General features: G+C 36.9%; 1 protein-coding gene across 1 annotated transcript; it reads right to left on the bottom strand.

The window, feature by feature from the left end:
• Positions 1-84352: 84352 nt before the first annotated feature.
• On the bottom strand, positions 84353-85483 carry LOC125345765 (adiponectin receptor protein 1-like). The gene has a single exon (XM_048337804.1). The coding sequence runs from the start codon at positions 85481-85483 to the stop codon at positions 84353-84355; it is 1131 nt and encodes a 376-aa protein (XP_048193761.1).
• Positions 85484-144179: the final 58696 nt, after the last annotated feature.

Here is a 144179-nt window from a genome sequence, read left to right as displayed (position 1 = left end):
TTAAAAAAAAAAAAAAAAAAGCCAGGGACAGCACTTAGGCTCTGATTCCAAGCCCCAGGACTGATTAAAAAAAATAAAAAGCGTCAGAATGGAGCTGTGGTTCAAGTGGTAGAGTGTTAGACTTCAGTTTTTTTTTCCAATTTTTATTATCAAATTGATGTACAGAGAGGTTACAGTTTCATATGTTAGGCTTTGGATACATTTCTTGTACTGTTTGTTACCTTGTCCCTCATACCCCCCTCCCTCCACCCCTTTCCCTTTCCCCCCTGAGGTGTTCAGTTCACTTTCACCAAAGAGTTTTGCAAGTATTGCTTTTGTAGTTGTTTGTCTTTTTTTACCCTGTGTCTCTCAATTTTGGTATTCCCTTTCAATTTCCTACTTCTAATACCAGTATACACGGTTTCCAATATACTCAGATAAGATTACAGAGATAGTGTAGGTACAACCACAGGAAGGTGATACAAGAACATCATCATTAATAGAATATAAAGATACACATGGGACATTGAAAGTAGTTACAACTGTGAAATGACAATCGTTTCCATAACATGGAGTTCATTTCACTTAGCATTATCTTATGTGTTCATAAGGGTATAGCTATTGGGCTCTTGTGATGTTCTGCTATGACTTGCCTAAACCTGTACTAATTATTCCCAATAAGGGAGACCATAGAGTCCATGTTTTTTGGGTCTGGCTCACTTCACTTAGTAAAATTTTTTCCAAGTCCTTCCATTTCCTTACAAATGGGGCAATGTCATTCTTTCTGATAGAGGCATAAAACTCCATTGCGTACATGTACCACATGTTCCTGATCCATTCGTCTACTGAGGGGCATCTGGGTTGGTTCCAGATTTTAGCTATGACAAATAGAGCTGTGATGAACATTGTTGTGCTGGTGGCATTACTGTGATTTTGTTTGTGGTCTTTTGGATAGATACCCAAAAGGGGGGCTGCTGGGTCATAGGGGAGTTCTATATTTACCGTTCTGAGGAATCTCCATACTGCTTGCCAGAGTGGCTGAACCAGTTTACATCCCCACCAACAATGAAGTAGGGTTCCCTTTTGGCCACATCCCCTCCAACAATTGTTATTGTTAGTTTTTTTGATATAGGGGTGAGATGTAATCTCACTGTTGTTTTGATTTGCATTTCTTTTATGGCCAATGATGTAGAGCACTTTTTCTTATGTCTCTTGGCCATTCTCATTTCCTCATCCAAGAAGTCTCTTTGTAAGTCTTTAGCCCACTTGATGAGGGGGCCATTGGTTCTTTGCGGTTTTGTTTTGGAAGAAGGTAATTTTTTTAGTTTTGCATATATTTTAGATATGAGGCCTTTGTCTGTTGAATGGCCGGTAAAGATCTTCTCCCAGTCTGTGGGCTTTCTGTTTATCTCACGAGCTATGTCCTTTGCCATGCAGAAGCTCTGCAGTTTGATGCAGTCCCATTTGTCCAACCTTTCTTTGATTTGTAGCCTTTCTGGGTCATTGTTAAGGAAGTTCTGTCCTGTGCCAAGGAGCCCAAGTGTTTCTCCTACTCCTTCCTTTAGTGTTTTCAGGGTGTCTGTTTTGATTTTGAGGTCTTTAATACATTTGGAATTGATTTTGGTGCAGGGTGATATATAAGGATCTAGTTTTAGTTTGTTGCATGTGTTGAGCCAGTTTTGCCAGCACCATTTGTTAAAGAGGCTTTCTTCCAAACTATTGTTTTAGCTCCTTTATCAAAGATGAAGTAGGTGTAGTTCTGTGGGTTCATTTCTGGGTCTTCAATTCTGTTCCACTGGTCTTCAGGCCTGTTCCGGTGCCAATACCAAGCTGTTTTTATTACTATAGCTTTACAATACACCTTGAAGTTGGGTATTGTAATTCCTAGCCAGAGCAATCAGGCAAGAAGAAAATATAAAGGGGATCCAAATAGGAAAAGATGAAGTTAAACTTTCTCTCTTCGCAGATGACATGATCCTATACCTAAAGAATCCCATAGACTCTACCCCCAAGCTACTAGAGCTGATCCAAAACTTTGGCAAAGTTGCAGGATATAAAATAAACCCTCAAAAATCAACGGCCTTTCTCTATGCCAACCACCCGAAGACCGAGGCGGAAATAAAGAAACCAACTCCTTTTGCAATAGCCCCCAAAAACATAAAATACCTAGGAATAACCTTAACTAAAGAAGTGAAAGACCTCTTTGAGGAGAACTTTAAAAGCTTGAAAAATGAAATTATGTCAGACCTAAGGAAATGGAAAAACCTCCCATGCTCCTGGATTGGGAGGATTAATATAATCAAAATGGCAATATTGCCAAAGGCTATCAACAAATTCAATGCAATACCCATTAATATCCCAGCACCATTTTTTAATGAAATAGAGGAAGCAATCCAGAAATTCATATGGAACAATAAAATCCTAGAATAGCCAAAACAATCCTAAGCAGAAAGAACAGAGCTAGCCTTGAGTTTTTAAAAAAGCTCAGAGACAGCATCCAGGCTGTAAGGTCAAGCCCCAGGATTGGAAAAAAAATAAAGAAAGAAGAAAGGAAGAAAGAAAAGGAAGAAGGAGGAGGAAGAAGAGGAGGAGGAGGGAGGAGAGGGAGGAGGAGAAGGAGAAGAAGGAGGAGGGAAAGGACAAACTCATTGACTGATCTCCTTTGAAAATATTTAGTGTCTTCTGATGTGCAAGAATCTGCAGCATGAAGGCAACAGCCTTTAGAAAACTTTGGCCTGAATCCCTTATCCAGGAGCTGCTGAGAAGATCATTTTAAAGAATGAGTTAAAACACAAAAAAAATCACCAGATTTTAAGCATTTTTAGTCTTGTGAAACTTCATATCTTGTGTGTGAGTACAGCTGCTCTTGTGAATAAAATTATACTTCATTATGGTTATAATCTGCATTGTCTATGTACTTAATGATGCTGAGCCTCTTCTTCTGTGTCTAGCATCATGTATCCATCTCCTTTTTTCAGAAATGTCCTTTACTCATTTTTAAAATAAATGAGGCATTTGTTTCATTGAGATGTAAAATTGCTTGATATATTCTGGATAGAAGAGGTTTATTAATATTTGGTTCAGAGATATAATTTTAGCAATTGTGATCAAATACTTTAATTTTATTGAAAAATAATTAGCCCTTCTTTTTTAAAAAATATGTTGTACATCCGACATAGCATCTAGAAATTTTTGTTTAAGGACTTAGAGGTTCTTTTCCTGTTTTCTTTGAGAAGTTCTATGTTATTAGATCTTCTATTAGGTCTATGTCTATAAAATATTTGGAGTTATTTTTTGTACAGTATTAAGTAAGTGTGAAGTAACTCCTTACTCTGTTTCTTCTCATTCTTTTTATTTTACTGTTACTTTTGAGATAGAATCTCACAATGTAGCCTTTAATGGTTTCAAACTTAATTTTTTCAGGTTGGCTTAAAACTTAGCACTCTTCTGCCTGCCTCTCATGTAAGTGCTGAGTTTGTAGGATATCTAGTTGTTCTGCTGCTATTTAGTAAAATTATTATCCTTTACCTCATTGAACTAAACTGTCACTCTTGTCAAAAGTCAGTGAGTTAACAGAAACCAATGTCTAGACTATTGATTCTGTTTTATCTATTTCATCACTACTTTTACCTACACATTGTATTGTGTTATCACTATAGTCCAGGTTATAATAGGTTTGAAATTAGTAATATAATATAAATGGTTACATTTTCTTTTGTTGTTATTGTTGGCCCTGGGCTTTTAACTTAGGGCCTCACAGTCCATTAATATTTTTTCTTTCAAGGCTGGTGCTCTACCACTTGTGTAATTCCTTCACATTTCGATTTCTGCTGGTTAATTAGAGATAAGTCTGGAGGATTTGTCTCCCTAGATGGCTTTGAATCAGATCCTTAGATTTCAGCTTCTTGAGTATAAGGGATTATAGATAGGAGCTATCATCAGCACCCAGCTTTCTTACATCTTTTCTAAAACTGTTTTGTTGTTGTTGTTGTTGTTGTTGTTGTTGTGTTGATTTGTTTTCTCAGTCATGCTGCTTGAACTCAGGGTTTGATTACTATCGTTGAGCTCTTTTGCTCCAAGCTATGACTCTATCTTCTTTGAGCCACAGAAGGACTTCCAGTTTTCTGGCAGTTAATTGGAGATAAGAGTCTTTCACTTACACCAAACAGTTTTGCAAGTATTGGTTTTGTTTGTTTGTTTGTTTTCTTCTTCTTGAACGTTCCGTGGTTTGTCTTTTTTTTCTTCAAATTTTTATTATCAAACTGATGTACAGAGAGGTTACAGTTTCATACGTTAGGCATTGGATACATTTCTTGTACTGTTTGTTACCTTGTCCCTCACACCCCCCTCCCTCCCCCCCCCCCCCCCCCCGGAGGTGTTCAGTTCACTTACACCAAACAGTTTTGCAACAAAATCACAGTAATGCCACCAGCACAACAATGTTCATCGCAGCACAATTTGTCATAGCGAGAATCTGGAACCAACCCAGATGCCCCTCAGTAGACGAATGGATCAGGAAAATGTGGTACATATACACAATGGAATTTTATGCCTCTATCAGAAAGAATGACATTGTTCCATTTGTAAGGAAATGGAAGGACTTGGAAAAAGTTATACTAAGTGAAGTGAGCCAGACCCAAAGAAACATGGACTCTATGGCCTCCCTTATTGGGAATAATTAGTACAGGTTTAGGCAAGTCATAGCAGAGCATCACAAGGCCCAATAGCTATACCCTTATGAACACATAAGATGATGCTAAGTGAAATGAACTCCATGTTATGGAAACAATTGTTATATCACAGTTGTAACTACTTTCAACGTCCTATGTGTATCTGTAGCTTCTATTATTGATGATGTTCTTGTATCACCTTCCTGTGGTTGTACCTACACTATCTCTGTAATCTTATCTGAGTATATTGGAAACCGTGTTTACTGGTATTGGAAGTAGGAAATTGAAAGGGAATACCAAAATTGAGAGAGACACAGGGTAAAAAAAAAGACAAACAACTACAAAAGCAATACTTGCAAAACTGTTTGGTGTAAGTGAACTGAACACCTGGGGGGGGAGGGTAAGGGGGAGGAGGGAGAGGGGGTATGAGGGATGAGGTAAAAAACAGTACAAGTAATGTATCCAATGCCTAATGTATGAAACTGTAACCTCTCTGTACATCAGTTTGATAATAAAAATTTGAAAATAAATAAATAAATAAATAAGAGTCTTTCAGACTTTCCTGCCCAGGTTAGCTTTGAACTGTGATCCTGAGATCACAGTCTCCTGAGTAGGATTTCAGGCATAAGCCTCTGGTTCCTGGATCTATCTCAATTGTTTTGGATTCAATTATGATTCATTTCCAAATAAAAGTTTTGCTTCAATTTCTACTTCTATAAAACATATCTGCAGAGATTTTGGTAGCTTTTTCTTTTCCTTTTACTCATCCATGCTATAAATTTGGTTCAAAATGTCATCCTCACAAAACTGAATTTTCCTACAAAAATTCATCTAGCCTTTGTTTCTCTCATCATCATTTCATAGTGTTTAAACATGCCATTATAAATTTTTCTTTAACTTTATTCATATCTCCTTCATTCTCTTTGTTGTTACCATAAATGTATTTAATTTTTGCCTGTTTTTTTGTATTCTGTGATCTGAATTTATTGGTTCTGGTATGCATTTTCGAGGTTTTTCTAACTTATTTTAAATAATTAGTACAAATTACTTATATTGGCTCTATTATTGTGCACCCTAATCTTCAGCTTTTCTACATATTTTGATCTACTCAAAATTAACTTTCCATTCCAAATATTCTGTCTGTATGTGATCCTTAAATATACCATGTTTCATTTGCTTTAGGGGGAAACAGGGAGACATTACGGCCAAAGGGTTCTTTCTGCTGCTTAAATGACCAGTGAAAGCTTCAACTTGAACATGAACCAGAAATACTTGGAACTCCTTTTCAATGTATTTCATAGTTTTTAGTTTGCTTTCACATCTATTATCTGATTAATACTTTCATAAGCAGGGAAGTAATATTTAATCACCAAAAGTGTAGAGTAACTTGTCAAAGGCTGAGTATGAATTAGTAATTTCCACTCTCTTTTGACTTCTCTTTCCCATGGTTTGATCAAGGCTCTTGATTGAGGGTTAGGACATGGAAGCAGGTAGGTCGGATCATGCTGTGTAAGAAATGTCTTTTGGGAAAATGTATTTTTCTTGGGATAATGATTTAAGAGTATTAAGCCATCATCAGTGAAATAATTGCTAACTTCATCATCTGGAGTAATTTTTTACAACTAAATATTGAAGTAAATAGCTGAATCATAAATTCACTGATGTCATTTCATACTTCTCCCAAATGATGCGGTTGTACTTTTGTCCATAAAAAGGAACAACTTTTAAAAAGTGCTATTAACTATTCATAAAACTTCTCCTTGAATTTTTTAAAGGTCTACACATTTATTTTTATAAGAGTCAAGTTTAGAAAACAGGCAATGTTTCTACTTTATATTCAATGTAATCATTTGTTATCTACTTAAGCCAGATAAAGAAAATGAGATAAAAGGAATAGACACCAATTTACACTAGCTATTAACTTTCCCAGGGGTATGCTATTAGAACTAAAAAGAGGTTTGTTGAGATTGTCCTTCAGTTTAATTTCATTCAGTAATATCACTAATGACCCCATTAAGGACATTAAAAGTTTCTGTTTCTGATCAATCTTTAGAATATTGAACTCCATAAAGTATCTACTGACTAACCAGCTAAATAAATCAAGGTCACCTTTAAGATGGCATTGGGAAGTTAATGGTGGTATAAGACTAGTTATAAAATCTCATCCAGAAGTGGCTCTTTACTGTAAGTACCAGGATGGCACTAGGCAAATGACTACAATTGCCTTTTCAACAATCTATTCTGAGAGCAAATTCTCTCTTTAAAAAGTTGTAATAAAATGGAGGAAAGTTTGAGGTCATAAGCTTTTGGAAAATGCAGCAGCCTTTAGGTAACCTGTACCCATATCCCCTTGGATTGCTTTCTAGTTAAAAGGGTGTGTAAAATCACCAGCTCCCCTTACCTTACCTTTTTCATTGTCTTCAGATTAGGATAGAGGGGTGGGAAAGTAAAGGTGAGGTTTTGTTTTAATTGGGAAAACTAGTAGTTACACTATTATTCAATAACTTATTAAAGAAAATTGCAAAACTTGGTAACCATGACATTGAAATTCAAAGTTAATAAAACATGTTTGTTCATCTTATATTTATTAACATATATTTGTTTTTCTTTTTGACTGAAAGTCTCATTCACTGTCTCTTAGCATCTACTTAATATCTATTTGTTTTTATTTTTATCAGAAATGACCAAATTAATTTTTTGATTAAAACTTCCTGAGGATAGTTTATTACTTCCTTAGGGGTGTTGCAACAAATAAATGGTTTCAAGTAGGGTCACCAAAGCCAGTAGAATTTTTTTCTCTGAAGATCAGAGTTATGAAACCAAAGTCTTAGCAAGGTTGAACTTTGTAGGAATGATCTATTTGTTTCATGTAGTCTTTTAGGTTATAGCCAGCAGTGCTGGCAATCATTGGAGTAGCTAACTCACTCCAATCTGTGTGAATCTGTGTGTCCATCCTCCTTTCTTATGAAGAGGACACTGGGTCTTATGCCTTGAATAGGGCTGCTTCCTCAAAGCTTTCTGTGCAAAAGGCATGATCTCTAATATAACAGTACTAACTGGTAGAGTCTGGGGAGGGATGTGCTGGCTGAATCAAATCTGATCTTAAGAAAGCTGTTAAAGCTGTTCTCAAAGAGTCTTGCAGGAATCACTTAGCTCTGAGAGTGGGTCATTAGCAAACAGTGAGCATAACTCCTTCCCATGCTCTAGATTCCTTCCTCCCAAGTGATGTTTCACACACACTGCTTACATGATCATGTGTATGCCCATGTGTGATGGGTATGAACACACTGTGACTTAGTCAAAAGAACGAGTACATGGAACTAAGGATCACATTTCTCCTCCCATTAGAGCCATGGAGGATAAGTAAACCTTTTACAAAGTACCTGGGCTCAGAGTAAGAAGATTATGATCCTCGTTTTTAAATTTAAGGTACATTTGGAACTCATCTGACCTCATGCTAGCTAGTTACCTTTCCAAAGACAGTCTAAGAAAGGTAAAGTATAAGCTATGCCATGGATATTTATGTTACATGGCTTAGCACACTACATATGTATGTATTCTATTTGAGAAAAGAATCACCACAAAACATTAAAGTTTCCATGTTTAAGAAATTATATTTGAAGTTTGTTTTTGGAACTAGTCACATATTGCTGTGTCATAGCCACATTTGTACTTGTTAGAGCAAATGCTGAAACCAGTTAGATTGAGACTGAACAAAAACTACTCTCAGTAGCAGCCAAAGGACATCAGTGCACAAACTGTATACAGCATACTTAAAACCCCATTCACTATCAACAGGGGAGTAAATAGAAGTTATATAAAGAACTCTGAACATCACCATAGATTTGGTGGGAGGCAAACAAGGAAGGTAAAACCATATTTTGTTTAAATTTACCCAAATAATTTTTTTTTACCCTAGAGATAATAGATGATTGTATTCTTTTAATCTCTGCCACAGATACTGGTGGCTCACACCTAAAATCCTAGCTATACAGGAGGCTGAAATTTGAGATATAAGCTTGGGCCTGAAAGTCCAGGAGCTTCTGATATGCAATTGTGTGCACAAAGCTAGAAGTGGAACTGTGGCTGAAGCTTTAGAGCACTATCCTTTAGCAAAAAAAACAAAAAACAAAAAAAAAAAAAAAAAAAAAAGAACAACAAAAACCCCCTCAGAAACGGTGCCTAGGACCTGAGTTTAAGCTTCAGTACTGGCATATTAAAAAACAACCAAACAATAGCTATCTCTTTAAAATTCTACCTACAGAAGTTTGATCCTATGTCTTCTTTTTCTGGCTAAGCATCTATTTTCCTTTTCCTGTGGAAGCAGAGCCATTCTAATGCATTCTACTGACCCAAGGTTAGCTCATAGTAGTTTTGTAGACATTCCATAAGTGCTGGTGGTTGCTTTCATCTTTACGATGGTGATGTTTTTCTCAGTGAAAGATATTTTTAAATGCAAGGTCTGACCCAGCATTTCTCTCATTGCTTGTTCTCATTTCCTCAAGTTATTCAAAGCTAACCTCATATCTGACCCTGGAAAAAATGACTAGGAAACTGATAGCTACCACAGGGTTGGAAAGTAACCCCAATTTGTTAGACATGCCACAAATTAGTATACCATTAACTCTTGAATGGCAAGGAAACATTTAGACTGTTAGATGCATTAAGAGAACCACGAGTGTGCCAATACAATGTAGCAGGCCATAGGGGTCAACCAAACCAAGATTGCTAAGAATAAAAAGGCCTCTTAAAACTTCAAAGACCATAGTTTTAGCAGAATTTCACTGAATGATTTTGTTAAATAGGCTTTAAAAATTTGTTTCTTCACATATTCTGGATTTTTCTCCAAAACTGCAGAAATATGGTGGATTACTTTTTCATTTTTCCCCTTAAACTAAAATAAGTTTTAATGTTAGCTTTTAAATTTAAAGAGAACAAACTTCATCATTTATGTATTTTCTTCCCCCATATGAACAATCCATTTTTTATTTTTGTACACTTCACCCTTAAGAGCCAAAGCAAATCTGGGTTAAAAAAAGAAAAGTAATGTTAGAGGTATGACAATTCTACACTTCAAACTCTACTACAGAGATATAATAACAAGAACTTTGTACTGGCATAAAAATAAGCATGAAGACCAACAGAATAGAAGAGAAATAGGCCCAGAAATAGACTCATATACTTACAGCTATATCATATTTGACAAGGGAGCAAAAATATATATTAGAAAAAAGCCTCTTCAACAAATAGTTTTGGGAGAATTGGACATCCTTATATAGAAAACTAATTTGATCACTGCCACCTTGCAATAAAATCAACTCAAAATGAATCAAACTTCAATATAGACCTGAAATCTTGAAACTCTTACAGGAAGGAGTAGGATGAACATTAGAACTTGTAGGCATAGCAAATTGGAGAGAATCCACAAATTGCATCAAACACAAAAGTTTCTGCATAGCAAGGGACATATTTACCAAAATAAAAAGACATCCCACAGAAGATCTATACCAGCTATAAGATACTAGCCTAATATCCAGAATATAAAAAGGAATTAAAAAAAAGAACCCCTTCAAAAAATCATTAACCCAATTAATAAATGGACAAACAAGCTAAACTGAGACTTCTCAGAAGAGGTAAGAATGGACAATAAGCATATGAAGAAACGATCCTGGTCATAAAGAAAATGCAAATAACAACAACCCTGAGATTCTTACCTCATCAAGAATATGAACAGTAACAAGTACTGGACTAGTTTTGGGATGGGGGGAATCCTGGTCCACTGTTGGTGGAAATGCAAACTACAACAACCAATCTGGAAGGCAGTTTAAAGGTTCCTCCCCAAAACCAAACATAGATCTACCCAATAATCCAGCAATACCACTCTTGGGCATCTACTCAGAATATTAAAAATAAAGATATGATGAAGATGCTTGCACATCTATGTTCATTGCTGAATTATTCATGGTAGTCAACTTATGGAAACAGACCAGATTCCCTAAAAGAGATCAAGAAATACACACACACACACACACACACACACACATATGTGTGTGTGTGTATATAAGTGTATGTATGTATATACATACATATATGCATTTTATATACTTTATATATATATTCAAATTTACATATGTACATTATATATGTATATATACTTTATAATGCATATACACATTTATATATACACATATACATTATATATAAATGTATATGTACATATATTTCCATATTTCCATGGAAATCCTATCTACTAGAAAGAATAATGTCAATTACAGGAAAATGGATGGATCTAGATAAAGCTATGTTAAGTGAAATGTCAGTCTCAGATTAACAGAACATGTGTACTCTTATACACGGAAATGAGATGTAAAATACAAATATACATGATATCATATACTGGACTTAATGCCTAAAGGATGGTACACTTGGAGGGGGCACTTCAGCTGTGTAAATCATCTCAACAACTGTTTAAAAAATAAATAATAGGAAGATAACCATGTTTTCTTGGTGGCAAAAGAGAGCAAGGATGCAGGGGCAGGGGGGAAGGTTACCTGAGTGGAGGGAGGAAGGGTGAGAAAATGCACACATTATATCCAATGTACATTATGAAAAAATGAACTACATAACTTCAGGATATGAGTAAGATGAGGAAAGATGGTGGAGAATGATGGATGGAATGACATTGACCAAGATTCATTGTACTCATAATCTGACTTGAAGTACTGAAACTTGTTAAGCTACCTAATAATAATAAAATAATAATAAAATATATCATTTTTGCTTTTTTAATGTCCTTGGGTTCTGCTCATGGTTAATAATTGTATTAACCAGATAATAGTAAATTTTAAATCACAGATCAATATTGGAAGTCTTTTTTCTTGCAGCTTGTTTACAATATCCATAACAATAATTTGTATTTTGATTTTCCTCATTGAACCAGTCAAATTATTTGTCTTAATTACATCCCTGCTATCAAAAGAAACCTAATTTTTATTTTAATAAGCATAGAAAAGTCAGAAACTCACTGTCATTTTCACAATTTCCCTGTTCTTATTTGTAAGCTAAGTGTTAATGCTGTTTTTGTTTTGTTTTGTTTGTTTGGAAGGACTGGACTTAGGACCTTGTGTTGGGTATACTGATGTTTTACAGTGTAATTTTCTTCAAATATAAGCTAGAATTATTATTTTAGTGATTTAAATATAGGATATAAGGAAGAAAGATCTATTGTGTGTGTGTGTATGTGTGTGCGTGTGTGTGTATGTGTATGAGTGCACGTTGGGTCATAGGGCTTGAATTGCTGTCCTTTAGCTTTTTTTGCTCAAGGTTAGCATTCTACCACTTGAGCTATGCTCCCCTTCTGGCTTTTGGGTGGTTAATTGGAGATAGCATTTGATGAACTTTCCTACCCAGGCTAGTGTTCAACCTTGATCCTCAGATTCTCAGATCACAGCCTCCTGATTAGTAAGAATTACAAGTGTGAACCTTTGGATTCCAGCTCATTTTTATTTGTTACTTGAATATCCCTACACATAGGAGCCAAAGTAAGCCTTTTGTCAGTGTTTTTGGTTTCTGTACCCTTTGTCTGTGTGATTTGTGGAGGAGAAGAGGAGGCACAGAAACAGTGGGAGAAAAGGGTACCATATGCCATGGGGTAGTTTAATATGATATTTTCGCACAAGTATTGGTATATCCTGATCAAACTCACACTATCTAGAGATATTTTCTTTATAAGAATTTGTAAGCTGGGTGTCCAGTGGCTTATGCCTATAAGCCTAGCTACTCAAGAAGCTGAGATCTGAGAATTATGGTTCAAAACCAGTCTGGGCAAGAAAGTCTGAGAATCTTCCTTTTATATATATATATATATATATATATATATATATATACTATATAGTATATATAATTATTATAATATAATTACTATATAATTATATATATTATATATTATATATTATCAAACTGAATTACAGAGAGGTTACAGTTTCATACATTAGGCATTGTACACATTTCTTGTACTGTTTATTACCTCGTCCCTCACTCCCCCCTCCTCCTTTCCCCTTCCCCTCCCCCCCATGAGTTGTTCAGTTCATTTACACCAAACAGTTTTGCAAGTATTGCTTTTGTATTTGTTTGTCTTTTTTTACCCTGTGTCTCTCAGTTTTGGTATTCGCTTCCAATTTCCTAGTTCTAATACCAGTAAAGTTAACCACTAAAAAATCTGAAAGTAGAGATGTGGCTCAAGAAGTAAAGTGTTAAGCCTTATGCACAAATGCTGTAGGGATTGAATCCAGGTCTTGATTTCAAGCACTGGGACTCAAAAAAAAAGTCCATAAAGGTAAAGAAGGAAATAACACGGTAGATAAAGATGAACTAGCAGAGGTTACCTAGTTAGTCATGTCAGAAATGCCACATATTTTACTCCTTTTTCTTTCTACTCTGACATATCCCTTGAGATAAATCAGTGTCACTGAAAATGTGAGGAATAGTAAAACATAAAAAGTTGTATATGTAATCCAAGTCTTTACATTTTGATAATCAGATAATACCTTTTTGTACATGTGAAAGTTTTTATTCTTTTAAGCTGTTGTTTAGGAAAGAACCAAAAATATCACACCAAGGCAATATTGGAATTATGAGACTATGGAATTGAACCCTTTTAACTGAGCTGATTTGAAAGGTATATTGAGGACAGTGAGTATTTAGGGAAAACAAGCTAAAGAGAATTTCAGTAGAATTTATAATAAACTTTCCAGGAGACACACAAAGGGGCTTAAAGTGTAATGACCAATCTGGAAGCCAGTGGCTTACAGCTGTACTCCTAGATACTCAGGAGGCTGAGATCTGAAGATCAAGAAGCAAAGCCAGCCTGGGAAGGAAAGTGTGTGAGATTCTTTGCTTCAATTAACCACCAAAAAGGCAGAAGTGGAGCTATGGCTCATGTGGCAGAGTGCTAAGCTTTAGCAAAAAAAAAAAAACAAAAAAAAAAACAAAAAAACAACAACAACAAAAAACAACCAAACAAACCAAAAACAGCCAAACAAACAAAAACCCAAGAAAAACAAATTCAGGGATATTGCTCAAACCCTGAGCTCAAGCCCCAAGACTGAAATAATAATAACAATAATAATAATAATAATAATAAATAATAATGTCTGATTTAATATCTGCTTTTCTTAAAGCAACAAAGCTGTTGCAGAAATAGTGATAACCAAGACTTTACTGTAGACATCTGTCCATAACTTCCAAGAAGAAGCATGAACAGCCAGCTCTACCATCTCACATGAGATACACAAGTTAATGATCCTTTGGCAATAGAGGCCTGCATGATTAACAGATGAGAAATAAATGAAATAATTCCAAGACATGAAACAAGGGCTCTGCAAGAATAGGAACCACTGGAATAGATATATATTGCTACATTGTGTGTGTATGTGTATGTGTGTGTGTGTGTGTGTGTGTGAATGTGTGCATGCATTTTAAGGGAAGGGGTATACTACCGGTGGGTGTTGCCAACTCTGTTTCTATAGGTTAGACTAGCACATGGGAAATTCGGGAAAGATTTCTGTTACAGTCATGGAGCAGAACTCATTTTCTAAAATTCTCAATATTTGCTTTAACCATCTTCAACTGTTTGGATAAGTCCCATCTGCATTATTACCTTTAACCCCTTTATTTTAAGTCAAGCATTTGGAGCTGTTAAATACACAAATACCTTTATAGAAGCCAAACAACTTGGACAGCAGAGACTAGACTGGTTGCCATATAAATTGGATGTGAATGGGGAATTTGTGAATTGCTTTAAGATTCCTTGAATTGATGGATGGAACTGAGAGTTTGGAAGTGTTATGGCACTAGGGTTTCCTGGACATAGAATCAGAAGATAGCATAATGTTCAGTAACAGAACTCCAGAAAAACTGATACACACATGCAGATAGAAGTTTTCCTAAGTCAGAGAAAGGGCCACTCGAAGCCATCACAGATAACACATTGTGTGTAACCAGTAGATTTTCTGATAGTTGCCAGACTTGAAAAACTATCAGTCATGGGCAGGGTATGTACCATCAAGGAAGCCAAAACAATCCCAGAGAGAATACTACTGTGGATTTACCTACCAGGATATAAATAATCTCTCATAGAAAATGAAGCAACTTAGGTGTATCTCACAAAAGTAGTGTAAACTCATCCAACAAGAGAAAATGTTCATACAATCACAAAGGAGCAGATCGTACAAAGAATAAAAAAATATTACCCATAAGAGGAAGAAAAATTAATCAATATGACTCAGGATTTGGAATTTTGCAAAAATGACATTACTTTAGTTATTACACCTGTGCTGCAAAAATTACAAATGAGGGCTGGGAATATGGCCTAATGGCAAGAGTGCTTGCCTCCCATACATGAAGCCCTAGGTTCGATTCCTCAGCACCACATATAAAGAAAACGGCCAGAAGTGGCGCTGTGGCTCAAGTGGTAGAGTGCTAGCCTTGAGCAAAAAGAAGCCAGGGACAGTGCTCAGGCCCTGAGTCCAAGCCCCAGGACTGGCCAAAAAAATTACAAATGAAAATCAAACTGTACAAACTATATGGAGGATGACATAAATAGAAGTGAAAAAATTGAACATTAAAATCAAGCATTGGTCATTTATGCCTGTATTCTAGCTACTCAGGAAGCTGAGATCTGAGGATTACAGTTCAAAATCAGCCTAGGCAAGAAATTCTGTGAGTTTTTAACCTCAAATTAACCACCAAAAAGTCAGAAGTAAAGTTTTGGATCAAGTAGTTGAGAACATTGAGGGAAAAAAAAATGCTTAGGGACAGCTCCTGGGTCCCTGAGTCTGATCCCTAGGACCAGCACAAAAATAAATGGGCCAAAAAGATAGAAGAAATCTATGGATATTGCGAGGTAAGGAGGCATTCATGTAGGTTCAATAGTTTGGACTGTGGACAGCCAGAGTGGTCATGTGGAAAGGGACCTGAGGTCATCTGAACACTGTCTGTTACTTTTCACTAAAGTTTGCTGTGGGCCTAACTTCCTCTCAAAAGAGATACAGTACATGAGGAAATCAAGGTATCATTTCCCATTCCACCTCTCAGAGGCTGATTGCCTAATGCAAAGGATTATAAGGCCGAGCCTTGGATCCTAATGTGAGATGTGACTCAACCCTCTTCAGAGATAGACTCTCTAAAAGAAAATGGAAGAGTCACCTTTCAGCTCACTCCTTCAAAGCAGAAAATAATGTCAGCCAGCCTCTGTAAATACAGAGAAAAACTACCCTTATGTCATGATGGTCTGCTGCTTTGCCCAATTAAGTTTGGCTAGGTCCTAAGGAGACTCAGGCATCTTGGAGGCTTAGGGAAATCCAACCTTTAAATTCTCACATATGGTGCATGGTTGCGGTCAGCATCAGCTATCCCTGACAACACAACAGACCATAATCACATTTTCATTTTCTATTGACTACATTGAAATATATTTTGTAAAATGATAAATTTAGTATTCCAATCCAATTCCTGCCAGAGGAGCAGTGAAATGTATGAACCTGCTGAAAAGCCTGAGGCCTGTAGAGAAGGCTGAAGCCTGAGGCTTGTGGACAGGCATGAGGCCTTCAGGAAGGAGGAATAAAAAGCAGCTCACTCCTTTGGTGGTTGAGGATGTTGGGGACTTGGAGGTCAGGGCTACGCTTGGTTCTGGGTTCTGGATAGTTATCCCAGGACAAGGTAGTCACAGTCCAGTATTTGGAGGTGGAGGCTGTTATGGATCTGGGTTTTGAGTTGTAAATAAAGCTGCTTTGTAAATAAAATGCCTTTCCACCTTTAGTTGTGCCTCCGTGGATTTTTCTCACTCTCAGGTTATTACAACTTTCTTATGTAGGAAAGAAAAGCCATAGTTTCCATAGACAGCCATAAATTTACCTCTGCCAGGATTTTCAATTCTTCATTCATTCTGAGTATCTCTAATAAACTTGAATTTTAACCTAAACAAAACAAAAACAAAAAACAACATTCTTGAGGTCAGGTCTATAGGTTAAAAAAATCCTTAATATTTGTTTTTGGAACTGTATTTATTATTCCATTCTGAAGGACAGATCTCCTGGATAGGATACTGTTGACAGGATTTGGAGTTTGGTTATTATTTTTTCAATGATGATTACATTGAGATAAAACTCTTTGGTATTCTTTTTTTTGCCATCCCTGGTGCTTGAACTCAGGGCCTGAGTGCTGTCCTTGAGCTTATTTTGCTCAAGGCTAGCACCACTTGCAACTTTTTCTGAGTGGTTTCTTGATCTGGGTTGGTTTTGAATTGCTATCCTCAGATCTTGGCTTTCTATGTAACTAGAATTACAAGCCTGAGCCATCAGCATCCATCCCTCCTTGTTTTTGATGAGAAAATTGTGATCATCTGGGAAATCCTGAAGGATATCTTCCTGTCAGTGAGGCAGATGCATGTGGGTAATGAACTTGAGCATATGTTCTAAATGTCTTATAAGATGTGTTTAACATTCATCAGAACTGAATGAAAAAAAATAATGCATTTAGAGTAGACACCATGAGATCTAAAGAAAGCACTAATAGTAAAAAATATAAACAAGTATATCGAAGAATTACAGGTTTGGGTTTTGATGTATGGTTTGATCTCAGGGTTTCACACTTAGTAGGCTGGCCACAATGGTTAAGGCATGACTGCAGCCATTTCTATGATGGTTATTTTTGAGAAAGGAACTTAGTTCAGTTCTGGGCATGAACCTAAACCTCCATTTTCTTTCTTTTACTTTCCACCTCAGCTAGGATGAGGGCATGAACCACCATGCCAGCTTCCTCCTTTGACATGGACTCCCATGGACTATCTTGCCCAGACTGGTTTAAAATTCTTAATCTTGCCAACCCCAATGCCACAGGCTAAAGACTTGAGCACTGGCACCGAGATGACAGTGTAACCAGTAAAACTTTGAAATAGCCATCTACATAAGCCCCAAGGGGAAAAATCTGTGTACTTATTACTTAATGTGTCTAGGATGACATGATGAAGGCCTGCAATGCTATCTCACAAGGAAATTGACATGATGGTGGCAAATTGAAGCTATTCTGTACTGCAAAGGCCCAGGGAGTCTTCTCTGTCATTAAGAACCAAAAAGACAGAAGTGGAGCTGTGGCTCAAATGACAGAGCACCAGCCATGAGCAAAGAAAGAAAAGGGACAGAGAGCATAGGCCCTGAGATCATGCCTTAGTACAGGCACATGCATAAGATTGGTGTTCTTCAGGCCTGTGGGTGGGATGAGCCCTGTGAGTGATGACCAGTCAGAACGAGATAGTGCTCTGACTTCACACAAGCTCCTATGTGGGAATAATCAGCACTAGGAATGAAGGGAGCAGCCTGGGCTTCGATTTTTGTCCACATGGCAGGGAGGTCTTGGTTGGTGACCTGTTGGACTTACACAACTAGACTTTTGGTCACGATTTCAGAATTGGTTTGTCGGTTTGTGATTTGTAAGTTTGTGGATTGGGTTCATTAATTTGGTATTTGAACTTTTTAGGTTATCCCCCAACGTACCCCCCACATTTTTTTTTGTTTTACTGATTGTATTTTTAGTTCCTATTTTTCTAGATACTATCCTCGGGGTTTTTTTTTATTGTTTATTACATACTTATATATTTACATATTATTATATTCTGATATATAGTTTGTTTCCCTAGATAGCATCATTAACCTTGTGCGGGCCTGAGGGCCAGCTCTTGGTGAGGAGTCCCCATGGCTCAGTACAGGGGTCTGAGGACCAGGGTGTGGGGGTTTGGGGCCAGGTCAGATTGCCCAGCTACACTCCCCAGGGACATCGTGGTGGCTGTGAAGGTTCTAGAGAAGAGGGACGAGCCCTTCTTTGCTGGCCAAGTGGACATTATGGAGTCCATGGACCTCTGTTTGAGGTGATGGAGACAGAGGGGCGTGGCCACAGGAGGTGGAGAACCAGGCGGAGGAGACCTGGTGGAGCCCCTCCATGAGGGAGGCTGGGTGCGGTACGGGGAGGCCCAGCCTCGCTGGAGATAGATCGTGAGCCACGTGCTGCTGCCACGAGAGTGGCATTGCCAAGGGCCCCGAGGCAGGAGACCATCCTGCTGGATACCAGGAGCGACGTCCAGCCTGTACTTGGGGCTTAGCGCGAGGTTCGCACCCAGAGGAGCTGGAAGCTGAGGCCCACACTTTAGCCTCTGGGGCCCCAGAACTTCAGCACCGGCTAAAATGACGCCAGATAGACGTTTGGAGCCTGGGCGTGGCGCTGCGCTGCGTGGTGGTGGGTGAGGGGCTGCTTAGAGGGGAGACGGGGCCTTTGAGGAGGCAGGTCCTGAGTGGCAGGTGCAGGATTCAGAACCACTTCTCCCAAGACACAGGAAGCTTCTGGGCTTACTTCATGGTTGCCGCTCCTGAGCAGAGGCCCTCGCTGGGGTAAGTGCCCAGGCAACTCTGGCTCAGACCAACTGTGACAGCATCACCAAGCCCCAGCAAGACTCCCCCCCAAACAGCTGCACACCACCATCCTGGACATGGGTGCCCTGGGATACCACCCAGGGGAGATGCGGGCAGCCTTGTCGGGCAGGACCTTATATGCCTGCCGCCATGACGCTGACCTGACCCTACCGCCGCTGAGGGACCAGGGGCACCACATCACCGGCAGGTGAGGCACCAGCTTCCTGGGCCCCCCCACCTTTGTCCCTAGCCTGCAGATCTGTCCTCCTAATCCAGATCTGCAGATCTGCCCCACAGAAGCAGTGTGTGCTCCTGCGTGTCACCCTGCCACCTCCTGCCTGTCCCATCCTTAGCCTGGGAGGCAAGAGGTGGCAGGAAGTGGACCACCATGTCTGGTGTGCGTCTGTTCCCTGTATCCTCTGCACAAGGGGCACAGAGGAGAAGAGAAACGACAGTGCAACTGGGTGCGGCAGCAGCAGCAGAAACCACAGCATCAACACATGTAGCCAGCCTAGGCTGGAAGAGGCTGCAGAAGAGGATCTCCAAGTGTCTCAGAAGTCTCTTCTGCCATCTCCAAATAAAGTGAGTCCTCAGAGAACAGAGCAACATCAAAGGCCTGGAAAGAAAGCAGATGGGTGTGGAGCTGTGCTCTATCTTACTTTAAGGCTGTGATTTGCACGTGATCAACCGTTGTATATGGTTATCATGGGGGTGGAGGATAGAGGAGTGTCCAAACAGACAGAGTTTCAGGAAGAAGGTATTAGGATGTGTCACTTGAGGGACAGAGTAACAGATGCTGTCCTGAGTTTCCTTTTCACCTTTCTTCTATTAGCTGAAGTGGAGAGGGAGAAAAGAGCATACCATCATGGGTACAGCCCAAGGATACCTGGGGTGAAGGGTTCCTCTGCTGCAGCTGCTGCTACTGCTGCTAATCCTCTTCCTCTTGCTCCTGCTCCTCATCTGCCTCCACCTGCTTCTGACGTTTTCCATGGTTCCTAATAAAATTCCTGTTAAGTTTCTCACCTATACCTTTAATGCAACAACTCTTGGGAAACTAGGAATAGGATGATCTTATTTTAATATGATAAAGGCTGTGTATGAAAAACAGTCAACATTTATCTAAATTGGAAAAAACAGAAAGCATTTTCTCTAAAATGTGGAAGCAGACAGAAATTCCTGCTCTCCTGATGGCTCCTCTATTTAGCACTGGAATTTCTAGCTGACATGAAAAGGCAATGGAGCTATAGAAAAAAAAAAGAACCAAATAGAAAAGTTAGAAGTCAAATGATTACTACTTGCAGGTGATACAATCTGACACATACTCAACCTCCAAAAGCCTGGAGCTGAAAAATACCTTTGGTAATGCAACAGGCTATAAAATTCACCCATAAAAATAAGTAGCCTTTCAGTATACCCACAGTATGTGGATACAGAGGGAAATTAGGGAGAAAACTCCTTTTGCAGATGCCTCAAAAGAAAACCTAGTAATGAACCTAACCAAGGAGGTAAAAGATTTTACAATGTAAACTATAAAACTTTGTAGAAAAGCCAGGCACTGGTGGATCACGCCTGTACTCCTAGCTACTCAGGGTCATGAGATCTGAGGATCATGCTTTGAAACCAGCCTGAGCCGGGAAGTCTGTGAAACTGTTATCTCCAAATAAATAGGTAAAGCCATGAGTGCAGCTATGACTTGAGTGGCGAGGTGATAGTCTTGTGCACAGTAGCTTAAGGACAGTGGCCAGACTGAGTTCAAGCCCCAGTACACACACACACACAACACACACACACAACACACACACACACACACAAACACACACACACACACCCCTTTGTAAAAAGAAAGAAGACTCCAGAAAATGCAAAGGCTTCCTTTATTTTTGGTTTGGCAGAATTAATATTGGAAAAATGGACAGAAGGATAAAAGTAATCTCCAAAGTCACTGTAATATATATTAAATCCCAATATCATTCTGTGAGGTACAGAAAACAAATATTAGGAACTAATGGGCAGGGAGGATTCACCCATCACAGAACTAAGCTGTGCCCACTAGACCAACCTTGGGTCTGGTTAAAGGTCTGACACTCACGTTGACATTGGTTATCAGTATGGTTACAAATATGTATATGTTTACAGTTTTTTGTGCAAAGATCTGTTTTGATATGTATTTACTGCTCTGTTTTTAATTTAAATTTCCCATAAATAACTTTCTGAGACTCTTTGTTGACATACTCTTCAGGTAGCTGAGGCTACTCAGTGTTAGAGGTTGTGTGTCTGTGTCTGTGTGTGTGTGTGTGTGTGTGTGCCAGAGGGTATTGGTCTTTTTCTTTTTTTCTTTTGGTCAAAACTGTTGGTACTCTACATCTTTAGATTAATTGAAAGAGTCTCGCAGACTGTTCTGCTTGGCCTGGCTTTGAACTTTAATCTTCAGGTAGTGTCTTGAAGAGCTAGTAGTACAGTCTTGAGCCACCAGCACCTGGATATAAAGTAGTTTTCCTCTCTCTTTGACACCTGATCTAATGCCTGCAGTTGTAAAGACTTTGAATTCCCTCTTGGGTAAAGGATGTTAGTAAAGCAACAATTACTGTGCTAAATATAGAGTTGTATTGGTTTGCCCTTTGTCCTTTGTCTCACCATTTTAGATATTTACAAGACAATGTGTTGTAAACTAATTGTACAACTGGGGGGATGGGGAAGGGGGAAAGTGGGAGAAAAATGAGGGTGAAGATAAAAAGTTTGACGGAAAATGTACTCACTAAAATACATATGTAACTGTAACCTCCTCTGTACATCACCTTGACAATAAAATAAATTAGCAACAAAGCTCAAAAAATAACTAGAGTTGTGAACATATGAAGGTATGTATGCCTCTTTCTGGACTTCACTGTGGTATTATTGAATTCCTGTGGAGATAGGTCAGTCTGTCTAATATCCTGTTATTGCTTGTAAAATTTGTACCCAAGTGACAGTGGGTACAGGGGGTACCCAAGTGGCAGTAGAGTGTGTAGATCACTTATAGGACCTGGCTGAATTTCTGTACTGAACAAATGAAATTACTTAACATTGGAGGGCAATTGAAAAATTTCTGAAGTTACTCTTTTTCAGTAACAGTATTTTGAACTCAGGACCTTGGACTTCCTGTACTTGATTAAGTTACTCCTAGTATCCTTCTATATTTGGGGATACAGTCTTCAGACTTCTCTGTCAAGGTGGTTTTGAACCTCACACCTCCAGCACTCAGTCTTTTAAATCACTAGCACTACAGGCAGGAGTCACAGGACTGTAGTTCCCTTAGACTTCAGAATCTTTATTTCACTACACTTTGTTGCACACTGCTAAATAAAGAACTCAGCAGAGACCCAGATCATCACTCATGTACTCATCTTTCAGAATAATACTTTACTGGAAGCTTAGTGAGAAGCAGAACTTTATTAGGAACAAGTTCCAGTATCCAAGAAAAGCAGTCTTTCTGTCACAGGTAGGAATAGAAGAATGCTGGTCTCCAGGCAGGCTTGGGCTATACACATAGGATGCCTCCGAGGGCTAGGGTTATGGCCATGTCCTTTTCTTTCCACCTATACTTCAGCTGAAGGAAGAATAGTGAAGAGGAAACTCACTTGCCACTGTGGGCACTCTACTGACAGGCTAGATTCTTCCCATCTTAACTTCTCTTTCAATCCCTGCCCTCAACATGGTAACCAAGACAAGTCTTGGTTAGCTGAAAGGACTTCTTTAAAGCATAGACTAAACACATAGCACAACTACTTGGGCACTTACTTGCTTCCCAGGTTGTCAGTGCTCTTTTCCCCTTTATTTCGGGATCTGCTCTCTGGTGGTGTCAGGCAACAGCTGCAGAGTCTTCTGGGACCCTTAGCAATCCTTTTCAACCTATTGTAGCCCTGACTGTCCTCACATGTTAGAGCTGTGGTCAAACCCTGAACTGAACTGAAGGGAGCAAAGTTACCGCTACTACTGCTGTTGCTGGACCCAGAGGAGGAGGCATGGTACCCTCTCTCTCCTCCCTCTTTCCCATTGTGCATAGAGAACACAAGATGCAGCGGAGACCTGTGGACATGGTGCATTTCTAGCAGCCACACTCCTGCCTCTGGTGCTCAGCAAGCAAGCAGGCAGCCAGGGTGAAAAGAAAGAGCAGAGTCTGTCTAGGCTGCTTCCTTGCCTAGTAATATTTTTATTAGTGTTGAAATTACCAAGTATTTTATTGAGGAGATTTACATCTATGTTTGTCAAAATGATCTATATTCCCGTTATTATTATTTTTGAGTCCTTGTCTGGTTTTTGAATGAGTATAATACCATCATAGAAAAAGTTTCATAGTGATCCCTTACTTTCTATTTCATGAAAAAGTATGAAGAGTGTTGATGTTAATTCTTGAATAATCACGAAGGTATCAACAGATAATTCACCAGGTCTTGGCTTTTTCCCTCCTTCGGAGGTGCTTTACTGTGCATTCAATCTCATTACTCATTATAGACCTGTTTAAAAAGTGTTTAATCCCCTTGGCTCACTTTTGCTAAATTAAGATTATCTAGGAATAGAGACATTGCTACTAGATTCTTTAGTTTGTTTAAGGTATTCTAGAATTGTGTTCTCAGATTCACTTGCATGGTTGTGATGTCTCCATTTTCATCTATCATTTATTTTGGTGGTTTCTTTTCTTGGTCAGATTGTGTAAGGATTTATTTTCTTTTCCTCTTTGAAAAAACAACTTTTAGTTCATTTAATTCCTTTTGTATTTTGTTTGTTTCCTCTTCATTGATTTCTACCTTAATTTTGATTATTTCTTCTTATGCAGTGTTTTAAGGTTGAGCATGTTATGTTTTTCTAAGGGATTGAGGTATATTAATAACCAACCTATTTCAATTTTTATGATGTAGCCTCTCATAGTTATAAACTTTTCTCTTAGAACAATGTTCACTTTGTCCCAATGCTTTGGTAAATTTTCCTTCTACTTCTATTGAATTGCAGTTTTTTTCCTTTTATTTCTCTTTTTATTCTTCAAGGATCCACTAAACATTCAACCAGATGCTGTTCAATGTACCTGAGTTTGACTATTGTTTGTGGTTGGTTTTGCTGTTAACCTCTGCTTGAATTTCATTATGATTTGGGAGGATACAGGGTGTACTTTAGTTTTGTCATATTTTCTGAGACTTTATGATCTAGACTAGTATGGTCTGTTTTGGAGAATGATACTTGTGTTGTTGATATGTATATTGTACAGCTGAGATATCTGTTATGTCTAGTTGCTCTATGATGTCATATAATTTGAAGGTTTTTGTTGAATGACCTATTCATTGGTATTGAAATTGTCAACTACCTTGAGAGCTATGTCCTTTGCCCTGAAGTTTGATGCAGTCCTATATTTGTCCATCCTTTCTTTGATTTGTAGCATTTCTGGGTCTTTGTTCAGGAAGTTTCATCCTGTGCCAAGGAGCCCAAGTGTTTCTGCTACTCCTTCTTTTAGTGTTTTCAGAGTATCTGTTTTTATTTTGAGGTCTTTGATACATTTGGAATTGATTTTGGTGCAGGATCTAGTTTTACTTTGTTGCAGGTGTTGAACCAGTTTTGTCAGCACCATTTGTTAAAGAGGCTATCTTTCTTCCATCCTACTTTTTTAGCTCCTTTATCAAAGATTACAGCTCACAAGATAAACAGAAAGCCCACAGATTGGGAAAAGATCTTTACCACCCATACAACAGACAAAGGCCTCATATCTAAAATATATGCAGAATTAAAAAATTAAATTCCTCCAAAACAAAAATGCAAAGAACATACAGCCCCCTCAAAAAGTGGGCTAAAGACTTAAAAAGAGACATCTCTGATGAGGAAATGAGAATGGCCAAGAGACATACGAAAAAGTGCTCTACATCAATGGCCATAAAAGAAATGCAAATCAAAATAACACCGAGATTCCATCTGACCCCAGTAAGAATGTCCTACATCAAGAAAACTAAGAATAATAAACGTTGGAGGCGATATGACCAAAAGGGAACCCTACTTCATTGTTGGTTTGAATGTAAACTGGTTCAGCCACTTTGGAAAGCAGTAGGGAGATTCCTCAGAAGGCTAAACATAGAGCTCCCCTATGACCCAGCAGCCCCTCTTTTGAGCATCTACCCAAAAGACCACAAACAAGAACACACTAAAGCCACCAGCACAACAATGCTCATCACAGCACAATTTGTCATAGCTAAAATTTGGAACCAACCCAGATGTCCTTCAGTAGACGATCAGGAAAATGTGGTACATGTACACAATGGAATTTTATGCCTTTATCAGAAAGAAGGACTTTGCTCCATTTGTAAGGAAATGGAAGGACTTGGAAAAAATTATATTAAGTGAAGTGAGCCAGACCCAAAGAAACATGGACTCTATGGTCTCCCTCATAGAGAATAATTAGCACAGGGTTAGGCTAGTCACAGCAGAGGATCACAGGAGCCTAAAAGCTGTGCCCATATGAATGCATGATAATGCATAAGTGAAATGAACTCCATGTTATGGAAACAAGTGATATATCCCTGTTTTAATTACTTTCAACATGCCATGTGAAACCGTAGCTTCTATTGTTGGTGATCCTCTTGTATCCTCTACTTTTGGTTGTACCTGCACTGTCATTGTATTTTATCTGAGTACCATGGATACTGTATATACTGGTATTAGAACTAGGGAAGTAAAAGGGAATATCAAAATCAAGAGACAAAGGATGAAAAGACAAACGACTACAAAAGCAATACTTGCAAAACCATTTGGTGTAAACCAACTGAACAACTCATGGGAGGAGAGGGAAAGGGGGAGGTGGGAGGGGGAATTAGGGAGGAGGTAACAAACATTACAAGAAATTTACCAAAGGCCTAATATATGAAACTGTAACCTCTCTGTACATCACTTTGACAATAAATAAAGAAATAAAAGAAATCCTCAACTATCTTTATGTTGTGGCCTGTGACAGCATATATTTGTGTTAAAACATATAGAAAAATTTTGAATTTTCAGAATTTTTTCCATTTTTTTCTTTATTGTCAAAGTCAAGTACAGAGGGGTTACAGTTTGATACGTAAGGCAGTAAGTACATTTCTTGTTCAACTTGTTACCTCCTCCCTCATTTTCCCCCCTGAATTTTCAGAATTTTTGATGAGATATTTTCATCATATCTCTCAAGCAAAGGCAGATAGGGCCCCTAGTAATTACTCAACATGATCATCAGCCCTGCCCACAGCACTGCTTAAAGGTAGGCAGGTCAGAGTCTTCATGTCAGTCTGAACTTATGGGGGGTACTGGCTCTTTGTGACTGATCCCCTGATGACAGAGATAGTCCACTGAAAGCAGTGTGTTCTCCATGGATGAGTTGAGATACTTTCATGCCTGGAGTCTTGGTCTATGAACCTGTACTGTCCACTATCCAAATGTTATTCTCATGTGAGAGCCAAGTACAGCTTGACCTCCTGGGCCATAGATCTCAGTGTTCATGACTACCTGACTGTATTTCTGACTAAATAAATGGTTGTGAGACACCATGATAGCATGTCTCATTTCTTTCTCTGAGTTGCTAAAAGGCACTACTTTATGGATAACCAAAAGATAAGAGAAACATAAAAGGGGGGACGAGACATTACACATTGAATTTTTCTTTTTCTTTTTGAAAGAGAGTATTTTAGAGAGCATGCCAAAAAGAAAATCCATGTCAAAGTAATAGGCAAGAATGCCCTTTGTTCAGAACAAAGGGAAATCAGTGAATGCAATGGTTTTGATGCACTTTTTAGATTTTTATCTGAATTTGATTGTCCTTTACGTTCTTGGGAGAACAATAATATGTTCAGGACTTGAAGAAGCAATGCAAATAATCCATTTTTAGGAGTGTGAGAAAACTTTATCAAATAGCGATCTTAATGGACTTTTAAAATTCAGCTCAGAAAATATCTGGCACAACAGGTGAAGAGAGCTTTCTGGCCTTTTTATGTTATTAAATATATTACCAATTGAGGAATCATTCTTTGACATTTCAAATTAACCAAATGAATAACAAAATATCTCTGTGCAAGAAGGTTATTTAGAACAATATCTTGACAAGTGTTGATGCATGTATTTCACTTCTAGGGAGAGTCACTCTATTTAGAAAATCTGTATTTGTCACTTTCATGGATCCTTTATTAATGAAATGCAGTTATAACCACCAAGGTTCATTTTTTTCTTCTACATAAGAACTACCTTGGAATTACAACCTGTATAAATCAGATTATGGGAATTTCTAGTGGAGCATTAATGAAGCTGCTTAATCTCAAATGTGAGAAACTAAAAGGACCAGTGGACTGTCTGGGGTAATTTGCTATAACAATTTAAAGCTGATTAATATGGTTTGCTGCTTTGAAAACAAATTAATAAAACATGCATGAATGTTAATGGTAGAACTGAATATTACTATGTTTAGATTCTGAAATCAGTAAAAGATAAAATGTTAAAAAATTCATTACAGAAGAATCAAGATCAAGACTTTAAAATGAAGAGAGTTGAAAGCAAAATACTTTGTATCTGTAATTCTATCTCCTTAGGATGCTGAGATCTGAGGACTGCAGTTCAAAATCAGCCTGAGAGGGAAAGTCTATGAGATTCTATCTCTAATTCACCACCTAATAGCTGTAGTAGAGCTTGATCAAATGGTAGATCACTAAACTTAAGCATATTGCTATGTGAGACTTCCCAGGCCCAGAGATCATGACCCAGTACTAGTACTAAACAAATGACATGATGTGCTGCCAACATAACATGTCTAATGATCTACAGAATCCTGTGTTTTACATGGATGAGGAAAGCCAGTCAGAGGAACTGCTATATGTGATGGGCTGGTCTCAATCTTGTTCTCAGCAAGAGAGTTTCATGAACAAGTTTAAGAAGTTTGAATTCTAGCTCAAGAAGAAGATCTCAGCAGCAGAAGAGAACAGGACTATTGAAAAAGGGTAATTTTGGATACTTACAGCTCCCAAATATGCTCTGTTCTCAGATAATTGAGCTTTCTCTTGGCATTGTGGTTGCAATCCAAGGACAGAGAGCAGAAGTGAGAATATAGGATGCCAAGTTCTTCAGGCTACAACCATAAAATGCCAGGGTCATTTCTTCCATGTTAGTCTGGTAATTCCAGATCTCAGTTGTTCAAGGGAAGGGAGCCAAAACAATCAAAGAGAACAAGTAAAAGCTATGTGGTGAATACGTAAGTTTTTCCTTCTTTCTTCTTATATAAAATGTTGAGTTCACAATCCATCTTCATATTAACATACACTTAGAATTTTCAAAGTTCATTCTGTCAACTAAGACACATTTACCTTTACAAAATTGCTTTTGTAAAATATTTGCTGTATGATATGTATAAATATATGTTTAATATATAATACACAAAATATAAATGTTTAATGTATATACAAGTATTATCAGATATTCTATTTCCTTGGAAACAAAATCTAACTATGTAGCCCAGGCTAGCCTTTATTATCTTCTTGCTTTATCAGAGATAGTTTTTCCTGAAATACTCCAGGTATATACCACCAAGCTCAGCTCTCTTCTCTGATTTGATTGTGTCTGATTTTAAAATATTCACCTTTGTAAATGTTTTTCTATCAATATCACCCCTCCCTCTCCCAGTAACTTTTTATACAGAAAAAGTATATTCTCAATACTCTGTGAAGGCATAAATACGTTTCCAAGCAGTGTTGAAGAATAGACTACTTTTCTGTCTTCCATAGTAACATGTCATTGCTATTTTCTACCCACTGCTAGGCAGTGGTTGTTCAACTCTTGGAGATGAAGCTCATGCAAGAACTATGTACATTTTGATGTGATATTTAATATTTTAACAACATAGATATGAAAAGATCTCAGCATATTGCAGTACTGAGTCAGAAAGGGCTATTGTGATTTCAGGGCTGGCTGTGTGGACAGGAGGAAGTCTCGCTGAAGTTCTCACTATTCTAGTGTTTCCTGTAGCACTCCAGATGGCTAAGATCAGAGGGAGCTACCTGAGGGCTTTGGTTGTTAAAGTGAATAACATACACCTTCCACTGAAACTTAATTCCATTCAGCTTTGTGAATAGCCTGCATGAAACAGCACTTAGACATAAAATTTTAAAAGTTAAGCAAATAAATATTGCATGGAACTTTTAATAAGTTTTGATTCTCAAAAAGCCCTACAAATAATCTAAAATGGTATCCCAAATGCTATTTTGTAAAGGTGTTGTATAATACACTGCAGGCTTGGAAAGGACTATAAAACATAGAAGCATATTTTAAAGAATATTATAAAGAGTATCATGCTCCTAATATGCAGGTGGAAAAACATCTCATTACTGTTCCCCATGAATTATTGTGTGCCTTTCTTGGAATATGCCACACTCACAGAACTTTTAAGTTTCTCTGTCTCCCGTCTCTTCCTTCCTTTCTCTTTTGCCTCCTCTCTACCCTTCCTCTTCTTCTTCCCCCTCTCCCTCCTTCTTTATCTCTTAATTTTCTAGCTTGCATCTTTTTGTAAAACATTACAAACATACTGTATGTTCCATACTGTGACTTCTTGTCTCTCCATCCTTGTGAATACTGCAGATTAATCCACACTGACAAAGGTAATCCTTCATTTCCTCTGTGTATTGTCATCCATTAATGGATAACACCTTAAAGTACATTTTTGTTCTCTTGTATATTTTAAGGGTTTGGTACATACACTAGCATTCCCATAGACTACAAATCTGCTAGTGGGCTTCTTGTATCATTGGATATGTATGTTTTCAAATACCTGAGGAATGATTCATGATTTATGCATCATTGTGTGTGTGTGTGTGTGTGTGTGTGTGTGTGTGTGTGTGTGTGTGTGTGTTGGTCCTGTGACTTGAACTTAGAGCCAGGGTGCTGTCCCTGAACTTTTTTGTCCAAGGCTAGTGTTCTACCACTTTCAGCCTTTTGTTGGTTTATTAGAGATAAGTCTCACAGACTTTCCTGCTCATGCTGGCATAAAATTGTGATCCTCAGATCTCAGCTTCCTGTGTAGCTAAGATTATAGGCATGTACCACCAGAGCTCAGCTATGATAAGACATTTTATGTGATCACTTGACTGAGCAATCAGGTGCCCAGATATTTGCTCAAGCATTTTTCTGTATGTGTCCATGAGGTTGTGATGAGATCAGTATTTTGATCAGTAGAGTAAGTACAACAGATTTCTCACCTTAATGTAGGCAGATCTCATACAGTACCTTGAAAAGAAAAATACAACTTTCCCTTAGTAAATGCTTCATTCATCTAGTCTATCATTTTTGTACCTTCAGCATAGAATATTGGCCACTGACTTTCCTGAGTTTCTTATAATATTGGGACATTTCAATTTCCATGATTATGTGAGGTAATTCCTTGTGGGGAATCTAACTAATATGCTTGCTATATTCAAAACCTTTCCCAAGCTTTTCCAATGTATTCCTACTTGTTCATCACCTTAGAGATGTCCAAAGCAATTCAACAGACAAAAAGCTTTAAAACTCAAGGTTAAGCTATTTCTCACATAAATTATCTTCCAACCCAGGAAATTTTTAAAAGCAAAAATAAAAACAGCATGCTAAAATGATTGGTATTATTTGTTATTATAAATATGCTATATATATATTATACATACACACATATGTACATATACATACACACATACATATATTTATATATAATTTGGTTGTTAGGCCTAGTAATTTGTTCTTTTTGCTAAGTGTGGTGACTCATATCTGTAATCCAAACTATTCAGAAGACTGAGACCTACTAGACATTCATGTGAGAATCCCAGTGTGTATCCATCGCTAATTAACTAAAATGACAGAATGGAGGAGAGAGTAATAAGATGCCAGTATAGCAAACTGAAGGTGCTTTGTTCAAAAATCATAGTACTGTCAAGGAAAAAATAATCTTGTTTTGTTAAAACTCATTTAAAAATATAATGAAATCATCATGAGATTATAAAAAGATTCATGTCTGGGTATCACTGGCTCATGTCTGTAATTCTAGTTACTCAGGAGGCTGAGATCTGAGGATTACAGTTTGAAGCTATCCTAGCCAGCAAGGTCAATGAGACATTCATCTCCTATTAAGCACTAAAAAGCCAGAATTAGAACTGTGGCTCAAGTTGGAGAGTGCTGTCCTTGAGCGAAAAGTTCATAGACATCATTCAGGCTCACACCCACGCTGAGCAAACACACACACAAACACATACACACACACACACACACACACATGCACCCACACACATACAGATTGAAAGTGTCCAACAAATAAAATTTCTTACTAAATTTATGAGTTCTCATTAACCACTGTTTACCATCACTTGACCAAGTTAGATATTCTGCATACCTTTCAGGTCAAGAGCAACTCCTCTATCTGATATAGCTGTAACAAAACTGCACTTGCCTTTTGCTTCCCCTTTAGTGGGCCAAAAATTCTGTGTGTTTGATGTTCCTATTTCCTTTCAGCCTTTTCATATAAATCACATGCTATGGGTTATGTGTAAGTGATATAAAATTCATGTAAGTGATATTAGATTATTTTAGTCCCAACTTCTTTTCACTTAGCTCTGTTTTCACATCTCCAGATGTCCTATTTCTACCACATTTTGCTTATTCATTCTCTAAAGATTTCTCAGAGTTCCTGCCAAGGCCATCAGTTTAAGATGGATAGCACCCTAAGTGTTCCCTCATGGGTTCCTATGTAGATAATAGTCATAAATGTAAATGGCTGTGTGAAATGGGGGACTTTCGTCTATGGGTTTTAAATATATCTGAAAACAGCCACAATAAACTAACAGGCCAGCCTGAAGATTAGTTACTTCTTCAATTTTGGTATTCCCTTTCAATTTCCTAGTTCCAATACCAGTATACACGGTTTCCAATATACTCAGATAAGATTACAGAGATAGTGTAGGTACAACCACAGGAAGGTGATACAGAACATCATCAATAATAGAAGCTACAGATACACATGGGACGTTGAAAGTAGTTACAACTGTGATATAACAATTGTCTCCATAACATGAGAGACACAGGGTAAAAAAAGAAAAACAACTACAAAAGCAATACTTGCAAAACTGTTTGGTGTAAGTGAACTGAACACCTCAGGGGGGAAAGGGTAAGGAGGAGGGGGGAGGGGGGGTATGAGGGACAAGGTAACAAACAGTACAAGAAATGTATCCAATGCCTAACGTATGAAACTGTAACCTCTCTGTACATCAGTTTGATAATAAAAATTTGAAAAAAAAAGATTAGTTACTTCTTTTACATTTTAATGACTCAGAAATGTTTTTGTATGAAAATGTTTAGCATATGTATATATATGCTTATAGACATCATAACTTTGTAAATATCTACTCTACTTTCCCTCTTTAAATATACAATTATGCTTATTATCTCTGCTTTCTTTTATGTTTGTCTACTTATGATTAAATAAATATCTGTCAGTTTTATGAAGAGCTAATTAGCCTATTTAAGAAAAATATCTTGATCTTAGGAAACTAGTATTTTTGTATTCTTGTCTTTTAATCAGTTTTAAAAACAGTATCTATTTTTTAAAAAAATCTTCCTAATTTGGAAAAAAATCCTCTATATGTTTTCATTTCATAAGGATAAATATGTTTAAATATTACTTTTTGCTACTATTATAGAAATATGGTAAGAGCATATATGTATATAATTAGGCAGTTATACTTCCTTATGTATGAAATAGTTACTTATAATTTTCAATATTTTAAATATATTTGTCTTCTTATTAGCTTGGGGTTTTACATACTATGACATGGAATCATTTCTTTGTTAGTTATATCTTAACAAAGTATTTTTGTCCTCCCATCTATTTTTGTGCCATTGTATTTGTGTGGATGACTATGTCTATGATAACTTGGTTATCTTTTCTTTTTTTATAGTTTGGTGGTCAATTGAAGGGAAGAATCTCATGGACTTTCTTGTCTGGGCTTGGCTTTGAACCATGAGCCTCAGATCTCAACCTCCTGAGAAGCTAGCTCTGAGTCACCAGTGCCCAGTCAACTTGAGCATTTTTAATCTTTTCTGTTTCTTAACTTTTTGATCTTCATAAGTATCCTATGATATACAAAAGTTACTACTTTTAATAGTTATCAGCTTATCAAATTTTATCAGTTATAGGTTCGGCCTAATAAAATAGTCTCTCATTTATCAAATTGTATATATGGATCTCTTCCAAGCTGGAGGTGAATTACTGTATTTATTTCTAAAATTTTAAAAGTGATTTCTAAATTCATTTATGAATTTGTTTTTGTATATGGAACAGGATGAAATTGTAGTTCAAGTTTCCTAATTTGGCATACGTTAATGCGAAGAGGTATTTGGGCAGTCAATTCTATAAATTCCACATTTTCATAGCATGCATGATTTTATTCTTGCTTTATGAATCCTGTCTTATTTTTCAAGTTTTCTGTATTGTGCCAAAGAAACACACAGTTTCACCTAAAATCCAGCTTCTCACTGTCTTTATATGGTTCTCTTCTTTTTTGTTTTTCTTAAGTTTCTCTTCTCTAATAAGAAATTGTAGATATGGTCAATTTTCTTATTTTAACAAAATTTCTATTGGGATAATTGTTGAACTGTAATGAATATAGAAAATAAAAGTGAAAATTAGTATCTATATTTTATTTAGGTTTTAATCATGTGGACAGTTTCAATTATGAGTATCTTCCTAAATGTCTTTGCATAAAGTTATATATGTTTTTATAAATTCAAAACACATTTGGTAAGCTTATTTCCAGGTAACATTAGTTTTGAAAAATTACTTCTGTTGAGAAATAGATCATACATATGTAGACAGTAAAGGATGCACCATTAAAATGAACAAATAGAGCCTGCTATTGTGTACATTACACCAAGGAAAAGAAATTGAGCAAGGCTAGAACTTTACAACTACACTCAATAATTTTGCCATGGAGAAAGGTGAGGGTCAACAGAGATTACATTATTGAGTTGGCTGTGGTTAAGTGAAACTATTTGTTTTATTGCTCAGAACTGTCCCCAGGAGATTGTATAAATCACATATCTGGATAGTTCATCTGAAGGAAGAAAATGAGAAAAACATACCCACAAATGCCTGGTTTGCTCTGTTCAAGGTTTCTCACATGAAGCCTTAATTTAGCCACTTGTATGGATTATTTAGGTACCACACAGCAATCACACAAAAATCCAACACAAGTGGTGATAAATATGTTGTTTTCTGGGAAGAAACATCTTACTACATGATCTGTTTCCCCTTTTCCATCCAGTCTGATAAAATTTAATAGTGAAAAGATACAGAAAAATTATGGTCCTTGATATATATATATATATATATATATGCATATATGCATATATATATATATATTCATTCATTCATTCTAGGTGAACAAACCAGGAATTTACTTTAGATTTATAGGGCAAGCTTTATGGAAAATTATTTTAAGTGAAATATCTCTTTTGTATATGTGATGAAGTGATGTCTCTTCGGTAATTCTTCAAAATTTATGAGTAAATCTGGACAAGAAGTGTTAACAATTGAAAGAGAATAGCTAAGTGTATCTGTTTGGGTTGATGAGCAATCACCAAGATGTACAAAATATTAACAGAGCAAACATATCCAGAAAAAAATTAATAACAACACCAAAAAAAAAACCCAAAACAGAAAAAGTGCAAGGAGCTCTCAGAAGACAGTGCAGGCAGTACAGCTGTAAAGGAGAGTTGAATCAAAGAGGTTTCATAGGAAAGTCTCTGAGGGAAAGCCAGGGAATCCAAGGGTCCCTGAAAGTCATCCCCAGCCCCTTCAGATGATCAGTATTGAGTATTTGGTAACTAGGACCCCAAGGATCCACAGCATAAGTACAGATGTGTAGTTACTCCCAGAGACAATTTCTAGAACTGTCAGAATGTTTTACTTCTGTTTCAGAAAACCTTCTACACACATTTTGGCTGTGCAATCCATGCATTTCTATGCACAGGACAATCTCTCACTCTGCTTCAGGAACACAGCCTGTATGACTCAGATGAGGCTCTATTTCTCTGGGGAATCTGAAGAGGGAGGGAAGCAGGATACAACATCGCTATCTTGAGATTTATGATTTCATTGTTTCATTTTTGTTTGTTCGTTTTTGTCAGTTGTGGGGCTTGAACTCAGGCCCTGGAGGCTGTCCCTGAGGCCTTCTGGGATTTATGATTTCAATTCTGTCCTTTTTCAGTGCCACATTTACGTCTTGGTGGCTTAAAACAAATCCAACACTTCAAGCAGATCTAAACCCTTTACAATCCTACTCTTCCCAACATAGGATTTTCTTTATCATCACTTCTGTTACAATGGAATCATGAGCATCAGTGAGCATTGGAATGCGGTTCCGAATTTTACACCAATCTCCACTTGTTGCACAAAATCAAAGTAACTCACCCATATCATCATCATGAAGACTCCTTTTATAGTTTGAACCTAGGCAAGAATTGTAAAGATCCTTGCTGTCAATAATAATCAGTGGTCAATGAAACCTACTGCACTATACTGAAAGGAATAAACTAGCTTATTGGACCCCAAATCCCAAACGTGGCAGAGGCTTATGTCAAGGAGCTGGTAACAAACGTGTTCTAGTGGTCTCTAGAGTCAACTGGCCTCAATCATTGGGTTCTAAACTCAAGTATTCTTTTTTCTTTTTAATATATATTTTATTATATTTAATTAGTTATGCAAAGAAATATCCATTCAGCAAATGAAAGCATCTTGATCAATATCACACCTTCCATCATTCTTTGCTATCCCTTTGCTTCAAATCTTCACTTCAATTTTCTTGGTTTTGTATATCACTAAATATTATGACTTCATTCCTACCTCCTTTCTCTTTCTTTGTCTATCACTCTCCAAGTGTCTGTTTCCTCATATTCTTTTGTTGGACTGTGAATTAGTTGTTCCAAGGAATTGTCACCTTTTTTTGAATTGTTTGAATTTTTATCTGGAAATAAAGTACTTCGGTTATGAATGTAGTCACAGCTCTACCTGAAAATAGGCCTTGCATCTTTTCTAAGTGTTATATTTTGCTAGTGCATCAGCTGTTCCTTTAGAAGGATATTCTACCATCAACATTAAAGCCTTGTAGCCAAAGTTATATCAAGCACTTTATGGTTACCAATTGCTGCAGCAGTTCAGAATCCATTGCTCAAAATACATAGAATTCAGAAAGCATAGCTAGGTTCTGGTGGCGCACGTCTGTAATCCTAGTAACTCAAAAGGCTGAAATCTGACCACTGAGGTTCAAAGCCACCTCTTTCCAATTAACCACCAAAAAGCCAGCAGTGCAGCTTTGTCTTAAGTGGTAGAATGTTAGCCTTGAGCAAAAATGCTCCGGAACAGTGAGTTTAAGCTCTAGAACTAACATTCAAAAAGCATAGGATAAGTTTACAATCCCACCAATATTGTAATAGAGTAGTACCTTTTTGGCCAAATCCCACCAGCATCTATTATTGTTATTTTTCTAATTTACTTTATTGTTGTTTTAGAGGTGTTATATAGCAAGGTTACCTTTACATACATCAGGTAATGAGTACATTTCCTTTCACACTGTGTCATCTGTTCCTTCATTCTCCCCCATTCCCTCCCTCCAATCTCTACCCACAAGTTGCATAGTTCACTTTCATCAATTCCCAGTGTGCTCTACTGCTGCACCTTTTTACCCTTCTCTCTGATTCAGTGACTTCCCCTCACCGTCTCACAGGTATGCAAGTGAACATACCATATATAAGGTAAATAATACAGAATCATCCAAAATAAAAAAATAAGAGAAAATTCCTTCATTTCCATAACTTTGGAGTTCCTTTCAGTATGTTGATAATGGCCATTCTAACAGGGGAGTGGCAGAATCTCAATGTTGTTTTGATTTGCGTTTCTTTTAGGGTCAGAGTTATTGAAAATTTCTTCTTGTGTCTATTGGCCTTTCTTCTGGAAATTTTGTCTTTAAGTCTTTAGCCCATTTAATAACTGTGTTGTTATTTTTTTAGAGTATTTTTGGGAGCTTTAATTTTCTGAGCTCTAGGTATATTTTAGGTATAAGGCTCTTGTCTGATGCATAGCTCCCATTCTGAGGGATTTCTGTTTATGTTGTTAGTTATGAACTTTGCCATGTAGAAATTCTTCAGTTTGATGCATTCTTATTTAGCCCATCTTTCTTTGATTTGCTGTGATTCTGAATCTTTACTTAGGAAGTTTGACCTGTGCCTAGGAGCCCTAGTGTTTCCCCTACCTCTTCCTTGTTTAAACACTATGGAAAGCAGTACAGAAACTTCTCAAAAGGCTAAACATAGAGCTTCCCTATGACACAGTAATTCTACTTCTGGGCATTTATCCACTAGAACACAACGCCACATTAAACTACTACCACAATTATGTTCACTGTAGCGTGATTTACATTAGCCAAGATATAGAACCCAAATGATCCCTAGTTGAAGAATGGATCAAGAAAGTGTAGTATATATACACCATGTAATTCTACTGATCATTCAGAAAGAATGATATTGTACCATTCATAAGGAAATGTAAAGATCTGGAAAAAAATTTTGTTAAGCAAAGTAAGCCAAACCTAGAGAGACATGGGTTACATGGTTTCCCTTGTTTGTAGTAACTAAAAACATGTTCCTATAAATCTACAAGTAAACACATTGAATGATATGTGTGTGTGTATGTCAATAGTATGTGTATATTCTATATATATATCCATATGTGTGTATATATATATATGGATATACTAAATTATACACATCTTTAGACATTCACACAGTGAGACCAAAGGAGGATATTAATAGGAGCGATCACAAAGACTCAATAGTGATGTACATATGATCATAGAAAAAATATTTTTCTAAATGAACTCCAAGAAATGGAAACTTACATTTTTTTCTTGCTATTGTTGCTCTTTCTGTTGCCTTTTCCCTTTGTTTTGCTTGCCCATTTATCCATTTTGGGGGAGGATAAGAGAGAGCACAGAAATAGTGGGACAAAGGAGAGCAAATGCAGCAGTTATACTCACTAGACATTGTAGAAAATGAACTGTAGAACTTGTGGGTGGGGATGGGAGGGAAAAACTGGGAAAGAGTAGGGGAAGGGGTGAGTGAAGGAGTGACAATGTTCAAAAGCAAATGTATTCTTTACTTGATTTCTATAACCATAACCCCTCTGTACATGTTTTTAAAAGCACCCCACCACCCTTTTCAGGAATTTTAGTAACTAACTCATCTTAGATTCTGGTAGGTAAGTGCTGCCAAGTAACCTCTACTTGTTTGAGGACTCATGGTGAATGTTGAAACCCAAGTTATGACTGTTTTTCCCACTCTACTGTGGTATGCCACTGAGAGCTAGAGCTAAATTCCTTATTGATTTTGATGCTTCTCTTTCCAAAGCACTCAATGGCCTGGGTGCCTGGTAGGACTCCTGCAGCACCTTCCTGTATACCAGGACCCTGGTGACTTCTCTTGTTTCATGTAGTATTGTTATTTCGGAACACACATTTCCCATTCTCCAGTCTTTCCTTTAATAGCTGTGGAGCAAGTCAGGAAGTTGCCTTGTTTATTGCCTTTTCCATGGCCCTAAAATTCTCTCTAATGAAGAGACTTTACTTTGTTAGAGTGGGTAGAATATAGTATAAGAGGACCACAGCACAGCTGTCTTGGGCACCATTCATTACAATTCCCATAGCAGATCTATGTTGTACATTTTTTTCTCAGCCCATCTCAGATTTCTCTAAACCTCACTTTTCTACATCTGTTGAATTAGTAGTGACATCACATATTGAGTAAAATGCATTCTTGCAGGTCTGACTTGACATTCTTACTATCTGGGTTAGCTTGGTTTGCCATCAACAGTTAAATGCTTACAGTAACATGTGATGTGTCCAAAGAAAAATTAGGTGCTAATTCTAAAAACAGCTCAGAAAAATTTCTCCAATTTATTAACTAAAACAACTTTTTTTTGAAATGTATTCAGTCTAAAGTACTATATGAAGTGTTATTTCCCCCCAAAATCCTAATTAAAATTCACTGCAAAAACTTCAGCCACGAATCTAGGGAAAAGTCAGGCCTTTCCTATATAAAGAAAGTAATGAAGTTCTGAAACTGTCCTCAGATCATAGCCCTCCTATATCTGCTTCCTGCATAGTTGGAATTATAGTGAACCTCACCATGCTCAACTTGTTCATTAAGATAAGGTCTCACTAACGCTTAACTCAGGTTGGCTTCCAACTACATTCTTCCTATTTCTGCCTCTCAATTAACTGAAATCAAGAACAACTCAAAATTGTTCTTGATCAGAGAAAACCGTGATAGAAATATAGAGTGAGAAGAAAGAGGAAATTGGAAGTGAATACCAAAATCGAGAGACACAGGGTAAAAAAAGACAAGCAACTACAAAAGCAATACTTGCAAAACTGTTTGGTGTAAATGAACTGAACAACTCATGGTGGGGGGGAAGGAAAAGGGGGAGAGGGGAGGGGGGAATGAGGGATGAGGTAACAAACAGTACAAGAAATGTATCCAATGCCTAATGTATGAAACTGTAACCTCTCTGTAATTCAGTTTGATAATATATATATATATATATATATATATATATATATATATATATATATATATATATATATATATATACAGAGAGAGAGAGAGAGAGAGAATTTTCCCAGTGAGCCCAGTGTGGCCAGGGCTGATGAGATGGGACTTGGGGAAACGTTACATTTACTTCTCCTGAAAGAAGAGCTAAGTGAAAGGGACCCACAATCAACCATTCTTGAATGGTGTATTCTTTTATATGAGACATATTGATATAACTATCATCTAATCAGACTATATTTTTCATATATCAGAAAAAGGAGATATTTTGTCTTCTCTGAGTTAAAAGAAATAAAAATTTCGGAAAGCTAACTCTTCAAATTTATATTTTTCCATGATATTACAAAGAAGGAGAATTAATAGTTTTAAAAATGATATATAAAATGCTCAGAAATATGCTATAAGATAAAAATATTAGTATGCTTGATAGGCATTCTAATTTATTCTAGAAATTTCACCTGTTCTTATGGCTTAGAGGAGGAATCTAGCCACTATCCCCAATTCTATTTACCAGATCAGGCTTGGAGAGTAAGTCTTCTTGAAATAGTAGAATTTGTGCTCAATTGAACTTAACCCCACACAGGATAAAAAATTCAAGTGTCAATTTCTTGTTAACTTAATAAAATTTTTAAAAATGAGGTTAAACTTTATTTTAGGAGTAAAATTATCCCATCATTGTGATTCAAAACATCATTCATGTGCTTGGCTCATGTTTATCTGGGAATTGTTGGCACAAATATTCTATGGTACAGGACAACTCAAGTCATAGGCCAGGCAGCTACATGGTGAGATCCTGTCTCAAACAAAGAGAAAGAAAGTATATAAGAATATTAATACATGTCTGGTATAGTCCAATCAGAGGATCACAATAGCTAAAAGCTATGCACATATGAACACATAAGATGATAAGTGAAATGAAATACGTGGTTTAGCATTGTCGCTGTTATTTTCAATGTACTATGTGAAATTATGCCATTTTCTTTTGTCTTTTTTTTCCCAGGGTTTTACCCCTGATATCACTGTTACTCATTTTGATACTCTGGGTATTTTCTATACATTTTCTGGAACTAGGGAAGGGAACGGGAACATCTAAATGGAGAGACAAACCAATGCAACAGCAGTACTTACAAAACTATATGCTGTAAATCAACTGTACAACTCCTGAGGAGAGCGTAGGTGGGGAGAAAATGAGGGAGGGAGTAACAAGTTGAATAAGAAATGTACTTACTGCCTTATATATGAGACTGTAAGCCCTCTGTACATCACTTTGACAATAAATAAAGTAATTAAAAATAATACCCTTTCATCTCTATGATTCTCTGTTATATGTGGATTGGATCTAGATTTGTATACAAGCTTGTATCCCATGCCTAAGTCAGTATTCCAAGAATTGCCAGGACCACACAATGAAGTCAGCTGGCATTGTGTGTGTGTGTGTGTGTGTGTGTGTGTGTGTGTGTGTGTGTGTGTGTGTGTCTATGTGTGTGTCTAGGTGCATACCAGTGATACTGGAGCTCAAAATCAGGATCTGGGTTATAGCTATGAGTCATTTTGCTCAAGGCTGGACCTCTTCCATTATAGCCACAGCTCCACTTCCAGCTTTTTGGGTGTTTAATTGGGGATAAGAGTTTCATGGACTTTTCTGTCTGGGCTGGCTTTGAACTGAGAACCTCAGCCTTTAGTCTTCTGAGTAGCTAGGATTACATGTATGAGCCACCAACACCTGGAAGATTTGCATTATTGTGGAGGCTATTCATCTCTTCTGTAGAGATCATCATAATTCATTTCAGATTCAGATGTAGACTCATTAGGGCTCAGCTCATGTTCAACTCTAATTATTTTATTTAGAATGCTGTAACTCTATTTCTATCAAAAATTAAAAAGTGCTGGGTGCCTGTGGCTCATGCCTGCAATCCACTCAGGAAGCTGAGTTAGCCCAACTGACAAATTTGATAGACTTATCTCCAAAGAACAAGCAAAAATCTCAAAGTGGAGGTATGACTCAAGAAGTAGAGCACCAGCATTGAATAATAAAATTCACAGAAAAATCCAAGGCCTTGAGTTCAAGCACCAGTTATAAGGACAAATTGAACCTAAGAAATAGTTATTATTTTCTTTTCATTTCTTTATTATCAAAGTGCTGTACAGAGGGGTTACATTTTCATACGTAAGGCAGTGTGTACATTTCTTATGTAACTTGTTACCTCCCCCCTCACTTCCCCCCCACCTTACTCCTTCCCTATTCCCCTCCCCCACAATAGTTGTACAGTTGGTTTACACCACATAGTTTTGTAAGTATTACTGTTGCATTGGTTTGTCTTTTTATCCTTTGCCTCTCAATTTTGAGATTCCCTTTCCCTTCCCCAGTTCCGATATGCATATATACAATATCCAGGGTACCAAGAGAAAGTAGAACTGGACACAGTGGCTCATGCCTGTAATACTATGTTTTCAGGAGGCTAAGATCTGAGGATCATGGTTTTAAGCCAGCCAAGGTAGGAAAGTCCCTGTGAGACTCTTATCTCCAATTAACTACTCAAAAAAATCAGAAGTGGAGCTGTGGTTCATAGTGGTAGAGCATTAGCCTTGACCAAAAGAGCTCAGGGACAGTGCCCAAGCCTTGAGTTCAAGCCCCATGACAGACAAAAAATAGATTAGATAAATGATAGATAGGTAGATAGATAGATTGCTTACATTGTACGCCAACCATTTTGGTGTGATTCATGGTCAATATTCTAGTTTTCGTTAACATATGTATGCACTCTCTATCATCAGCAACTAATATGAATCTTATTTAATGACAAGTACATTTAACTTAATTTTCTGTAAACTTCTAATCAACACTAGATAGACACACAGTTCTTACACGGAGAAAGTTGTATTTTACCAAAGGATTGGATCATATTTCTTTTGAATTTGTCAATAAGATCCAGGTTTATATGTTACATATGTCAGTTAACTGGTATAATCTCAAACAACATTAACAAAGTGTACCCTAACCAGGAAGAAGATGCATATGTTGTATTTTATAGTTCTTTATTTCACCTGTGACTCAGCAAAAATAGACATTGATAATATCACAAAACAAAGGAGAAAGTCACACTGTGACTCAAAGTAGTAGAGAGCTAGCCTTAAGCAAAAAAGAGCTCAGGGATAGTGCTCAGGCCCAGAGTTCAAGACCTGGGGCTGAAAAAAATAAAATAACATTTTGAAAAAAGAAAGAATAAAGAAGTTCTCAGTATTGTTTTGATGGGGAAAATAACACTATAACTTAACTCAGATATATGCCAATAAATAAAATAATTTATTCAGTCTGGACAAACCAATTAAAACATGGCAAAAGGATGTATGAGGAGAAGTTGAATTCATCAGAACCCCAGCTGTAGAAGAATATGTTGGGTTCTGAGGAAAGTCAACCCACAGCTCAGTGTTCCAGGAACAATAGATATAAAACGATGTGAGTAGTTAGGGTTAGGAACACATCACCTATGTCTGTAAATTTTGAGTCACTGTCATAAGAGTTTTAATGGAAACCTTGCCTGGAGATTGGGATCTCTAACCAGAAACTTAGAATAGTTAAAACGGAGACTAATAACACAGCCTGCCATAGAGTGGCCATTATTTTCTAGTGACAGAAGTAAATGACCAAGGAAGAGTATATGCCTTTCACCTGGAAACAGTGGGCCCCAGATTTCTATTCAGAAGAGAATTTTGGCAGCTTGGTATCAATGAGGTGTCAAGGCAACAAGTTTGCTCCACATTTTTCCAAGGTTGAGGAAAGATAACAGAAAATGAATAAATTTTCAAGTCTTTCTAGAAACCACGAAAGTTGATCATCTGTTGTGTGAAGAAGGAAGTGTGAAGAATGGAAAAAAATCCTAAATATAAAGTGTTTAGGGAAAAAATACCATTCATCTGAGGAAGAGGAGTTTTCCTTTAAGCTAAAATCATTATGTATTTTATTGACGTATATAGAAAAACACAGAAATCAAAGTCTACTTGACCAGAACAGAAACTGTAATCTAAAGAATTGTTAAGATTAATGATGTTTGACACTCATAGTTCCATGCTAACTATGAACAACTTTACATTGAGACTTAATTCCCTGAGTGTGGAAATTCTGTGAACACAAATTCATACCAGAAAATTCAAAAGACTAATAAGTACCCATGTAGGCGCTGAATGTGAGAGGCCTTCTTCCTTAAAAAGTCCAGTGTATTTATTTATATAAATATAAACCCCTGTTCATCACCTTTACAATAACTAATAACAAAAAGAAGCCATCATGGAGTTCATATTGGAGAGAAATTTATGGATACAGTGGATGTGGAAATGTCTTCTCTACAATGTCCAGGCTCAATGAACATCAGAAAATTTACACAGGCAACAAGGGGTATGATTGTGCTAAATGGACAAAGCAATCAACTTGTACACATATCCACACATTGTACCCTAGATCTCCCACAGAAAAGAACCCTTTTGAAAGTACTGAGTCTGGGAAATCATTCTTGTACAAGTTAGATTTCTTTATATATCAAATGATTCATTCAGAGGAGAAGCTTTGTGTATGTCTGGCAACTAGAGAAGTTCTCAGGAATAACCCACGATTTGGTGGACATCAAATAACTCAGGAGAGAGATCCCAATCCTTCTGCAACTATGGGAAACATGGAAGAGAGAAACATGATTGTTGGGGTCCATCTTTCTCGCCTTGATGGAAGGGGCTTGATGCACCTCCCCCAGCCCTGGGGAATACGGCCCTGCTACCCCCTCTAGATTGGAATCCAGAGAAACCGGTTGGGCCAACAGCCCTCCAACCTGCCAGCCAGCTGGGCGCCCACCAACCACGCCCGGGTTCGGTGGGCTCAAGTGAAATTAGCCCTTGGGGGTCAGGTGACAGCTCTTGGCCTATAGGAATGCTGGCCAACCCCCTTCCTTTGGAATCATCTCCCCTTGTCCTTCTCTCAATAAAGTTAGTTCACTCTCAGAAGCCAACTCCATGGTCTATGTACGCTAGCTCCCAGGGAAGGATAGCGGCCACATTACCACTTAGGTCACGCGCACGCCAGGCCGGACCGAACCCCCACATCTCACTCTAATTTACCTGTTGGTCGGGAGTTGGGGGAGAGGATGTTACGGAGGGCAGGAAGAGAGAAGAAAGAGTCCAAGCCAGGAGGGGAGAAAAAAAAAACCCAACACATGATGATTTCATCAAAGTGGAAAATACTTTATCAAAGAGTTATACTTTACTCACATCCATGTAATTGCACAGAGAAGAAAAATCCTGTTGGCATGATGACTGTTCAATGCGTTCTATGGCTATGCAGACTTCATTATATAACTGAGTTTTTTTTTCAAATTTTTATTATCAAACTGATGTACAGAGAGGGTACCGTTTCATACGTTAGGCATTGGATACATTTCTTGTACTGTTTGTTACCTTGTCCCTCATAACCTCCTCCATCCTCCCCCTTTCCTTCCCCCCCCCAGCTGTTCAGTTCACTTAAACCAAACAGTTTTGCAAGTATTGCTTTTGTAGTTGTTTGTCTTTTTTTACCCTGTGTCTCTCAATTTTGGTATTCCCTTTCAATTTCCTACTTCTAATACCAGGATACACGGTTTCCAATATACTCAGATAAGATTACAGAGATAGTGTAGGTACAACCACAGGAAGGTGATACAAGAACATCATCATTAATAGAATATACAGATACACATGGGACATTGAAAGTAGTTACAACTGTGAAATAACAATCGTTTCCATAACATGGAGTTCATTTCACTTAGCATCATCTTATGTATTCATAAGGGTATAGCTATTGAGCTCTTGTGGTCCTCTGCTGTGACTAGCCTAAACCTGTACTAATTATTCCCAATAAGGGAGACCATAGAGTCCATGTTTCTTTGGGTCTGTCTCACTTCACTTAGTATAATTTTTTCCAAGTCCTTCCATTTCCTTACAAATGGGGCAATGTCATTCTTTCTGATAGAGGCAGAAAATTCCATTGTGTATATGTACCACATTTTCCTGATCCATTCGTGTACTGAGGGGCAGCTGGGTTGGTTCCATATTCTAGCTATGACAAATTGTGCTGCGATGAACATTGTTGTGCTGGTGGCATTACTGTGATTTTGTTTGTGGTCTTTTGGATAGATACCCAAAAGTGGGGCTGCTGGGTCATAGGGGAGTTCTATGTTTAGCCTTCTGAGGAATCTCCATACCGCTTGCCAGAGTGGCTGAACCAGTTTACATTCCCATCAACAATGAAGTAGGGTTCCCTTTTGGCCACATTCCCTCCAACAATTGTTATTGTTAGTTTTCTTGATATGTGACATACTTACTGGGGTGAGATGGAATCTCAATGTTGTTTTGATTTGCATTTCTTTTATGGCCAGTGATGTAGAGCACTTTTTCTTATGTCTCTTGGCCATTCTCATTTCCTCATCAGAGAAGTCTCTTTGTAAGTCTTTAGCCCACTTGATGAGGGGGCTATTGGTTCTTTGAGGTTTTGTTTTGGAAGAAGGTAATTTTTTTAGTTCTTCATATATTTTAGATATGAGGCCTTTGTCTGTTGAATGTCCGGTAAAGATCTTCTCCCAGTCTGTGGGCTTTCTGTTTATCTTGCGATCTATGTCCTTTGCCATGCAGAAGCTCTACAGTTTGATGCAGTCCCATTTGTCCAACCTTTCTTTGATTTGTAGCCTTTCTGGGTCATTGTTAAGGAAGTTCTGTCCTGTGCCAAGGAGCCCAAGTGTTTCTCCTACTCCTTCCTTTAGTGTTTTCGGGGTGTCTATTGGCTCAACACATGCAACAAACTAAAACTAGATCCTTATCTATCACCCTGCACCAAAATCAATTTCAAATGGATTATAACTGTGTTTTAAACCAGTGAGAATGTAGCCAGGTTGGGACAGCCATGTGCAAGATAAAGGGATTTGCATGGAAGAGAAAGTTGATGAATGAAGTGAGTCTGTGGAGCTTTCTGCAATCATTGCAGTACATTATATATCACAGATTTGAAACAGTTATAAATTAGTTATAAAATTAGAAAATCTTAAACATAAGCTCTTAGTTCACTCGGTTGTTGCTAATTATACTCTAAGGAAAAAATAGCTATGAGCACAAAGACTTGAAAGGTCTATTACAGAAAGGAATATCCTGTCGCTAATGTAGCTCCCTAATCAATGACCTAACAACTAGTAAAAATATAATGACCCTGGAGAAGACTTTGACTAGAAAGGAGATTTTTGTAAACATCAGTGTTTCTGAAAGTTAAAAATGTTTGGGAGAGGGGGCTGTTGGTGGCTCAAGGCTGTTATTATAGATACTCAGAAGGCTGAGATTTGAGGATCATGATTCAAAGCCAGCCAATACAATAAAGTTTGTGAGACTATTACATCCAATTAAACACCAAATAGCCAGAAGTGGAACTTTGGCTCAAGTGGAAAGCATTAATCTTGAGCAAAAAGCTCAGGAACAACACCTAGGCCCTGAATTCAAGACCCAAGACTGGCACGCAGGCACTCATGCACGCATGCACACACACACACACACACACACACACACACACAATGATAAGAATGATTTTGAAGATAGTGCTTATGGCAGAGTTATCAATGGTAAGTTTTTGCCTTACTTCTTACTTGAGGATATCTTACATAATACATAATACAGTCTTATATAGTACTGCATACACTACCTGGGACATCTTCAGCCAATATTAAAAAACATACGGTAAAGAATAATCAAGAATAATTTAAACATTTCTGTGCTAAGATCTAAGATTATGCATGAGACAATATATGATGGTCATTCTATAACAATGTAACAATACACCTAACATTACTGAAAGGAACAAAATGGTTTTCAGCATTTCATATGAAAGGAATTTGAGGATACAACATCAATACTTTGTCAGTAGTGTTTTTAACTTATTGGGATTTAGGCAATTATCATGTGGAAATATATAAAGAATAGATTTCAAATTTAAACCAGTTTTGGTGAAACCACACTGGGTATCATATATTCAAATCCCATTCTAAGATACTAGGAATAGTATATGCATGCAGTAAAATATAATTTAAAGCATAATAAGGATTCTTGAAATGGAAGAAAATTCTTGGGAACACTTACCCTTGTGATGTCAATACAAAAGAGCTACAGCTACTTAATTAGATTTATTTCCTGTCAGAATCATGACATGGCATATAACAATAAAAATTGATATTTGTATTAGCTTCATCTACGGACTTCCTGACCCCAGTGACTGATAATGAAAGATATCTAGGCCTGGAAATATTTAAGGTGATCTTTGCAGGTTACACTAGAAGCTAGGCATTGATTGATTACATTGTATTTAAATTCCTTCCTAAACTTCAAGTGCTGTTTTAGATTAGAATATAGGTCAGAGGAGACTTTTGATTAATATTTATAGATGCTTTCTTAAGACTAATGGATCAACTAAACTCAAGTTGAACCCATAGACAGTTAAGATGAAAGAAAGTCAGGGGTGCCAGTGGCTCACACCTGTAATCCTAGCTACTCAGGAGGCTGAGGTCTGAGGTTCAGGATTCAATACCAGCCCAGGCAGGAAACTCCTTGAGACTCTCATCTCCAATACACTATTCAGAAAAAGCCAGAAATGGAGCTGTACCCCAAGGGGTAGAGGTTAAATGCTAGCCTTTAATAAAAGAAGCTCAGGGACAGTGCCCAATCTCAGAGTTCAAGCTTGGGGGTGGGGTTGGGAAGCCAGGGATGGAGAAGAGAAGAGAAAAAAGAAAGGAAAGATGACAATTCATTCTCAAGTTGCCATATTGCAGAGTTAAAGTTTGTCAAATGTATGTTACCTGATATGCAAGAACTATTTTAATTTTAAATGTCTTAATTTTATGTGTTAGATTCACAAAGTAATTACACCTATAGTTGCACATATTTTTACTCAGCTTCTCATAAAGTTAACATTCAACATAATAACCAGGACAAAATTATTATGACTAAAATCACTGTCATTTACAGAATATTTGTTAATCAATAGATGCTTTAGATTCCACACATATCCTTAGTACTCTTTGAGGAAATGTGTGATCTTCCTCCATCTATGAAAATATCTGTTTTCTTTGAGCATTTGAAAAGAAATGTTCCGCAAGTGTGCTCATTATGTATGTAATTAACACCTTTGTACATTACTTTGACAATAAAATTAAATAAAAAGAAAAAAGTACCAGTTAGGCATTTTCAGAATTCCCTTAGCATGAGTAGAGATTTATTGGGTCTGAAATGAGGTTACAGATTAATGTGAAGCATGTCACAGAATTGAAGTGTGTTCACGTCATACCGGGGAATCTGTGATGAAAACATAATAGATATCATTTCTTGAGGCTAACATTCATCACTTGAGGGAGATGTGGTCTGTATGGTTTTCCATTGTATAGTCCAAGGTGGCTTTTCAAACTCTGTCCTTCAGAAGAGAATCACTGTATCAATCTCATACTCCAGGAAGATGGAGTTTAGAATGTTTCTGTGAGAAAGACTTTGGCCAGTTTTTGTGCATATGTAATCATTTATGAGCTAATGTGGTTTTCTTTCGTCCTTTGCATTATTCATTCCTCACCCAAATGCTACATTTGTTCATTGGGGAGACTTTTCAGATTTCCTGTTTGAATCTTTTAGCTATGTTTACAGTCATACACAGGCAAACATATTTTAACATTCTGTCAGTGCCTGTTTCCTATTACTGGGTGGAGGTGTTTAGAGACTCAGTCAAGGAACTGTATCAAGTCCTTCCTCAGCAAAGAGAAGAGCTAGAGCTAGGAGATATGTGTGTGTGTACTTACTTATAAATGATTTCTTATGGTATGTCAAAGATAGTTCTACAACACAGAATTCCTTTTTTCTACCCATGGCTTCTTGTTTGTTTGGGTAATTTGTTTGAACGTTATTTACATTACTTATTGCTACCAGCCAATATGCACCCCTCCTTTCATTCTCAACCTCAAAATGTCAAGACAATATACTACATCCTAAAGGGACCCTCTATTTTCTTCACAGTGATGCTTTTTCACACACTTATGACCTATGCATTGCTGTGCCCATCCCATCCTAGGATCCATTGGTGAATTACTGTCCTATCTCCTATTCCTTCTCCACCTCTTCCTCCTCCTCCTCTCTCTCTCCTTCTCCCCCTTCTCCTCCTCCTCCTCTTCCTCTTTCCCAACTTCTCCCTTTCCTTTTCCTCCCTCTTCTCTTTGTGGTGCTGTGTTTCCACTCTACAGTTTCCCCAATGTGAGGCTTTTCAGTTAACCCCTTAATTTTCATTATCTGCCAAACTGCTTTTTGTCCTTATCATTTGTTATTTTCTTATTGTCATACAAATAGAATCACATCATATCACATATATTTGTTTTTCTTTTTGTACTTAGGAACATGCAGTGTGACACATTCATGTGTTAATGTAGATTGTTTTTTTTATTTCTGAATATTGAGTGTTCAAAGGTATGATAATTTGGTAATTCAATTCCCCTTGAAAGATATCAGATTTTTAATGATAATGAATCAAGTTATTACAAATCTTTCTTTGCAACTTAGGGGAGAAGACTAGTTTTCAATTTACTTTGGTAAATATCCAGGGATAAAATTGCTTGGTTGTAATGCAATGAGTGTGACAATTTACATGAGATGTTTAATTTTCCAAGGTGCATTATTTCTTTTTTATATTCACACACAGAGATCTTCTGCTATTGCTATGAAAATAATTGTAGCACATGAGATTCTGTCTGTTTCACATGCCATCTATATTTCAAGGAGTAAAACCTCCTTCAAATCTGTTAAATAAACATTCACTAATTGATTTAATTTTTGTCCTTTTTGAATTCAAGAGCTCAATTAAATAGCAATTCTAATTACTAATAGTGATGTTGGCAAGTTCTCATGCTTAGATGCTTATTTTTAAATTTATAAATGTGATTGTCAGACTTTTGTGCTATTATTACCATGTTCCCTCTCAGACTCATCTGACATGAAAAATTGCAATGTTTAAAGATGAACACTAATTTTAATATTACAGAAACGCTACTCATAATAAAGTTTCAGATTTTGATTTTACTCAATGTTAATTGTTATAATTAATAATTAGGCTTCATAAAAATTTACAGTGCTTTGGTATGGAACTGATTATTCTTAGTAAATAATTCCAGAAAATGATCTGAGCCAATCCTTACTTTTTCAACTTTTTTATTATTTTTCTATTTGTCAGACTTATTAGAACATAACCAATATAAAGTATATATGTATGTGTATATAAGTATATATCTATATTTATGTGTGTGTACATATATATACACATTCATGTTTAATAAATGAATGATGTTTTAAGAACTTAAACAGTTTTATTCAGTACAACCTTTACTTTTTTCTTTTCCCTGTCCACTTACTTTATTTTCTTTTTCCTCTCCCTCTCCCTCCCTCTCTGTCTCTCTGTCTCTTTGTCTCTGTCTGTCTGTCTGTCTCTCTCTCTCTCTCTCTCTCTGTTTTTATCTCTGTATCTCCCTTTTCCTCTCTTTTGCCAGTTACTGGGTTGAACTAGGATCTCATACTAATTCTCTCTTGGCTTGTTTGCTTGGTTGGTGTAGTGCCACTGGAACCATACCTCCAATCTGACATTTTGCTGGTTGTTTTGGAAATGGAGATTCATGTACTTTTCTGTTCAGGTTGTCATTCAATTACAATTCTAAATCTCTGCCTGAATTTATGTCTCCTGAATAACTGCAATTCCAAGCATAAACCAGTGGTACTTGAAATGGAAGGAATGATTTTTAGGACAGTTTTTCATACCTATAAAGGATTATATTAAATTAACAATAGAAATTCATCTATAAAGATTCCACAGTAATACATTAGGAAATGATAAAAAACTACTGTATACTCATATTTATATTATCTTTAGGACAGTAACACTGATGACACAGATGATAGAATTTTCACTCTACCATTCCAAAGCAATTTATTTAAAAATTTTAACATTACCATAACAGTGACTTTACTTCTTTTCACTATACTCCTGAAAATCTAAATTGTCAGGCTGGGAATGTGGCTTAGTGGTAGAGTTCTTGCCTAGCATGCAAGAAGCCTTGGGTTCAATTCTTCAGCACACATAAACAGAAAAAACTAGAATTGGAGCTGTGGCTCAAGTGACAGAGTGCTAGCCTTGAGCAAAAAGAAGCTAGAGACTAGAGCCCTAGCTGAGCTCCCTCCGACATCGCAGTTTTCTCACCCCATAGAAACTTTTACTCCTAGAAAGACAGCCAGAGTAATTTGTAACAGTACAGGGATTCTGGCCAGGAAGAAAAAATCGACTTTTCTTGTCTGAAAACACAGATTTGAGCTCCGGGCAGCGTCCCGCCGCCGCAACAGTGCTGGCGCCAGCACAGCGCACGGCACAGCACCCGGCACAGCAACCTGCACTTCACACGGCTAAAGCACACAGCATAGACCAGGGAGAAATCCTCCAGATGGTGGCTGAGCACAGACGACCTAAAATCGCAGAGAAAGCATGAGTACCCCATGAAAGATATTCTCACTCCCGCCCACAGAGCAGCTTCTGGAAGGCAGCCCGTCCCCCACGGCCAGAGCAAAGCTCCATCTTTGCCACTGGCATAGGGTCAGACCAGATTGGAACTAAAGCGGGCCTGGGAAAAGCGAGGTCAAAGTAGCCATCTTTGAGAAGGGCAAGAGGGAACGACCAGTGAGAGCCAGCTCCACCCAGGAGAATGCCGCCTGCCCAGGCGGGAGGCATGTCCTGGGCCACAGCTTAGCCAGAGGTGCCCCGCCCTGCCCACCGGAATTTCTAAATTTAAAGGAAAAGCGGCCAGCAGCTACCGGCGGCAAAGAAACACCAGACGGGGAAACAAACAGTTCCTGGGACAGCTAAACGGTCCCGTCACAGAGGAAGCCCAATTCCCAGCCCAAAACGGAGCTGCATTCCATAGCCACCTCCTCCAAGGAGGCTGCCTCCCCGAGGCAAGCAACACTCAGCAGGGTAAAACAGGCCAGAGGCACCCCGCCCTGCTGAGTCCACAGCCTATTCAAAGCCAGGCATCAAAGGCAGCGGCCCCACAGCAGACAGAGGAGCCACAGTTCCCAAGACTGCTCACGTCCCCATCTACAGAGGACGCCCAAGGCCTGCCTGCAAGCTCTGTGAACCACAGAGACCCAGGATTGCACCAACAGGGGAGAAGGGTCAGAACACATCCACCCCTTGCAAACTGAAATCAAGCCAAACCAGCCAATCAGGAAAATAGACAGCAGACCATTGCAAGGAAACCAAAGACTGGGGAAAGACCACCCAAACAAGGAGGACGCCATTTTTTTTTCCCAAACATTTTTTAAACTTAAAAAAAATTTTCTTTTTAATTTTTTCACTTCAGAAACGTCATTGGTTTTTTGTTTGTTTGTTTGTTTGTTTTCCATTTTTACTGGTTTGTTTTATCAAGTTTTTTTTTTGTTTGTTTGTTAGTTTGGATTGTTCCTTTTCTGTTTTTTTCCTTTTTATTGTTTTTCATTTTTAAATAATTTTTCTATGTTTTGTGCATCTGTCTTCCAGTATTTTTACTTTATTTCTCTCTTTGCATTCTCTTTCTTTAAAAATTACTTTCCTATGAATAACACCTCAACTCTTTTCTGCTAACTCTCCATTGTCTATCGTTTTAACCTTGTTCTTTCTACTGATTCTACTCTTCTCCACATTTCCAAGTCACTGAAACTAAACCAAAATCACCACCACCCCCCAAAACATTTTACTCTATTCTCTTTACTACCTCCAACTTACCCTCCTGACTTACTGCCTAAACCTCCAGGTTCCATTGACTCCTGGTTATTGGATAGAGGGTATCGCAGCTTAATCCAAGTGAATCAAAGGGGTTCATAGAGAAAGTCAGTCCTAAAAGAACTTAATATAAAAACAAGAATTGTGTATAGGGTTGTAACAGTAAATAAGTTACTACTGAATACAGGGCCCAGGATTGGTTGTTATATTGAATTGTATTCTTTAGGAACACCAAATCTATCTTTATAGACAGGTATACAAGTTATCTGTATATAATTGTGAACTTGTAAGATTTACACAACAGTGCTTGGTAAGGGCTGCTTTGGGTCTTAAACGGTGCTCACAGGTGCTGGTAGACTGGCATTCCCAATCCAAATGGGCAGAAGGAACACAAGAAAGATGGCAAACAATGAAGTCTTATCCCCCACTCAAAACAAGCAGGAAGCAGAGCAGGCAATCAAAGACATAGAAGAGAACCCCCAAAATGCTCTACAAAGTCTACTGATAAACATGATAAATGAAAACTTTGAATCTCTTCAGTCAATTATTCTAGAGCGTGAGGAGGCAAAGCAAAAATTAATGGAGAATTTCATAGCATCCACAAATAGAAAGATGAATGAACTTCAAGAGTCAAATGAAAAGATAGCTACCCAGCTTGAAGATTTGAGAGACAACAATCAAAACCAAAGTAATGAAGTTAATGAAGTAAAGAAGCCCATGCAAGACCTAAGAAATGACATGGAAATCATCAGGAAAGACCAGTCAGAAGGAAAAGGGATTCGAAATCAAGTAGCTAGCCTACAGTCCCGACTAACTGAAGCAGAGGATCGAATCTCAGGAGCTGAAGATTCCTTAGATTCTATGGAGAAAGATCAAAAATCAATACAAATCCAGTCCAATCAACAAAACAGATCACTACAGGAGATTCAAGACACGATCAGGAAGCCCAATTTAAGGATAATAGGTATTGAGGAAAACTTGGAGAAAGAGGTTAATGGGATAGGCAATCTATTTAACAGAATATTAGCTGAGAACTCCCCAAATATCTAGAAGGAAAGGCCTATACAGATACAAGAAGCATTTAGAACCCCAAACCGACCAGACCAGAATAGGACATCCCACCGACACATTGTGATCAAAACAGGATCAGTAGAGTACAAGAAAAATCCTTAAAGCTGTTAGGGAGAAGAAAAGAATCGCATATAAAGGAAAAGTAATCAGAATTGCCTCAGACTTCTCAGCAGAGAGAAATGAATCCTAAATAGTAAACATCAGATCAAGAAATGGGAAGACACAGCTTTAAACAAGATAGTGATAATGAAAGGAACAAATGATCATCTCTCAATCCTCTCAACATTAATGGACTTAATTCTCCAATCAAACGACTTAGGCTCATAAGTTGGATCAAAAATCAAGATCCATCTTTCTGCTGCCTCCAAGAGACACACCTACCCGAAGACCGAGGATGAAATCAGGAAAGCAACAGCTTTTGCAATAGCACCCAAAACATAAAATACCTAGGAATAACCTTAACCAAAGAAGTGAAAGACCTCTTTGATGAGAACTTTAAAAGCTTGAAAAACAAAATTAAGTCAGAACTAAGGAAATGGAAAAACCTCCCTTGCTCCTGGAGTGGGAGGATTAATATAATCAAAATGGCAAAATTGCCTAAGGCTATCTACAAATTCAATGCAATACCCATTAATATCCCAACACCATTTTTTAATGAAATAGAGGAAGCAATCCAGAAATTCATATGGAACAATAAAAGACCTAGAATAGCAAAAAGAATCCTAAGCAGAAAGAACAGTGCTGGAGGAATTACAATACCCAACTTCAAGCTGTATTATAAAGCTATAGTAATAAAAACAGCTTGGTATTGGCACCGGAACAGGCCTGAAGACCAATGGAACAGAATTGAAGACCCAGAAATGAACCCACAGAACTACGCCTACTTAATCTTTGATAAAGGAGCTAAGACAAAGTATGGAAGAAAGATAGCCTCTTTAACAAGTGGTGCTGGCAAAACTGGTTCAACACATGCAACAAACTAAAACTAGATCTTTATATATCATCCTGCACCAAAATCAATTCCAAATGGATTAAAGAGCTCAAAATCAAAACAGACACCCTGAAAACACTAAAGGAAGGAGAAGGAGAAACACTTGGGCTCCTTGGCGCAGGACGGAACTTCCTTAAGAAAGACCCAGAAAGGCTACAAATCAAAGAAAGGTTGGACAAATGGGACTGCATCAAACTGCAGAGTTTCTGCATGGCAAAGGACATAGCTCGCAAGAGAAACAGAAAACCCACAGACTGGGAGAAGATCTTTACCGCCCATACAACAGACAAAGGCCTCATATCTAAAATATATGCAGAACTAAAAAAATTACCTTCTTCCAAAACAAAACCTCAAAGAACCAATAGCCCACTCATCAAGTGGGCTAAAGACTTACAAAGAGACTTCTCTGATGAGGAAATGAGAATGGCCAAGAGACATATGAAAAAGTGCTCTACATCACTGGCCATAAAAGAAATGCAAATCAAAACAACATTGAGATTCCATCTCACCCCAGTAAGAATGTCACATATCAAGAAAACTAACAATAACAATTGTTGGAGGGTATGTGGCCAAAAGGGAACACTACTTCATTGTTGGTGGGAATGTAAACTGGTTCAACCACTCTGGCAAGCAGTATGGAGATTCCTCAGAAGGCTAAATATAGAACTCCCCTATGACCCAGCAGCCCCACTTTTGGGTATCTATCCAAAGACCACAAACAAAATCACAGTAATGCCACCAGCACAATAATGTTCATCGCAGCACAATTTGTCATAGCGAGAATCTGGAACCAACCCAGATGCCTCTCAATAGACAAATGGATCAGGAAAATGTGGTACATATACACAATGGAATTTTATGCCTCTATCAGAAAGAATGGCATTGCCCTATTTGTAAGGAAATGGAAGGACTTGGAAAAAATTATACTAAGTGAAGTGAGCCAGACCCAAAAAACATGGACTCCATGGTCTCCCTTATTGGGAATAATTAGTACAGGTTTAAGCAAGTCATAGCAGAGCATCACAAGGCCCAATAGCTATACCCTTATGAACACATAAGATGATGCTAAGTGAAATGAACTCCTTGTTATGGAAACAATTGTTATAACACAGTTGTAACTACTTTCAATGTCCCATGTGTATATGTAGCTTCTATTATTGATGATGTTCTTGTATCACCTTCCTGTGGTTGTACCTACACTATCTCTGTAATCTTATCTGAGTATATTGGAAACTGTGTGTACTGGTATTAGAAGTAGGAAATTGAAAGGGAATACCAAAATTGAGAGACACAGGGTAAAAAAAAGACAAACAACTACAAAAGCAATACTTGCAAAACTGTTTGGTGTAAGTGAACTGAACACCTCGGGGGGGGGGGGGAGGAAAGGGTAAGGGGGAGGGGGGTGGGGGGGTATGAGGGACAAGGTAACAAACAGTACAAGAAATGTATCCAATGCCTAACGTATGAAACTGTAACCTCTCTGTACATCAGTTTGATAATAAAAATTTGAAAAATAAAAAATAAAAGAAGGTAGAGACTGTGCTCAGGCTCTGAATCCAAGCCCCAGGACTTGCAAAAAAAAAAAAAAATCCAAATTGTCACCCAACTTTACACAACTCAAATTGTAGTAGAAAATCAACAAAATTGAGATAGCAACAAGCACTAGCAGACTCAGAGAACAGGAAAATCGTGATGATTGCTGCTTTGGGCCTGTTGAAGAATGGTTTGTTTATCCACCAGTTCTCAAAGCATCACCCAAGAATATCGGCCAGGCAGAACGGAATTGTGATCTTAACACTGAAACAATGTGAGTGGTTTCCCAATTTCTTTTCTCTAGCAACAAAAGCTTTATTGAACTCATACTTACAAGACTCATGTTGTTTATTTGTTTGTTTTAAGTATTGTAATGCCTAGCCAGGAGTTAGAAATTTGCCAGCTCAGAACACCCAAAGAATAGGACAGACACTTCCATGTCAGCACAACACAGTACCCAGTGTAGGTGATAACAATGACGTCACCAGGAATGTAAATAATCATTTCGCTTCTTTTGATCATTGGTTAGTAAAATATTTTCTATAGTGCAACTGTACACACATATATATGAAAATGTAATCGTAAAGAAAATCATACTTACCTTTGTACGTGTGTGTGCGCGTGCGCACGTGTGTGTGTGTGTGTGTGTGTGTGTGTGTGTGAGTGATCAGTTCTTGTAAATATATATATCTTAAAGAGGCCAGTTAGGGAATAATGGTGAATATTCTTATTTAATTCTTACCTAATATTCTTATTTAACTCTCAGAAAACTTGTATACTGAATAAAGTAGACCAGAGTATTTCCATTAAATGTTTCTCAAATGTGTCTTCCAAATACATTTCCGGGGCGGGGGGGGGGGGGAGCTAGGGGCAGGTACTGGGGTTTGATCTGATCATACTCATGCAATCACTGGATATTTTTTCTTATAGCTGGCATTTTGTCACTTGAATTATGCCTTCCTCACTTCTGGATTTTGGCTGGTTTCTTTTTTTTTTTTTTTTTTTTTTGCCAGTCCTGGGCCTTGGACTCAGGGCCTGAGCACTGTCCCTGGCTTCTTCCCGCTCAAGGCTAGCACTCTGCCATTTGAGCCACAGTGCCACTTCTGACCATTTTCTGTATATGTGGTGCTGGGGAATCGAACCCAGGGCCTCATGTATATGAGGCAGGCACTCTTGCCACTAGGCCATATCCCCAGCCCTTGGCTGGTTTCTTAGAGATAAAACCACCATATATTAGTCTGTCCAGGTTAGCTTTGAATCATGATAACTAGAGCTCAGCCTCCTGAGTACCTGGGATTATAGGTATGAAGCCACAGGCACTCAGCTAGAACCTAATTTTAACTGGATGGCAAGAAAATGGACAATAGCAAGAGAAGAATGAAGAGTACCTATAGTATCAATACTTGTGTGCATTAGCTTCTCATGTTTCTGTCACCTGTAGTTTACCATACAATTCCAAGTTCTTTTATCATAAAAATAGTGTTTAGTATATTAGTTGATAAATTGCTCATTATTTAATCAATGAAGTCACCAAACACAGTATAGTTCAGTACGATGGAAGTTTATTTCTTTTTCAGACTAAGCTGAGATTTCTGAGCACTTGAAGGCTCTCCTTTTATCGATGAAATAGGGAAGCCAATGAGTCCACCATCACCAAGCTAGCAAGGTTGTGAAGTGATTTTTGCTCCAGGATTGAAGAATGAAATGGAGCTCATTCTCACGCAAATGCCGTTGGTCAGAAAGCATTAAAAGTGTGAAGTTAAAGATCTGGTGTGTTCTGAGAGGTGGAACAAAATGAAATATGGAGGTCATTCTCTCTGGCTATTCCGTATAATTTTCATAGCAAATTATGTCTTAAACTTTGTTACAGAGTTGACCTAGCTCCTATTATTTTAGACATGACAAGTTTGTCCTGCCTTTGATAATCCTTATAAATACACCCTAAAAACAAAACAAAACAAAACAAAGCAACTTTGCTGTTAAGAAAGCATGAACAAGTAAACTTGCATAGAAGATAGCAGTAGAAAAATATTGTCCTAGAATGTGTTATTGTGGTTACTATTGTGGTAGATACTTCTCCCTTTATTATTTGCTTTACATTATTGTATTTATTTCTCAAGGGAAGATTTTCACCATGGTAAATTGGATCCTAAACAGTAGAGCATACACAGTGGAAATACCATGCTGAGCCCAACACAACCAATAAAATATGCAATAAAATTCATAGCTGAGGTCTTTTTTTTCCTTTCTGTCTCTCTCTCTTCCTGTTAGTACCAGTATTTGAACTCAGGACCCTGAACTTGCTTAGCTTGTTTGTTCCACTAGTGCTCTGCCACTTGAGTGATGTCTACAGCCTTGTTCTTACTAGTCACTTTGGAGAGAGAGTCCTAAGTACATTTTTCCCCCTAGCTGACTTCAATGGTAATTATCTGAATTTCTGCCTCCTGAGCAGGTAGAATTACATTTGCAAATTTGTAACTCTGAGGTGAGAAGATCTAGAAGAAGTAAAATTTAATGCAAACCTACATTTTCAATGATGTCTTGTCTATGTATATGACAAAAGCTATTTTACTAAGTAAAATGTAAATTAGGATAATATAAAGCTCTTGTATACATGATTCCTGGATTCTGGTTTTACATCTTCTGCTGGAATGAACAAATGACACGGAGGAAAGGGAGGAGCAAAAGTAAGCTGCTGCAATCATGGCTACCATATTTAGACACAGGCGTTTCCTCAGCATCCCAAATAAGTCCGCAAATGACTCTACTTTAAAATTAAAATATTGAATTGTTTCTGTACTAGTCAGGTCATGGTGAGATTTGTCAGGGTGATTGAAAAGGTATTTCGCTATTTTCTGTGTCATTTAGAAAGATAATGCTCTTTTTTTTTAAAAAAAAAAAAGAGGATACCTAGTGACATATTTAGATATATGTTTTGAAGCAAATCAAATTCAATACTTATCTGACCAGAAGAGAGATATTCCTTGCTTTATAACATTACTTCCTTATATGTATATCAGATATTGAGAATATTATCAATCAAAAATGCAGTTAATAGCTGGGTATAGTAGTTTACATCTGTAATCCCAGAACTCTGAGGATTGCTAGGAGGACTGCAAGACAAAGGAATGGTTAGATACTAAATTCCGGACTCTTTTAGGCCACCAAGCACAACGCTGTTTCACAAAAGTACGAGTGAGGATGTAGCTAAATAGTAAGAGTGTTTACCAATATGTACAAAACACTGGACTTTATTCCCAGTATTTGAAACACATAAAAGTTCTGTGTATATCTAACTTATTGAACAGAATAGATTAGATTAGCTATATATTATCAGAAAATATATATTAGACTAAAGCTGGGTAATCACTTAACACTATTTTATAATACTATGTGAAACATCAAATACAACATGTTGACTACTCTCCTGAAAGAAAAAAAAAATAACTTACTGATTATATGATTGACTTTCATGCTATTATAACATGAAAAAAATAGAATCAAACCATCATGGTTCTAGCACTGTGCATTGACCCTGATCAACAAGACTGGTGAAAATGCATGCAGATTACAAGTCTCCTGAGCCTTGAATCTAAAGCAAAGCTTCTCTCCTTGTGGACCTTCCCATTCACACCCAATTCCTTTTTGCCTGTTCTTATATTTTAGAGCCTTTTTGTGTATTCTTCCAGCAAGTTGTATCTTCAGGACTTGAGACTTATTTGCCTTAGCCACTTTGTTTCTTTCTTTTTCTCTCAAAATTTTTATTGTCAAAATGTGATACAGAGGGGTTACAGGTTCATATGAAAGGCAGTGAGTACATTTCTTGTTCTCCTTGATACCCCTTCCTCATTTCCTCCCTCCCCACTCCCCTTTTCCCTTTCCCTCCAAGAGTTGTGCAGTTGGTTTACACCAAATGGTTTCTAAGTGTTGCTTTTTGAATGGTTTGTCTTTTTGCTCTTTGTCTCTCGATTTCGGCATTCCCTCTCCCTTCCCCAGTTCTATTACCCGTATCAGACAATATCCAGGGTACTCGGATGTAGTACAGTGGTAGCAAGGGTAGCCACAGGAAGGGACTACAAGAGAAACAAAACTAGACAAACCACTCAGTCAGACAAACTGACAAGGAAAAAAGAGAAAAGAAGTAGTACAAGTTCATTTGGCATGTTGAGAATCATTACAACAGTGGTATAACTCTTGTTTTTGTAATGTGGAGTTCATTTCACTTGGCATCTTCTTATGTGGTCATATGGGTGTAGTTATTGGAGTATTTTGGTCTTCTACCATGACTAGCCTATTACTGTACTAGCTATTTCCTATGAGGGACACCATATGGTTTATGTTTCGTTGGGTCTGCGTCACGTCACTTAGTATGATTTTTTCCAATTGCTTCATTTCCTTATGAATGGGGCAGTGTCACTCTTTTTGATGGAAGCATAGAATTCCATTTTCCTGATCCACATGTCTACTGAGGGGCATCTAGCTTTTCTACCCCCTACTGAGACTGGTTATCTAAGGCCTCTGTCAGCATGCATTTAAGCTTTCTTATGATGCAATGATTTGTGGGGATTTCTTCAATGGACTAATTTCTTAGTTCTTTTCTCTTCCTCTCAGAATGTGGAAAATCTGACTAAAGCATTCTTTCTGTTCAAAATCCTATATTCTGCCTTTATAGAGGAATGATGGGTCTTGGTACTGAACTGTTCTGATTACAAACACTATCCTTGGTTGGTATAACAAGGACTCATTCAAGGTATCAATATTAGGTGGGTATATAAGTTAGTTTTGAAATTTTCAAAAAGTAAGCTAGAAGCAGAGAAACGAAAAGTGCATGGTTTCCTTTGTTTGTGGTAGAATGTATCTATGGATCTAGAAGAACATGTCAAGATAGGTGATTATAAATGAATTAGCTGAAGCATAACAGGCATAATGGAGAGCTCTAGTAGTATAATCTTTTAGAAAGAATGGATCAAAGTCCAAACACACCAACACAAAGAAATGTGTACATCCAAGAGTAGGGTAGGGACAATGGGACAGGGGTAGACAATAAAGTGGGGTTGGGGGTGGAGAATTCATTGTATATGCCAAAAAAATCAGTGAAGAATTCATTGTATATACCACAAAACTAAGAAAATTAGGGAAGGGGTGGGTTTAAGGGGGTCAGAATGCTGAAGGGGGTGACATTGATCAAGATACATTGAACTCATAAGCTGTTATATGGTACCTCCTTTGTACAACTACTTAAATATGACAATAATAATGATGGTGATGATGATGATAACAATAGTAAGTATTTCAGTAGAACCTGGGCACTGATAGCTTTTGCCTGTAATCTTAGCCACACAGAAAGCTGACAACTGAAGATCACAGTTCAAGATCAACCAGGGCAGGAAAATCTGTGAGGCTTCGACGAAAAGCTGACCATGGACCTGTGGCTCAAATGGTAGAGCAGTAGCCTTGAGCAATAAAGCTCAGGGGTAGTACTTAATTTCAAGCCCCAGGGCCAGCATGAAATTAACAAAAAAGAAAAAAAAAGCTGGGAATATGGCCTTAGTGGCAAGAGTGCTTGCTTTCTATACATGAAGCCCTGGGTTTGATTCCCCAGCACTACATATACAAAAAACGGCCAGAAGTGGTGCTGTGGCTCAAGTGGTAGAGTGCTAGCCTTGAGCAAAAAGAAGCCAGAGACAGTGCTCAGGCCCTGAGTCCAAGGCCCAGGACTGGCAAAAAAAAAAAAAAAAAAAAAAAAAGAAAGAAAGAAAAATAGGAGGTTAACAAAAATGAACAAAATAATTACTACAGTGGAGGAAAACAAAAACAAAAACAAAAAACAGCACAGATGCACACAAAATTAAGGCCAGGTTTCAGACAAAAGTCACTCAGACTATAGAAAAAGAAGACATAGATGAGAAATTCCTCTAATCATTATTTTTCTATCACCAGAAATGTGTACCCCTATAGGATACTTGCAGCATTATTTGCTATTTAATGCTCCCCAGAACTCATTGTTGTCCCTTCTCTCATTACAAGCCAGGCCCCTGGGCCCACAGTCTGGATTGAGCCAGGAGCATCCTGTAAGTGGAGACAGCTGTGCCCACAATATCTTCATCACGGTAAATTAGAAGATGCTGAAGCTACTAATTCTGAATAAAGATTTCCTGGATCTCTTGTTTACATCCTCATCATGACCTATTAATTACAGCAAGAGTCAGAGGAAATGGAAAATCCAATCCATTTAATATACCCTGCCTTCCTCCTGTGGGTTCTTACTTTGCAGGTTCTTTAACTGCCACTGCAAGTCATTCTAAGATGCACATCTATTTTCCCATAAAGTGCATGGAATTAATGCCTGGTAAGGAATGATGTAGAAATGTCATTTTTGCCTTTCCCATCAAATAATAATCAATGTGGTGCTTCAACCACTGACAGGCTGAACAATAAAAGAATGACTTGCTTAATTCACCTGTGTAGGTACATCATTATGAAGCTGATGCTCCTTCTCCATGTGAAGCAGCTCTCATAGCAGTTTAAGTACTTGGATGAAAATGACAGATTCCTAAATGCTCTCCAATGCTCTAAAATATGTTGGAACTGCCTCCCCCTCTCCTGTTGGTGTCACTGGCTTTTCTCATAACTAGAATTCAGCTTGGGGTGCTGTGCATTGCCTCTACCCATTCTTGCTTCTTCAGCCCCTGCACTGACTACTTTGTTCATCTTAGATAAGGAATTTGAACTTCTGTGAGCTTTATTATCTTTATTGGTACACTGAAAGCATTCTTCTTTCCCATTTGCATTATGAGGTAAGGAAGATAAATGAAATTTTAATATTGGCCCTTTAATATTTTCCTTGTGATTCTACATAAAATCCCTGCTAGCAATTCTTTGTCATATTTTCTAACATCTTAAATGGTTATAAAATTATTAGGACTCCTTAAATAATGCAATATATGTATGTACTATGATGCCTTTATATTCTAGTATGAAAAAAGAAATTAATTATTCCCAGCAATTTAATTACCATATCAGAGACAATATTGAATTTAACATTGATGCACCTTGCTGCCCATCCCCCCATAGGTTAGTGTGCATGCTGGAGTTGTAAATTAATTTTCAGGATTGTCAAGGATTGTACAGGAATACAAGTGTTTTCTTTTAGGACCAGAGCCTCTTAAAGCATATATATGCATACAAAAGGGGGAAAACCAGAAGCCCCACTGTGGAAACTTCCTGATAATTCATGTCCTCCGATACTTCCTTTTTTTAACCCCTTGCTTCAGGTGTATGGTATCATGTACTAAGCACCCCTCAGGGACCTTCCAACAGATTTTCAGTGTGAGAACTTGGTTTATGAACTAGGAGCAAGCATCTCATTTCACAGTGTAAGTGGGACAAGTATCTCTTTGTTTCACACTAAATATTTTCCTTTACTTCTTTTCAGGCAATAGAGCCCTCTCTGCCCAGCTGTCACAGTCAAGGGAACTCCACAATGGCCCACTTGAAACTTAAAAGCAGCCAATTTCTGCACTTGGAGTTGCTACAGTCAGTGTTCTCCAGAGAAACAGTACTTACACAATTATATACATATGTAAAGATAGATATAGAATGTAGTAAATACAAAAAGATGTGTAGGAATAGATATCCACAACATAAATATTTGCATATTTTATATGCAGTATATAGCTTATGTTAATACATATTGTTGTAAGGCACTGTGTTAGCATGAAAGTTTGAGACTGGAGAGAGTGCTGATATGTTGAAAATTGAATTATGATAATTTCTATGGAGATAAATAATCAGAATGTGATGAGAAAGGGTAACAGTGCTGGAAGAAGAAAGAGAATTAACTTTACAGCAGTGCAGCAAGAATAGATCCTTTAGGAGCTACTTCATGGAAGCAGAGTAAGAACAGGTCAACCTTGAACAGAATGGAAAGAAAATATTTCCAGAGATAACTTACTGTATGAAAACCCTGAGGTGATTAAGAGTCAGAGTGTTTTGGGGGCAAATAGGTGCAGGATTGGTTGTAAGGAAGGAGAGAGGGAAGCCACTGCCTGCTGGCTGTACAAAGTGGAGCAATGTGAAAAGTGACAGGCATGATACCATCAACTGTCCTGAAATGGTCCCTTGTTAAATATTAATGCTGTTTACTGAAATTAGAAGAAAAAGACTTGCCAAAAAAAAAGAAGAGATTTCCCAGTCCATGGAGACATTAGGCTAAAATCTTGGGGGATCTTGGCATCATTTGTACGTGTGTTTGTATTGGTACTGGGGCTTGAATTCAAGGTGTCACACTCTCCTTTGGCCTCTTTGCTTAAGGCTACTGCACTATCGCTTGAATCATATCTCTAATTCTTCATTTCTGTTTTTGTTTTGTTTTCTGTCTCATAGGCTATTCTGTCCAAGCTGGCTTTGAGTCACTATCCTCATATGTTGGCCTCTGTGCAGCTAGGATTTACAGATATGTGCTACCAGCACAAGCCTAAAGTCATCTTTTTTAATGTTAGATTCGAAATGTAGTTCCTCAAGATGGTGATTATACACTGGACTCTGGGTAAGAATAGGGAGATTTACCTAGACTATCTGGGGAAATTATGGGCAGCTATCTGACAGTATTAAAGCAGCCCCTCAAATGCAATGGCTTGGCTGTCCCCTTTGGCTTATCATTGCAATGGATAGTATAATTGCATCTGTATCAAGCATACATAATTAAAGACTTGAAATATAATTTTAACATCTAAAATAACTATTCATTTATTTGGAATGAGACTTTCAGGATCCACAACTCTAGAATCAAATAAATAATTTGAAGAAAATTAAATCAATTCATGGAAAATCTGAATTTAGATTAAAAAGCAAACAAGCAATAATATTGCCAGGCATCGTGGTTCATGGTCATTATTTTACTACTGGGTATGTTTTGGAGAGAGAATGGGAGATCATGAGGATCTAGATTCAAAGCCATCACAAGAAAAATGTTAGTGAGGCTCCATATCAACAAATCAGCCAAGTATAGTGGTAACAACTATAAGCTAATTTATGAAGAAATAATAGGTAGGAGGTCATGGTATGAGGCCAGCCATGGGTAAAAATAATTAAAAAGTAAAGTAAAAATAATTGATGGAGTAGCTCAAGTGATAAAATATGTTACTAGCAAGCATGAGATACTGGATTCAAATCTTAAGTAGCTCTGCTTCTCAAACTTAATAACATTAAATTTAGGTGAACCTGAATGCTGTAGAAAAAGAGTTGTTATATTGCCCTCTTAGAGTCACCTAGTTTGCTTAAAAACCTTTCAAAATGATTCAATCTATAAAATAAGATTCACAGGATGCTGCTTTTGTTTAAAAGTCATGTAACTGATAGTTAAATAAAGAAAAGTCACACATCAATATATAGGTTCATGCACAAGTAATCACCTTGGGTAAATTTTATAGATCTAACCTTGTAACTAGAATAAATCAAGACAAAGCATTCTTAGCAACATGGAAGCCTCCTTGTTTATCCTTCTTTAGTCACTTTTCATTCCCAAGAATAACCTTACCATAATATTTTAAGAAAAAGGAGATTCATTTTGCCTCCAAACATTTGTTTGCTTTGTATGAAAGCAGATTTATTCAAATAGGAGCAAGTGCTCCCAGTTTGGACTCTAAGGAAATTCCTAACAACCTTTGAAAGAAAAATAAATATTCTTTTTCCAAGTCTATTGGATTATAGCTTTTATCTGTAAGAATGTTGCTAGTCTGAAGCCAAGGGAGAGAGGGGAGGGAATTGTTACTGGATTAAAAAAGCAAATCTCTAAGTATTGAAATAATCTTGTTATATGAACTAAAGTGCTAAAATTTGCAATAAAGATGGTTGATATTGAAGTTGTATTGCTATCGATTACAGTATTGATTAAGTTTAAATTTCTGATCATTCTTAAATGAGAAATTAGGAAATACTTTAATAGAAATCATTCACTTATTTCTCTCAAGGAGTTAAGATTTAACATTCAAAAGAATCTGAAATTTGATTTCAGTTTTTGACAGCACTGGCCATCCAACGCAAAGCCTTGTTCTTACTAAGCAATATTCTGCCACTTGAGACACAGTTTGAGTCTATTTCTATTTTTTTTTAATAAATATGTCCATAGGATTCCCTGGGCTGGTTTGGTTTTATTCATACTGAATGAAATTCAAGCTTAATACAAACATATTAGTCCCAAAGTTGCTGGAAGAGTTTATTATGTTTTTTGATCCTGTAATTTTATGAACTTGGATATGGTAATTCATCTCTCCTATACATTATTTTCCCTCATAATAAAGCAATAGTACTGGTTGGGTATCGCTCCCTTATAATTCCAGTTCCTCAGAATATAAGATTATGCTTTGAAACCAGTCCAGACTCTCTCCTCAGCCAAAAATTTTGTTATATCCTATCTCCAAAATCAAGCCAAATGTGGAGGCTTTTGTTTGTGGCTACTCAAAAGGTAGAAATAGGATTTTGGTTCAGGGCTGACCTAGGCAAAACATGAGACTATCTGAAAAATTTGTTGAAGGCAAGAAGATTGGAGACCAGTTTACAAAAGCCTGTGAAAGCATAGAATAATATAGCACTGTATGTGGCACAGAGAAAAATTTTTAAATGGCATAGCTATGAGTATATTTCATTATTTGTGTATAATGTGGGGAATATATTTCACTTATCAACAGATCTAAATTATGATAAAATGATCATGATTATAGATATTGACAGTAGTATCTGTTTGTTTCTTAATTTACCAGGAATTCTGTGCCTGTTTTTTGGTTCTTTTGTCCTCATAGGCATTCTGTGTGTTGCACACTTGTGCACGTGCACACGCACATACATGCCCACACGTATGCCAAAGGAAAAAAACTCATTTTACCAAAGAAGATCAAATATTCAACTTAGCTACTCAAGTCACCTTTGAAATTCAATCCATTATTATAATTAGAAGCACGCTCTGTAAACTTGTTAGGCAAATGAAATGTGTTCCATTTGATTTGAAGTCACTTGAGCTTTGAGTTTCCTATTGAGGTTCATAACAGAATAATGCTGAGAAGAAGAGAAGGATCTCAAATCTGATTGGTAGCATATTTATCTGGAAGGAGTCATGAGAAGTGACTCATGTCCTTAGTCAAGTTTTCCCCGCTTTAATGAACACAGCTCGCTTTACCTCTTTAAACAAATGAGATTAAGTTTTTCCTAATTCATCTTCATGGTCCCTGGATTTCCTTTCCCATGTAGTTTTCCATGCCTTGATAGGTACAGACTTTACACAAATCTTCCGCTTTAAGTTCCATTGATATGTTTTGATGGAGTTACCTCTGAATCAAAAAGACTTAAATCTAAGTCTTGTAACTCTGAATCAGTCTGATGTAACTTCAAACGAATGATTTCATTCACTAGTTTTCAGATTTAGAATTGTCATCTGTATAGAGAGGAAAAGGACATAGCATAGGCTTTGATGAAGTATAAAATGAGTTCATATATAAAAGCATCTCGCTGGGTGGCTGAACAAAGAACGAAGATGACTCCAATCCCATTTAATCTAGCTCCATCTTCTGAAATGAAAACAAATATTCATTCAAAACTTTATCCATTACATTTTCTTTGATGTGTCAGGGGTTTGAACTCGACCTTGCACTTGGTATATGCTCAGTTAGCTCAGTTGAACCACTTCTCCATCTGACATTTTGCTGGATTTGGGAGGTTAGGATCTATTGAACTTTTCTGTCCAGGCTGGATTTCAAATATTCTAGTATCCTGAGTAGCTAGTATTATAGGTGTGAACCACATAGGCCCAACACATTTTTTTTATGTCTGCCTTTTTTATATATGTACAGTAAAAACTTCGTGATTAGGGTCAAATGATAATAGGCAATGTATACATGATTTTACACTCAAGATTCCAAGTTAAGTTATGTCTTTTTTTAGACTCTTGGATTTGAACTCAGGGATTCACATTTACTAGGCAGGCAGATTACCACCTGTGCTACAACCCTAGTCTGGTTTTTCCTTTTTATTTTCACATTAGGCTCTCATAAATTTTTCCCTCATAATATTTGCTTATATCTATGCTTCCCAAAGCTGCAATGACAATTGCATAGCATGAAGCCCAGCTTACTTTTTCTATAGTAATATTTTTTTTTTTCTGAGCTTGCTTAGACCTATGGTCCTTCCAGTTTCTGTCTTCGGATTAGCTATGATTACCAGCATGCACCACTATGCTACTTGTAAAAGCTGAAAGAAGTGAGGAAGCTGCAAAAGGAAAAACTGAAGCCAGAAGATGTGGGTTCACGATGCTTAAAGAAAGAAGTAAGCCCATAATGGAATGATGCAAAGTAAGCAACAAGCAGCAATGTCAAAGCTGTGCAAAGTAATCCAGAGGATGTAGCTGAGCCTATTCCTGAAGACAGAATTAGCAAATGTTACAATTACAATGGAGCGTAAATAAATTTCTATTAGAAGAAAGATTTTTTTTCATAGCAAGAGAGAATTCAGTATCTGAATTCAAAGCTTTTAGACCAAGTTGACTCTGGGGTAGGGAATAATGCAGCTGACTAATTTTAACTTCAAGCCAACACTGTTTGTTATTCTGAAAAACCATGGGTCTTTAAGAATTATACTAAATCTATTCTGCTTATGATCTATAGATGGTGAAAAGGTCTGGATGGAGGCTCGTATGGTCTGTAAAATATGCTATACTAATTATCATAGGTCTATTGTTTAGACCTACTGCTCAGCAAAGAGGAGATATTTTCTAAATCATTTCTCATTGAACAGCAACCTGGACATACAAGAACTCTGATGATGATATAGGAGATGAGTGTTTTCACACTGCTAATACAATATTTATTCAGCAGCTCATGGATCAAGACATCCTTTTGACTTTTAATTATAATTCTGTAAAAAATGTATTTTGTAAGACCATACACAGAAATTACCCCAATGACCACCATTCAAAGTACACTAAAAACCTTCAGTCAAGGATTTATCATATACTGGGCAGAATAAAGAAAAATGCAGCTGTGGGAAGAGGTCAACTATGAACATTAGGAGCAATTTATAAGTAGAATTCACACCATTGGCTGGAAATGAGTGGATCAAGACATCAGAAGAGGAAGTCATAGAATACATGTTGGATGTTGCAAGAGACCAAAAGTAGAACTTGATGTGATTGAACTGATGGCATTGAATGAAAAAGTTGTAACAGGTGAATCCCTTCTTAGCTAAAGAAACTTTCCTTGAAATGGAATATACTCTTTGTAAATATATCAAGATCTTTGTTTTCAATATCACGTGAAGATTTTTGCTAAAGCATATACTAAGGTTTGAAAGCACAATATCCTATTTTGAAAGATCAATTGTAGGTAAAACACTGTCAAATAAACCACATATTATGAAGAAATTTCTCATGAGGGAATAATCAAAGATTCAAATGTCACTGTATTGTTATTTGAACAAGATACACAGACCTTCAACAAGCACCCTCTTTTTTTTTTTTTTTTTTTTGGCCAGTCCTGGGCCTTGGACTCAGGGCCTGAGCACTGTCCCTGGCTTCTTCCCGCTCAAGGCTAGCACTCTGCCACTTGAGCCACAGCGCCACTTCTGGCCGTTTTCTGTATATGTGGTGCTGGGGAATCGAACCTAGGGCCCTGTGTATCCGAGGCAGGCACTCTTGCCACTAGGCTATATCCCCAGCCCGACAAGCACCCTCTTAATCTGTTAATAACCATACATATGTACTTATGATCTTTTTTTTTTGGTTGAACCTGAGGCTTGAACTCATAGCCTGGGTGTGGTTCCTGAGCTCTTTCACTCAAGGCTAGAGGTCTACCACCTTGAGACACGACTCCACTTCCTAGTAAGATGTTTTTAAAACATGTATTTTGATCTTCTACCATGACTAGCCAAATCATGTACTAAGTATTCCCTATGAGAGACACCATACGGTTTATGTTTCTTTGGGTCTGGGTCACATCACTTAGTATGATTTTTTTCCAGGTCCTTCAATTTTCTTATGAATAGAGCAGTGTCATTTCTTCTGATGGAAGCATAAAATTCCACTGTGTATATGTACCACATTTTCCTGATCCACTCATCTACTGAGGGGCATCTACATTGATTCCATGTTTTAGCAATGACAAGTTGTGCTGCAATGAACATAGTTGTGCTGGTGGATTTAGTGTGGTCTTGCTTGTAGTTTTTTGGGGAGATGCCCAAAAGTGAGGCTGCTGGGTCATACCAGATCTCTATGTTTAGCATTCTTAAGAACCTCCACACTGCTTTCCAGAGGAGTTGAATAAGTTTGCATTCCCACCAGCAAAGTAGTAGGGTTCCCTTTTGGCCATATCCTCTCTAGCATTTGTTATTATTAGATTTCCTGATAAAGGACATTCTTACTGGGGTGAGGTGGAATCTCAATGTTGTTTTGGTTTGCATTTCTTTCATTGACATGGATGTAGAGCACTTTTTCATGGCTCTTGGCCATTCTCGTTTCTAGTCATGGTAGAAGATCAAAATACCCCCACTCACTATGCCCATATGATCACATAAGATGATGCCAAGTGAAAAGAACTCCATGTTACGGGAACAAATGTTACACCACTGTTGCAATTATTATCAACATGCCATGTGAAACCCTACCTTTTGTATTTTTGTTCTTGTCTGTTTGTTTGATCGTTTTGTTTAGTTTTGCTCCTCTTGTATTCCCTTCCTGTGGTTGTACCCCTGCTACCACTATATGTCATCTGAATGCCCTAGATACTGTTTATATGGGTATTAGAACTGGGGAAGGGAAAGGGAATATCAAAATTGAGAGACCAGGGACAAAAAGACAAACCATTCCAAAAGCAATACTTACAAAACCATTTTGTTTAAATCAACTGCACAACTCTTGGGGTGAGAAGGAAAGGGGGAAGGGGGAAGGGAGAATGAGGGAGGAGGTAATAAGTTGAACAAGAAATGTACTTACTGCCTTACATATGAATCTGTAATCCCTGTGTACCACACTTTGACAATAAAGTTTAATAATAAAAAAACATATATTTTAATTTCCTCCAGGTAGTTGTACAAAGGTGTTGCCATTCAGCAGAACAGTTTATGAAGTGTCTCTTGATTAATGCCACTCTTTTTAACATCCTGACCCACCACTCCCACTTCACCACACTTTTTTTAATTTTTAGATTATGTATTGATTTTTTTGCCATTTAGTAAGAAAATTTATGTGTACAATGCATCTTGATCTGTGTCACCTCTTCAGCTTGTTCACCCCCTTTCTATCTACCCCTTCCCTTATTTTTTAAGTTCTGTGGCAGATGTAGTGCATTCTTGCCTGTATTCTACTCATTTCCCCCAATTACTATTCTGTGGCTGTGCTTTTGCCTTGCTCTCCTCGGAAATGCCCATTTCCTAGTGTTTGTTCATAATTTTGTTATGCTTTGATTTATTCTTTCTAAAAAATTATATTGTTTGCATTTTCCACAGATTCTACTGTACTTCAATTAATTCATTTATAACAGCTGAAAGCCAACCAGTGTGCTTACATATAGATTTATAGGCACATTCTGGTTTCCACTAATGAAAGAAACCATGCAACTTGTGAGATAACTGAAGAATAATGAAAGAATTCATAGATGATATCTTTGACATTAAAAAAAGCGAAAAGCCAGTCCTTCAAAAGAAGAAAAATAAAACCAATGTATGCCCAGAGAAAAGAAGCATATTTATTTTAAACAAACTTTTCTTACATAGTTTGTAAACTATATTTTCTTAAACTTTTCCGCAGAGACACCAAGTAATAACTTACTACTCACAGTTAGAAATGAACCTTAAAAAGTAAGAGAATATTCCATAATAAAAGCAAATGTCTTATTTTGATCATAAAAATGATGCTATGACAACATATATTGTAATCTAACAATAAATAACATTAAAATATTAAAACAAACCTTTGCAGCTTAAAGAAAAACTTGTAAGTTAAGTAGTTTGCCAAAAGCACAGAAGTCTCCTATCACATTTAAACAAGAAAAATTTTAAATTTATTTCTTCATTGTCAAAGTGATATACAGAGGGGTTACAGTTTTATATATAAGGCAGTGTGTACATTTCTTATCCAATTTGTTATTACCTCCTCCCTCATTCCTGCCTGGGCTGAATTTGAACTGTGATCCTCAAATCTCAGCCTCCTGAGTAGCTAGGATTATAAGCATGAGCCACCAGTGGCAGGCAACAATGAAATATTTTTAAACTGAATAAGTACATTGTTTCCAGAAATAATCAAATTGATTAAGAAATCTCAGTGTATGGTAAGCAGTTTTTATAGACACTGGGAAATTAATCATGAGAATAGTTTTATTGCAAAGACTTCTACTACAAGCCACCAATATCTCTGTGATATGCATGTATTTATCTAGTATCTTGAAATTTTGAAGCAGTTAATTACCCCCCTGCTTAATAGGAAGTAATAACTGAGAGTGGGGAATATGTATCCATCTCTGTTCATTTTAATTTTTGATGATTAACTAGTGAACTAAACCATCATGTAATAAGAAAACTTACTTATTTCAGTCTGCCTTTCTGGCCCTATTTATTTTAGTTCATATTTATTCAATGGTTTCCCTACATTTGAAATTTCTTTCGCTTTTGATGTAGTTTATATTTTTAACATATTTTCAGAAAAAAATAAATCCAATCTTAGCAAATCTTCCTTTTAGGGTTATCAATTTTTTACCATTGGGGAAACACATCCATTTTCATCTTTATTTTTACATAATTTGCTGAATAAAGTTTGATTCTAAGACTTTTTTAAATAAGGATTTGGGGACAGGGGTTATAATGACCTTTAATTTATTTCTTAATCATTTTTTACCAGATGCACATAAATCTTACAGAACCAGTAATAAGCTTAGTTGTATCAGAATACTGAATTGAAGTATATTAACTTAAAATATAATTATAATATATGTTCTAGTTAATTATTTACAACAGGCTTATTTTTAAACTATTTAGTTCTGTTTACTTTTAAAATTATATGATATAAAAATCTCAGATTTAAAAAATATATACATGAATTTATTTGGCAAGATTCTGTTAATAATATGTTGTCCAGTTTGAAGGTGTAACTCAGTGCAAAAGTGTTTGTATGAGACACCAGAATTCACATATTTCACTAAAAATGTGCTATTATTAACTTGTTCATGTGGTTTTGCTTAAAATAGTAAGAATTAATTATCACATAGCACTTAGCGTTTTATCAGCTGTTTTTCCAAGGTTATTACTGTTTTCAAAAATACACAAAAATAGTACATTAATGTTAAATGTGTAAAAGTCTTAGAGATATTAGCTGGGCATTGGTGGCTCATGCTTATAATCTTAGTTACTCAGGAGGCTGAGATTTTAGGATTGAGTTTGAAGCCTTGGCAGGAAAGTCTGTGAGACTCTTATCTCTAATTCAACCATTAAAAAGCTGGAGCTGTGGCTCAAGTGGTAGAGCACTAGCTTTAATCACAGTCTCTTGGGGACAAGGTGCAGGCTTTTAGTTTAAGCCCAGGACTAGTGCTCATGTGCACGCACACAACTCCCCTGCCCCAGTCTTCCAGGTATTATTTTCTAAATAACATAGGCTTTAAGTAGTCAGTGTTTTTTTCTTTCCATATTCAGTTTCTTTTTAACTTATGGAAAAAACTAGAATGTCACAGAGACTTCAGAATAAATGAGAAGTCTCATGAGAAGAATGGGTCAGGACTTTCTCCTAGAACAGAAACTGCCATTTTTGTAGTGTAAGATAGGGTGACTAGCTTACTCTACTCCCGTTTGTCACAAAGAAGCATCACAAATCCCATGATATAAATATAAGTATAAGTAGGCCCCCTTTTTAGCAGGCTGGCATTCGTTAATTACTTGTTTGAAGTTTATGAGTGAGAAAACAATTTGAATGGATGTTAAACCATATATACTTGCCCTAAAAATCCTGTTTTCATTTTGTTAAGAATGGTGCATAGAAGTGGAACTGTTAATTGTATCAGTCAATGATTCTAGAAATCATTGTGTGTTGCTGATCACTATTTGCTATAGACTAGTCAACCAACAGAAGTATTGCTAAGTGATTAGAAGAGAAAAATTATTTGGTAAGAAATAAAACATAACTTCTTTTTTAACAAAAACGAAACTACATTATATTTCTATTTTACTATAATATTTTTGAAATCATTCTATTTTCAAATCAGAGAGCATAATAATACTAGAGAGAATCACAAAAAGAAAAATTAGTTATTCAAGTTTTCATAAACTTTTTAACATGCAGTACATTTTTCTTATAATGTATACATTAAATTTTTGACAATAGTCTTTATTATTTTTACCTTTAACACTCAGTTTTTGAAGCATAATTTATAAGCATTCAAGTATAACTTATTAAGGGTATTGTTTTTATATTTGAAAAGAAATGCATACTTTTAACTACCTTTATAATTAAGACTGAATCTAGAATATTCCCTAGTTGTCTGTCATAGCCATCTCTATGCCCTACTGTAACAATTATATAAAGTAATCACTATTAGTCTCCTAGTTCAATTTGTGAAATTTTGTTGATTCTGAATACAAACCTTTCATCAAAAATGTTTTGCACATATTTGTTCTTAATATTTAACGTTGTTCTTTATAAATAGCACCTCTTAAGGCAGAAATTTTAAAGAAATGAAAATATCACATTTTTGTGTTATTTCATGGATCAAGCAGTTGCTTTTGTCACAAAGAAATTTAATCCAAGGCTAACAAGATTCAATTGTATTCTTTAAAAAAAAATGTGTATGGTGGAATGCAAGTCCTGATCTTAAACTCAAGGCTTGGGCACTGTCCCTGATCTTCTGTGCTCAAGGCTAGCATTATACCAACTGAGCCACAGCTGCATTTTCTGCCTTTTGGTTGTTAATTGGAGAAGAAAATCTCATGGACTTTCCTATCTATGCTGATTTTGAACATCAATCCTTAGATCTCAGTCTCCTGAGTAGTTAGGACTACAAACATGCATGAGCCACTGGTGCCCAGAATCTCATTAAAATTTTTGTAATTTTAAATCTCTTATTTAGTTGTATATTCACTTGAGTTAATTTTTTTTTAAGTGTGTGATACCAAGAAAGATTCATTCTTTTCAAAATTTGTTGCAATGAATATCTATTTTTCTACCTTTGTAAAAAAATGAATTAACTGTATATGACTGCATCCATTTCTAGGCTCTATGCTCTTTTTCCTCCAGTGACAAACACATACTTTATTCACTCATGTCTCTCTTAATTCACTCCTGGTGTGCTTTACGCTAAGACATTATTAGCTTATGTATTCCTCTTAATGTTAGAGAATGTTTTCATTATTATCTTGAAATGTGTAATATATACTTTGATTAATCATACAGAATCTTTATGTATATAATGCTGATCAAAGATAGCTTAAGACTTTTAATACAGTTTACTCCAAACTTTGCTGTCTTTATTTTTGGTATTTTACATGAATTTTACTTAATAGTCATCCTATGATCCACAAAACTTGTGCTATTATTTTTTATTTAAGCAGTCAACTATATTTTGAGTGATCCAAAATATAAAATCCTTTTTATATTTCGTTTGGCAATTTTCAAGGATCTTGATATTCTTGGTGTGAACCAGGTTTTCTAACTAGTTATCAATTTCTGCCTGACTTTGCTTCCTACTTCCTACATCAAAACGGCAGCTAACAAACTTTGTTTCTGTTTTCCTATTCCGGTATATATTTTTCATTGATTTTTAAACATCTGGCAGCTGTGAGGTTTTCATTATATTCTGGTGTTGATATTTGTCTTCTTCCCTTTTCCAGAACTAGTCTTCACATGTGTGCAGTGAAACAATACCCACTGTCCCTCCATTGTGATGCAGCCTGTCCCTATGTTGGAACGGTCCAGGCAGGGTTTGATTTCCTTCCTATACCCAGGGCCACACTCCTCTTTCAGGCCTGAACCACTGATGGATACTTTCCTAGGTTTCTACATTGGTCTTCTCGTTTGTATTTGTTACATACTACTGCATCACCACCCCAAATTTTGCAGTGTAAAACAACTCACATATAATCACACACATCCTGTGGCAGATGGATCCAGGAATAAGTTAGTGGATTTATTAAAGTATTCACTTGAAGATTTTGCTAGGGCTATAGTTTCATCTGAAGGACTAAATAAGATGGTTTATTAAGAAATGGTTAGCAGAATTCAATTCCTTGCAAGCTTTTGGTCTGAGGATTCTAATTCCATGTTGGCACATGGCCTGTGGGTTCTTTTATATGCTTGTCATTCAGGCCTTTCCAACATGTCAAATTTGATTCTTCAGAACAAGAACAGGAGAGGAGACTAAGGTGAAAGAGGAGGGGATGAGGGAGAGAGAGAGACATTCATTTATTATTAAGCTTGGCCTCAGTATCTCACCAGTTCTTCTGTATTCATAGGTAAAACATAAAACATACAGAAGAGGAGAGGACAAGAAGGCAGCATGGTGATTAATACAAGATGTTAGAAGCAAATTGCCATACTTCTTTTCCAAATGAGGTACATTGCTTCCATATACAAAGTTACTCTGTTTGCTAAAGATACAATACATTGTTTTCCATGAATGTAGCAATAAAAGTGCATGACTTTTTACCACCTTAAATGAACATGGCCTCCTAGTAGGTAATCTCACAGACGATGCAAATGCCTCTTTATTTGTGGCAACTAATTACTGTTAATTGACGCTAAACTCTACTTGATCATTGGAATACTCAAAAAACGTCAGCCTGTTCTATCTATTCAGAGAAGGCATCCATCCATGTCTACTTTTGGTGGTCTGTCATAGGTGAGCTGGAGTTTACATTTCATCTCTGTTAGTAGACCACTGAAAGACAAATCTCATCTCTCTCAGTGGTAGAGAAAGTCATTAACTTGATTACATCAATTTTCTCACACAATTTTAGATGTGTAAACCATTAGTAGAAATTACCTTATAATTGACTTTTACAAAGTTAACATATGTCAGTTTGTCTACAATTGTGTGTGTGTGTGTGTGTGTGTGTGTGTGTGTGTGCATGTATGAACCCACGGTGTCTCATTTTAGTATGAATTTTCTACTCTAGGCTGGCCTTAGACCACACACTTCATTTTCAGGACTCTTGTTAGTTAACTGGAAATGAAAATCTCTTTCCTTCAAACATCAATCCTAAGATCTCAGTCTCTGGAGTAGCAAGGATGACAGGAGTGAACCACCATCTCTTAGCTACTTTACTGTTTTAACCTATTTCATAAGTCCTTGACAAAAGTTTCTAACCTCTTCATCACAGATTAAACATTACACTAAAAAGTAATTCAACACTTTTGTTATTGTTTTGACAGTATCAAAGACACATGAATGATAGTCCACATACCTTGAGCTATTTCTGGGAACCTTGGCCTTGAACTCAGGAGGCTCCTGTTTCAGCCTCCTGAGTGCTAAGATTACTGTCTGGTTTGGAGACTAAATTTTATAAAACAGTTGGTTCTTAGTGCTTTTTTAAATACTTTCCCATTTCAAACTTAATCCCATTATGGAAATAAATATATTAATGCATAAATGTCAGTTTTATTACTATGTTTCCTCATATGATTCCCAGAACAATCATGAAGATGTATGAAACAATCTTACAAAACTTATAATTTATGCCTAACTTTATTGAACATCATTTAAAACACTAATTTTAAGTCTCATTGTAGTAGTGACAACTATGATACTATATCTACACCTTAACTCCAATATAACAGATGAAATATTTAACAAAATATGCAGAAATGGTTTGTGAAGCACCATTTATAAAAATAAAATTAATGTTAAGCAAGTGAATAATAAATTTGTGTCCATTTGTTGAAATATCTAACATAATGTCTAGTGGAACTGGCAATTATTATTACCTGACTGCCTGCTTCATGCATCATCTTGGAAGGGACATATTAGCCTCTGAGCTATCCTTTGCTAAGCATTTAATAACTGAACAAAATCTAAAAAAATATTTTGAAAGGTTATTAAGATGAAGAGTCTTCTTTTGTACTATAGAATGGGGTCTGTTAGCTATGGCCACATATCATATGATAGTCGTATGCCTGCAAAGCAGAATGAAACCATTAAGCACTCCCTAGTTTAGCTACTGAAAAATCTGGATGTAAGTCAAACCTAAGCAGTCAGGCATGAGGTTATGCCACAGAGCCTTATTGGTCAGTGAATCCTATTCTCATCTTCTTTGCCATTGCTTTGTGTACTTTGCATGAGGACACACTCCCACTACCCTGAAGATGAGAGGCATGGGACACTGATGTTGGGTTGCATTAACTCAGCTCTTTACTCACACATACTCTCGTAGATTTGGCAGTGGATATTGAATCTTGGAGATTTCACTCTCCTCACCCACTGGTCATAATGTTTTCAGTAGCTATGGTGCTATGGCAACCTCATAGAAATATTTATGAAATCTTCTGAGGCTATTCACAAAATCATGGACAGCCATGTAATTTTTTTTTAATTTTTCATTGACAATTGAAAGGGATGCTTTATACATTACATACCACTGCCCGTCCTGGGTAGTCTAGGTATCTACATCCAACTATCCACAGCTAAATACAGAAGAAATTCTTGCCATGACTCTTTATTTATATTAAATCATCTGAATACGCTAGATCTTCAGCTTAACATGCAACACAAATGTATGTTAATGAATTCTTTTAAGTCCATTCATTCATTAAAATATTAAATATAATTTACATGATAAATGTTTTGTGATATAGTTTATTTTTTCTTAAGAAACACTAAGACTGTGCATAATTACCAGAATTTCTTTAAAATGTGTTCAAGAATTTAGAAGACCTCCACCATTCTATGGGATTCTTCAATTATTGTTTTAGGAAACATAGCTTGTACATGGTGCTAGACATATCAGAATATTATAAAAGTGGAGGAGAGTTACAGTAATATATATTCAGATATTTATGTATATATATGTATATATATTTATATAGATATATATACTTATATACAGGTATATGTGTAAATATACTTACAGATGTATATATATAGATACATACATATATGCATGCATACATATACACATACATGCATATATATACATACATACATAAAACATACATACATTCTTTTTGTCATACTGGGGTTTGAACTCAGTATCTATTGTATGCCAGGCAGAAGACTTACTAGTTTAGCCCATCTCTAGCTAATTTTGGGTTCAATTTTTTTTTTTCAAGACAAAGTCTCATGTGTTTGCCCAGGGTCAGACTCAGAACAGATCCTCTTAACTATGCTTCATAGAGATCTTGCCAAATTAGTGCAAACCAGGCATTCAACTCTTCGTGTTTTGTTGCTTGAGATGGGGGTCTTGCTAACTTTTGCTTGAGCTGGATTCAAACTATGATCTTCTTGATATCCTCTTCCAGAGTAGCTAGAATGACAGGCATGAGTCCTCATCCCTAGTCCATTCATACTACGTATAAAGGGAAATACAATCAGGTAAACTATATTCAGTCATGCAATAAGCTTTTTGAACTAGCTTACACATTTTTTCATTTATTCTATATTAAATGTGCTGGAAAGTATTAAAATAATTCATTTTCCTCAAGAAATTGAATTATAATTATGAAACTCTTTGAAATGTCTTAGAGATTGTATAACCCCATGGGCACTATGATATAGAACCCTTTATGTAATCTGCTAGACTGTTTAGAAAAAAGAAACATATACCCATTATATGAAGCCCCCAAGCTCAAAAGTGATAACTTGGGAATTGAAGAGCTTCTGTTTGTACTTGAGAGATTGGACATACGTAATGCATAAGTAGTACTGGGGTCAGTGACTAGAACCTGAGTTTGTATTGTCTTTGTGAACAAAGAAAAATACTTGCAAAAATACAAGCAATTTTATGCCATCTTAACTTTTAACCTGAGCTACGAGATGGATCAATTTCCTTTTTTCATAGTCCATTTTATCACTCCCATGTACAATTTTTGCAGAAACTTTGCATTCTTTGAAATAGTAATGTTATGCCTTTTCCTATTTTATAGAGATTTATTTTGGATATGAGTTTCTGTTATACAAATATATAACTGATGATTCCTAATGTTATTTGTTCTGAACAATCTAAAGTGTGAGTAATGTTACTCTGTGAGATTTGTAAAGTAAATAACAATGAACAGAATCAGACTCAGTACCCTGGGATGATAACTTAAGCTGTATTTGTTTATTTATGGATTTGGTGACAGTGACCCAAGGATTACATAAATACTGCTCTCTCATTGAAAAAGGATGTGCTGACCAAGTCTACACCCTTGGAAATCAAAGCAGAAGGCCATCCTAAATTTTGAATCCTTTCCATCCTGGAAGTCATATCAGGGGTCTGTATCCTGTATGTAGGTGTGCTAAGACTTGACTAGTAGGAAGACTTTCACATGAGTGAGTTGACATATGAAAAATGGCTATATAAAAATTACTGAATGGGAAAAGTAAATGTATTTATCTTCAGTCAACAAAGATGAGTAAGCATCAAAACAATGTTTGTAGCCTGTAAAAGAAAGCCACTTTGATTGAAGATAAATTTAGTTTCTCCAAAACAAATTTATCACAGTTTTGCTACATAAATATGTATAAACTTGTGCTACATATGAAAGTAAAATCACTCACAATAATCATTTCTGGAAAATGAACAAAAGGAAAATATTTTTGCCTTTATGCTTATAATTCTTTTCCTGTGATTTATTCTGCCACTAGAAGCAGAATAAGTCTTTTTTTTTGCTTGAGAACTCAAATATATGAAGAATTGATTCAAATTTTTCATGTTTACAGAAAAAAAGAATATGTCTTATGTTCTTTCTCTTATCATTATAGTCTTTGCATCAAAATACGTAGTGATAAAAGCAAGTTTCCTTTTAAAACTTACTAAAGTTGAGTATCAAACTGGGAGGGAAGGCACTAATCCTAGCTACTGAGAAGGCTGAGATCTGAGAATCACTGTTCAAAGCTAGCCAGGGCAGGAAAGTCTGTGAGAGTTATCTTCACTTAACCACCAGAAAACTGAAAATGAAGCTGTGGCTCAAAGTAGTAGAGAGCTAGCCTTGAAAACAAGCACAGAGGCAGACAGAGTCCAGGACTGACTAAGAAAAAAGCAAAGGTAAATATCAGCTAGGCCCTAGTGGCTCATGCCTGTAGTCCTAACTACCTAGGTGGCTGAGACCTGTGGATTGTGGTTCAGTGTGAGCCTGGGCAAGGAAGTATAAGAATCTTGTCTCCAATTAACTACTAATAAAGGCCAGCAGTGGAGTTGTGGCTAAGTGGTTGAGCTCTAGCCTGGAGTGGGAAAAAATGCAGAGACAATGCTTAGGCTCTTAGTTAAAATCCTAGGATCAACCCCCTGACCCCCCCCCCCAAAAAAAAAAATCAGTTGAATATCTTTCCCTGTTTTAGTTTTCCATGACTCTGCCAAAAGAAACAAACAAAACTAAGACTCAAGTTATATGAAACCTACACTTCCATGGTTAGCTGGATTATATAATAATTGATGGTTTGAGCCCAATAAACCAATTATGAAATGGGCAAAGGAGCTAAAGAGAGACTTCACAAGAGAAGAGATAAAAATGGCAAAGAAACATATGAGGAAATGTTAAACACCCCTGGTAGTAAAGGAAATGCAAATTAAAATAACCCTGAGATAACACCTCATTCCAGTTAGAATGGCCTATACTCTGAACTCAGGCAACAACAAATGTTGGAGGGGGTGTGGGGAAAGATGAACCCTTCTCCATTGTTGGTGGGAGTGCAAATTAATACAACCACTTTGGAGAACAGTATGGAGGTTTCTCAAGAAGCTCAACATAGACCTACCCTATGACTGAGCCGTACCACTCCTAGGCATCTATCCTGAACAACAGGTCCCAAGATATCAAAAAGACATGTGCACTTCCATGTTTATCGCTGCACAATTCACAATAGCCAATATGGAAACAACCCAGATGCCCCTCCACAGATGAATCGATCCAAAAAATATGGTACCTATACAAAATGGAATACTACATAGTGATTAGAAATGGTGAAATATTGTTATTCGCAGGGAAATGGTCAGAACTTGAACAAATATTGTTGAGCAAGACAAGCCTAGAACACAGAAAACAAAGGGGCATGAGCTCCTTGATATATGACTGTTAAGGAGGGGAGACAGTAGGGACCAGGTCTGAGAAACCAAAGACTTCTTGTCAAATGGTATTTCCCACAGGTTTGCGTCAGCGACCCTACACTATGTAACTAAAACCAAACAACTACTCAACATATAAAGGTCAAAAATAGACCTCTCAGGGGATCACAATAGCTCAAAAGCTATGTATGTATGTTCATATAAGACAAGGATAAGCAAACTCTATTGTTGATGCTGTATTTAAAGTCCTAAGTGAATTTCCTTTGGCGTAGGCCACGTGGCTACTGTATATGCTTTTGGTACACTGTGTATAGTATATATGTCTACCTGATCTAGGGAAGGGAAAAACAGGGTGTAAGATATCACAAGAAATGTACACACTGCCCTATTATGTAACTACCCCTTTTGCACAACACCGTGTCAAAATTTTTTTAATTAATAATAAAAAAATTGATGGTTTCATTCTTCCTGCTCTGATCTCTTGAAAGATAGGATGAACTTAAAATTGTTTTGAAAAACATGCTACAAAAATAGCTGACCTGGTCGGAGTTAAGATTACACAGGAAGGAGTACCCAGGTGAGAGTAAGGGAGAGACATTTTCTTCCAGGAAAAAAAAAAAAAAATCTAAGAATCTCAGTTCCTTTGTTTTTCCCAAATGAATGGAGGAGGGGTGAAATCTCAACATGAGATTCAAAGACCTGTCTCTGTGAGGGGCCAATATTGGCCTTGTAGTGAGTGACCATCCCTCCTCCCCAAGGAGGAACTGAAATGGAAACTTTATTCTCCAATGGCCTAGACAGTGAGCAGAGGTGTGACTGGTAGTGATTCTCTAAGAGGATGTGTGTGTGTGTGTGTGTGAGTGTGTGTGTGTGTTAGAAAGACAACTCAGACTTCCTCTCACTTCATCAAAGAGGTTATTTTTTTTTTTTTCAAAGTACTTAGGAAGCACCTCCTCTACCCCTCAGCTGGGAAGGCTCAGAGAAGGGTGTCATCGGTACAGCCACCTGCTAGGCTGTAACGGAATTCCTGAAGGCTGGAGACCACGTAGAAGTGGACCAAAGTAGCTACCACCACCAGCACGTGGAAAATCTGATGAGACTGGAACCATAGGTCAAATTTTCCCGGAAAGAAGCGCTCAGGAATCCGAGCAGCATAAAGGCAGGCTCCCGTGATGTACATAAAAGCCATGAGAAAGAACCAGCCCATCCGGCCCACCGTGACGGCCTTGACAAAGCCCTCCGCGATGGTGAAGTGCATGGTGGGCACCACACCGCTCAAGCCGAGGCCCAGGAACACTCCTGCTCTGGTCTTTCGGTGCTTAGGGGTGGCGAACCTGTCCCACTGCGCCACGACGATGGCAGAAATGCCCAGCACGCAGACGATGGAGAGGTAGACCAGACGAGTCTTTGGGGAGCAGTAGAAACAGTAATAGAGCCAGGGGACAAAGCTCCCCATAATGAGCAGAGCAATCCCGGAATAGTCCAGCTTGGAAAACGTCTGGGAGACTTTCTCTGAATGACAGCAGACGGTGTGGAAGAGCCAGGAAAAGTTGAGGCAGAGCACTGCCCCCAGAAAGAACATCCCAAACACCACTTTCTCCTGCAGAGGGGCCATGAAGTACATGTTTGGTCTGAGCATGGTCAGGATTCCCAAAAAGAGAAACAGCACCAAGCCCAGGAGATGGGTCCAGATGTTGCCGGTCTCGGTGTGGATGCGGAAGATGCTCTTAAAGCACGCGCGAAAGGAGGGCATGGGTGGTCGGTGGCCATGGAGCAGGTAGTCATTGTCCTTCAGCCAATCGGGAAGCGTGTCGTACGGGATGACCCGCCAGCTGCCCTCCCACACCTTGTACACGAACTCCTCCATCTTCTCCATCGCATGGTGGGCCTGCAGGGGAAGCGGCAGAACCCGCACTTCCTCCTCCTCTTCCTGGGACACTGGGCGCTCTGGCTTTTCTTCAGCTTGAGTTGTTGAGGTGATCCGAACATACTTGGTCCTCTTGTCCAGCAAGGGTTGCAGTTGGACCAGTGCCCGCAAGTCAGTCTCCCTGCTTCTGGCCGAAGCGCCATTGCCTTGCGTGGCCGCAGCCCCGTGGTGGGTGGACATTCGGCTGGTACTTGAATCGCCTGCAGCTGCCGCTTCCTGCCAGGCTGAGGTTTCTCCGCCTTAGGGGGGCAGCGATGTCCCTGTGATGGTGGACAGGGAGGGCAGGGAGAGTCTGTGGGGTGGGTTAGGGGTGGGGGTGGGGGCAGAGGAGGCGCGGTGGTCCCCAGCTCTACATCTCCATCTCCGGGTGATGGAGGCCGGCCTGTGGTGTAGAGGCCCCGGATCTTCAGCTCTGTCTCTGGTGCCGGAAGGAGCGCGAGAATACTCGGCGTCACCTCCGCCGCCACCCACACCACCTCCTTGAGGCTCCACCTCGCCCCTCCCGGAGGAGAAATAAATCTCAGGAGTGCTTCCTACCACCGGATGCGACTGATGAGTTGTACTAGTTGGTACATGGTTTTAACCATAAACTATGGGAAACAAGAGTATGGTCTGACTCCGGGTTATTCTAATTTATAATAGTATTTCTGACCTCTGGCAAGCTACCTAAATCAATAATTCTAAAGTGCACTATTGTGGGCGGAATAATGCCTTGCCTAAATTCAGAGATGAATCCTAAGCCCCACTATAGAATAGTGGAGCTGTGTTTGGAGATGGAGTATTTTCAGAGCTAATTGAGATCGAAAAAAGGACTTTTGTGTTGGCTTTGTGTATCACTAAAGTCCTAATAATAAGAGGAAATTAAAACACAGAAACCAAACCATGTGAACAGACAGTGAGAATGTGAGGCCTTGAAGAAAGTAACTGTGCTTATACTTTGGGTTCAAATGTAAGCATCTAGAGATCTTAGAAAATACAATTTAATTGCTTTAAAAAAAAAAAACAACCCAGGATTATTGGTGGTAGGAACTACTAATGCCTGGCTGGGCTTAAGCATCCATCCTCCCATTAATGGAGAACATCAAGTTATCAATTTAAGAAATGCTTTCTTGATTTTTAAAGTCATTGCTGATTACTAGTAGTTTTTCTGCTCTTGATCGTGAGGCATAATATTGGCATATTTCCCCAGGTAGGGAAGTCTGGTCCATGAGATCACTTGGTTCATGATAAGAGAGATATACATTTTCCCCCCTGCTTCTCACAGGCTGTCCCTGGCAGTCTGCCTTTGTTGATAATTTTGTATGGACTGCAAATGATCGTATATTTTCCAAATGAGCTTTGGCAGAATGAGTTTCCTCATCCCTGACTGGCCTGAATTTTGGTTCTTTTTCTCACAAACTTTGACTGTATGTGACTCCAAATGGGGTGCTCTGGCAATGGTTGCTGTAGACTGATCTGGTCAACTGCTCCCATTATTTTTTTAGCAAAATATAACCAAAGTCTCAATCACTAGAAGTATGTGTACATGGAGAATATTTCTTGTCATGAAGATCATTCACATGCCGTCAAATAAAATCTGAATCTGTAAGTTATCAGACTCTTCAGAAAACACAAAGTTAATAAAATCTTTCTGCAAAATATTAATAATGCTTAATTCAGTGTGCATGAAATAAGTCAAAAAGAAAAGCTGGAACAATATTTTATAAAACAATTGGAGGACCTTTATTGGATTGCAGAACTAAGGAGAGGAAACTTGTGAATAATATAATTGATTCAATTTTAAGGAATTCAAAAATATCAAAGAAAATTAAGTTATTAGTGGTCACAACTATAAGCTACTCAGGTGGCTGAGATATAAGCCCTGGGGTTTGGATCCAACTGGAACAGAGAAATGCAAGAGATTCTTATCTCAAATTAACCAGCAAAAATCTGAGACTGGATACCTGACTCAAGTGGTAGAACACCAGCAATGTACAACGATGCTAGCTGAATAGATGTCTAATTTTCCATATGTCCATTCAAATTATCGCTTTCCATTATACTTAGGACAGTTCTACTGTGGGAAGTTTTGCCATTATATTGATGAATTTTTAGTGCACTGGTCATGTTTTACAATTTTTAAATACGGATATATATACATATTTTTGTAAATGATACCTATTTCTCCAAGACAAGTCTATAGTAGTGAATATGTTAGGAAAAGATAATATTATTTCATAATTTGTACAGTCATTTCCTTTTAAAATAATTATTAAAACCTTATTCTTGGGGCTGGGGATATAGCTTAGTGGCAAGAGTGCCTGCCTGGGATACACGAGGCCCTAGGTTCGATTCCCCAGCACCACATATACAGAAAACGGCCAGAAGCGGCGCTGTGGCTCAAGTGGCAGAGTGCTAGCCTTGAGCGGGAAGAAGCCAGGGACAGTGCTCAGGACCTGAGTCCAAGGCGCAGGACTGGCCAAAAAAAAAAACAAAAACAAAAACCTTATTCTTTTATTTTTAGTATATAACTTTATGTATGGATGTTTTCATTGTATACTCTAATCAACTTTTTACATATTTTTTGGCACAGACTTGACTGGCACTGTACTAGTTGAGCCACATCTCCTGTCTACATTTTTGCTCATTAACTAGAGATGAAATTTTGCAGACTGTCCTTTTTGGACAGGATTTCAATTGTGATTCTGCAGACCTCAGTCTCCTGAAGAACTAGGATTACAGGTACCTTGCTTTGCATTTTCTTGTCTTGGTATGCAGGAGAAAACAAATAAGAAAACAAAAAGTTACAACTCTTATACTTTCATAGCTTTCTAAGAAATTTTTCACTGGTCCACCATGTAGATTTATTCTATAAATTTCTGAGTGGGTATTTTACCTGTGTCTAAATTTATATATTTTAAATGATGCTGCATAAATTAGAAAATAATATGTAATTTTAATACAAAATTAAATAGATTTCCATTTAATATTAGCTCCATTAAAACTTATTAGCAATACTTACTTCAGTTTCTTTTATTTGGCAATTGCAGTGGTTTTACTGTTGAAACTGTCATAGTATTAAGAAATATGCCTTCCCAAATAGTCAACACAACCTGAGTAGTAAAAATAATTTTGGAAGCCTCACAAGTCTATCCATCAAACAATATTTCAGAGTCATAATGATGAAAACAGTAAGATACTGACACAAAACAATGTTTATAGTAGTGCTAGCCTGGACTATGAATCTCCTATTTATGCTTCCCACATAGCAGGCATGGCAGGCATGCAACATCATGCTTAGTTTGACTGAAACGATGTCTTTCTAAATTTTGTCTTGGCTGACTTTAAATTGTGATCTTCCAGATTTCTGCCTCCCAAGTATATAGGACTTATAAGCATGAACAACTTTGCCTGGCTAAGAGAAACTTTTATAGAATTAGTCTATTTTTCCTACAACTGCTGTAGGTTCTGATATATATTTAGCCAGTTGAGGGGGCTTGACCTCAGGACCACTTCTTGTTTTTGAGTGGTTAATTAAAGAGTCTCACAGAGACTTTTCTGCCTGGGCTGGCTTTGAATCTCAATCTTCAGATCTTAGCCTTCTGAGTAGCTAGGATTATACTCAGGAGCCACTGACATCGGCCTAGCTATATTTTCATTTGGATATAATATTGGCATTTGTTTGGTTGTAAAATAGTGTTAAATTTATGTACTAATAATTAAATGAAGTTGTATTCATAAACCATACCATCAAGTTTTAGTTTCTGTGGTATATCCCATGCAATCTATTTTTAGGAACTTCATGCAAATATTCTATTTTTTTCCTGTGGAATTTATGTTTTTGCAAGGAATGAATACAGAATATTCTTCTAAAAGTGCTGTGCTAACTTTTCTACTAAGAAGTATAAATGCCCCTAATGGTTTGAAATTGGTTCTGAATTGCCTTTTCAGTTCTGTAGTCAATACCTTTGGAGTAATTGTCATTGGAGTCATTGCCTGTGTGAACCACTGAGGGTTGAATTTATCTCTTTTGTGTGTACATGCTGGTATTGGGGTCTGAACTCAGTGCCTGGGAATAGTTCTTTAGCTTTTTCTCTTAAAGCTGCTACTCTATCACTTGAACCATACTTCTACTTCCAGCTTCTTGCTGGTTAGTTAAAAATAACAGTCTCAGACTTTCCTGTTTAGGCTACCTTTGGATCATGATCCTCAGATCTCAGCCTCCTGAGTAGCTGGAATTCCCGACATGAACCACTGGCACCTCCCTTTTTCATGTACCAAAATAACACACTGTTTAGTGACAATGCAGGCCTCCCCACTTTATATAACTTGACTTCCACTGATACCACTTTCTCACATGAACGCAACAGCAAAGATTATTAAAAATGCACTTTTATCTCACCTCTGACCATAATGATATCAGAAGCTGTTAGGAAAATGCATCCAAATACAAATGGTAGTTATTTTTGCATAATGATACAAAAATACACCTTTTTTTGTTTCCCCCTGGATGCTAGTCCTGGGGCTTGGACCTGGGCTCTGTCCTCAATCCTCTTTTTGCTCAAGGCTAGTGCTCTCCACTTGGTCTATAACACTACTTCTGGCTTTTTATGAGTAGTTTGTTGAAGATAAGAGTCTTATAGACTTTTCTGCTCTGTCTGGCTTAAATGTGATCCTCATATCTCAGCCATGAGGATTATAAGTGTGAGCCCCCATATCTGGCATTCAAATCAGGTTTTAAATTTTACATTTCTACTCTTTAATCTACATGAGATCTAACTCTGAAAATTATTAACATATGAATGTCTATGAAAAAGGATATATAAACTATTTCCTGACATATTTAAAAATATTTTGGTTAGGAAATAAATTTTTCCAAATCCTATATTTTAAGTTTCAAGTGATCAGAAGTACATAGTATCTACCACTTGATTTAATAGCTTGGTTATTTCCAGTTGTACATTAGAAAGCATGGAATGACCTCCCAGTAATTAGAATGTTGGTAGAACTTTCACTTCCTTTTAAAGCTTGGACAGAGAGTTATTTGATCTGATGATATTTATGTTTCACTAATGAAACAAAATGCATGTAGGGGGCTTGTGCTAATGTGAAACTGACCTTTGGAAACACAGTTTCAGTTGGTAATAATTCATGCAACAGATTGCCTCGTTAATCAGACACTATTAATTGACAGTCTTTGGTGCAGAAATTCAGAAATCTACAGCAGCCCATCCCTTTGCACAGTCATGCATTTCACTGCCTAGCAGTAACTCACAATCAATAGCTAGTCACATCCGATTAACATCACGGTTGAAAGTAAGCAGCTATTCACTCACAGTTCTCTGGGAAGGCAGTACTGCTTAGAAATGAGAAGAGTGTAAACTTCACAAGTGATAGCCAAAATATCTCATGTGAAACCAAATTATTTACAAAGTATGTACTTTATGAAATCTAGACATGTGTTGTAGGCTATCCATGTATGTTCCCATGGTTCTAAAGCCCAGTTAGATTTTCTGTCTACTCACTCTCTCTAAAAGGATGCCAGCCACAGTTGTGCATTCATTTAATATGTATTTATGTAGACCAGGTTTTGAAATCCTGCCTCTCTAGTCCTCTAGCCCACCTTCTCCGTCTTCATTCCAGTGGTCATGCCATAGGATTCAATTGGTATCTAAGTACCCTAGAATATTTATTCTGAAAATTTCACCCTCTTCCTCCTGGCTCTTTTCCTTTTATGTCACCTCCCCATATACTGCAATTAATCAAATATTTAGGTTCAAATTATCCTTAGCGACACAATCTTGCCAGTACTCACTAACTAACACTCATTTTTTTCATTCACAAGCATTAAATTTAGCACATTGGTGTTATTATTCTTGTTTTTTTCAGTCCTGGGGCTTGAACCCAGAGCCTGAGCCCTGTCCCTGACTTCTTTTTGCTCAAGGCGAGCACTCTATATCTTGAGCCACTAAGCTATTTCTTGCTTTTTCTGATTATTTGGTACTGAATAATTGAACCCAAGGCTTCAAGCATGTTAGGCAAGCACTCTACTTGTATTCCACATTCCCAGCTGTTGTGAAAATTTTAAGCTTGCAGCTCTTCTCTCACCTTTAACTAAGATCTCTTTTGTATCTTGAACCTAGGGAATAAAGCTCTAGTTAAATTCCTTAACTGAAACCAGAGGAGAGGAAAACACGTTAAACAATTCTGAAAACTATCTTCTAAATTTACAGTCATTGTGCAGAGTTTTGTGCAATAATGGTGCTATTTTCTTTTTTTCGCCTTTATCTATTTAGCTCTAACTCACCCACAGCTTCTCCATTCTTATTCAGAAGCTAACCTTACTATTTATTTCACTATGAAAAAAAAGGTGTTTCTGATGCCTTCTTACTAGACAGGAGCCTAAAGAATCTGGCTTCCTTCTGCTCCTTATGGCATAATATTCCTTATTTCAGTTAAGAGTGAGACCTCAGCTGTTTGATGTGATTCTATTTGTGTGCCTCTTCCAATCTGTTCTTGGCATAACAGCCAGAAGGATCCTGTTACAAGGAAACCAGACCGCCTGAGAAATCATTTCATACATTGGTGAATGTCTTTAGAGGAGATACTGGGAATAAACAAATGTATTCCTACCCTAGCACTTTTATTACCAGAGACCCTGTGCAACCTACTTCAAATGCTTGTAACTGGATGTGTGCTACATATGCTCTACCAGGAAATTTCTACTTCTGAAGCAAAAAAATATAATACCTTATAATTTTTTTTTTTTTTTGTCTTCTGGCTTGAACTCTGGGCCTCGGCACTCTCCCTGAGCTCTTCATCTCAAAGCTAGCACTCTACCACTTGAGTCACAGCGCCACTTCTGGTTTTCTGGTGGTTAATTGGAGATAAGAGTCTCATGGACTTTCCTTCACAAGCTGGCTGTGAACTATGATCCTCAGATCTCAGCCACCTAAGTATGTTTGATTTCAGGAGTGAGCCATCGGCATCTGGCAATACTTTATATTCTTATCACAACGTTCTTCATTTCTGTTCACACATGTGTATTATATTATAATATATACGTTCCACACACATTTTCCAGCAATTTCTGAGTATGTATGTATTCCTGTACCTATGTATGTGAACAAAATATGTATTTTAATGTTTTACATATCAGATCATCTGTGTGATGATCTTTGATCTTTTTTTCCTTTATTATCAAAGTGAAGTACAGAGGGGTTACAGTTTCATACACATGGCAGTGAGTACATTACTTATCCAATTGTTACCTCCTCCCTCATTTTTCCCCTGCCTCCCCCCTCCCCATTTCCCTTTCCTCCTAAGTTGTATGATTGGTTTACATCATATAGTATTGTAAGTATTCCTTTTGTATTGGTTTGTCTTTTTATCCTTTGTCTCTCAATTTTGGTTTTCCCTTTCCCTTCCCTAGTTACAATTCACGTATAGTGATGATCTTAAACTTTTGGTCATTTCCCAACAGTGCTGACAAAATAATCCACTTTGGTAGTGCAAATTGTGTTTTTCAAGCTAAGATAATGAGTATGTTTGGATAATTTCATTCAAAAGCTGTGATTTATGGCAGCATAAACCCATGAGGAGAATTTCCTCAAGCTACCTTGTAATTCTTTGACTTTTGTTGGTTCTCCTCCCCATTCTTCATGAAAAATATTTTGCATGTCATTATTCATCACAATAAAAAATTCCCTCTTCATTTTAGCAAATGACCTTACTCTGCAAGTAAATAAGCTTCTTTAGGTAAAGGACTCTACAGCTACACTATTACCCTCAGAAATCTCTCGTCTCTTATCCCTCTCATCTCCTTCCCATGTAATTGAGAGAATTGTATCTTTGGGCAAAGTTAAACCTCCCTATCCTTGGATCTATCCAACCTATGTTGACTAGAGCCATGACTCTTGTTAATCCACACGTCTGACATGTACTCTGCCTCTTTTGGTTGTTAATTCTGACAGTGCTTGTCACTTTGCTGCCTTCAGTATATCCATTAAATGTCAGACGTTCCTTCTCACTGACTTATTGTTTCCGATAATTTCATTCACTCGATTAACTTGACTCTCCTAAATTGTGAACTTTGATATAACCCCTTAACATGAACAATACTGCCAAAATTAGCATGAGGGGTTGGTAGTATTTTTTAACTCTTTTGTTCATTTTCTCATAATCAAGCAGCATGTCCTGCATTTCTCCATGTCCTAAAGTGGGCTTATCTCTGCCCACATTATTTGTTGCCCTCAGAGAAGGCTGGATTTAGAAAAGGCACCCCCATCTCTCTCTCTCTCTTTTTTTGGCCGGTCCTGGGCCTTGGACTCAGGGCCTGAGCACTGTCCCTGGCTTCTTTTTGCTCAAGGCTAGCACTCTGCCACTTGAGCCACAGCACCACTTCTGGCCATTTTCTGTATATGTGGTGCTGGGGAATCGAACCCAGGGCCTCATGTATATGAGGCAGGCACTCTTGCTACTAGGCCATATCCCCAGCCCTCACCCCCATCTCTTAACCTGAACTCTAGCACATAAACATTGGTCTCACAACCCCAGGCATGTATCTTTCCATTCCAGAGTGATCTATCTTCACACAAGAATGAGCTGTAATACACACATGCAATACAAAGTATGTATCTATTTTGGTAATATATAAACTATTTTGCTGAAATTTTATATCAAATTCAAACTTGTTGAAATGTTTTATAATTGCCTATGAAACTCGGGATCATTTTTCACTGATTTATAGTCATTTATTACTATTTTTTAAGTAGTTTTTCCCTATTCCTTTTCCTATGCCCGAGTTCCTCAGGGGAACTGAAATAAAAGTTTAGTTCTCAGACATATCATGTTTTCATTTGTTTTAGGAATATAGAAATGTAGGTCAAAAGCTGGGAATTTTGATCTGGGTAAATCTCAGACAGATGTGAGTTAGCCAATCCTGTATGTGCTTTGCCAACACCTGATATTACCCCACCCTCATTTTCCCTCCTTTGTTTCCTTGGAAAAATCATCTATTTAACCATAAACTTGCAATCTCTCTGAGAGCAAGAACAATGGTATATCATCTTTATCTTTACACACTGACAAAGAGGAGACACTCAATAACTGTTAAAAGAAAGAATTAATGATCTTCCCTCAGCTAGTAAATATAAAATGTTTTAATATAAAGAAGATACTTTAAGTGCTCTTAAATATTTAAGTGGCTTTCCCAAGAAAATAAATTTATTATATGGTTTTGCAGCACAGAATAAAGATTTGAAAGCAAAAGTTACAAGAAGAAAACTTCATTTCATTAAATGTTATAAAGTTTGAATCTTTTATCCTTTCCATTTCTTGGCTTAATGGATGATTGAGCAGGCCTCTCTGGCCCCCTGATGCTGCTACAGAGCCACAGCTGCCCTCCTCCTAGAGATCGTACCTCTGCTTGGTTAAGGCCATGAGCATCTCATCCATACAGGTTAACATGGCCATAGTACATTCTCCAGAAGACTCCTTAGTAACAGCTCACCTAGCCACAGGTCAGATACTGAGAATATCAAGCAAGAAGTTTATAAGGAATTTTATTTCATTCTAAACTAGGCCTCATAAGTATATAGAAAATATATCTAAGTCAAGTGTTTTATTTTTTTTAAGTTTTTATTATAAAACTGATGTACAGAGAGGTTACAGTTTCATACGTTAGGCATTGGATACATTTCTTGTACTGCTTGTTACCTTGATCCTCATACCCCCCTCCCCCCTCCCCCTTACCCTTTCCCCCCTTGAGGTGTTCAGTTCACTTACACCAGTTTTGCAAGTATTGCTTTTGTAGTTGTTTGTCTTTTTTTACCCTGTGTCTCTCAATTTAGTATTCCCTTTCAATTTCCTAGTTCTAATACCAGTATACACGGTTTCCAATATACTCAGATAAGATTACAGAGATAGTGTAGATACAATCACAAGAAGGTGATACAAGAACATCATCAATAGTAGAAGCTACAGATACACATGAGATGTTGAAAGCAGTTACAACTGTGATATAACAATCATTTCCATAAAATGGAGTTCATTTCACTTAGCATCATCTTATGTGATCATAAGGGTATAGCTATTGGGCTCTTGTGATCCTCTGCTGTGACTTGCCTAAACCTGTACTAATTATTCCCAATAAGGGAGACCATAGAGTCCATGTTTCTTTGGGTCTGGCTCACTTCACTTAGTATAATTTTTTCCAAGTCCTTCCATTTCCTTACAAATGGGGCAATGTCATTCTTTCTGATAGAGGCAGAAAATTCCATTGTGTATATGTACCACATTTTCCTGATCCATTCTTCTAGGTTCTGGGTTGGTTCCAGATTCTTGCTATGACAAATTGCGCTGCAATGAACATTGTTGTGCTGGTGGCTTTACTGTGATTTTGTTTGTGGTTTTTCAGATAGATACCCAAAAGTGGGGCTGCTGGGTCATAGGGGAGTTCTATATTTAGCCTTCTGAGGAGTCTCCATACTGCTTGCCAGAGTGGCTGAACCAGTTTACATTCCCACCAACAATGAAGTAGGGTTCCCTTTTGGCCACATCCCCTCCAACAACTGTTATTGTTAGTTTTCTTGATATATGGCATTCTTACTGGGGTGAGATGGAATCTCAATGTTGTTTTGATTTGCATTTCCTTTATGGCCAGTGATGTAGAGCACTTTTTCATATGTCTTTTGGCCATTCTCATTTCCTCATCAGAGAAGTCTTTTTGTAAGTCTTTAGCCCACTTGTTGAGCGGGCTATTGGTTGTTTGCGGTTTTGTTTTGGAAGAAGGTAATTTTTTTAGTTCTGCACATATTTTAGTTATGAGGCCTTTGTCCATTGAATGGCCGGTAAAGATCTTCTCCCAGTCTGTTGGCTTTCTGTTTATCTTGTGAGCTATATCCTTTGCCATGCAGAAGTTCTGCAGTTTGATGCAGTCCCATTTGTCCAACCTTTCTATGATTTGTAGCCTTTCTGGGTCTTTGTTAAGGAAGTTCTGTCCTGTGAAAGGACACCCGCTGCGCCAAGGAGCCCAAGTGTTTCTCCTACTCCTTCCTTTAGTGTTTTCAGGGTGTCTGTTTTGATTTCAAGGTCTTTAATCCATTTGGAATTGATTTTGGTGCAGGGTGATATATAAGGATCTAGTTTTAGTTTGTTGCATGTGTTGAGCCAGATTTTCCAGCACAATTTGTTAAAGAGGCTTTCTTCCAAACTATTGTTTTAGCCCCTTTATCAAAGATTAAGTAGGCGTAGTTCTGTGGGTTCATTCCCAGGTCTTCAATTCTGTTCCATTGGTCTTCAGGCCTGTTCTGTTGCCAATACCAAGCCGTTTTTATTCCTATAGCTTTATAATACATCTTGAAGTTGGGTATTGTAATTCCTCCAGCACTGTTCTTTCTGCTTAGGATTCTTTTTGCTATTCTAGGTCTTTTATTGTTCCATATGAATTTCTGGATTGCTTCCTCTATTTCATCAAAGAATGGTGTTGGGATATTAATGGGTATTGCATTGAATTTGTAGATAGCCTTTGGCAATATTGCCATTTTGATTATATTAATCCTCCCAATCCAGGAGCATGGGAGGTTTTTCCATTTCCTTAGTTCTGACTTAATTTCGCTTTTCAAGGTTTTAAAGTTCTCCTCAAAGAGGTCTTTCACTTCTTTGGTTAAGGTTATTCCTAGGTATTTTATGTTTTGGGGGGCTATTGCAAAGGGAGTTGCTTTCCTGATATCAGTCGGTCTTCGGGTCGTTAGCATACAGAAAGGCCATTGATTTTTGAAGGTTTATTTTATATCCTGCAACTTTGCCAAAGCTTTGGATCAGCTCTAGTAGCTTGGGGGTATAGTCTATGGGATTCTTTAGGAATAGGATCATGTCATCTGAGAAGAGAGAGAGTTTAACTTCATATATAGTCCTCTTTCCTTGATGAATCTCTGCCTGGTTTTGGGATGAGGGTTATACTGGCTTCATAGAATGAGTCTGGAAGTGAACGTTCTCTTTCAATTTCATTGAAGAGTTCGAGAAATATTGGTGTGAGTTCTGTTTTGAAGGCCTTGTAGAATTCTGCAGTGAATCCGTCTGGACCTGGGCTTTTCTTGGATGGGAGATCATTTATTGCCGTTTCTATTTCAATACTGGATATGGGTCTGTTTAGGAGGTTTAAATCTTCATGGTTCAGTTTGGGGATTTGAATTTTTTCTAGGAAATCATCCATTTCTTCCAAGTTCTCGAATTTGTTGGCATAAAGGTTTGCAAAATAGTCCCTTATTGTTTTCTGAATTTCGGTTTTTCTGTGGTGATGTTACCTCTTTTATCTCTTATCTTGTTTATTTGAGTGTGTTGCCTTTGCTTTTTGGTCAGGTTTGCCAGGGGTCTTTCTATCTTGTTGATTTTTTCAAACAACCAACTCTTTGTTTTGTTGAGTTTTTCCGATGTTTTTTTCGTCTCTAATTTATTTAATTCTGATTTGATTTTAATTATTTGCTTCTGTCTGTTGATTTGGGGTTTGGCTTGTTGTTCTCTCTCAAGAAAATTAAGGTCCTTCCTTAAATTATTGAGTTGCTGTTTCTCCAGTTTGTTGATGTATGCACTCAGAGATATAAATTTTCCTCTGAGTACTGCCTTTGCTGTGTCCCAAAGGAGCTGGTACTTTGTGTCCTCAACTTGGTTGAATTCCATAAACATTTGAATTTCCGTTTTAATTTCTTCAATGACCCTCTGATGGTTCAGTAGTGTGTTGTTAAGTCTCCATGAATTGTAGGATTTTCTGTGGTGTCTGTTTGAGTTGAGCTCTAATTTTATTTCATTGTGGTCTGAGAGAATGCAGTGAATGGTTTTGATACTTCTGAATTTGTACAGATTTTCTTTGTGCTCTAAGATGTGATATATTTTGGAGAATGTTCCTTGTGCTCCCTTTGATTCACTCGTATTAAGCTGGGATACCCTCTATCCAATAACCAGGAGTCATTGGAGACTGGAGGTCCAGGCAGTAAGTCAGGAGGGTAAGTTGGAGGTAGTAAAGAGAATAGAGTAAATGTATTGGGGTGGGGAGGTGGTGATTTTGGTTTAGTTTCAGTAACGTGGAAGTGTCGAAAAGAGTAGAATCAGTAGAGGGAATAAGGTTGCAATGATAGATAATGGAGAGTTAGCAGAAAAGAGTGGAGGTGTTCTTCATAGGAAAGTATTTTTTAAAGAAAGAGAACGCAAAGAGAGAAATAAAGTAAAAATAGTGGGAGACAGATGCACACAACAGAGAAAAATTATTTTTAAAATAAAATAAAATAAAAAGGAAAAAAAATCAGAAAAGGAACAACCCAAACAGAAAAGAAAAAAAATTGATAAAACAAACAGGTAAAAATAGAAAACATGGGGAAAAAAACAAAACAAAACAAAACAAAAAAACCCGCGACGTTTCCAAATTGAAAAAAAAAGTTTAAGAAACTTTAAAAAGATAAAGAAAAAAAAATGGAGTCTTCCTTGTTTGGGTGGTCTTTCCCCAGTCTCTGGTTTCCTTGTGATGGTCTGCAGTCTATATTTCTGATTGTCTGAATTTGGCAGAATTCAGCTTGCTCTTCTGTCTGCTGCAGGGCTGCAGCCTTTAATACCTGCCTTTGAATAGGTTGTGGACTGGGACTGAGCAGGGCGGGGAGCCTCTGGACTGTTTTACCCGGCTGAGAGTTGCTTGCCTGTGTGAGGCTTCTGCCTCCTGGGCAGGCCGACCTCTTTGGCAGAGGTGGCTATGGAAAGCAGCTCCTTTTCGGGCTGGGAATTGGGCTTCCTCTGTGACGGGACCATTTAACTGTCTCAGGATCCTCTGCCTGGTGTTTCCGTGCCGCCGGGAACTGCTGGCTGTTTTTGCGTTAAATTTAGAAGTTCTGGCGGGCAGGGCGGGGCACCTCTGGCTGAGCTGTGGCCCAGGGCACCCCTCTCGCCTCGGCAGGGGGCATTCTCCTGGGCAGAGCTGGCTCTCACTGTTCTGTCCCTCTTGCCCTTTTCAAAGATGGCTACTTTGACCTCGCTTTTCCCAGGCCCGCTTAAGTTCCAATCTGGTCTGACCCTATGCCAGTGGCAAAGATGGTGTTTTGCTCTGGCGATGGGGGAAGGGCTGCCTTGCCGAAGCTGCTCTGTGGGCGTGAGTGAGAATATCTTTCATGGGGTACTCACGCTTTCTCTGCGATTTCAGGTCGTCCGTGCTCAGCTGCCGCCTGGTGTCCGCTGTGTGCTTTACCTGCTTGGAGTGCGGGTTGCTGTGCCCGGGTGCTGTGCCAGCGCTGGCGCCGGCAACGGCGTGGCGGTGGGATACCGCCCAGAGCTTGAATCTGTGTTTTCAGATGGGCAAAGTCGATTTTTCCTTCCTGGCCAGAATCCCTGTACTGTTACAACTTATGCTGGTTGTCTTTCTAGTAGTAAAAGTTTCTATGGGGTGAGAAAACTGCGATGCTGGAGGGAGCTGAGCTAATGCACTGCAGCTCCTCTGCTGTCTTCTTTCAAGTCAAGTTTTTTATGTATTCACTTAAAATAGCTTTAGTTTTACAATATAGAGTAAGTTGATGAGATGAGCAAGTATGGATATATACATATATATATACACATATATGTATATATACATATATATATATATATATATATATATATATATATATATATATATGCTTTCCCAGGCACTGGGGGCTCATGACTGAAAACCTAGCTACTCAGGTGGCTGAGGATTGTGATTCAAAACCAGCCTAAGCAGGACAATCTGTGAGATTCTTATCTCCAATAAGCTACTCAGAAAAAGCTGGAAATGGCTCTGTGGCACAAATGGTAGAGCACTGGTCTTGAGCAAAAGACATTCAAGGACAGTACCCAAGCCCAGATTTCAAGCCTCAAAACTGGCCAAAAAAATGCTTTGTGTATCAATGTAGTTCTAACTAGCTTGATATGTACAAGTTTAGAAATCTAAATGGAAAGTTCGCACACAATAAAGTAATAAATTTTATAAGGAAAAAAAAGACTATTCAAGCCATGTGCCAGTAGCTCTCTCCTGAAATCAACTCTAGCTATGCAGCAGAAAGAGATCTGAGGATCATGGTTCAAAACCAAACACGATAAGAAAGTCTGTGAGTATCTTATCTCAAATAAACTTAAATTATTTCAAATACTTAAAAACGTGGAAGTAGAGCTGAAGTGGTAGAGCGTGAGCAAAAGAAGTTCAGGGACAGTACTAAGGACCTGAAATCCAGTCATAGATCTGCTCTCTCCAAAAAGCCAAAAGGCTGTTTAAGCACCACAGATGTTGGATATAATTCAGACTGAGTTGGAGATATAAAAATAATAATAATGTAATGTAATATATGTATATTTTTAAATATACCTTTTTTGTTTTTGTTTTTTTTCCATTCCTGGGGCTTGGACTCAGAGCCTGAGCACTGTTCCTGGCTTCTTTTTGCTCAAGTCTAGCAACCTACCACTTAAGCCACAGTGCGACTTCTGGCTTTTTCTGTTTATATGGTGCTGAAGAATGGAACCCAAGGCTTCTTGTATCCTAGGTAAGCACTCTACCACTACTAAGCTATATACCCAGTCCTCTAAACAGTCTTTTACTCAAGCATTCTAATGAAACCTATAATACATTTATTTGTATGGTGACTGTAGGCTATTAAGTTCCATACTATATACATATATATGTGTGCATATAATCAATTGTGGGGCTTGAACTCTGGGCCTGGGCATTGTCCCTGAGCTCTTCATCTCAAGGCTAGTTTAGTACCACTTTGAGCCACAATGCCACTTCTAGTTTTCTTGTGGTTAATTAGAGATAAGAGTCTCACAGACTTTCATGTCTGGGCTGGCTTTGAACCATGATCCTCAGATCTCAGCCACCTGAGTAGCTAGGATTGCAGGTGTGAGTCACCGGTGCCCAGCTATACTTGATATTTTTTCAATTGGTACCCAAATTAATTAGATCTGACATTACAATTTCAAGTCTTTATAAGTTTATTGATGTTCATAAATAAGTAGCTGTTTACAGGAAGGGGTAATACTGGTTTGTTAACAGTCTTTCATTGAAACAATTAATTCATATTGCAACAGATTCCTTTTGGCCCAATAATATCTCATGTCTCTTTTTCTGTCCTCAACTGTGGAGATTACAGTGCTTGGATGTATCTTGTGAATGTAAATAAACTGAAATTTGTCTACAAGGAAGACATCTCAAATAACTTTTTGTGAAATATAAACTGATTAAATTTCAAGTGTCCAACCAGTTTTTGGTTACCTTTTGGGACTAATTCAGAGAAATTAAATGACACATTAAGTGATAGGTCAAAGTCGAATGTGCTGCTCCAGGCAAAAATGTGTTCAGATTTGCCATTCAGCCTGAAATGAAACTGTTCTTTGGCAGTCTGAACCCAACTTCCAAGCTCTAGGACAAAACATCACATCCTCCTAGAGTTTTCTAGAGAAGAATAATGTGCAGATCATTCCCCAGACAGTACTTGTTGCTGAGTGCTGCTCCATATGCAATGGAAAATCTCTAAGATACTGTCTGAATCACCTTCAGGAAGTTGGGGCTGGTCTCTGTTCAGTTCCTGGAGGTATTGGTTTTCTAGGCAGTGTCTGGAAGCTGGAGCTTAACAAGGCCAGCCTTAGACTGATCATTGTCATCACTATCCTTCGGAGACTAGGCTTCTACTGACATATTAATCCCTGTGATGTCTTTCAACTGTATTTGCAAAACTTGGAATTTATATTGTTCCCACAAATATACTTGGGACTTCTTTAGTTCTAACCCTAAGTGCAGGCCTAAGAGAGTCCTTATATGCCAATGGAATGTCGTATGTACCTTCTCACCAACCAAGAAACATAATTCATGTTGAAGAACAAGGCTACTCTTCCTATATGATCATCTTATTTGAAGACCACAGAAGGAACATTGACTTCACTCAACATTCTGTACATAATAAAGCCATTTCAAATAAACAACAGAAAAATACAATAAAATATCATAATAAAAATGAAAAGAATATAAACTGATACTTTTAAGTAATTGAGAACATTTTAAACAAATATTGAGCAAGTATAGCTACACTTGGTTGTATCACCATGATTAATGGTAATTTATAATTTCTGTAAAATTTGATTTTTATGTAATTTCTTGTTAAGTATACAAATCAATATTTTCTATTGTTAATTTAATGATAATTTTAAGTTTTCTTATGTTTCCCTTGCCATGAAGTAATAGATATGTCAGTATAAGGAATAGAATAAACCTTAGAATATTAGCTAATAAACATATTTCTTAACAGTATCCAGAAATTGAAATAGTCCTCATTGCTTTCCACTCTGGGGAAGTTTTTGCATATATATATATATATATATATATATATATATATATATATGCATATACATATATACACACAATATATATGTATATACACATATATGTGTGCACATATATATGATATACAATGTGTACCTACACACACACATATATATGCGTGTGTGTACACACACACGCATATATATGTGTATATGTCCATGTGTGAAAATGGAAATAGAAAAATTGAGATGTGTTGAGTGAGGAGAAATGGGAGAAAATGATAAAAGGAGTGACATTGATTAAGATATATTGTACTGTAAAATGAAATACTGAATTGAATTGTACAACTATGTAAAGATTATAAAAACTTAAAAAATTATGAAAAAATTATGAAGCCCTGGGTTCAATTCCCCAGTACCACATATGGACAGAAGTGGTCCTGTGGCTCAAGTGGCAGAGTGCTAGCCTTGAGCAAAAGGAAGCCAGGGACAGTGCTCAGGCCCTGAGTCCAAGGCCCAGGACTGGCAAAAAAAAAAAAAAAACAAACAAAACTTAAAAAATTATTAATGCCAAGTGATTTTAATCACTGAGTTTTTTGAAATATTTGGTAAATATTTATAATTCCTTTACCATTACTACTTATGTCTATGTATTAATAAGTATTTTCACCATAATAAATATCACATATATGTTTGCAATGGGCACTAGTAATTCAAAGTAGTTCAAAGCAGTATGAATCTATCCTGAACACAACTTTTTGCTTAAGTTATATTTATGCGCATCTGATGGTAAAACTGATATCTGCATGCTGGTATTCATGTAGAACACAATAATTATAAAAAGATCAGGAATAAAAATGTGCCATTTGAAGCTTGTATGTATATAACTAAAACCAAAAACACCCATAGTGACTGTATGAAAATTGAGAGATGCATATGATTCAATTGTCTTATAAACGTGTTGAATATGTCATAATAAAACTATTTGAATATATAGTATAAACTCTTAGGAATATAGAAAATATTATACCAATGTGGGACTTGAAGGAAGAACAGTTTCTCATTGGTGTAACTTACAAATGAGAGAAGTGTTTATAATGAAAAGTAGAGTGCTTTTCAGTGAGTTTTACTTTTTTTTTTTTTTTGGCAGATTCACTAATGAAGATGTTCGTTCTTAAAAAAGCACTCTACACACCACATTGGAACTAGCCAGGCTCTTGGCATCCATCATTGGTTCCATGGTTCAGAACCTATGGGTCCATGATTCAATTCTATAACTTATATGTGTGTGTGTAATTTATCATCTGTTAAATAGTCACAATTGCTAAAAATGTGATTCAAATAACACTTGTTAAAAAAACCCACATCCAGATAAAGAGGCTACTGTTCTTATCTTCATGGAAATGAATTTAGGATTATTTTCCCAGCAATTTTAATACTTGATTGGTAGCCATGTATCATGCACTGCATTTATAGATTCATTTATTCTTATACAAAACAAAGATATTTAAATGATTTATTGTTTATTGTCACCTCAATAGTGCATGTGTGTGAACACAAACACACCCCAAATTTGAATAACAATGTAAAGGAAAATGCAAAAATCTGACCCCCTTTGTGATGAGATAGTCCACATTTTAACTTCATTTTGTTAAAGAGGATATACATTTAACCCTAATGAAACCAATGGGCTTTTCTGTTTCATCTCATCAGAGAATAAATTAGAGGAGGCAACTTAGAGGAGAGTTCAACTGGTAGGATGGGGGCTCTCCATGTCCCATGAATAGTAACCAAGATTTAAATGCATCTCTGGCATGAAATTCAGCAACTAACCATTTAGCATTTATCAGGAACTAAAAATGATAAATTTAAAATTTGGGACAGTTGCATTGAGAATGTGGTCTAATTTTAACTCCAATAAAGGTCTTAAACACCAGCTGATACTTGAGAATGGCCCCTCTTGGATCCTTGTGTGCAATGGGATTGCTTAGTCACTCAGGCCCATGAGTAACTTGAACAACAGTTAGAACAAAGAAACCTAAGTGCTTTCAGGGAAAGTGATGAGCTTTACAACAAATGATAGAGACTTCTGGAAAGTTCCATTTAAATTCTGGGATTCAGATAGGGCTAAATACTGAACTAATTTTACATTTTTATCCAATTATTGCCACATATTTTCATCTAAAATACAATATATTTTGTTTCAAAATTACAGAATGACCTACCTACAAATGGACTACAATTAATTATGATATTGCTCTGAAAGTAGGCTGGGATGCATTCATTACATTATTTTTGGCCATTTTAAAATTATTTTGCTTTTAAAGTAGGTAATATCTGCCATTTTACCTAAATCTATGATATTACATTTCTTCAATCTCTATAGTACTGATTCTGTGTTTCCTGCATGAATAGGCAACTAAAATTATGTATTACTTGGAACAAGTAAACATTACTCTTTACAAATTTTTATTCAGAAATATTAATTGCTGAAAATGAAGGGTTTCATATTTGCATATTTGCATATAATGTGCTTTGATCCTATGTAAGTCATTTATTACTCTTTTGGATCCCTTTCCTTCAAATTTCCCATTTAGACAACATCATACCACACCAAGTCAATGTAGGGTATTTCTACTTCTTAATTTTCTTATTATTTTTAACTTTTCAGGATCATCTCATATAAGGTGAAGTTTTAATCACTAAAAATGGTCTGGAGTTAAATAAAAATCATTGAAGAAACACAGAATACATGAAATACTGCTAGGCTTAAACCCCACTGATGTTAGAGCATAAAATTAAGAAGGATAACAGATGGGCTGGGGATAAAGCCTAGTGGCAAAAGTGCCTGCCTCGGATACACGAGGCCCTAGGTTCGATTCCCCAGCACCACATATACAGAAAATGGCCAGAAGCGGCGCTGTGGCTCAAGTGGCAGAGTGCTAGCCTTGAGCGGGAAGAAGCCAGGGACAGTGCTCAGGCCCTGAGTCCAAGGCCCAGGACTGGCCAAAAAAAAAAAAAAAAAAAAAAAAAAAAAAAAAAAAAAAAAAAAAAGAAGGATAACAGAAGTTATAATGCATTTAAGTATCACAAGGTGTTGTAATTTGAATTCCTATAAAGATTATTCTTATGGATCAGGATCTCAGGAAGCTTCTCAGGAATATTCTTTTTTTTGGCTAGTCCTGGGGCTTTGACTCAGGGCCTGAGCACTGTCCCTGGCTTCACTTTTGCTCAAGGCTAGCACTCTACCTCTTGAGCCACAGCACCACTTCCAGCCTTTTCTGTTTATGTGGTGCTAAGGAATCGAATCCAGGGCTTCATGAATGCTAGGCAAGCACTCTACCACAAAGCCACATTCCCAGCCCCAGAATATTCTTATTATGTATTAGTCTTTATAAAGTAAATTCAAGGTATAACTGCTCTTTGATTTTGTCTGTGGAGATTTTAGAAATTCATAGAGGAAATTGTAAAGAGAAAGCAAGAGTATGACTGGATACAATGTTCAGCAGTATTGTGTAAGTCCAGCAAACTTAAGGCCTGAGTTCAAAACTCAGTAAAATCAAACAAATAAATAGATAAATAAATAAATAATATATTATTAGAGTCTTAATGACTCCTACATGTGATTCTAGCTGCTCAAGAGGCTCAGATCTGGAAGATGGAAGTTTGAAGTCAGTCAGGCAGAAAAAGTTCACTAGACCCCCACGCCCTGCTCCCACCTGTCAAATACTCAGCCAAAAACAGTATCAGAATCTTGGCATAAGTGATAGACTTTCTTCTTATCAAGAGCACAACGCTGAGTTCAAATTACAGTGCTCTGTACAGAAAGTGAAATGTGTTTATTTTTTTAAATGGGAAGCCTTGAATTAGAACTAATGAGAACATTAGAACTTTATTCACCTATGCTACAGTGCTTAATCCTTAGAAGTGGGCCATTCTGTAAGAAGGTATATCTTTATAGAACATGGCACAAGCTGTATATAGGGAAGGGTAACTTCTTAAAATATTCAAGTAGTATTCCAGAAATACTTCATACCCTCAAGATGGATGAGGGTAAATGCTCAGTTCATCTCATACACCAGTGGGTTTTGTGGGAGCTAGTGTGGTCTCAGGAAAATCAAGGGGATAACTTCCCTTCAGTTTACAGAAATGGCCAAAAGCAAAGACATAATTTAATGTATTTGAAATTTTACAGTAGATCATGTCTTGACACAAATAGTAAATGAAAATATACACTATTGCTATGGCTGTAATGGAACTTGATAGATATGTCTCACTAATAGATTTTGGCTCTACCATTTGAACAAAGGGAAGCTACCAGATTGTGGTGAACATAGAGATAGAACTATGAAATTTCATTTTAAAAGAAAAATCTTGGTTTTTTTATGAAGCTTTAATGCTTTTGAGTCTTTTTGTTGAAGAGTAAAAAAGCAAGAAAAATGTATGGCTTCCTAATCCTGTTTTCATATTACATTCTTTTGGATGTATTAGTGATTTAATGGACTTGTTGACATGAATAAATAAATGGAAGTATTTCCATAGTTAAATGATTATGTGCTTGATTTGAATATAGTGTGCATCAAGAGAATATTATCAAGGATCATTAATATACAGTTTGCATTGCATTATAAGGCTGGGTCAAAATACAAATAAAAATTTTAATAGTTGTTTTCAAGTAGAAAGGGCATTAGGCAAAATGCACCATTTGAAAAATGATCCCTAGAGCTCAATGTTTTATACCCATTGCAATATAGTTCATGTCCTTATGTCATTGCTAATTAGAAAATATATTTTATGTATATTACCTAACATGGTTATTATATTACAACAAATGTTCATTGTACTACCAATCCAATTTCTAACCAGAGACAAGCAAGGTCAAAAACAATGTGAAAGTATCTTCACATAAAAGTGCACAATTATAATGTCTAATAAAAAATGTAAATGTTCAATTATCCTTAACTTTTGAAAATGACTTGTCTTTTGGAAAAATGACTACTATGAAACAATGAATCTATTTAGTGTGAGAATTTGTTTAAATAATAATTCAAGCAATTCGATATTCCCATCCATCTAACTGGTTTTGATTGTTTTCGAATTTTCTGAATTAATTGTAAATGAGTAAAAATGAAAATCAAGTGTTCCACTACAGCATTTTCAGCTTCAGAAGGTAGAGTGTGATAGTGTGATATAGTGAGGCAAGAAGGGACAATATTTGAGGAAATGATGGGTAAGTATTTGTTGAGCTTGACAAAAAATACTAACAACAATTTCCAAAACAATCTCACTTCTTCTAAGTATGAAAGAGAAGAGTCATATCTAACTTCTGTCAATAGAAAAAAATGTCTAGAACTATCAGAGAAAAAAGGTAGACATTGCATTTAAAGTACTGTAATATTAATAGGAGGGATATGAATTGTATCAGGAAAAGTGGGCTGCTGATAGAGAAAACAAAACACATGTATCCGGAATTGAAAAGCAGGGGATATATTTTAAAAAATATACATGTATGAATCACAATATGAAATTCTTTTATTAACTAGTATTCATTAAAAATAAATAAATACAGAGAGTGTGATGGAGGCTGAACATGATAGAATAGTTTAAATTGACAACTGAATATGGAACAATGAAGTTTGTTGAAATTGCTTTGGAAAGAAAGAGGGAGAGATGAGGAAAATGGTGGAAGGTTGAGTCTGATTAAGGATGTAGGATGTATAGCATACAAATAAAACTATATTACAATTACATTATTATGAGATGCATGCTGTGTAAATACAAAACCATTTTAGCAATATTCTAAAAATTAAGATAAGAGTTGTATTTCATTTTTGAATTTGTCATGTGTTATGTAATTGATAAAATAGTAACCTTAGTAGGATTATAATTCCCCTAAAATAATTTGGTATATTGCACAATATTGAACAATGCTAAAGAAGTTACAACTGAAATATGAGCAATGAGAGTATGATAATATTCACTAAGTCAAAAATAAATATATAGTATATGAATTTCATATTTCTGTTGTAACAGATTATTGTAAATGTCTAATTAATGTTACAAATATCCATTCAGCATGAGGATTATGAATCTTTTGCTGGACAGTCTTGTTTTTCACACCTGTGATCCGAGCTACTCATAAGGCTGAAGTCAGAGGACGGAGTTCAAAGCCAGCCCAGGCAGACAAATCCAAGAGACTTATTCCTAATTAATCCTCAAAAAGCTAGAAACAGAGGTGTGGCATATATGGTAACATTCTTGGCTTTAGCGAAAAGGCAAGTAAGAGCAAAATCTAGAATTTGAGCCCCAGTATTCTTTCTCTGTCTCTGTCTCTGTCTCTCTGTCTCTCTCTGTTTCTCTCTCTCTCACACACACACATGTGCACACACACACATAAAATGGTAAAAAAAAAAAAGGATCAATCTATTAAAACCAAAGTATTAGCAGAATAATTTTTTCTGGAGGATCTACTTTTTTACTTTCGATTTTTAGAGCCTATGGCTTTTCCTGACTCATACTGCCCTGCTACAATCTCTGACTGTGAGTTGTCAACTTAATGGCTCATTCTTCCTGATTCCAACTCCTAAGAGTATGCAAGGTTCTCTTGCATGATAATGTCATATTCATATATTCTGAAGGGGAGAGAACACAGTGGGGTAGAGGAACACTATTTCAACTAACACTGTAATCATATTGCACTTGAAGGAAACAATGTTATACAGAGAAAGGATGTGGTTTTATGTATTAGCTTTAGTTTCCTTGGGGACTAATTTCATATTCTGGAGACAACTGGGATGAGTTCTCAGATATTAGGGATAATTTACCCAAATGGGAAGATTCCATAAAAAGGAACAGAAGAGTTTTCAATATGGTGAACCATCAGTATGTATTCTTCAGATGAATGACAGAGTATTGAATTTATATATACATATATACTTATATATTGCATATAAGTACATATAAGTGTATAGTACATAAGTATATATAATATAACACATATACAGATAAGCATATATTACATAGATATATGTATATATTATGTAATTATATAGTATATGTGCAATACATTATATATTACATGTACTGTAATATGTAATATATAGTTGTATGTACAATAAAAAGGAAAGCAGTTCAGCATTAGTCAAATCCTAACCTGTTATGATTACAATGAATGTAAATGAACTAAATACCCCATTCACAAGACAGAGATTGTCTGAAAGAATAAAAAACAGAAAAATAAAATAAAACTGTATGCTATCTTTTGCTAATACAAAGTATATGCAAAGGACATGTGTAGGACTGGAGGCATGATTCAGCAGTAGAACATCTGCATAATAAATTCAGGGCCCTGAGTTCAAGCCTCAGTAGTAGCACACAGAAAAAAGAAACAATTCAAATTGAATACATGACATTACCCATGTAAAATAGTTAATTTAATATCTATTTTGAGTTCTAACATGGACTGGCCATTCTCCCACATCTTTCTTTATAAATCTCAACACACTGAGAAATCAATTTTGAATTTATGACAATCAATAGCTTTATAAATAACTGTGAAACTGGAGGAAAATGTCTTATGTTATCCTTTAAATAAATTTCCAGAAAATACTAAGTATATAGAAAAAAGTATATTGAAAATCAAGAAAAATTGAATGCTAGGCCTATTTTAAATGCAAAGTAAAGATTCTGGAAGTGGTGAAATGTGCTATTTCTGTGAATACATGAGTAATATGAAAGCAAAGAACTTAATTTCAGATAATGAGAAAGTTCTAGTGATCTGGATCAATTAGGGCCTCCATATCATTTTCCTAAACTCAAGTCTAATTCATAGCAAGTCTCTGACTCTCTAATCCTGTGAAGCCTAAAACAACTGCAGGAGGGGGCTGGGGATATAGCCTAGTGGCAAGAGTGCTTGCCTCATATACATGAGGCCCTGGGTTCAATTCCCCAGCACCACATATACAGAAAAAAATGGCCAGAAGTGGCGCTGTGGCTCAAGTGGCAGAGTGCTAGCCTTGAGCAAAAAGAAGCCAGGGACAGTGCTCAGGCCCTGAGTCCAAGACCCAGGACTGGCCAAAAAAAAAAAAAAAAAAAAAAAACTGCAGTAGAAAAACTTGAGCCTAGAAGATGCTGGGTAATGAGATTTATAGAAATAACCCATCTCCATGACACAAAATTACAAGTAAATTAGCAAATGTTGATGTAGAAACTGCAAGTAATTATCTAGAAGGTAGCTAAGATCCACATAAGATAATTGATGAAGGAAAATAACTGAATACCACCTTTGCCATATAGACGAAGTAGCTATGTCATTTAGGCCTTTCATAGCTAGAAAGGAAAAGTCAGTGTCAGGCATCAAAAACCATTTAAGCCATAGAAAATAGCCAAAGACAGATTATATTTGGGACTAATGCAATGGGTGATTTTAAACTCACTGTGTAAGTTAATAGAACTCAGACCAAAGTATTCCTCCTATAAACAATGACCCTAATTACTCAAGAACTGTAATGGAGAGACACAATGAGATTGATATTGTGTTCATGTTGGCTGCCTTATTCAGCTTTCCATTATTATTATAATACATTACCTGAGACAAATGATTCATGAAGATAACCTGTTTCCAGAAAGCACTATTTTAGTGATCAAACTATGAAGCATTTTTCTTGTGGAGGACACTATATTTGCATAATATTTAAGTAATTTAATAATAGTATATCAATATATCCTCATATAACATGTATAGTTTTAGTCTATCTATTAAGGGGTAGTGTTTTACTTTCAAGCCTTATTTTTAAAGACTACATTTCACAGGTCTATATCTGCTATTGACACTTGAAAACCCTCTGGGAAGGATTTGCCATTCTAGACACCATTAGGATCATTTGTGATTCATGAGAGAAAATCTACTTATCAGTGTTAGTAGGAGTTCATAGGATGGCTTCCAAACTTTACAGGTGATTTCTAGGTGCTCAAGCATTCACTGGAGGAACCCAAAGCAGATGTGCAAATAGTAAAATAATTAGAAATGTACCCAAGAGGTGTGGCAGAATTGCTGCAGGCTGTGGTAAAACTTTACCATGTCACTTACTGTGGAAAGCAAGTGGTTTTTTGAGATGGAAACTATTCCTGGGGAAATTTACATTAAAATGCTAAAATAACAATCAAGGAATTAGAAAATATGTATTAATTTAATTGACATAGTAGTAATAAGTAGGGTTTGAGAGGATCGATTTAAAATTTGATAGAATTTCTACTATTTTGTAAACTGCTCTCAAATACTGTTGCATGCTACAGAGAAATCTGTCATGAAAGAGGTTATCTATCAAAGTGAAAAATTCATTTGTTTTCACTTTTTTAAGAAATTTCTACAATCACTCTCTCCTTCAACAATCAAATCCTGATCAACTGGTAACTACTCACACCATAGCAATTATCCTATGTCAGCAAACTAATTATAAGTCAAGAAGGGTCAGGTTACCATTGGCATATTTAGAGTCAAAATAATTTTAAATAAAGACATTCAGTTTTATATCTAGTCATATTTCACACTTAGTAGAAAAAATAATGTAAACAAAATTTATTTGTATTGGGAAATCAATGAGGACCTCATATGAATTAGGAAATCAAAAACAAATCATGTGATTTTCTTCATTTTATTATTTATGTTAGTAGTCTTGAATCAATCCTTCAATATCTCTAAAGTATGACTATATTTATGTCTACAAAAGGACAAAAGGGCACAAATGTTTTTCTATAGAGAAATAGGAACAGAGAAATGATGCCATTTCTATACAAATAATTAAAAAACAGAGAAAGCACTAGCTCAATTTATTTTGCTTACACTAAAACCTGAAGAAGAATATAATATCAAATGATAGACAAATAATTCATCCTCATGAAAAAAGTATATATATATATGTACATGTATACATACACACACAGACACACATGTACACACACACAAACACACACTGTACATTGTGGGGCTTGAACTCAGAGCAGCTGTCCCTGACCTCTTTTGTTCAAGTCTAGTGTTCTATCACTTTGAGCCACAGTGCCATTTCCAGTTTTCTGGTGATTGCTGGGAGATCTTTATGGGCCATACAACAGACAAATGCCTCATATCTTAAATATACATAGGGAAAGGGAATATCAAAATTGAGAGACAAAGGATAAAACGATAAACTAAAGCAATACTTAAAAAACTATATGGTGTAAACCAACTGCACAACTCAAGGCAGGGGAGGGAAGTGGGGAGGGGGCAAGGCAGGGGAAAAATGATTGATGATGTAACACATTGGATAAGAAATATACACAGGGCCCTACATATGGAACTGTATCCCCTCTGAACATCCCTTTGACAATAAAGAAACGAATAATTTTATTAAAAAAAAGAGTGTCAAAGACCTTCCTGACTGGGCTTTAAACTTCAATTCTCAGATCTCAGCCTCCTGCGTAGGTAGAATTATATGCCTAATCCACCAGCTCCTGTCTTATGAATATATATTTTTATTTGAGTCACAGTTTCACTTCCAAGTTTTTTGTGGTTATTTGGAGATACAAGTCTCACTAACTTTCCTGCCAGTCTGGCTTGAAACATGATTCTCAGATTTTTGCATCCTGTAAATATACTTTAATTTTTAGAGAATAAATGCCACAGGATAAAATAAACATTTTTATTGAGTTCCATACTCAGGTAAATAGTGATTTAGCCTTGAAAATGAACCACTGTGAAGTATCTCTTCTTCATAAAATCTTATATATAATAAACATAGAAAGAAAGTACTTTATAAGGTTTAATCTCATTGTATGAGAACTGACAACAGAAAAAGGGAAACTGAAGGAATAAAAAGACAGACAGGATTGCTTACAGCTCCATGTGGAAAGGTAGCATGAATGAGTATAGGTTCTAGTTATTTAATAGAAAGATGTTTAGATAATTATAAAAGCTTAGTCATTAATCTGAGTACATCATACTATAAATCACTGCCCCATAAAGTTTATTTTAATAGTGTAACAAGAAATCAATGTGTCAATAATAGAGACTAAAGAAGATAACTGGTAATCTCTGCTAAACCGTCTTTGGGTATTAATAGTAACATCAAATTGACAACTACCTCCCAGGATTTTCTAGCCTTTTTCTCTCAATTCTTTTGTTGCTGTAGAACTTTCTGAAAGTTTCCAGAACTCTTTCTCTTCACTATTTCAGAGTTTCGTGAGATTTTTTTTCCCCCTTCCTCTTCTTTTTCTTTTTTTTTTTTTTTGGCCAGTCCTGGGCCTTGGACTCAGGGCCTGAGCACTGTCTCTGGCTTCTTCCCGCTCAAGGCTAGCACTCTGCCACTTGAGCCACAGCGCCGCTTCTGGCCGTTTTCTGTATATGTGGTGCTGGGGAATTGAACCTAGGGCCTCGTGTATCCGAGGCAGGCACTCTTGCCACTAGGCTATATCCCCAGGCCCCTCTTCCTCTTCTGATTGAGTCAATTGTAATGCTATTTCTTCTTATTATGAACAATGAAATGTGCTGTGAAGGTGAAGTTTAGTGAGGGTACTGACTAGGAATTTTTTTTTGGCCAGTCCTGGGCCTTGGACTCAGGGCCTGAGCACCTTCCCTGGCTTCTTCCTGCTCAAGGCTAGCACTCTGCCACCTGAGCCACAACGCCCTTTCTGGCCGTTTTCCATATATGTGGTGCTGGGGAATCGAACAGAGAGCTTCATGTGTAGGAGGCAAGCACTCTTGCCACTAGTCCATATTCCCAGCCCCACAAAAAGCTCTTGGTATGGTCTCGAATGCTATCCCTGCTCTCCTTTTCCAAAATCTAGCCTCTTGAAGTGCTTTCATCTTTTCCAAATGTGTTCAGTAAGTACTCACCCAATAAGTAATTCTATTTTCTTTTTTTTTTTTTTTTTTTTTTGGCCAGTCCTGGGCCTTGGACTCGGGGCCTGAGCACTGTCCCTGGCTTCTTCCCGCTCAAGGCTAGCACTCCGCCACTTGAACCACAGCGCCGCTTCTGGCCGTTTTCTGTATATGTGGTGCTGGGGAATCGAACCTAGGGCCTCGTGTATCCGAGGCAGGCACTCTTGCCACTAGGCTATATCCCCAGCCCGAGTAATTCTATTTTCAAGTTCGTTAACACATGCATGCATATTAAATCACTCACACATTTATATGTATCACAAACACACATATATAAATATATATAAGGAAATCACTCACATATATAAATGTACATACATTATTTGTACATAAAAAGAAAAAGCCTTCATATATACTTTTTCAACATCTCTAGACTATATGCAAAGATAGCATAACAAATAAATGAATCTTGGAGTTGAGCACTGATGTCTCATGCCTGTAATCCTAGCTACTCAGGAGGCTGAGATGTGAGGATTATGGCTCAAAGCCAGCAGGAGCAGGAAAGTCCATGAGACTCCTATCTCTAATTAATCACAAGATAACGAAAAGTGGCACTGTGGGCAAAAGAGCTCAGGGACAGTGCCCAGGCCCCAGAGTTCAGGCACCATGACTGACAAAGAAAAGCAAACAAACAAGCAAATCATTTGAATCTTTGGCACTAATTTATTGTACTTGTTAAGATTTTTTAAAAAAAAAAACTTTTACCTGATTTTTATTCCGAACACTACACTTTGATTTTTATAAAATATTGTTAAATGTTTTAGCTGTTAGTTTCTTCCCATAATAGTTGGGATCACTAGCAGAGGAAAATCATCTATATTTAGATCTTTCCCAGACCCAGATATACCTTAGGTATTTTATCCAACTCGGTATGGTGGTGCATGCATAGAATCTTATCTATTAAGGGGTCAGAGGTATAAGGATTTCAAATTTGAAGGTAGCCAGTATAAATTTAGATTGATCCAATCTAAAAAGTACAACTGGAATTATGGGCCCAGTTATAAGCATTTGCTAGCATGAATGACATACTGGACTTAAAAAATCAATCATATCAAGCTTTGATATATAATGGACAACTATTTATTAATGGTATAAAAATAATTTCAATAACTGTGTAAGACTGTAAATACAAATCAGATTATTTACAAATATTTTATACAAAAGTCAGAAATTATCACTTTAAGTTTTCTTTTAAATTATCAAAACCCACCTCATCTATGATTTTACTACTTGTGGTTTTGACCAAGGGCAGTCAAAAGAAAATTGTAGAAATTGAAAAAAAATATCAAAAAGAAAATAATTTAAATCCTGTTTTAACATTTTAATTTTTTAATTAATTAATTGTTCTTATTTATTGTCAAAGTGATGTACAGAGAGGTTACAGTTTCATATGTTAGGCCTTGGGTACATTTCTTGTACTGTTTGTTACCTCCGCCCTCCTTCTCCCCCTCCCCCTTTCCCTCTCCCCCCATGAGTTGTTCAGTTGGTTTACACCAAATGTTTTTGCAAGTATTGCTTTTGGAGTTGTTTGTCTTTTTATCCTTTGTCTCTCGATTTTGATATGCCCTTTGACTTCCCTAGTTCTAATACCAGTATATACAGTTTCCAGTGTACTCAGATAAGGTACAGTGATAGTGTGGGTACAATCACAGGAAGGGGATACAAGAGGATCATCAACAATAAAAGCTACAGTTTCACATTTTGATTTTTAAGTTAAGTCCAGTACATCTTGATCAATGTCACCCATTTTGATGTTTCCCCATCTGTCCTGCTTACATTTTGAATCTCAGTTTAATTCTAGAAACTCAATCAATCTGGTGTCATCATTAGTTGTGTTTAAATTTCTGTGAAACCTGGTATGTATATCCATAGTTCATTTTATACATATATGCCACCCCAAAGCAAATGATCCCCAAATAAGCAAAGAAAAATCTAATGTGTTTAGTTCAAGTGATAAAAGTAAAGACTTTAGGTTTGTTAACTGGTGGCACATCTTTAAAAGAAGTTCGGAATAGTATGGGGAAAATGAATCAAGCATCATTCACAGTTCAGTGCCAAACTCGGCATCCTGAGTATTTGTGGTTTTCTTCAACAATCATCTCTTTGGAACCACATTACTGAGAATGCTAAGAATCTATTCTATCCATCCCCAAATTAGAAACTAATACAGAGAAATGTCAAGAAGATCAACTTCACCTGCTCATTTTGCAACAAGATCATTGACTAGAGACACAATCAGCAATTGAGAATGCAGTCCACCCTGTCCACATGTGTCCGAAGTCATTAGCATATGGCCACAACAAAAATACTTAGATTACATAATTTTTGTATATACTGATCATATCTGTATTCTCTAAAGTGTGCTCAAATATATTATTTATGATAATCATGAAGTAGAAAGAGCTTTGTGAGTAATGATCCTTAAGTATAATTTGAATAACTACCTTGGAAAGATATTGGGGGAAAACGTTATCAAATCTTCAGTTAAATAGAATTTAGGCTGTTATCCAAACTTGAAATTACCCTTGAATAAATTATACCTTAGAAGTGACTCTGAGAATAAATTTTATTATCAGGTACCTTTTAAAAAATATTAACTTAGATCTTTGAAATAAATGACACATTTAGAATAGAATTATGACTATCAATCATCAGTGTGGATACTTAATGGGCAAAAAGAAGGTGAAAACTACCATTAGAACTCTCTCTCTCTCTCTCTCTCTCTATTTGGCAAATACTTTGTGCTTTCACTCACAACATATAATTTTTAAATGCTGTGGGGAACCCATCAAATTTATTTCTAACATCATAGAGTGAAACATCTTAGTGGTACTAAAATTAGGATGGTACTTAAAATAAATGCAGCTTGCATTCATTATTAGGTAGTGTGTAATGAATAATCATTAATGTGAATTTAAATTTCATAGCATCTAACACTGATGGAAAATATTAGCACACATTCTAAGTGTATGACTAATGGCATTCTATTTTATAAAAGAAAAAAAGCTAATGGTTTTGGAAAAAAACACAATATTCTACTTTTACTATGATAATTATTGTTATTTTTTGGAAATGTCATGAATTTTAAAACTTAAATGTACTGCATCTAAATCTACCTCAACTTTGATGATTTTAATTTTAACTTTTCTCCCGAGTAGTTAGGTAATTTCCAAAAATACTTATACTGAAAAAATATTGCTTTTCTAGAATGTGTTTGGGTTTAGTGAAGCTCAGGTAAAACACCTGAAAAAATAATCTTAGAATTACTAGAACCCCAGGAAAATCAACTTCTGCCAATTCCTTATCTCACTAAATTTTCTCTTTGATGTTTATTTCTTCCTGGGCCATACCTCCACTTCACATATTATTTTCCTATCATTTATTGCAGAATCCTTATATACAAGTAACTGTCACTGAGATTTGTCCTACTTAAATTAAATATATCCTACATCGAAACTTGTAATGAAGCCAGGAGCTTGGGGTTTATACCTAGGTGTATACCCCAGTCCTAAGTATTCAAAATGCTGAGATCTGAGGACCATAGTTCTAAGCCAGCACAGAGAACACAATTCCAAGAGACTCTTATCTCCAATGAACCAACAAAGAATCAGACATGGAGCTGTGGTTCAAGTGATAGGACGTTAGATTCCATCAAAAATACTAAGGGACAGCACCAAACCTTGAGAGAATGTGCCCTAGATTGATAGAGTCTGGGAATGAATCATGAATAAGAGAGAAAGCTGGAGACATTGATAGACAGTGCCCATTTTTTCCTGTTAACATTTAGCATTTACTATCATGTATTGCTCCAATTAATAGATATGGAAACAGCCCTGATGCCCTACAAGAGATGAGTGGACTAAGAAAATGTTCTACATATACAAAGTAAAATTTTGTTCATCTGTTAGAAAGAATAATATGTTCTTTACAGGGAAATGGGTGGACTGATAAAAATAATTAAATTATGTGAACTAAGTCAGGCTCAAAGAAAAAAAGCACGTTTTCTCTTATATATGGAAGTTAGAGCTAAAATATCAACATACATGATGATGTATACAGGTTTGTATGTATAAATATGCAAACAAACTAAAGGATGGTATATGTAGAAGACTACAAGGACATAACACCACTGAATAACTTATAACATGTTAAAATGAATATCAGAAAGTGAAAACATGTTTTGGAAGGTAGGGCAAAGCATGGAGGGGTACAGGAAGGGAGAGAGAGTGAGCAAATACAATCATTCAATGAGCATTATGTAAAAATTAAACTGTGACTTAAGGATAGATATGAAAAGGGAAATGGGGAAGAATGATGGAAGAAACATGGTACTCATATCCTGACTTACAGAATTGGAACTGCTTTGTACAACTACTTACTGATCAAAATAAATACATATTTTGTTTAATTGCTTAATTTTTTCATGATTTGGAATAGGAGATCGTATTGGAGATTAGAAGTGATCAAAAGTTGGGAGACTGAAGTTGAGATTAGGGGAGCAGGGCAGTAAGTGATAATAACTCTGTTGTTGATACAATGCGTGTAAAATTCTTTTGTTTTGGATATGCATTCAGTCATTTACATTACAGTTAGTGAAATATTTTTGGTTCATTAAAGTTAAATATAGCCAATACTTTATTCAGTTTTATTTGATTATTTATATTTTTATTCTAATATCCTCCCATTTAAGTCAGTACATTTAAACTCGTATTCATTTCTACTGACCATCTTTTGATGATGATAATTCCTTATGCTATCTTTTTCTTAGATGAACATAAGAGCTTTAAAAATTAGTGATCAGCCATGAAGCTAAAGAATTTATACTAATGTGTCTATAACCATTACAATAATCACCCACATGGATCATTTCAGTTTTATCTCTTTGATTATCTGTAACTTCTTTTTTCAAAAGAAATCTATAGCTCCTATGACCAAACACCTCATTTACTTAACATTTCTGTTCTAGTATATGTTATTAAAATTATTAACTTATAACCCCATGGGAAGAAACTTCATCAACTAGAATACAATTACTGCATATTTTTATGTTTACTCTTATAGTTTTCACACATGTGCAAAATTAGTTTTATTAGCACCTTGCAGAGTGTTATTATACAGTTATTTTTTCTCATATTTACATACCATCTTGGAATTTCCCTGAATACTAAATCATTGAGATTTTATTTTGCATATACTAAGTTCACTGTTTATTCAAGGAGTCTTTGTGTGTTTTGTTAGTGTAAGTCAAATGCTATTTTAGTACTTTTGTGCCAGTAGTGGACTTGAAATCAGGGCCTTGGGCTTTTGCTTAAATTTCTTCCTAAAGGCAAGTGCTCTACCACTAGAACAACCTTTTCACTTCTGGATTTTTTCTTTTCTCCCTTTCTTTCTTTCTCTCTCTCTTTCTTTCTCTCTCCCCATCTCTCTTTCTTTCTTTCCCTCCTTCATTTCCTTTCTTTTCATCCTTCATTTCCTTCCTTCCTTCCTTCCTTCTTTCCTTCCTTCCTTCCTTCCTTCCTTCCTTCCTTCCTTCCTTCCTTCTTTCCTTCCTTCCTTCCTTCCATCCTTCTCTCTCTCTCTCTCTCTCTCTCTCTCTCTCTCTCTCTTCTGGTTAATTCAAGGTAATTATATTATATTTTGATCACCTGAACTGCCTTGAAACCATGTTCTTCAGATCTCTACTTCCTGAGTAGAGAGGGTTTCAGGCAGATGTCACTGACATCTGGCTATCATATCATTTTTTTCATTCTCTTTTTCAATTAGCATATTGCTTTTGTGCAGCACATCATGGTGAAAGTGTATGTCGAAGGAGCTGCTCACCTCATGGCATCAGAGAGCAAAATGAGAGTGGGTCCCAGTATCATCACATACCATTGAGGACACACCTCAGTGATGTACCTTCCTCCCAACAGGTCCCAGTTCCAGAATGTTTCACCTCCTAATAGCACCATGTTCTTGGGACAGAGCATTCAGCACATATATTTTTTAGACTTTTCATGAACTTTTATCATATACAGAATATTCTCATGGTCACAACAGATTTCATGCTTGTTTTCTACTAAATCTCCTACTCTCCATGAACCTTAAGCCAACTGGCTTTGTGCATGTATTTAAGCTTCCTCTGCCCATGGCTCGATAGTGTATTCATTGTTATTGCTTAGTAAAATTTCATTATATGGTTGTGCTAAAGTTATATTCACTCCTCCTTTGAAAGAAAACATACTTGCTCCTACTTTGTTGTGGATATAATTTAAATTGCCATAAACATTTACTTGTAGATCTTTGGCTGAACATAAGTTGCATACCATTTGAGTAAATACTTAGGAGCACAACTGATTCATCACATGATAATTCAACACTCAATTTTGTATGAGACTACCAAACTGAATTCCAAAATGGGACTACTTCATTCTGGGTTACCAACGATGAAGAGTTCCCACTATATCTTGGTGGACAATTGGTATTTTTAAGACCAGCCATTCTAAGTATTTTCCATACAATTTTTGCTTTATTTTGCAATATTCAGATGAATAATTAGATTTAGTAACAGTCACTAATTGTTGATAGGATTTTTTCCTTTGGTTAGTTATCTTGAGAAAGTGTTCTTTAAAACATTTTCTTTCCTTATATTTAACTCTTGGAAGTTATATGTTTTCAATTAAATTTTTATCAGATACATGTTATGGAAATATTTTCTTTTAGCATATGGTTTATCTTTACATTTACAGTTTCATGTCTTTTCTAGCAAAAAATTATTTTTATTTCAATAAACCCCATATAAAAATTCTCTTTTCAGGGACTAGAGTCATAGACCAAGTAGCAGAGCTCTTAGTGGCAACAGAGGTTCAATTCTTTTTTTCTTTTTTTTTTTTTCTCAAATTTTTATTATCAAACTGACGTACAGAGAGGTTACAGTATCATACGTTGGGCATTGGATACATTTCTTGTACTGTTTGTTGCCTTGTCCCTCATGCCCCCCTCCCTTCCCCCCTTTCCCTCCCCCCCCAGGTGTTCAGTTCACTTACACCAAACAATTTTGCAAGTATTGCTTTTGTAGTTATTTCTCTTTTTTTACCCTGTGTCTCTCGAATTTGGTATTCCCTTTGAATTTCCTACTTCCAATACCAGTAAACACGGTTTCCAATATACTCAGATAAGATTACAGAGATAGTGTAGGTACAAACATAGGAAGGTGATACAAAACATTATCAATAATAGAAACTACACATACACATAGGACGTTGAAAGTAGTTACAACTGTGATATATCACTTGTTTCCATAACATGGAGTTCATTTCAATTAGCATCATCTTATGTGTTTCTAAGGGTATAGCTATTGGGCCTTGTGATGCTCTGCTATGGCTTGCCTAAACCTGTACTAATTATTCCCAATAAGGGAGGCCATAGAGTCCATGTTTCTTTGGGTCTGGCTCACTTCACTTAGTATAACTTTTTCCAAGTCCTTCCATTTCCTTACAAATGGAACAATGTCATTCTTTCTGATAGAGGCATAAAATTCCATTGTGTAAATGTACCACATTTTCCTGATCCATTCATCTATGGAGGGGCATCTGGGTTGGTTCCAGCTTCTCGCTATGACAAATTGTGCTGCGATGAACATTGTTGTGCTGGTGGCATTACTGTGATTTTGTTTGTGGGCTTTTGGATAGATACCCAACAGTGGGGCTGCTGGGTCATAGGGGAGTTCTATATTGAGCCTTCTGAGGAATCTCCATACTGCATGCCAGAGTGGCTGAACAAGTTTACATTCCCACCAACAATGAAGTAGGGTTCCCTTTTGGCCACATCCCCTCCAACAATTGTTATTATTAGTTTTCTTGATATATGACATTCTTGCTGGGGTGAGATGGAATCTCAATGTTGTTTTGATTTGCATTTCCTTTATGGCCATTGATGTAGAGCATTTTTTCATATGTCTATTGGCCATTCTCATTTCCTCATCAGAGAAGTTTCTTTGTAAGTCTTTAGCCCACTTGATGAGGGGGCTATTGGTTCTTTGCAGTTTTGTTTTGGAAGAAGGTAATTTTTTTAGTTCTGCATATATTTTAGAGATGAGGCCTTTGTCTGTTGAATGTCCGGTAAAGATCTTCTCACAGTCTGTGGGCTTTCTGTTTATCTTGAGAGCTATGTCCTTTGCCGTGCAGAAGCTCTGGAGTTTGATGCAGTCCCATTTGTCCAACCTTTCTTTGATTTGTAGCCTTTCAGGGTCTTTGTTAAGGAAGTTCTGTCCTGTGCCAAGGAGCCCAAGTGTTTCTCCTACTCCTTCCTTTAGTGTCTTCAGGGTGCCTGTTTTGATTTCAAGGTCTTTAATCCATTTGGAATTGATTTTGGTGCAGGGTGATATATAAGGATCTAGTTTTAGTTTGTTGCATGTGTTGAGCCAGTTTTGCCAGCACCACTTGTTAAAGAGGCTATCTTTCTTCCATACTATTGTTTTAGCTCCTTTATCAAAGATTAAGTAGGCATAGTTCTGTGGGTTTAATTCTGGGTCTTCAATTCTGTTCCATTGGTCTTCAGGCCTGTTCTGGTGCCAATAACAAGCTGTTTTTATTACTATAACTTTATAATACAGCTTGAAGTTGGGTATTGTAATTCCTCCAGCACTGTTCTTTCTGCTTAGGAGTGTTTTTGCTATTCTAGGTCTTTTATTGTTCCATATGAATTTCTGGATTGCTTCCTCTATTTCATTAAAGAATGGTGTTGGGATATTAATGGGTATTGCATTGAATTTGTAGATAGCCTTTGGCAATATTGCCATTTTGATTACATTAATCCTCCCAATCCAGGAGCATGGGAGGTTTTTCCATTTTCTTAGTTCTGACTTAATTTCATTTTTCAAGCTTTTAAAGTTCTCTTCAAAGAGGTCTTTCACTTCTTTGGTTAAGGTTATTCCTAGGTATTTTATGTTTTTGGGGGCTATTGCAAAAGGAGTTGCTTTCCTGATTTCAGCCTCGGTCTTCGGGTTGTTAGCATAGAGAAAGGCCGTTGATTTTTGAAGGTTTATTTTATATCCTGCAACTTTGCCAAAGTTTTGGATCTGCTCTAGTAGCTTGGGGGTAGAGTCTATGGGATTCTTCATGTATAGGATCATGTCATCTGCGAAGAGAGAAAGTTTAACTTCATCTTTTCCTATTTGGATCCCCTTTATATTCTCTTCTTGCCTAATTGCTCTGGCTAGGAATTCTAGTACTATGTTGAAGAGCAGGGGAGAGAGTGGACATCCCTGCCTTGTTCCTGATTTTAAAGGGAATGGCTTTAGTTTTTCACCATTTAGAGTTATGCTTGCTGTTGGTTTGTCATAAACTGCCTTGATTATATTCAGGAATGTTCCCTGGAATCACAGTTTTTCCAGGGCTTTTAGCATAAATGGGTGCTGGATTTTATTGAACGCTTTCTCCGCATCCAGCGATAAAACCATGTGGTTCTTTACCTTGCTCCGGTTGATGTGGTGGATTACATTAATTGACTTGCGTATATTAAACAAGCTTTGCATCTCTGGGGTGAATCCAGTTTGATCGTGGTGTATGATTTTTTTGATGACCTGTTGAAGTCGATTGGCCAGAATTTTGTTGAGAATTTTTGCATCTATGTTCATCAGGGAGATTGGTCTGTAGTCCTCTTTCCGTGATGAGTCTCTGCCTGGTTTTGGGATGAGGGTTATACTGGCTTCATAAAATGAGTCTGGCAGTGAACGTTCTCTTTCAATTTCATTGAAGAGTTTGAGAAATATTGGAGTGAGTTCTGTTTTGAAGGCCTTGTAGAATTCTGCGGTGAATCCATCTGGACCTGGGCTTTTCTTGGGTGGGAGATCATTTATTGCTGTTTCTATTTCAATACCGGATATGGGTCTGTTTAGAAGGTTTAAGTCTTCATAGTTGAGTTTGGGGGTATCAATTTTTTTCTAGAAAATCATCCATTTCTTCCAAGTTCTCGAATTTGTTGGCATAAAGGTTTGCAAAATAGTCCCTTATTATTTTCTGAATTTCGGTTATTTCTGTGGTGATGCTACCTGTTTCATCTCTTATCTTGTTTATTTGAGTGTGCTGCCTTCGTTCTTTGGTCAGGTTTGCCAGGGGTCTGTCTATCTTGTTGATTTTTTCAAAGAACCAACTCTTTGTTTTGTTGATTCTTTCGATGGTTTTTTTCGTCTCTAATTGATTTAATTCTGATTTGATTTTAATTATTTGCTTCCGTCTATTGACTTGGGGTTTGGATGCTGTTCTCTCTCCAGAAAATTAAGGTGCTTCCTTAAATTACTGAGTTGCTGTTTCTCCAGTTTGTTGATGTATGTACTCAGAGATATAAATTTTCCTCTGAGTACTGCCTTTGCTGTGTCCCAAAGGAGCTGGTACTTTGTGTCCTCAACTTGGTTGAAGTCCATAAACATTTGAATTTCTGTTTTAATTTCTTCAATGATCCACTGATGGTTCAGCAGTGTGTTCTTTAGTCTCCATGAATTGTGGGATTTTCTGTGGTGGCTGAATGAGTTGAGCTCTAATTTTATTCCATTGTGGTCTGAAAGAATGCAGGGAATGATTTTGATACTTCTGAATTTGTACAGATTTTCTTTGTGCCCTAAGATGTGATCTATTTTGGAGAATGTTCCCTGTGCTGCCGAAAAGAATGTGTATTCTGTCCTTGCTGGGTGGAATATTCTGTAGATGTCGATTAAGTCTAGTTGGTCTATGCAATTGTTTAGTTCTGTGGTTTCTTTGTTCAGTTTTTGGCGTGTTGATCTGTCCAGAGGTGATAGTGGAGTGTTAAAGTCCCCCACTATCATTGTGTTTGGGTCTATGAATGTTTTTAGAGCAAGTAGTGTTTGTTTGATGAAGTTGGGTGCTCCTGCATTTGGCGTGTAGATATTTAGGATGGTTATTTCTTCCTGTTGGAGAGATCCTTTTACTAGTATGTAGTAACCTTCTTTGTCTCTTCTTACCTTTTTTAATTTGAAGTCAATTTTGTCTGATACTAGGATTGCAACTCCAGCCTGCTTATGGGGGCCATTTGCTTGATAGATTTGTTTCCAGCCTTTCACTTTTAGAAGATGTTTGCTTTTGCTGGATAGATGTGTCTCTTGGAGGCAGCAGAAAGATGGATCTTGATTTTTGATCCAAGTTATGAGCCTATGTCGTTTGATTGGAGAATTAAGTCCATTAATGTTGACAGTTAGGATTGAAAGGTGATCGTTTGTTCCTTTCATTATCACTGTCTTGTTTAAAGCTGTGTCTTCCCATTTCTTGATGTAGTGTTTACTAATTAGGGTTCATTTCTCTGTCTGTGTTGGGATCTTGATTATTTTCCCTGTATAGTACATCTTTAAGGATTTTGTGTAAAGCTGGTTTGGTGGAGATATATTGTTTCAGTTTTTCCTTATTGTGGAAGACTTTTATTTGACCTTCGGCTATGAAGGAGAGTTTGGCTGGGTACAGAATTCTTGGTTGGTAGTTATTTTTATTTAGAGTTTGGTATACTTCATTCCAGGCTCTCCTTGCTTTCATGGTCTCTGCTGAGAAGTCTGGGGTAATTCTGATTGCTTTTCCTTTATATGTGATTGTTTTCTTTGCCCTAACAGCTTTGAGTATTTTTTCCTTGCACTCTGCTGAAGCTGTTTTGATCACAATGTGTCGGTGGGAAGTCCTATTCTGGTCTGGTCGATTTGGGGTTCTAAATGCTTCTTGTATCTGTATAGGCCTTTCCTTCTGGATGTTTGGGAAGTTCTCAGCTAATATTCTGTTAAATAGGTTGCCTATCCCATTAACCTCTTTCTCCAAGTTTTCCTCAATACCTATTATCCTTAAATTGGGCTTCCTGATTGTGTCTTGAATCTCCTGTAGCGATCTGTTTTGTTGCTTGGACTGGATTTGTATTGATTTTTGATCTTTCTCCATAGAATCTAAGGAATCTTCAGCTCCTGAGATTCGATCCTCTGCTTCAGTTAGTCGGGACTGTAGGCTAGCTACTTGATTTCGAATCTCTTTTCCTTCTGACTGGTCTTTCCTGATGATTTCCATGTCATTTCTTAGGTCCTGTATGGACTTCTTTACTTCATTAACTTCATTACTTTGGTTTTGAGTGTTGTCTCTCAAATCTTTAAGTTGGGTAGCTATCTTTTCATTTGACTCTTGAAGCTCACTTATCTTTCTGTTTGTGGATGCCATGAAATTCTCCATTAATTTTTGCTTTGCCTCCTCACGCTCTAACATAATTGACTGAAGTGATTCAAACTTTTCATTTATCATGTTTTCAGTAAACTTTGTAGAGCATTTTGGGGGTTTTCTTCTATGTTTTTGATTGACTGCTCTGCTTCCTGCTTGTTTTGGGTGGGGGATAAGACTTCATTATTTGCCATCTTTCTTGTGTTTCTTCTGCCCATTTGAATTGGGAATGCCAGTCTACCAGCACCTGTGAGCACTGTTTAAGACCCAAAGCAGCCCTTACCAAGCACTGTTGTGTAAATCTTACAATTTCACAATTATATACAGATAACTTGTATACCTGTCCATAAAGTTAGATTTGGTGTTCCTAAAGAATACAATTTCAATATAACATCTGATCCTGGGCCCTGTATTCAGTAGTTACTTATTTACTGTTACAACCTTATACGCAATTCTTGTTTTTATATTAAGTTCTTTTAGGACTGGCTTTCTCTATGAACCCCTTTGATTCACTCGTATTAAGCTGGGATATCCTCTATCCAATAACCAGGAGTCAATGGAGCCTGGAGGTCCAGGCAGTAAGTCAGGGGGGTAAGTTGGAGGTAGTAAAGAGAATAGAGTAAAGTGTATTGCGTGGTGGTGGTGATTTTGGTTTAGTTTCAGTGACGTGGAAATGTGGAGAAGAGTAGAATCAGTAGAAAGCACATTGATAAAATGACAGACACTGGAGAGTTAGCAGAAAAGGGTGTAGGTGTTATTTATAGGAAAGTAATTTTTAAAGGAAGAGGACACAACGAGAGAAATGAAGTAAAAATACTGGAAGACAGATGCACAAAACAGAGGAAAATTATTTAACAAGGAAGCATAAGTAAATAAAAAGGAAAATAACAGAAAAGGGACAACCCAAGCAAATAAACAAACACACAAAAAAAAACTTGATAAAACAAACCAGTAAAAATGGAAAACAAACAAAAAAAAACAAAAAAAAAAACAGCCAATGATGTTTCAGGTGTGAAAAAATTAAAAAGAAAATTTAAAAGAAAAGTAAAAAAAAATGTTTGAAAAGACAAAGAAACCAGTCTCTGGTTTCTCTGCAATGGACTGCAGTCTATTTTCCTGATTGGCTGGTTTGACTTGATTTCAGTTGGCAAGGGGTGGATCTGTTCTGACCTTCTCCCATGTTGGTGCAATCGTGGGTCTCTGAGGTTCGCACAGCTTGCAGGCAGGCCTTGGGCGTCCTCTGTCGATGGGGACGTGGGCAGTCACAGGAACTGTGGCTCCTCTGTCTGCTGTGGGGCCGTTGCCTTTGATGCCTGGACTTGACTAGACTGTGAACTCAGCAGAGCGTGGCGCCTCTGGCCTGTTTTGCTCCACTAAGAGTTGCTTGCCTGAGGGAGGCGGCCTCTTTGGCATAGGTAGCTATGGAATGCAGCTCCGTTTTGGGCTGGGAATTAGCTTCCTCTGTGACGGGACCGTTTAGCTGTCCCCGGAACTGTTTGTTCCTCCTTCTGTTGTTTCCGTGCCCCTGGTAGCTGCTCGCAGCTTTTGCTTTAAGTTTAGAAGTTCCGGCGGGGAGGGCGGGGCATCTCTGTATAATCCCCAGACTTGCCTCCCGCCAGGGCAGGGGGCGTTCTTCTGGGAGGAGCTGGTTCTCACTGATTCCGCCCCTCCTGCCCTTTTCAAAGATGGCTTTTTTGACCTCGCTTTCCCCAGGCCTGCTTCAGTTCCAGTCTTGTCTGACCCTATGCCAGTGGCAAAGATGGCGCTTTGCTCTGGCGGTGGGGACAGGGATGCCTTCCAGAAGCTGGACTGTGGGCACAAGTGAGGATAACTTTTGGGGTACTCACGCTGTCTCTGCGATGTCAGGTCCTCCGTGCTCGGCTGCCGTCTGGAGTATTTCTCGCTTTAGCTGCATGGAGTGTGGGGGGCTGTGCCCGGCACTGTGCCGGAGCCAGCACTGACGCTGTGTTTTCAGACCAGCAAAGTCGATTTTTCCTTCCTGTTCAGAATCCCTGTACTGTTAGAACTTACTTTGGCTGTCTTTCTCGGAGAAACAGGTTCTATGAGGTGAGAACTACGATATCGGAGGGAGCTCTGCAGGGCTCAGCTGCTCCTCCGCCGTCTTCCCCGGAAGTCCAGGTTCAATTCTTAAAAGTAACAAAATAAAATAAAATCCTTCTTTCACTTATAATGCTTTTAGGATTTTTATATAAAATCATCACTGAACCTGTAGATCCTTTCATGCACACACACACATACACACACAAATATTTCATCTAAGTTTTAATTTGAATTTTGTCTATTTCATTAATCCATTTTAGCTGAATGAATTAAATTTATTGAGAGTGATCTGATAAGAGAGATGGAAATATTCCTTCAGTTTTTTAAGCTGATCGTCAAAGACCAGTTCACATTTTCTATAATCATTTGGTTAATTTATCACTAAAGCTATCCTGTTCTGAATTTCCCTTCTTGTTGGGAGTAGCTTTTGATAACTCCAATTCTACATATTAAAAATCTGTTCTAATTTTCTTTTCTTCTTGATTCATTCCTTGTGTGTATGTAATTTCTCCATTAACTGTAGGCTATCTAGTTCATTGAATTGCATTTACTTTTTCCATTACTTTTGATTTCTTTTGTGTCATTACTCAGGGGTTATAAGTAACTAATAATACCTCTTCTCATTATTGATTTTATTTTATATATATATATATATTTTATTATCAAGGTGAATTACAGAGAGGTTACAGTTTGATACATTAGGCATTGGATACATTTCTTGTACTGTTTGTTACCTCATCCCTCATTCCCCCCTCCCCCTTCCTCTTTCCTTTCCCCCTCATGAGTTGTTCAGTTCATTTACACCAAACAGTTTTGCAAGTATTGCTTTTGTAGTTGTTTGTCTTTTTTTTACCCTGTGTCTCTCAATTTTGGTATTCCCTTCCAATTTCCTAGTTTTAATACCAGTATACCCGGTTTCCAATATACTCAGATAAGATACAGAGAAAGCGTAGGTACAACCACAGGAAGGTAATACAAGAAGATCATCAATAATAGAGGCTACAGTTACATATGGCATGTTGAAAGTAGTTACAACTGTGAAATAACAATCGTTTCCATAACATGGAGTTCATTTCACTTAGCATTATCTTATGTGTTCGTAAGGGTATAGCTATTGGGCTCTTGTGATCCTCTGCTGTGACTTGCCTAAACCTGAGCTAATTATTCCCTATTAGGGAGACCATAGAGTCCAAGTTTCTTTGGGTCTGTCTCACTTCACTTAGTATAACTTTTTCCAAGTCCTTCCATTTCCTTACAAATGGGGCAATGTCATTCTTTCTGATAGAGGCATAAAATTCCATTGTGTATATGTACCACATTTTCCTGATCCATTCTTCTACTGAGGGGCATCTGGGTTGGTTCCTTTTTAATACTATGAGTAATAGTTTTCTCTTTATCAGGCTAGCTAGGATTTTTAATCTTTACAAATAACTTTTGATCTTCTTTTTTTTTTTTTTTACTTATTTATTGTCAAAATGATGTACAGAGAGGTTACAGTTTCATATGTTAGGCCTTGGCACATTTCTTGTACTGTTTGTTACCTCTTCCCTCATTCCCACCTCCCCCTCCCCATTTCCCTCTCTCCTCATGAGTTGTTCAGTTGGTTTACACCAAATGGTTTTGCAAGAATTGCTTTTGGAATCATTTGTCTTTTTATCCTTTGTCTTTCGATTTTGATATTCCCTTTCACTTCCCTAGTTCTAATACCAGTATATACAGTTTCCAATGTACTCAGATAAGATGCAGTGATAGTGCGGGTACAACCACAGGAAGGGGATACAAGAGGATCATCAACAATATAATATTATTGTGCTATTTTCCTATATTTTTCTGATTGGTTTTTGCTTTATTTTTCTTCAACTTGTTTTCTGAATAATTTGTACTTCTCTTCCTAGTTTCAAAAGATGGGAATTTAGGGTATGGATTTCAGATCAATATTACATCTACTATTACTTCTCCTCTTCCCTACCTTCTTCTCCCCTTCTCTTTCTCTGCTTCCCATCTTTTTTGTTTTCATACTTTATCATACATTTATACATGTATCTCAACAGTAACTAGGGAACCAAGGATGTCTTCCTATATATCTCTCTCCTTATGTAAGTGCTAATTATTTTCTGATGTAGTATAAATTTTATTTTGAATGATTTTGAGAATTAGGAAATTTATTTTAGTCAAGTATAAAATCTAGTTGTGTTTCTCATGCTATTATTTTAATTATATGTTTCATATGTTTGGCTGAGCCACTTTGAGACTATGACTTTCCTTCCCCCACCTCCCAAGAAACTGCATAATCACACTGGACCAATTTTTTAAGAAAAATGTTAAAATGTTTATTTATTAAGACTTTACTATATATTAGTACTTTAAAAATCATTTACTTACATATTTTCATCCTTAGTATATCCATTAGAATCAAGATGACAGAGAAAATGAGAAAATACAAGACCAAAGAGAGTCCCAGCATGTTTTTTTTTTTTGGTCCATCATGGGGCTTGAACTCAGATCCGGAATGCTGTCCCTTAGTTTTCTGTCACAAGGCAGCATAATGCCACTTTAAGCCAGTGTGGTTTACTTCCAGTTTTTAGGTGGTCAATTGGAGATGAGTCTCATGGCCTTTCTGCCCTGGCTGGCTTCAAACCAAGTGCTGTCCTCATGTATCCGTCTACTGTGTAGCTAGGATTACAGGTATGAGCCACCAACAACCAGCTTTCAACATTTTTAACTCAATGTAGTTGAACAAATAAGGAATTTAAGATTTACTTTTGATACTATCTGACTTCAATATCTATGCTTTAATAAATGCCTTTACTGCCCTTCCAAAGATTAGTGACTTGTACTTTCCAAAAGGAAACGTTTGGAGCACAAAAAGACTATTGATTTTTTTGCTCTATTGATTTATTTTACTTAAATCTGGACTGAGGAGGTAGCATGACATGGTATAAAGAAGCATGAGGAAAAATAAGAAAACTTCTCGCTCAACCCTATATCAATATCTAGGAATGAGAACAATATTGTGAACCCAAAATAACTGAAACAAAATCAATTTGATTCGTTCACAAAAGTAAATTCATCTTTAAATATACATAACTGGAAAACAGTACAGTCTAGGTTTGAAATATCTAGTTAGCACATGTTCAGGACATTTACAAGTGGTTACTAGTAGAATTGGTAAAGAAATCAGAAGGCATCAGTTGAGATATTTCTGATAAGTTGGGAATATGTTGCAGAAACATTACTGACTCCCTAAGTGTAGACTCCATGTGAAGCATTATTATTATAGCTTTTACATTTTTTCCTTTATTTATTGTCAAAGTGATGTAAGAGAGGTTACAATTTCATATGTAAGGCATTGGATACATTTCTTGTACTGTTACCTCCTCCCTCATTCCCCCCTCCCCCTCCCCCTTTCCTTCTCCTCCCAAGAGTTATTCAGTTGGTTTACACAAACAGTTTTGCAAGTATTGCTTTTGTAGTCGTTTGTCTTTTTATCCTGTGTCTCTCAATTTTGGTGTTCCCTTTCACTTTCCTAATTCTAATACCAGTATATACAGTTTCCAATGTACTCAGATAAGATAAAGATACAAGAGGATCATCAACAAAAGAATCTATGGTTTCACATGGCATGTTGAAAGTAATTACAACAGGGTTGTATCACTTGATTCCAAAACATGGAGTTCATTTCACTTAGCATTACCTTATGCATTCATAGGGGCATAGCTATTAGACTCTTGTGGTCCTCTGTTGTGACTAGCCTAAACCTGGGCTAATTATTCCCTATTAGGGAGACCATAGAATCCATGTTTCTTTGGGTCTGACTCACTTCACTTAATATAATTTGTACCAAGTCCTTCCATTTCCTTACAAAAGGGGCACTGTCATTCTTTCTGATGGAGGCATAAAATTCCATTGTGTATATGTACCACATTTTCCTGATCCATTCGTCTACTGAGGGGCATCTGGGTTGGTTCCATATTTAAGCTATGACAAATTGTGCTGTGATGAACATTGTTGTGCTGGTGGCTTTAGTGTGTTCTTGTTTGTGGTCTTTTGGGTAGATGCCCAAAAGTGGGGCTGCTGGGTCATAGGGGAGTTCTATGTTTAGCCTTCTGAGGAATCTCCATACCGCTTGCCAGAGTGGCTGAATGAGTTTGCTTTCCCACCAACAATGGCCACATCCCCTCCAACATTAATTATTCTTAATTTTCTTGATGTAGGACATTCTTACTGGGTTGAGATGGAATCTCAATGTTGTTTTGATTTGCATTTCTTTTATGGCCATTGATGTAGAGCACTTTTTCATATGTCTCTTGGCCATTCTCATTTCCTCATCACAGAAGTCTCTTGGTAAGTCTTTAGCTCACTTGTTTTGGGGGCTATTGTTTCTTTGCAGTTTTGTTTTGGAGGAATGTAATTTTTTTAGTTCTGCATATATTTTAGATATGAGACCTTCGTTTGTTGCATGGCCAGTAAAGATCTTTTCTCAATCTGTAGGCTTTCTGTTTATCTTGAGAACTATGTCCACTGCCCTGCAGAAACTCTGAGGTTTGATGCAGTCCCATTTATCCATCTTTTCTTTGATTTCTGGGTCTTTGTTAAGGAAGTTCCATCCTGTGCCAAGGAGCCCAAGTGTTTCTCCTACTCCTTCTTTTAGTGTTTTCAGGCTATCTGTTTTAATTTCAAGGTCTTTGATCCATTTGGAATTGATTTTGGTGCAGGGTGATATATAAGTAATTCGCCACATCAACCGGAGCAAGGTAAAGAACCACATGGTTATATCTCTGGATGCAGAAAAGGCGTTCAATAAAAATCCATCTCTCATTTATGATAAAAAAAAAAACCTGGAAAAAATGGGGATTCCAGGGAAAACTCCTGAATATAATAAAGGCAGTTTATGACAAACCCACAGCAAGCATAATTCTAAATGGTGAAAAGCTAAAGCCATTCCCTTTAAAATCAGGAGCAAGACAAGGATGTCCACTCTCTCCCCTCCTCTTCAACATAATACTGGAATTCCTAGCCAGGGCTAGGCAAGAAGAAAACATAAAGGGGATCCAAATAGGAAAGGATGAAGTTAAACTTTCTCTCTTCGCAGATGACATGATCCTATACCTAAATAATCCCATAGACTCTACTCCCAAGCTACTAGAGCAGATCCAAAACTTTGGCAAAGTTGCAGGATATAAAATAAACCCTTAAAAATAAACGACCTTTCTATATGCTAATGACCTGAAGAACAATGCTGAAATCAGGAAAACAACTCCTTTTGCAGTAGCCTCAAAAAACATAAAATACCTAGGAGTAACCTTAGCCAAAGAAGTAAAGCATTATTAAAATATTTAAAACTGGTTTGTGTTTTACACAATCCAGGAGAGTTTATATTACTGTTTCTTCACCTAGAGCAATATATAATAGGATGGTGATATCCAGTTACTAGAACATTCAGAAATTTTCTCTGAGTCCATATATAAATATATCATTATATGCTGAAAATTGCTTACCTTTGTTCAGATGACCTTCCTAGAACTCCATGTTATGGAAATGATTGTTATATCACAGTTGTAACTACTTTCAACATGCCATATGTAACTGTAACCTCTATTATTGATGATATTCCTGTATCACCTTCCTGTGGTTGTACCTACACTATCTCTGTATCTTATCTGAGTACATTGGAAACCTGGTATACTGGTATTAGAACCAGGAAATTTGAAGGGAATACCAAAATCAAGAGACACAGGGTAAAAAAAGACAAACAACTACAAAAGCAATACTTACAAACTGGTGAAAATGAACTGAACAATGGAACAACTCATGAGGGGGAAGGGTGAAGGAAAAGGAGGAGGGGGAGGGGGAATGAGGGACCAGGTAACAAACAGTACAAGAAATGTATCCAATGACTAATGTATGAAAATGTAACCTCTCTGTAATTCAGTTTGATAACAAAAATATATATATTTAAAAAATAAAAAATAAATAGAAATAAAAAACAAAACAAACAAACAAAAAAAGCCAATGTACTTTTCTATTGTGAAAACAAAAAAAAAATAATAATAATTTTTTTTTTTTGGCCAGTCCTGGGCCTTGGACTCAGAGCATGAGCACAGTCCCTGGCTTCTTTTTGCTCAAGGCTAGCACTCTGCTACTTGAGTCACAGAACCACTTCTGGCCATTTTCTGTATATGTGTTGCTGGGGAATCAAACCCAGGGCTTCATGTATATGAGGCAAGCGCTCTTGCCACTAGGCTATATCCTCAGCCCAAGAATTATTTTTAATATGTAGGTTGAAATATGTTTTCTCCATTATCCTTTTAGAAGTGACCCATCTTCTTTAAAACACATACTGTTTAATTCTCAAATGTATTACTCATGCTACCAGGTTCCCTACAATATCTTTTGTCAAGAATATGAGAAAACTAATCATTTTAAAGCAGCCGTTAAATATACAGTACACTTTGTAACCTTAGAATTCTCATTTGTGGTACGGAATGAATAATGCTCTCATATTATGGTACTAGAATTTTAATTCTATTATTAATATCATAGTCTTATTATTTAAAATTATACTAGATGAAATTTTGTAATTCATAAATTTTAATAAAATTATTCTTAAACTTATTTACAGCAATAATCTTTTTTTTTGGCCAGTCCTGGGCCTTGGACTCAGGGCCTGAGCACTGTCCCTGGCTTCTTCCCGCTCAAGGCTAGCACCCTGCCACTTGAGCCACAGCGCCGCTTCTGGCCGTTTTCTGTATATGTGGTGCTGGGGAATCGAACCTAGGGCCTCGTGTATCCGAGGCAGGCACTCTTGCCACTAGGCTATATCCCCAGCCCAGCAATAATCTTTTAAGTTAAAACAAAATATAATGCATGCTGGTGGCTAATATCTGTATTCATTAACTGCTTAGGAGGCTGAGATCTGAGCCTCACCATTTAAAATCAGAGTAGAAGTTCTGAGACTCTTATCTCCAGTGAACCAGATAAAGGCAGAAGTGGAGGCAGCTCAAGTGGCAGAGTGCCAGCCTGTGAAAAATCTAAGCATGAGTGCAAAGCCCTAAGTTCTAGAACCACTATTGGAACAAAATATTTTTTTAAAGATGGTTATAACTTTGATAATCTCAAAGACTAAGAAACTAAAGTCCAAATATTAAACTATAAAAATGTGTTTCAATCATAATGTTGAATGCTAGATGATAAACTTTCACATACTAATACCATTCTTGGACATAATATCATATACATTTACATGTATGAATATACCCACATAATCACTTTAAATATATAACATATAATAAAATTATATATTATCATATACTTGCACACATACTAGCTTTTATATTTGTTAGTATATATAACAGCTTGCACATTTCATTTGCTATTTCAGTTTAGAGTAGACAGGTCAAAGATACGAAAACAAAGAGTCAATTAATTGAATGCTCAGACAGATACAAATGTGTTTGCGCTGAAAAAGCTGCAGCACTTAAAAAATAAAGATTATAAGCTTGTCTTCCAAGTATATATTGAGAAAGAGAACATTGGAATTCACAGAGACTTAAAAGATCCAAGAAAGCATCTTATCTTCAATTAGACTCCATTATGCTCCCATGGGAAATAGTAATAAAACACCTCAGTCTAAGAAACTGATTTGAGAGGTCTTTCAGATGGAGGCTTATCACTAGCCCTATGAGTACAGGTAGCTAACAATTCTAGGAAAACCATGTATTGGCTCAAATCCACTTTTTTTCATTCATTGGGAAATCACTGATAGAACAGCATTTTTTAGGCTGGACATTGTTTTTCCTATTACATAGAAGGATAAGGTATGTCTTCTTAAATTGCTTTAATGTGCTATAGTTCAGTATTTGGGGCTATTATTAAAGTAAAACCATATGAGATTAGAAGCTAAATAAAACTAGCCGTCTTTGGAAAAGGAGCTTTAATAAATTGATAAATATATATATATATATATATATATATCACATACACATTCATACACACACACACACACACACACACACACAACTGTTCTGTCAAAATGGTCTCTATTGTGGAAGAGTACATACAATTACTGAATGTCACAAAAATAACAGGTATTATGCTGACGTCACCTCCTGCCTCAGGAACTTTCTAATGAGTCAGGAAAGTAGCTTCAAGGACTTCAAGTATGTTAATAACCCCTGAGCATTAAGAAAGTACATCCTTGAACTTCAAATCTGAAAACCAAAGTACTCTCCATTTCTTAGAGGGTGTCATCATCACCTCTATCTCTCTTTGTAATGATTTTCAAAAAACAATATTCTTTTTTATTAAAGAACCTCAGTGCACACATTTTACCAGTGATAAATCACATTATTACTAAAGGCAGATGAATAGGAGAGTTGATTGTAAAAGTTAATATTCCCAAACTTCAGAGTAAAATGTATTTTCATTTTTGTTAAATTACAAAATTGGGCCTTATGTAAATTACCAATGAAGGACGAGAAATATGCATCAGTCAAATTTAACTCATGAGCACTAAAAGTGTACCATGAAGGATGATTTTTGGCGGAGGGCTGTATGAAAATCCAAAAAGCAAGCTAGGTGCCAGTGGCTGACACATATAGTCCTAACTGCTTAGAAAACTGAGATCTGAAGATCACTGTACAAAGTCAGCTGCAGCAGGACAAAGCCAGCTCTAGGAGGAATGTCTGTGAGACCTAAATCTAAAACCTGGAAGTGGGCTGCAGCTCTAATAGTAGGGTTCTAGCCTTAAGCAAAATATTTCAAGGACAACACCCAGCCCTAAATTCAAGCTGCATAGTACACCCTTCCCCCCACTACACAAAACCAAATGCAAAGCTAAAAATACTAGACCATGCAAGACAGGATAGGGCAAACTGAGGATGCAGATTTTAACAAGTTAGTATCCATAAGTTTTTTGGTGTGTATATAAAAAGTAAATTATGAATTCTGCCAATATTTTTGACAACATTAGGGAAGAATCTATAAACATAATAAACATAAACTTCCTCTTTCTCTTTCACCTTTTTTCTTCCTACTCTCTGTCTCTCTTTCTTCTTTCTTTGTCTTTCTGTCTCAGGATCTTACCTTTTTGTTTTTGCCAGCCCTGGAGATTGAACTCTGAGCCTTTGGTGCTGTCCCTGAGCTTCTTTTGCATAGGCAAGTGCTCTACCACTGAAGCCACAGAACCACTTTCAGCTTTTTTCAGTAATTTATTGGAGATAAGAGTCTCACAGACTTTCCCCGCCCTGTCTGGCTTTGAACCATGATCTTCAGACCCCAGGCTCTTGAGTAGCTAGTATTATAGGCATGGGTTACCATCACCCGGCTAGAACCTTACCTTTAAATGGAAAATTTAAATGCATATTCTGGCTTATTGCATTCTAATTTTTCATTTGGAAGAAAACAAAAATCATGAGGAAGATAATTAATAGATAGCCTTCCTTGACTAGAAAAATAGAAACAGATCTAGGAGGTGATGGGGGGGGGGGGAACCTGGAAGGAAGTTCTAGAAGGTTCCCTTGCTGGGGAGAAATTCCCATGATACAGGTAAGATGTAGTGAAGACTAAGGAGGTGGGAAAAGAGAGGAGGCCCATGTAAGTACTTGATCTTCAGTCTGCAGAATTTAAAGCATATCTGCTTATTGGGACCAACTTTGAAATACCTTCATGATGAAATATTCTAGCCTAGTAGGCAGATCATTAATTCCAAAGAGGACTTTGATATGAACCCCTGCAATAACGCAAAGAAACAAAAAGAAAAAAAATACTGTGAGTTGTGAATCCAGTAACGCACATTACCAAAATTGTTTTGTCCCAACTCTCATGATTATGAAGACATCTCATCACCAGGAAGTCAATCAGCTTGCAAGAACCATAATCCTTCTGGCTGTTTTTATATGGGTATCGGCCATCACAGACAGAAATAGATGTCCCTTAATGAAAACAACAGGGTTATATTGGATATATTAGGCCAACAGGCTGACATTACTTACTATAGGGGACTCTGTGGTATAAACAGCTCAAATTCTTTTTCTTACAGTTCTACAGGCTAAAATACAGCATGGAGGATTCAGTCCTGATGTAGTTTTCTGAGCCCTCTCTTCCTGGTTTGATCAGTGTTATCATGTGGCCCAGACTCTGGACTCCAGATCTGCTGTCTCTCTAGGTGCCCACCTTTTCAGTTCCTCTAAGGACACCTGTCAGATTAGATTAGGGCAATAAGAACATCATTTTATTTATTCACCTATTTAAATAACTATGTCCAAATAGTCACATTTTGAGGGACTGGAAGTCAAAACTTTCAGTGTGAATTTTGAGGAAATATAATCTGTATCAATGACAGCCAGAAAATTCAATTGACAGATCGCTAGCCATAGGAGACATTTTAAATGTCTTAATATATTTTTTGTTGACAGTTGCTAGTGGCTCACATCTGTAATCCTAGCTACTTAGGAGTCTGAGATCTGAGGATTGTGGTTGAAAGCCAGCTTGAGCAGGAGAGTCCATGAGGCTCATATGTCTAATTAATCACAGAAAAATCTGGAGTGGCTCTGTGACTCAAGCGGTAGAGCACTTGCCCTGAACCAAAGGACCAGGCCAGAGAGAGAGAGACAGAGACACACATAAAGAGACAGAGGCAGACAGAGAGATATTGGCAAAGACAGACAGAGACAGAGATAAAGAGAGACAGAGACCGAGACAGATCTGAAAAGATTTTAGGCTCTCATGCTCTCTTGCTCTTCAAGTTTAGATATTCTGTGTGTGTATGAAATTAAACTAGATCATGCTATTTATTATTAATCCTATTTATAGACAGAATAATTTAAGACCAGTCTCTCTATTATATACATAATTGTCTTAAATCTCTAAAATGTCTTCAGCATGCTGTTTTTCTTGATAAAGCACTGCTGAAAATACAAGATTACTTGACATCTCTTTATCTCTAAAATTACATATAATTGTACAATTGCTTTTCATTTCTTCCCTGTTACCTGGATGTGCATGAAGGTATAAAAGCTATTCCTTTATTGAAGTCACAGACCAAACAAAAAGTTTGAAAATCTTGGTGCTCTTAAATTTACAATATTCTTTCTATGTGTGCATTGACAGCTAAGTATCTCTTCTCTATTTCTTTTCAATATCATCACTTTTAATTCTCTGATAGACAAGGGCATCTCTTCTTTCTCTCAGTAATGATGATTGTATTTTTTAATGGTTAGGACAATAATATAAGCCAAGAGCCATTATTATCGTCACATTAAAAATAATAGTAAATTGTTTATTTGAGATTTGCATGCAGTAGTTCGAAAGGGAGAAGCAAATAAGAACGATGTAAATATTCCAAATGTGACATTTTTATGTTTTATACATTTATATGTCAATTCAAAAGTGTTTTTTGAATGTTAACTGTTAAAATTTGAGATGTTGCAGTGCCTGGGCCCATGCAAGGGGAACCTGGTTATCACCGTCATCACTTCTGTGATTTCAACGCTGAACAATTTTCAGGTAGAATCTTAGTGGGAGTCAAGAAAAGAAAATATTTACTTGGTATAAATACTTTCATAATTAGGAGTATAAAATGGGAAAGGGATTTTTACATAAATAGTAAGTGGATTGTGAAATGTTCTTTCTGTCCAGCACTAAAGCTCAGAGGCTATATGTAAAACAGCTTGCTTTACCTTTAGTATCTCTCTGTCTCTACCTGTCTGTCTTTATCTCTGTATTTTTCTTATTCTGTTTCTCAGTTTGTCTTGCCTCTTTCTCTCTGTCTCTGTCTCTCTCTTGCACACAAACACACACACACACACACACACACACACACACACACAGAAATACACATATATTAACATCTTCTTTCCATGTCATCTGAGTACTATGGAGCTCATACTTATGGGGTGATGGTGGAAGATGATATGTATGCTGTATTGAGAACATTTAGTACTCATTGTATAATATGAGAATACAATTAAATATTTATTCCTTTACTTTTAATTTGGATTTTTGGAATCTATGATTCCAAATACATATGCTGGTTCTATTATACTTGTCTTTCACTTTCTATATGGTATTTTTTTATTCTTGGTGTCACTGGGGTTGAATTTTTTTGCTACCTGGCACCTTTTTTTCCCCGTTTTTCTCAGATGTGATTGATTTGTCAATATGAAAGTTCAAACCTTACATTTGATGTAAGTTTTTATCTGCCTCATGCATTTTTTAAATTTTCTGTTGGTGACTTATCTAGTTTTACCTTGCCACTTCCATTTGCATCCTTTTTTGTTACTATTTCTACCATACAGTTTTATTTTAGATGTTTTCTTAATGCTCCTTATTTTCAAATACTTCAAAAAGATGGATCTTTTCTTTTGCCTGAGTCTGGAAATTTCCTTGAGGATGAGGAGCTGAAGAATCACACTGCCATTGGCCCACATTTTTGGGAAGGCAATCTGTTTATTCTTATTTAAGTTCCATATACTTAATTTGGTTCTTCTACAGAGGAAAAAAGAAAGGTTAGTGCTAATAGAAGAAAAAAAGTTAGTGCTGGCCTTACTGGTTTTCTGCTGCAGGCCATATGTTGTTGCTGTTCTTTAGTATTTCCTGGGCCACGAACATGAAAGATAACTGTTGCACATAGCAGGAGACAGTTTTTTTGGCATAAACTCAGCCTTTCATCTTAGGGAACTGCACTGCTGCTGCTTCTGTCCTCCTGTGGTGATCCCCATACTCACCTCTGTGATACTGTCCTCCAAAGCCTTCCTTTAACATTGGTCTTCCAGTGTCCGTCAGTTCCTTTATCTCAATTACTAGCAGGGCCCATTCTTCCCACTTGCTAAAAAGTAGAGCCTGATTTCCCTTTCCCTTCTGATCTTCATTTGTAGGGGTTGAATGGTTCCAACATTTGAATTTTTTAAAATTTATTATTTTATTTTGCTAGTCTTGGGGCTTGGACTCAGGGCTTGAGCACTCTCCCTGACTTCTTTTTGCTCAAAACTAGTACTCTGCCTCTTGAGCCACAGCATCACTTTGGGCTTTTACTGTGTATGTGGTGCTGAGAGATCGAACCCAGGGCTTCATGCCTGCTAGGTAAGCGCTGTACTGCTGGGCCACATTCCCAGCCGCAGGGTTGAATGGTTTAATACTGAATTTTAATCACTGTGAACAACCATAAATCCAAAAAGGATATTTTATAAAATAAGAGATTCTTGTGAGTTATAAATGTTTGTATACATACATGTATATATACCTATATAGGTATGTATATATAGGGTCTATTTGGATCTGACTATATGTATCTATCTACTTGCTATGGTATTGATTAATGCACATATATTTAAGGAGACATCTTATAAAGAAGACTAGATAGAACAATGTTTTTGTGTAATTCCAATGATTCTACAGCTGTTTGCATTACATAGCTGTTATTAGAATAGTGCAAGGATGTAACAGGTCTTATTCAATGCAATTAGCTATACCCTTATGAACACATAAGATGATGCTAAGTGAAATGAACTTCACGTTAAGGAAACGATTGTTATATCACAGTTGTAACTACTTTCAACATCCCATCTGTATCTGTAGCTTCTATTATTGATGATGTTCTTGTATCACCTTCCTGTGGTTGTACTTACACTATCTCTGTAATCTTATCTGAGTATATTGGAAACAGTGTATACTGGTATTAGAAGTAGGAAATTGAAAGGGAATACCAAAATTGAGAGAGACACAGGGTAAAAAAAGACAAACAACTACAAAAGCAATACTTGCAAAACTGTTTGGTGTAAGTGAACTGAACACCTCAGGCGGGGAAAGGGAAAGGGGAAGGAGGGAGGGGGGTATGAGGGACAAGGTAACAAACAGTACAAGAAATGTATCCAATGCCTAACGTATGAAACTGTAACCTCTCTGTACATCAGTTTGATAATAAAAATTTGGGAAAAAAAGAATTAGGGACATCTTGTTGTTGTTGTTTTTTAGAGGAACAGCAACAGGATTCAGAAAGATTTATATATTAATGAAATACACTAGTTCTCATGAAAAAGTGAACCAAATGAATACTAAACTTGTTTAAGAAAATTTCTCTATTTCCAGATGCAATTTCAATTCCACAAATTGATTTTCTTTAGAAATCAAGAGTTGAAATGTGAAAAGACATTAGGTTAAGTTTATTAAAATATTGCTTAGAAAGAAGGAGAAAAATTGTCTTCACTCAAGCGCGTATATGCTAAGCTTTGCAGAGGCTTTTCTCTGGGCCACTATGTGCATTGATCTGACTTAATTAATAGTGCTGTGTATGTGTGTTTATGTTATGAATTTCATGTCTGAACACAACCCCCACATTTTTTTACTTGCAGTATTGCTCCTACTGGATTTAAGTGTTCAGATATACTCTAGGGTTTGTTTCTGCTACTTTTGTCCTATGCTATCTTGCTAAAATTTTCTTGAAACCAGAGTTTATTCCCTATTAATACATTTTTGTCTGACTCTACACTTTGGTTTTTGTTCCATGTTGAACTGTATCATTACAGAACTCCAACATTTATCCCTAATCCTCTAGGGGACATAATTAGAATGTGATTGCATTTGAAGGAAAACCTTTAAAGAAGTGTATAAATTAAAACAAGTTTACCAGGGTAGCTTGTAACCTGAGATATTTGTATCCTTGTAAGAAGATAGATTTAGGGAATACATGGAGACTCCTGTGAAAACCAGAGATACATCATCTTCTTATTTACCAAAGAGAAGAAGAAGCTTCAGAAAAATAAACCTTTCTATTTTTGATTTTTATTTTCATGGATATAACAAACCGTATACTTCTCTTCACTTCACCCAGATTACAGTACTTTTTCATGGGAGCACTATCAGATGAATGAGACTGTCACAAACATTTTTTAATATCTTTTGGAAAACATAGATGAATGGTCAAGGCACATAAAGAATAAATAAAATTACACATGCCTGTGAATGCATGAAGAGTTAATGAACCTTCTCTCTAAAATACTGGCATTAATCTTACCCAATCTGAGATCTACTGTGACCCCAGTCGCTGCCCCTGTCTTCTCAGAGATTTTCTAAACTAGCTTCAACCATCTTGAAAAGACAGCTGAAGCCTCAATCTGGGTCAAGGGTCCCACTGTGGTCTTAATTATTAATATGGGCATGCAAATTTAATTGTGGTTTTATGTCACTTGTCCCAGCCATGGTCTTGGATGAGTGATTGCAGACCTAATAACTCTTCACATTTTTTATGCAATGATCAAGTTCACAATCATTAATGATCTTAGATCAAAAGAAAAAAAATACTTCCGTCCTGGTGTAATCACTTACATTTCTGTCTCTTTCATCTAGGCTCCCTTATTGTGGTGAATATAATTATGTTTGTACAACTTTACATTCTGACTTAGCATAATAAAGTGTGTTTTCCTGTTCTTCATTTATTTCTTGTTCATTC

This window comes from Perognathus longimembris, chromosome 2 (genome assembly GCF_023159225.1).
Source record: "Perognathus longimembris pacificus isolate PPM17 chromosome 2, ASM2315922v1, whole genome shotgun sequence".
Taxonomy (NCBI): Eukaryota; Metazoa; Chordata; class Mammalia; order Rodentia; family Heteromyidae; genus Perognathus; species Perognathus longimembris.
Note: the sequence above shows the minus strand (reverse complement) of the source record. Positions and strands in the feature narration are given on the sequence as shown.

What these genes read in the sequence shown, in the direction of transcription:
- LOC125345765 (XM_048337804.1), bottom strand. Translation starts at nt 85,483, where the DNA reads ATGTCCACCCACCACGGGGCTGCGGCCACGCAAGGCAATGGCGCTTCG.